Source organism: Hirsutella rhossiliensis (assembly GCF_020360975.1).
Source record: "Hirsutella rhossiliensis strain HR02 chromosome Unknown scaffold00001, whole genome shotgun sequence".
Lineage (NCBI taxonomy): Eukaryota > Fungi > Ascomycota > Sordariomycetes > Hypocreales > Ophiocordycipitaceae > Hirsutella > Hirsutella rhossiliensis.
Window position 1 is genome coordinate 3,698,650 of NW_025408667.1, and position 142,423 is coordinate 3,841,072.

A 142,423-nucleotide genomic window follows, 5' to 3' on the forward strand; every position below is an offset into this window, starting at 1 on the left:
GGGCGGGACTCCGTAGTCCTAGATACGCTTTCTTAGAGGGATTAGGACCGGCCGACGGGAGCGGACATCGAGGCCCGGGATCTATAGCTTATCCCGTAAGAAGCGCTACGGACTTATATAGGAGCTTCCCTAGTAGAGGAAGGCGCGGCGCCAACGGATAAGCCTTCCCCCGTACCTTCGCCTCGGCCCGGCGAGGAGGGATAGACCGGCCTAGGGGCGCGTGCGGCGCGGGTGTTCTAAGATAAGGTCCTCTAGCGCTTATAGGATAGGATATCGTCTCTAGACCGTACCTACGAGAGCGTGCGCCGCGCCATTAAGTCCGGCGCTCGACGCCTCGATCCGAAGCTAAAGCTAAAGGTATAAGTGGCCGACTATTATATCGACCTACGGAGGCACCTACGTTAGCGGGGGAGACTATAGGTGCCGGGCGCGCCGTATACTATAGAAGCTAGGGAGAAGGATAGACCGCCGGAGCTAGACGAATAGAACGAGCTCCAAGGGAAGCTAGTCTAGCTCGTCTATAACTCTAGTATCGTAGGCCACCTAGGTAGGCAGGGCATAGTAGCAGGCCTCGCGAGGGATTTCTACTAGCCCCTCCTATAGCACTACGTTCGCCGCTTCCTCCGTAACTACGATATCTACGGCCGTACTAAGATTTAAAGGGCGTAGCTTAAGGGGCTACTTAAGTAGCTTCCGGTGCCCGACCGGTTCTATATATATATATAGATAGACTTTATAACGGACCTCCTACTTATAGAGGGCGGCAACCGCTATATATAGGTAATTAAGGACCGACTTAGTAAGTCTATAGTATTAGAGCCGATGCCGTCTATAGATACGGAGTCCTACGTAGAGCGCTTCCTATAGTGCTAGGCCCGCTCGCATAGCTAGCTAGCCTCTATTATAAGCGATAGGGGATCGAATTAGACTAGCCGCTTTTAGCAGCACCTATACTAGCTACTTTAGATCACGCAGCTACTTAGCACGGCATATTACCTATAAACCGATAAAGGGCCTAAGAGGGTTAACTAGGAGGCGTAGGCTTACCTATAGGCCGTCGTAGCCCGCAACTAAGCAAACTAGGACCGTTAGCTCCCCGCGGCCTAACTTACGTTAAATAGTAGACTATATACCTCTATTAGGATAGCCCCTTTCTTTATAACGCATAGCTTCGAACTACCCTTACTAGTTCCCTTTACCGTAGACGTAGCAGCGGAGCAGTATAGCAATTCGTTACCGGAGGGCCGCGCCTCCGCGTTCGTACGAAAGCTATAGGAGACCACGGATTATTGCTAATCCGCGATAGCCGCCGCGGCGTAAGATTAGGAGCGGCACGCTAATAAGACTAGGGCCCTAGTAGATAGGTTTACGGCAGGAGATAAGGTATAGCTAGACCTCCGTAACTATAGGTCGGCACGGCTAAAAAAGAAGCTTAACTAGCTATACGCGAAGTTTACGGTACGGAGGGTTATTAGCCCGTAGGTTATAGAGCTCGATAGTCTCCTAACGGGGGTCTATAATAAGATTAACGTAGACCTCCTTTATAGAGCCTCCTCTAACCCGCTGCCCGGATAAGAAGTAGCGGACGCCTAACCGCCTATAATCGAGGTAAAGGGAGAGGATAAGTTCGAGGTTAAAGAGATACGGGCCGCGCGCTAGAAAAAGGTTAGTAGGGGGAAACGCCGGGAGGTCCTCGTTAAGTAGCGCGGGTATCTCGACCCTACGTAGGAACCTATACGTAAGTTTACGGGAACCGTAGCCCTTAATAAGTTCGAAGCCTTATTTAGAACGGTAGACGAGAACGACGGACTAGCGGACCACCGATAGCAGCCCGGGCTAGGACCACGAAGTAGGTATAGCGGAGGGGGCAGTTATAGCAATATAAGCAATATAAGCGCAATAGTATAGGCGGAGATAAAAATAGCGTTTATTGCGGGGCGGAGCCCCTAGACTACCTAGGCCTATTCCTTATCGTTATTATTATTATTATTATCTTCGTTATCGTCGTCCTCGTCGGCCTCCTCCTTCTTATTAGCGGCGGCGGCGGTCTCTAGGGCGCTAAGGCGGCCCTCTAAGCCCGTAAGCTAGTCAGCGGCGGCGGCGGCTCCGGGGGCAGAGGGGCGGCGGCCAGCGGCGGCGGCAGGGGCAGCGGCGGTAGCGGGGGCGGGCACGGCAAGGGGGACCGCCGATAGGGCGACGGAGGCAGTGTCCCTAGCGCCGGGTACGTTAGAGGCGGAAATAGGGGAGCGGAGGAGTAGGACTTACTTAGGTATAAGGCCCTATCGCTCGAGGGCGCGGAGGTTATAGTAGGCGGCGGCGGCGGCGGTAAGGCGCTTCTTAGCAGCCCCCCGCGCCTGCCCGTGCGAGCCGGCCTTCTAAGCCGACGCCGCAGCGAGTAGGACGGGAGGCGCCGCCTTATAGGCGCGGCCGGCTCGCGCGCACTAGTAGCAGCTGCCGCCGCGGCGGCGCCCGGCCTAGTCGGAGCAGTCGAGCTCCTACGACGCATAACGCATATAGGGGGCCGAGCGGGCGGCGCCGGCCTACACTTAGCGCTTATACTATAGGAGGTTAGCGGACAACGTCTATTACGCTTACCTAGCTACGGACTTACGGGGGTAGCGGAGACGGAGGCGGGGGCCGAGGGGCCGGGCGTTACGGGTAGCGGCGGGGACGGCGTCGTTACCCTAAGGGGCGACGTGAGAGCGAATAGCGTAGTAGAGGCGGCGGCGGCGGCGGTAGGAGCGGTGGCAGCGGCGCGGGTAAGAGCGGCGGCAGCGGCGGAGTCGTCGTCGGCCGCGGCTAGCACGGCGTCGACGAACGACTCCGCACGCTCCGAGAAGGAGGAGGTAGGAGAGGGAGAGGCGGATATATCTATCGCGGAAGTTAGCACGACGGAATACGGCCTCCCGCTCTATAAGGCGCGGAACTTACTAGTTAGAGTTATTATTGTTATTAGGGCTATTGTTACTACTGCCGCTGCTACTGCGAGCACACGTTAATAGAGCGGCCCGTATAGCTAGGAACGGACTAACGCCCTAGGTAAAGCGGAACTTACCTATTAATACTGCTACTACGGTTAAAGAAAGGAGAGAAGGAAAGGAAGGGGGAAGGGGGGGATGCCGCCTTATATACCCCTTAGTAGAGGATGCTGCCTAAGGTAGAGGGGACGGGCAACCTAAGGCTTACGTAGGTCCGGACTAGCCGCCGGCTACCTAGGGGCGTATATAATAGGTTACGCCCTATTTAAACGGCTAGCCGGCCGACGAGTATAGAGCCGGGTCCCGGCTGCCCGGGCTAACGGGCGCGGGGATAATAGGGCTAGTAGGGCCGGCCCTATTAACGGGAAAGGGCAGGGAAGAGCCCGCGGCACGGGCCTAATTATACGGGAGCCGTTAATAGGGCAGCGCTACGCTGCGCTCGAGGGAGGGCATTATATAAGAGTCTTTAACTATTATAGGTAATAGGCTTAGGCCGCGGCCTAAGCCGTGTAGTTACGTGCGGAGGGCCGGATCCCGTAAGTATAGGGGCGGGCCAGCCGCGCATAGAAGAGCTCTATATAGCTTATTAATATTATCCTACGGACGGCACCTACGTATACGCCTCTACCTACTCCGTAATAACTAGCTCTTAAAAGAAAGAATAAAGCCTATAAGATAGAATAAAGAATATCCCTTAGGAATACCGGAAATATAATAAACTCTTTAAGGAAGAACTCGAGATAGGGTTACCTAAATATAGCTAATAGGACTATAAAATTTATCTTAAGGATAGAATAACGCTAACGTTCTATAAAATCTATAACTTAAACGAAAAGCAACTATAAACGCTACGCGACTACCTCGACGAGAATCTACGAAAAGGATATATATAAATATTAATATCTAAAGTAGGCTATCTAGTTATATTTATTTTAAAGAAAAACGGTAAGCTACGACTAGTTATCGACTATAGACGCTTAAACGATATTATAATAAAGGACCGAATACTATTACCGCTTATATCGGAACTACGAGATCGACTATATAGTAAAAAATAGTTTATAGCCCTCGACCTTAAAGGCGCCTATAACTTAATACGTATAAAAAAGGGACGCGAATAGATAATAGCCTTTAGAACGAAATTCGGACTATTCGAATATCTAGTAATACTATTTAGACTTATAAATATACTAGCTACCTTCTAACGGATGATTAATAATATCCTACGCGAATACTTAGATATCTTTATAGTAGTATACCTAGATAATATCTTAATCTTCTCGGATACCCTAGAAGAATATAAGGAATACGTCTATAAGGTACTCCGCGTACTTTAGAATATAAAGTTACTAGTTAAACTAAAGAAAAGTAAGTTCTATATATAGGAAGTAGACTTCCTTAGATATACGATCTTACTAAGAGAGATATAGATATAATAAGATAAGATTAACTTAGTTAAAGAATAGCTAACGCTAAAGAACGTTAAGGACGTATAAAGTTTCCTAGGATTTATAAATTACTACCGACGATTTATTAAAGATTTCGGAAAGATTATAGTACTACTATACGACTTAACGAAAAAGGAAAAAGAATTTATATAGGACGATAAAGCTAATAAAGCTTTCGAATATATTAAGACTACGATTACGTAAGAACTAGTCTTAACTACCTTCGATCTAAAACGATAAATTAAACTTAAAACCGATATATTAGACTTTGCTCTAGGAGTATAAATCGGATAAAAAGATAAGGAAGGAAGACTACGACTAATTGCATTTTACTTAAAAAAGCTATATAGCGTAGAACTTAATTACCCTATCTACGATAAAGAATTCCTCGCAATTATTTAAGCTTTTAAGGAATTTCGATACTACCTTCTCGGAAGTAAATATAAAGTTAAGGTCTATATAGACTATAAGAATATCTTATATTTTATAACGATATAATAGTTAAACGGACGATAGATCTAATAGGCCGAATACTTATTAGAATTCGACTACGAAATAATCTATAGAAAAGGAATAGAAAACGGTCGAGCTAATACCCTTAGTCGATAAAGTAACTACGATATAAGGGCACCTATAGCGGAAGGGCAGCTCCTAGAAATCAACGAAAACGGGAACTACTAGCAACGATAGCTAAATATAATATTTAAAGTATAACCCGACGACTCGACTTACTAAAAGATCCTAAAATAGATAAAAGAATATAAAGTACTAAACGGATACGATATAGAATATTTAGAAGTTCTAATATATAAAAATAAAATCTAAATACTACTAGAATTACGAGATAAAGTTATATAAGATATATACGAATATCTAATATATAGATACTAAGGAATCTAAAGAATAATAGAACGGATTAAACGATAATATAACTTCCTATAGCTTAAAGAAGTAGTACGATAAGTTACTAAAGAATATAAACTTTACGTACGAAGTAAAGCTAAACGATATAAACTATATAGAGAATTATAACCGCTACTAGTACTAGAGAAACTATAGGATTTAATAGCTTTCGACTATATTATAAAGCTACTACCGTTAAAAGAACCTATAACTAACGTTAAGTACGATAGTATATTTATTATTACCGATAGATTAATAAAGTATAGATACTTTTTACCGTATAAAGAAGTAAGTAATATAGAAGAGCTAGTATATATATTCCTATAAATAATTATTAGCAATTACGGACTACCGAACGAGATTATCTCTAATAGAGGAAGCACGTTTATAGCTAAATTTTAGCAAGCTCTTATAGTATAATTAAGGATGAAATATAAGCTTAGTATAGCTTATTACCTATAAATAGATAGATAAATAGAACGACTTAACTAAACGCTTAAATAATATTTACGATACTATATTAGCTACGAATAAAACGATTAGGTTAAATAGCTATTAATAGCGTAACTAGCTTATAATAGCTTAGTTACGGAAATAACTAAGCTCTTACTAGTATACGCTAATTACGGATATAACCTAGAAGTATTTAAGGTTACTCGATAAGGACTATAAGCGGAACGAGCGATACTATAAGTAGATTAGCTACGAAAATTATATAAAGAAATATAATAAGAACTTTAATTTATTAAAGAACGAATGTCTACTTACTATAATCGGAAAAGATTATAAGGACTAATCTTTCGAGAGAGAGATATAGTCTACCTCGTACGACAAAATATTAAAATAAAACGACTAAGTAATAAATTAGATTTTAAGAAACTTAGACCGTTTAAGGTTAAGAAAACTATTTTAAAAGTTAACTATAAACTTTCGCTACTAATAATAATACGGATATACCCGATATTTTATATCTTATTATTAGAACTAGCGCTACGAAACGCTAAACTATAGGAAAAAATCGAAGTCGACGACGATTAAGAATATAAAGTAGAATAAATACTAGATATAAGAAAATAAGGTTAGTAATAAGAATACCTTATTAAGTAGAAGGGATACGGACTAGAGGAAAATACCTAGGAACTACTTAAGCACTTAACCTACTATAGTTCTCTACTCCGATAGTTCTACTAAGCGAACCCTTACTCGGAAATATAGGGTTACTAAGAATAGTATCCTAGTCTAATACGTTTAAGGTACTAAACAATTAAACCTCGCTAATATTAATAGTTTCCTTATTTAATAAACGAACCGATTTATCTCGAGAAGAACGCGTTATACTATCTTCTTTATTAATAGTTTATATACCCCGCTAAAATAACTTACTACCTCGGTCCTTTAAGAAACGCTTCTATTTCCTAATCCGAGCTAGGTAAGCTATCGCTTCCTCTAACGCTTCTTTTACTTTCCGTTCGTCTAAATTAATCTTTTACTATTAATTTATAATATAACGAACTAGAAAAAGAAGGAATATTAGCGAAAAGGAATAATAAGGAAGGAAAGGGATAAAACGAATAGGCGGACGCTATATTGCACCTATTATAAGAACGGCCTATAGAGGTATATTCGGAATACCGATTAAAACGCTCGCCGACCTTATAAGTTAGGCCTAACCGAAAATAACGGGAGTAAGGTATAATTTTAATACCGTAGATCTCGGTCTAGGATGCTAGCTCCGATCGTTAACGCGATTTATCGGAATTACGAGAATAGGATTTTTAAACACGACTAGACATACTATTAGCAGTATATCCTAAAAGGATAAAGGAATAAGGAACGGTATACTTACGCACAACGCGATAAGGGTATATTTATATACGGCGGCTAAGGCAGTAGGTCTTAAGGGTAAGACTAAAAGGAGGGGAGGCATCCTATTACGACTACGGTCTAGCGAACCGCGGGACTAGCATATATTACGAGGACACGTAACGTAGGGAGCAAGGAATATTAGACGGACCGACGGGCTAATTAAGTTTAGAGCGACGGGTTACTTTAGCACTTTAACGCTCTACGGCTAGGATCGTAGGATCGCCCTAGCGCCCTAGCGCTCCTAGGCGACGGGATTACCTAGTGCTCTCGGCGATCTAGGGAAGCTCTCGAGATATATAAGGAAGGAACGGAACACTCCTTTAGATAGATAGCTCGATAGCTTTTAATATAATTATTACGATCTCTATTACGATCTTATCTCTAATTCCGATTACTTAATTACCTAGTTATAGTCTATAGTCTACGACCTCCGACTTATTACTAACGTAATATATATATTATTGCTTAGACCACGCCCTATTATATCTATTAATATAAACCCCTCGATAGGTTTATCCCTTAGGAATAACACCGGTCGTTATAAAGAAGCCCTATAAATAGATAAGATCTTATACTAAGACTAGTATTTCTTTAAGCTAGATAAGAGGATAAGTATAAAAGGCTATATTAATAGGCTAATATATAGAATCTAAGCTATTACGGCGAATAAGCTTAATTATATATAAGCGATATTATAGGGCGGTAGAGTTTCCTAGTAGTTTAATAGCGGGGTTAGATAACTATAAAGGATACTATTTAATTAAGGTCTAATAACCTTTAGCGGAGTTTTTTCTATAAGGATTCTTAGGAGCGAGCGGATTTACTAATATAACTATATTATCTTAGGAGACTAAGAAGAATAAGACCTCTAAGAAGTCTTAGAGGTAGTTAACCTCCTAAATAGGCCTATTAGATAGAGACTACCGCTTTAAAGAGATATAGAACTAGCTTATATAGTAAGGAAAGTAAGAAAGGAGCTATCTACGCTAGCTACCCTTATAGAGTAACCTAACCCGATCGCTTAAGCTATACGCGGTTTCTTTATAAAACTCCTCCCTAAAAAGACCCCTAACTATTTAATTATACCGACGGGAATTAAGAATAGACCTAGTCCTTCGTTACCTTAAGCGTTAACCGAATCGAGCTCCTTATCTAAACTAAGTAGCCTTTCCCTAAGTAACCTTAAGATAGGATCCCTACCTTAGAGCCTATAAAGGAGAGAGCTAAGCGCCCTTACTAGTCCCTTTATCTATATAGAAACGACGCTTTTATTCTCCCCCTTTAATATATAGCTAATTAGGCCTACTCCTTACCCGCTACTAACGACTCCTCTAAACGTATAAAGGAGCGAAAGACTTATAACTATACCCCCGCCGATAACTTAATAAGGAGCTAGTAGGGAAGAAAGGTAGATAGCCTAACTACTAACTCGCCCTAGGACTCCGAAATTACTAAGCGCTTAGTTAATTACCTTAAGGCTAAAGACTTTAGTAACGCTTATAGTACGCCCTATTACTCCCTAGAAATAAAGTATAGTAATAGCCTCTCTAGCTACGGTCCCTATAAGGTTTATACTAGGTTTTAAACCCTCTTAGGTCGAAGGAGTTAAAAACCTAGGAATATATTAGAACTACCGCTAGGATATTAACGACTATAATTCTATATATTTATATAGGACTACTAGTAACGCGATAACGATTAGCCTATAAGACTTTATAGCTTATTTAATCTAGCTATACTTAAAGCTATAGACTAGTAAAGACGCTAACTACTTTATTTCCTTAATGCCCCTAAGAATAATAAGCGCGAATACTTAGGAGCGTATATAGGGGGTAGTAGATAATTATTTAAAGAAGGAAGTACGCGAGCAAAAATAGGAAAGAGCTAAATAAGTAGCTTATAGGTAAAGGGAGGAATAAAAAACGTAAAGGGAAAGAATTATAGTAAAGGAGAAAAGTTCTATTAACGGTTTATTTACTTACTTATATACTTAAGAAGAGAACCTTACCTATTATTATCGCGCCCTTTCCGTTAGTATCTTAGGTCGGAAAGTCGCTAGGGAGGAGTTTAATAGGTAAGATCGTACCCCTATAGATATTAGCCTATTAAAGGGGGGGATAAGACCCCTAGCACTCCCCTTTTAACTTACTTCTAAGTATACTTAAAGGCGTTATAAAGACCTCGATTATCTAATTAGGTATCTTCCTTAATTATAGTTAATTTAAATTTTTATTTTTCCCTTTTAAAGTAAAGGCCGTTAGTTATGCGACTTTAATAGAGATAAAGAGGTATAGAGTAAAGAAATCTTTAAGACTTATATCTATAACCTAAGGCCCTTAAAGCTATATATAGGACCGATAATTAGATAATTATATAGTTAATTACTTTACTAATCCTTAGCTATATACTATATATACTTTAGGTATATACCCTTATCCCTATTAAACTAGCTAGATCTTCCTTTTAGTAAGAAAGTAGTCTACCTAGCTTATAAGGGCCTTAGGGAGGTTTAAGTCCCTTAGGACCCTTATAAGCTATTCCTTTAATATAAAATTAAAGGCGCCCTTTATATCTAATAAGAGGGTACTAGTAATAGCCTTCTTATTAAACTCCCGCTTCTTTTAGATATAGTATAGAAGGAGGAAGGCCGTGTCTATAGCTAACCGCTATTTTTATCCCCCTAGCTATATAGGGTTTAAAAGCCCGGCCGTATTAGCTAAATAGCTTAGCTAGGTAGTATATAGCTTTTCGAGGACCTTTCCTAAGTAGTTAAGTAGACTTATAACCTTATAGGCCTTAAGGATAGTATAGTCTAGCTTATTTTACTTAGGAAGTATAATTCTTATAGCTTCCTTCTACGCCTTAGGGTAGTATCCTTAGTTAAATAGAGCTTTATATGCCCTATTAAGGACTATAGAGATAGCTTTATACGCGTATTAAATAGGGAGGAAGCTAAGGGAGTCTAGGCTAAGGGCTTTTTTATTAAAAGAGCTAAAAATAGCCCTCTTAATCTTAGGGTCCTTTAGCTTTAGCTAGTCCTACTTATCTATGCCCTTACTACCTATATAGCCTAGGGGCTCTTCTTTTTCTAGGCTCTAGGGGGGGCTAAAAGGAGGGCTAGGGCTAGGGTCCGGGGTTAGAAAAAGGGTTATTAGGAAGGCCTTATATTTTTCTATAAAGGTATTAGCTTTTACCTTTATCCCTTCTTTTATATATAAGATACTAAGAAAGGTAGGGTTAGCTCTAGCCTTAGTATAGGAAAAGGCTATAAAAATATCTTTTCCTATTACTTTTATTAAGAAGCTCTCTTAGTATTGCTTTTTAGTAGCCCTAATAGTATACTTAAAGCTATTTTAGGCCTTTATAAAGCTCTTCTAGCTCTCCTTATCCTAAGCTAGCCTATAAGCCCGTTAGGCTAAGCTTAGGGCTTTTTAAAGGTAGGTTAGCTCGTTAGTCTACTAAGGCTTAGATCTTTTATAAGGCCTCTTTTTTAGTATCGCTACGTTCGAGGCCTTTATAAGGGTTCTTATTAAAAGGGAAGCTATCTCTTTTAAGTCGTCTCTTTTTATAGCCCTCTCTATAGCTATAAAGAGGTCCTATTCCTTCTTAGCTAAGTATTCTAAAAATACCTTTTAGTCTACTTTCCTATAATTATAAGTAGTAGGCCTAGCTAGTAGTAGCCTATTAAGGCCCCTTAAGCTAGCTTTAAAGGCTATAGGCTTATAATCTAAGCCTATAGCCTTTAAGAAGCGGAAGTTAGCCTAGGTTAGCTATTTAAAGGGGCTATAAAAAGTAAGGTCTATAACTAAGGCCCCCTTTAAGCCCTTCCTTTAATAGGTGCCTTTTATAGCTACCTTAAGGTCCGTTAGTAAGGAAGCCTTATAGCGGTCGAGCTAGCTAATAAGGGCTTCTACCTTATAAGCCTTAAAAGGTTCTATAAAAGGGTTCTAATAAAGGTAGTATAAGTTAAAGTCCCTTACTAATAGGAAGGGCTATTATAGGAGCTAGGCTATTAGTAGTAGCCTTTCTATTATAAGAGGCCCTTACTAGCCTTAGCTAGCTAGGGCCCCTTTAACCTCTTTTTTATTATATAGGTTAATAAAGGTAAATAGCTCGGCGCCTTTTACCTTTATAGCTTATATATCGGGATCGTAAAAGAGGTCGAAGCTAGGGCTAGCTTTTATCCGAGCTTCCTTCCTCTTATAAGCTATAACCCTAGGCCTCCTAGCGAGCTTAAGAAAGTTAGTAAAGGGGATAAGGGTTATAACGTTATAGGCTAGATACTATATAGGGATATAGCTATTATCGATCTTATAGAGGTAAGGCTCTTATAATAAGATAAGGTCCGCTCTTATTTCTAGGGCCTACTTTAAGATCGATAGGTTAGCTATTTCCTACCTATTAGTATTATACTATATAATACTAATAGGGTCGTAGTTAGGCCTAAGGGGCCTAAGGGGCTTTAAGGGCCCTATAAGCGTAAGGGGGCTAAGGCTATTAAGTATTAGTTATTCCCTTATAGACTCTATATTATACTTTATTAGTCGTAAGGTGCTCTCCCTTATAGTTAATATTTACTTTTATTAGCTAGTCTTAATCCCTTTAAGAAAGCGCGTTTAAGACTATAGAGTCCCGCTTAAAGTAGTACTTAATTAAGAATTTAAAGTATAAGAGATACTCCGCTTAGCAGGCTTACCGCTCTAAGAGGTACTAGTAGGTTATAAAGTACTTAAGGTTCTTATAGTCTATAAGAACCTTAAAGCTCTTATAGCTTTAGAGCTCCGCTTACTATTACTTAAGGTAGCTAATAATCGCTAGTATTTCTATATCGTAAATAGCGTAATTCCGCTCCGCTAAGGTTAGCTTATAGGAGTAGAACGCTATTAAATACTTCCGCTTATTTACCTCTTAAGAGAGCGTTCCTCTAAGTACCTAGCTACTATAGTCCGCTTTAACTAATATAGACTAGTTAAAGTCCTACTAAAGTAGTACTAAAGCTTACGAGAATAAGTCCTTAAGCGTATAGAATGCTCTTTCTTATATAGGCCCTTAATAAAAAGCGGTCTACTTCTTAGTAATCTCGTTTAAGGGTATTATAATATAGGAGAAGCCCTTAATAAATATCCTATAATAGTTCGCGAACCTAAGGAAGCTTTATACGCTTATCTACGTAGTTAGGGCCGCTTAGTCTTAGATCGCTTAGATCTTTATAAGATCCGCCTATATACCTATACCTATATAAATAATAAAGCCTAGGTACTTAACCCTCTTAACCTTAAATTTAAACTTATCTAAGTTAAAGTAAAGCTTATAAAGTTAGAGGCGCTTTAAGACCCTCTATACTTTCTATATATAGTCTTTATAGGAGCCGCTTATATAGATAAGGATATTATCTATATATATAAAGGCGAACTTATTAAGGAAGTCCTAAAGTATATTATTAATATAATACTAAAAGGTAGTAGGCGCTCTTAAAAGGCTAAAGGGCGTTATAAGCTACTTAAATAAGCTATAATATATATAGAACGCTATCTTTTACTTATTACCCTTTAAGATCTATACTTTATAGAATACTTATTTTATATCTAGCTTTATAAACTACTTTACCTTTAAGAGGTTATAGAGTATATCTAAGATTAAGGGTAAAGGGTAGCAGTCTAGCCTTATAATTACGTTTAAAGCCCTATAGTCGTAATAGAACTATATCCCGCCCTTTAGTTTATATATAAATAAAACCAGCGCTCTTACTTTAAAGCTACTTACTTAAATAAAACCCTTATTTAAGAGGTCCCTTAGCGTCTTTTTTAGCACTAGTAGCTCTACGTATAATATAATATACTATATAGCGGTCTAAATAGTATAGGTAGTTCTTATCTTTTCTTATTAGTATAAAGTACGATCTTATAGTCTACCTTTAGCTTATATAGGTTAAGCTTATTTACTTTTTAGGACTTAAATAGCGGTAGGAGGTTATAAAAGCGCTCTAGTATCTACTACTATAGCTTAGAAGGCGACTTTAACTTCTTTATCTAAAGGGCCTTATTAATATCTATTAAGCTAACTATATAGACCGCTACGTTAGCCGCTACCTAGCTCTCCTCCTACTCTACCTATTATATAGTTCTTATAAAGATAGAGGTTGTCATAGAGTAGACCTAAGAGGGCATAGGCTGTGGTCGCGCTACTACCCCCCTCTGCCACGTACGGCGTGTTGCACGCACGCGATAAAAGGTAACGAATTGACTAAGCTGCCTAGCTTGTCAATTGACCACACTTATCAACTGTCTAGGCAACGCCTAGACTCTTACACATGGTTTCTTCCCGCGCTCTCTTCCGTCACTCCCTTAGTTAATAGGCCATTACCCCTAGGTGCCGCACCACCTGTTAGCCTAGGTTGAGATCCCCCGCTGCCTGCGCCATGCACACGCCTCTAGGCTGCGGCGCCCGTATGCATGCGCGCCTGTCTGGCCTCACGCACGGGGACTCGAACCTACGACCAGTAGGTAGCTTAGTCAACATGTCATAGAGTAGACCCAAGAGGGCACAGGCTATGGTCGCGCCACTACCCCCCTCTGCCACGTACGGCGTGTTGCACGCACGCGATAAAAGGTAACGAATTGACTAAGCTGCCTAGCTTATTAATTGACCATACTTATTAACTGTCTAGGCAACGCCTAGACTCTTATAGAGGTAAGGACTTCTTAAGCTAAGTATAAAGCTTATACGCTTAGTCCCGCGCTTATAAAACTATTGTTATAGTAGACCTATTATTATATAGGCTTAAACTATAGCTTCTTTTAATATAAAACTAAGTATAACTCTATATATAATAACTAGGGTTTTTTAAGGATTAAAGGAAACTCTAGTTAAGGGATTATATAAGCTATAATAAGCTTATAATAACTATCGACCTCTATAGCTAGCTATATAATACCCTTAATTACTATACTTTCTATCGTACTTAAAGCGCCCTTTACTTACCTTAAGGCGATCTTTTTTACTAGTACTTATATCTCTCGTATAAGCGCCTCGTTAACTATAGTATAGTACTAGCAGCCCTTATCTATAAGGGTAGTAATAGGTAAGGAGTTATTAATTATAACCTATATTAAAGTAAGCTTCTTTTTTATATAGGCGGATAATTCCTTCTTTTCTTTTACTAGTACTAGTAATTAGGGCTCTAAAGCCTATCTTTACTTTAGAGCTACTCTTTTTCCTTTAAGCTTAGGGGCATAGAGTCCTCTTTATCGTTTAAGGTAAGGAGCGGTTCTATCTTCGCTACTTAAACTATTATAGGCCGCTTAGCTAAAAGGAAGGGGTATTTTAATATAAAGTATATAGATACGCCGTAACGTAAGTAGCGGCTATTAGCTTTCCTTTTTCTAATTTCCTCGCTCGTTACTTACTTCGCTTATTACTTAAAGTATAGGATAGTATAAAGGATATTTAATAATAACTTCTTACTATATTTAGCTCGGTCTATATAAGTAGCCGATATTAAGGTATCCTTATTAATATTAATAGTTAGCTATTCTTTTTATAGAGGGGCGGTAATCCTATTACCGCTATATAGCGTATACTTATAAAGCTTTTAAAAACGCGGCGTTTACTTATAGCCCTATACTACCTTTATTAACTAGCTTATATACTCGCTATGGTTAGTAGGTATAATTATAAGGATAAGTAGCTCTTATAAGGCTAGCGTAATTAAGTTCTATAACTATATAAGCTTCGCGCTATCTTTTTATACTATAGTTCCCGCCGCCTATAAGAGCGTTTCTTTAAAGTTAGGGAGGAATTTACTAAAGGTCTACCTATCCCTTTACCTAAGTATCTATAGCCTATCCTATACCTTCTCCTGCTCCTATACGTTGCCGAACATATATATAAGGTATTAAAAGAAGTCTTATAGGTTACGTTTACCCTTAAGGCCGCCTTTATCTTAGAATCTAGAGATCCGCTATATTTAGGGCTTTAATAGCGTATAAAAGAGCGAATACTATACTATATTATAATAGCCGTTTAGGCCTTATTTCTTATTTATTATAAACTTTATTTATAGCTAGCTAAGGAAGAAGTAAAAGGACTTAGGCTTACTATCTTAAGTCGGCTAAGGAAGCGGCTTTTATATTAGTAGTACTACCGCTATAACCGGTATTACGGAGGTTATAAGGGTTAACGCTAGTCTCGTAGACGGCTCCCTTAGTATAGCGAGAACCTCGTTCTTCTCGCTAGCTATTGCGCTTTTAATCGCTTTTAAGATAGCTACGATACTTCCTATCCGCTTAGGGGGTAGCGGGGTACTCCCTTAAAGAAGCGGCACCCTTTCTAAGAAGATATCTATTAGATCTATTAGTTAATAGCTTATATTATTATAGAGTAAGTAGGGGCGTATATATAGGTATTATCTATAGGATAATATTAATAAGTTATATAGAGCTCTTTTATATATAGCTAGCCTATATATATATATATAAGATCCGGCCCTCTATATATAACTATATAGCTTAGGCCGTAGCCTAAGCCTATAACTTATAATAGTTAAAGACTCTTATATATATATATATAGGCTAGCTATATATAAAAGAGCTTTATATAGCTTATTAATATTATCTTATAAATAGTACTTATATATATATCTCTACTTAGTTTATAATAATATAAGCTATTAAACTAATAGATTTAATAGACGTCTTACTAAAAAGGGCGCTGCTCTTTTAAAGGAGTACTCCCTTTTCTCTTAAGTAAATAAAAGGTATTATAGCTATTTAAAGGTAATTAAAAGCGCGATAGCTAGTAAGAAAAATAAGGTTTATACTATACTAAGGAAGCTATTTATAAGACTAGCGTTAACCTATATAACTTCTATAATACTAGTTATAAAAGTAGTACTATTAATATAAAAGCTACTCCCTTAGCTAACTTAAGATAATAAGCTAAAGTTCTTTTACTTTTTCCTTAGCTAGCTATAAACGAAGTTTATAATTAATAGGAAATAAGGCTTAAATAGCTAATATAGCGTAGTATTCGCTCTTTTATATACTATTAAAACCTTAGATATAGCGGATTTTTAGTTTCTAAGATAAGGGCGGCCTTAAAGGTAAATATAAATTATAAGACTTCTTTTAATACCTTATATTTACCTTTAGTAATATATAAGAGTAAGAGAAGGTATAAGATAAGCTATAGACCTTTAAGTAAAAGGATAGATAGACCTTTAATAAATTCCTTTTTAATTTTAAAGAAACGCTTTTATAAGTAATAAGAACTATAATATAAAAAGATAGTATAAAGCTTATATAGCTATAGAACTTAATTATACTAGCCTTATAAGAGCTATATATCTCTATACTTATACCTATTAACTATAGTAAGTATATAAGCTAATTAATAAAGGTAGTATAAGGCTATTATAAACGCTATAATTTTAAAAGTATTAAGGGCTAGTATATACTTAGTATAGGAGTATAAGGCCGAATAATTATTTATTTAAAGCTAAGGAGAAAGGAGGAAAACTCTATCTTAGTCGCGCTAGTTATCTATCTTTCTTAGTCCTTAGCTTAACCTATATTTAAGTACTATTTAGCCTAAGTTTAAGTTAAGCTTTACTTATATATAGGTTTACTTTAGCTTAACTTTAGTATAGTCGCTATAATATAACCTTAGCTCTTTATAAGTATAGCTTATAATACTACCTTTATATTCCCCTTTTTATTAGTAGTACTTTCTTTTTTTTCTTATTACTTTTCTACTATTACCTTTCTTTATTTCTTAAGTATATATAGTAGTTCCTTTTACCTTACGCTTACCTTATCTTTTTATATACCGCCCTTTTATATACCCGTTCCGCCTTATTCTACTCTCTTTTATATATATACCCTACTATATATAAACACCCCTTTTTCTCCCTCTCTTTTTTTTTCTTTTTCCTCTTTTAAGCTTTACTTTTTTTACGCGCGTGCTCTTACTTTATTTATTTTTTATCTCCGCGCCGCGCTATATTATAACTACTATAGGCCCTTATATACCTACTAGCCTCTTTACTCTATATAGCGGTAGCCCGCCTCTAAGTATACTAAGCGATTATACCTTACTACCCTTATACTAGTTAACGCGTTTACTTATATCTCTTAGTAAGTATAGCGCGACTTATAGTATTATAATATAGTAGCTACCTTATCTTACTTATATAAGCTAAATAATATCGCTAAATATTAAGATATAGTATAGTACTTATTAAAACTAAGTATTACTATATACCTATAACTAACGTTAGCTACCTAGCTTATAGTATACCCCCCTTTTAGTACCCTTTCTTACTAAAACGTAAGATTTAAAAAACTAAATAATAAATATAAGAAAAATAGTTATACTTAGTAGCTCCTAGAATACTATTAGTAAAATAGCTTAAGTTAGTATTAAAATTTACTTTTTATATATATTATATCTAATTATACTTATATAAAAGCTTAAAGCTAACTTAAGTATTTTATTAGTACTTTATACTACTTTACCTAGTAAGCCTTAATACTTTAAAAAGTATTAAATTAATATTAAAAACAATTCTAATAAAGTAGGCTAAGTAGTAAATAAGCTTTTTTATAGGATATACTACCAATAAAGTAGTTAAAGACTTATAACTAGCTTTTTCTTTTAAGTTATTAAGTAATAAACTTTTCTCCTTATTAAAAAAAGAGGTATTTTAAGAATATCCTATTATCTTTTTTTTAATAGATAAAATAGTAAATAGAAAGTACTTTTATATCGGTAGGATCTCTACTTAAGTCGATATATTTAGTAAGAGTAGCGCGCTTAAAGGCTTTTCGGGAACGATTTTTTAGTATATAACTAGATATACTATTAGTAGTATATCCCGAAAAGATAAAGAAATAAGGAAACGATATACTTACGTATAACGCGATAAGGGTATATTTATATACGGCGGCTAAGGTAGCTATAGTAGGTCTTACGGATAAGACTAAAAGGAGGGGAGATATCGTATTACGACTACGGCTACTAGGCCGCTAACGGTTAACTACGTTAAGCACGTAATACGGTCTAACGGATAAATAGTCGGCATAACTATCTAATAGATATAGGATTAAGGGGATCGTAGAGATCTAAGTAATCTAGGATTAACGAGATTACTACGCTTTATACGATCTAATATTAGGGATTATAGCTAGGCCTATAATCTAAGGATAGTCTCTATAGGTATATATAGCTACCTACTTTTACTCCTTTAAATAGATAGCTCTCTAGCTTTTAATATAATTATTACGATCTCTATTACGATCTTATCTCTAATTCCGATTACTTAATTACCTAGTTATAGTCTATAGTCTACGACCTCTAACTTATTACTAACGTAATATACTTATTATTACTTAGACTACGCCCTATTATATCTACTAATATAAACCCCTCGATAGGTTTATCCCTTAGGAATAATACCGGTCGTTATACTATAGCCTTTAAAGGGACTATAAAGACGACTAATCCTACCTTCTACGTCGGGCCTAGGGTGCCTAGCTACCTAGGCTGTCCTAGGATATCGATCCTACTAAAGGTTTTAGCTTCTACGGCGAAGATATTAAGGATAGGGGTCTCTAGGAGGTTAGGGACGCTCTAGGCTACTAGCTTAGTCTAGCTAGTAAGAAGGTCGGCCGATTTAATAGGTAGCCCTTTAAGGTATATAGACTACTTCTCCCGCTACTTTAAAAGCTTCTTTACTATATAAGGGGCCTTTATCGTTATAACTATATTACCTTTATTTAAAGTTAATAAAGCTAATATAGCTAGTTCCCCTATAGCCTTATTAAGCTCGTTATAAAGAGTAATAGGGCTAATAGTTAGCGTTAGCGATCCCTTCTTTAGCTTTAAGATAAGTTAGAAGTCCTCTTTTACGTTCCTCTTAGCTAGGGCCTTAGTTAGGGCCTTAGCCGGGGCCTTAGCTAGAGCCTTAGCCGGGGCCTTAGCCGGGGCCTTAGGCGCCTTCTTTATAGTAACCTTAGCCTATAAGCTTACTTCGAGGTTTCCTTAGGTAGCCTTAAGCTACTAAGCGGCCTTAGGCTAGTATAGGGGCTATTATAGGGGCTGTTAGCGGTCTAGGGTCCTTATAGCTGCCTTCTCGAGCCCTTTTATAAGGGTCTTATAGAAGGGTTCGATTTTTTAGGCTTCCTTAAGGGCCTAGAGGGCCTGCTAAAGGAAGCCCTAGGCCCGGTCCCTAGGGAAGGGGTGCTAGGGCCAGGGCTAGGTTTACTATAAGTTTTAAAACGTAGGTCGGATAGGCGTAGGGCTAATAGGGCTACTAAGGGCAGCTCTTTCTCGCCCCTTTACTTACTTTAGGGGCTAGTTAGGCTAGAAGTAGCTAGCCTAAGGTAGGGCTAGGCTAGGCCTAAAGAGGCTAGTCTTTAATATAGGCTAGGTATTATCTTCTATCTTAATATCCTTTAGGTCTTAGTCTTAGGTCCTAGGCCTTTCTTCTAGGGTCTTTAAAAGGCGTTAGCCTTCTAGAGCTTCTTCTAAGTAGGCCCTAGCCTCTAAGGTGCTTATTTCGGCCCTTAGGTTAAGGGGAGGGGGGGTTAAAGTTAAAGGGGCCCTCCTTAGGTCTAGGCCGGGGTCCTAGGTCGGGTCCGGGCTAGGTCCCGTTAGCGGGGGGCATAATTATACCCTTTAGTTAGCGAGGGCGGGGAAGAGTTCTCCACCCGTATAGGGGAGAACCTCGCCTAATTCGCAATCTTCGGCAGCATATTGCGCACTCGCTAGTAGCTGCACGAGGCTGCACTTAGGGGGGCGTAATACGCTATTCGCGACGGTTCTAGGCGTATGCCTTTTTCGTGTTTTAGGCTTGGTTTCGAAAAGTTAGCCGAGAAGACGTGATTAATGCTTAGTTTCCTTGTTAAAGGCATTTAAAGCGCTCGAGAAACCGGGAAACTGAAATGGCTTCTAAGTGGCAATTAAGGCTTCAATCTGGAAGACTCATCGACATAATCTCAAAGTCCTACCCGTTCCGTTTATAGCAGCTTTCTTGAGCATGAAGACCCCGATTGCCGTCATGGTAGCCCTCGCCGGAGTGGTCTTGGCGGCGGACCCCTTTGCATGTATATGCCAGATTGGGGGTCTCCCAAGAGTAGCCCACTGCGGCCAATGCACGTCAGCGGATATAGCCACTGTGAGTAGCCATCTGCAAGCGACGGCGAGCTTGGTTCTAACGAGTGTGACAATCTAGGGTTCGTGCGTAAGTGTTCCCAACTGAGAAACGAGAACCCCGGACTGCCAGCAGCAAGTTGACAGCAATGACAGTGGACGTCGGGATCACGAGGCACCATTGTAAGTCTCTTCCCACGCAATGGTATCAGAAGACGCGTGCTGATAGAGTGCGGAATGTAGTGCCACTAGCACGGCGCTATAGAGGCTGTCGAGTGATATTCCGCCCAGCCGAGGAAGCACCCTAACCCAGAACGGCTGTGTTTGCTTGGCTTACTGCGGCTATATGCGTGGCGAGCCGTTCGCTTGGAAAAGTGGTTGTTCTCCGCAGATCTTCTACGCTGAAGCTTAAAGTGTTAACAATGTTTCTTGAACGTATATGTGTTTCTGGTCGTACCGCCCCAAAGCTTATCTTGATGAAAGTTTCCATGAGCTGGGCCGATATAGGCCACTCCTCGCCCAAGGTGTGGAATGGCTCACCGGAATTAATAGGTAGAAGCCCAACAGATCCGTGTTTTTGCTTAGAATACCGACTGAAGCTTTCAAGTTCGAGCGACGGAGACCTACGGCTTCGAGCTGCTCGAGACGAGCAAGTTCATTCTTTTCGTAGTCCGGCAATGGCGCCGTAGCTCCCCCAACACACATTGTATGCTTCCGAGTGCTTCCCAGGCTGCCTCGCAAATGCTCTCCATCAACTAGCGGTCCATGCTCTCAAAAGCCAATCCTCAAATAGTCAGCTGCTGTTTCACGAGTCGGCTGGTTTCCAACTATTTCTTGCCTTTGATCTCAGGATAAATAGGCGCGCCCAAAAGCCCGTAGAAGCATTAACGCACCCCCGAAGAAATTGCATGTGCCTGTAGGAACGAAGAGACGAAAGGACTGGTCGTCCTCACTTACCTGTGTATATAATCCGGGGCCAGGCGGCTACCCGCCCGACCAATTCAAGACCCACGAGTTGGCTTTCCTTGTGCCTTACGCCCGGCATAAAAACATTTTACTGTTCGTCACATTTCCATGTAATCGTCCAGCTCGGGAGCATGTCGTCTACTTTGGCGATTGTGTACGAAAATCGTGCCTGCGACGGGATGTGCTCACGAGTAATGGTTTTCTTACGAAGGGCACGTTTCCTATGCTCTCAAGACGGTACAGGATGTGATGATATCAAAACTTCATGATAAGGGACAAAGCAGCACTACTCTCCAACCACCGCAGCACCAATGGGAAGGCTGACAACCTGCTCATTCAGCTCATAACCACACTTGGCAGCAACGGCGGCCCCGTCTGTCCTCTCCGTCAAGCAGAGCCTCGTCCTCGCGTTGACCAAGTTCCCGGTAATCTGGTAAAACCAAGCTTCAGACTGACAGCCTGAGCGGCTGGAGAATATTCTGCCCTGTGCGTCGGCGATGCACTCGTTGGGGCGGAGCAGACTGTTGATGTGCCAGTCGGGGCGAACCTTCCAGGTCTGGGCGTCGGAGCCGTTGCACTTGGCCCATGACACCTTACCTGACTTGTCGTCTGTGAGGCACTTGAGGCTGTTCGTGTTGAAGATGAGGCCGGTGGGCGTGATGGGACTGGCGGGCCTGGCGATGCGAAAGACGGCGGTGCCATGCGAGGGAACGCCCTTGGCGGTGATGCCGCTCTCCTGGGCAGAAATCTTTGATCGTTTCCCGGTCCAAAGATTCTTGGCGGAGACGTCCCCTGCGCGCCGCAGAGCTGATGGCGAGAAGCCGAGTCTTTCCCAAGACACGGTCAAGTCGGCCGTTGAGCCCCTCTTGTTCAGGGTTACGACGAGTCGATCGCCATTCTCCAGGCTCTTGGTGAGAACATCCCAGTTTGCGTCGCTACTTACCAAAGTTGCTTGCTGGACAAGCCTGTCCTGGTTAATGGCGATGAGGTCACGGTTGGTCAAATACTCAACCTCCTCGTCACGAATCGAGGCCAAGTCGGCACTGAGGATGAGCGGCGCCGAAAAGGCGCACCAGAGCGCAAAGTGGCTCTTCTTCTCGTCCAAGGTAAAGGAAGGATGGTCGACGATGAGGAAATCCGGGTCGTTGAAGAAGCCTGGCTTCTGGAAACGGGCCAGGCGAAGGTGTTGCCCGTAGTTGAACAGGACGCTGTTCCAGGCATTGCCGTCGGGGTAGTTGACAATATCGGCCGAGTGCCTTGCCAAGTGTCCGATTTTTCTGGCCCAGCGCATGACGGTATACCAGTCAGTCAAGTTCTCTCTTCCGGAGAAGTAGGCCGGGGCCGAGTCGGAGAAGACCATGCGGCTCTCCGACTGTAAGAGGAGCTGGTGCCACCGGCCATAGACTTGGCGATACGTCGCCTCACTGCCGTCGGGGAGGTTACAGCCGTCCATTTTGAGATATTCAAACCCCCACGCAACAAAGTCGTTGAAGTCAATCTCCTCGAAGCCCAGGGCAGCGGGGTAGCCGCCGCACGACAGGGTGCCGGCATCGGAGTAGATGCCCGGGATGAAGCCTCGCGACTTGAGGTGCGACGCGAGCCAGGGGAGGCCCCTTGGGAACTTTGCACTGTCCCAGACCATGGACCCGTCGGCGGCCCGGCTCTTTGTGGACCACGCGTCGTCGAGATTGACGTGGTTGTAGCCCGCAGCCAGCAAGCCCCTGCTTGCCATGGCCTCGGCGGCATCAACGAAGATGGCCTCATTGATGTTGGTCGTGAAGCGGGCCCAGTTGTTGAAGCCCATGGGCGGCAGGGGAAGAACAGTCTCCGGGGCCAAGGCGGCCGTGCCGACGAGCCCGGCCGCGGCGGCCAGGAGCATCTGGGACATCATGGCGACTCAAGGGATGTCAAAGACACTTGGGGAAGGCAAGGAATGAGGATTTGTGAGTGCGGGGATGGCAGGACATGGAGCCGCGGGTCATTATATCAATGAACGGGCTGTGGCAGCTTGCCGGCCGCTTCCATGTAGGAATGATACGATGAGTTATCCGAGGTCCGTAGCGGGTTAATTATTATTGAGGTGCGTTTCTCACATCATGTGTATTTAGCCATGCAGCCCATGCGCGTAGATACCTGGTCGACACGTACGCCGCCCGTGTTCATGTTGACGAGCATTGCACAACACGTGGGCAACTCATGTACAAAGGCAGGTTGGACAAATCATTAGACTACGGGTTTGAACTCCCGATAAAGAAGCTCCTATTTATTTCTTCTACTAATGTAAAGCATCCACCTCCTGGTTTTACGACCTGAGCCGCTTTCTCGGATGCACGTGTGGTTCGTGAACTGCCCACAAGTGTACGGGACAATTCTCTCTGTGCCTTCAAGCTAGCTCAGCCGGCGAATGCAGACTCTGAAGAGAGCCCTCCGCCGTACAAGCTTTGTGAGAGCGGAGAGTCGGGGCCTGGACCGGCTCCTCCAAGCATGTACGGTTAGACTGGGCGAATGCGTATCTGTGCCGGCCAGGGGAGATGTGCGTCTCGCATGGCCTTGTTGCTTGCACATCATTCCTCGATCCAATAAGGAACCGTGCAACGTTGCACAGACCTTCCACGTTGCAGGATAACATGCAGCCAAGGGCGGCAGGTCCAAGAAGCGTTGGCTATTAGTCTGCCCCAGCGTCATCGTCAGGCAGGCATCCAAGGTTGAGCCATCAATATCTCGACGCGATCCATATTCATACATACATACGCTTATGCATGGTAGATGCCCGGCAGATGCTACGGTTGCCGACGACAGCTGCTCCATGGGACACAGAGATGAACACAGTAGACATAAGCACCAGATGATATATCCACAAACTCGGGTCCATCGAGGATACCATATTCTCCGGATCCCGTCTCGAAGCTCGCCCGGGCATGACTTTGGCAAGACGCTGGTTGCTTGTGCCCACCCAGAGCTCTATATATACACCAAACTCGAGCATCGCATCCCGAGTGCAGGCTGCTCTCCGCACTTCCCCGCTTCGCCCATTGCGGGGGAATCCCCACCGGCTCCACCCTCTTCCCGTTGTTGTCCGGAGTCCAGCTCATTCCGTCTGCTAGTCAATCGCCGCCCTGCACTGCACGCAGTTACATGGCCGGCCAAGGTCATAGGCACTGCTCGTACTCGTATAAGAGCTCGCGTAACAGCCAGGCTAGTGAGCACTCGACTCGGGAAAAGTCTCTCGTCTGCCTTGGTGAGGAGACGAGATGCATGTTTGGCGTGGCCCGCTGATCAACCGTGATGCAATTGCAAGAGTAGAAATCTATATTCGACTATACTAAGGGTACCCGTAAGTTCCCAAGAAAAATATGTTCAAGAACAGAAATCGTGACACAGCTGAACTATTGTGTCCACTTATAACAGGTACCTAAATCCCTTCCTCATTCGCAAAGCCTCGTCGGGGCTCGCCGTGAACTCGTGCTCTCCGGGCTGCTGAGCACTGTCCCGGCCTTCGCTGTCCTCGAGCTCCTTGTTCAGCCCGGCCAACGTCATTCTGAAAACCCAGCAGCCGGCGATGGCGACGCAAAACATGGACAGCACGATGCCGTAGCTTTTTCGGTAGCCGTTGTCTTTCAGATCCCAGACGTAGGACCCGGCTACATTGCCAAGCTGGCTGAAGCCGTTGATCATGGCGATGGCAACCGCTCGTTTGGCCGGGGGTCGGGGGAAGGAAGAGCTGATCCACGAGTAAAATACAATGTATCCCGCGTACGAGGACGCTTGGAGGAAGAGGGCCACGTAGCGGGCTGCCACGTTGAGCGTCGCCATACTGATGGCAAATCCCACGATGCCGAGGAGCAGAGGTGCGGCAATGTGCCAGAACTTTGAAGCAGTTGTCAGCCATTTGAATTGTGTCGGTTGCAAAGAGCCAAGTCCAGGGGGGAGCTGGAGGAGCATAGATTGAAAGGGGGGGAGGGAAAGATGGAGTCAGACTGACCTTCTCTTGGGTCCGGTCAGAGTGCCAGGACACGGCAATGGAAACGATACAGGCAAATACCCAAGGGGGAGAGCTCATCAACAGAGTCGGAACGTAGTCGAAGCCCAGAGTGCCGGTGAGGGTGGGCTGGGCGCAGGTTAGCTGATCTGTGGAGCCGAGGCAATGCAAAAAGTGACACATGGCTTACAAAAAAGGCGTTAAAGGACAGGCCAACGACATAGGCGGTGAAGGTGAGCATCATGATGTAGATCTTGGCGTCTCTCAGGGCCATGAAGAGGCCGTCAAAGGCACCCTGGTCAGCCGAGTCGGTATCTGCCTCGCCCACGTCTTCGGTCATGCGCAGCTGGGCGACGAGCTTCTCCTCGTCGGTGAAGCCGCGGGTGTTGTGCGGCAGGTCGGGCAGGATGAGGGCGGCGGCGACGGCAACGGCCATTGTGGCGGCTCCCTCGATGAAGAAAAGCCAGCGCCAAGCAGCGTGGCCGAGGATGCCCTGCATGTTGGAGAGGACGCCGGCACCGACGAGGGCGGAGAAGGCGTTTGAGATGAGATTGCCGCAGAAGAGAATGGCGTTTCGAGTCGTCAGCTCACGACGGGTATACCACTTGGACAGCAGAAGCAGGGCACCCGGGAGAAAGGCCGCCTCGACGAAGCCGAGGAAGAAGCGGGTGGCGACCATTCCGGCAAAGTTGTGCGCGACGCCACTGAGGGTGGAGATGACGCCCCAGAGCAGCATTGCGCCGGCAATGTAGAGCGAGGGGCGCTGGATGCGGTTGATGAACATGTTGGAGGGCACCTGCATGAGGATGTAGCCGACGTAGAGGATGCTGAGGCATGTGGCGTACTGGGTGTTGTCGAGGCCGAGGTCGTCCTGCAGGCCCTTGAGGCGGGCGGCGGCGATGTTGTTGCGGTCGAGGTAGTTGAGGACGTAGATGAGGACAAAGAGGGCGCAGCGGGCGTCGAGCTTGCGCCTCATGCGCTTCTCGACGACGGCTCGGCGCGCCGGGTCCATGTGGGAGGAGGCATCGAGGCGAGGCGAGGCCGGCTGCTCGAGGCTCTCGATGCTGGGCTTCTGCGAGTCGCCGGCGTCATGGGCGTGCGCCCGGACAATGTCGTCGTCGCCTGTCATGAGCGGCGGCGGGGGATGGGGAAGACGACGCGTTGGAGTCCAGATTTGGCGATGTTGGCTGGTGTTGAGATGGTGCTGCTTGAGCGGTGAGCGGTACCTTGCGTGGTGGTGTTGGTGGGAGGCACGTGACGCTGCGATGGACGTCAAAGAACGTCGTCTCTGACTCTCTGTTCGGACCAGAGTCCCTCCCTCCATCTTTCGTCCTCGACAAGACCGTCTTTCCGGCTGAAGTACAAACAACGGCAAGGATATCCGAAATGGGCAACGCCGAGGCATGGCGGGGATCCCACAGCGGCATCCCGCCTCCGCAACGACCCCTGCCAGATCCCCATACCTACCCCAGCTTGGCCTCTACGACCAGCTGCTGATGATGTACTGCAGATTCGCTGACCGATGAGCCGGTGCAGCCGCGGCGGGCCAGTCCAACGACAGCGCCAATCTTCAACGTCGACACACCCGAGCAAGCGGCCCTTTCTCGTCTGCAACGGATGCAGCACCGAGATGGTCTTCATTCTTCCCCCAGCTTCTCGCCTCATGGCCGAAATACACCCCGAGATGAGCTGTGTTCCACCTGGGCCCGAGAGAGCGGCACCATGTACGTAATAGCCGCCGCTGCAATCAGGCGTTTCCAGGGCCTATTATCACGCGAATTGGTCATTATGGGTACAGAAACCACCACCGTCGCACAGACCCAGACGTTTTCCCCTTCTTGTCTCCTTTTTTCTTCTTCCTCCTTTCCCCACCAAGGGGAGCAAGACACATACGAAGCAATTAGCTTGTCCGTTGGCGTCTGCTGTGCCAAGTTTACGTGGGGGTCATGCTCATCGTTTTGGATGTTTCAACAGCCAATAGAATCATGAGTCTCCTTTGCCGTCGGCCAACGCTGTGCAACAACTCCACGTCTCACCACCCACGTCTCATCATGCTCGAGTCATTCGATAGATTCACGGAAGCGAGAGTCTTCGTCTGTGGGGTCGCGGTCCGTCCGTACCCCAGACCGTACGAGAAAAATCGTTGGGCACAAAGAGCAAGCCACGAATACCCTCATGGCAACTGTCCACGGCTATGAGCATTAGCTTGGCCCTCTAAGGCAACCCCGCCGATGGTCCAGCCAGCTTGTGATAAGACCGCCCGCTCGGTCGCGACCCCTCCTATTCGAGGGCGTAGTTGCGTCGGACTCGTACGCGTTCTTGCGCTTCGTGGGAGTCTTAGTCGGGGAAATCAACGTGCAGTAATAGGGGCAAAGGGCAAGGTGTCATTGTTATCAGAGCTACAGGGGCCATCGGGCCCATTTCAAAAGCCAAACCCACTCTCCACAATTAGAGAGAACCCCCCGATTCTCTGACAGTTTGAGGCCCTCAGGGCCAGCGGGAAAAACAACAAGCAAAGAAAGGCAGGGAGGGTCCCCCAATGCTCCATTTAGCGGCCACGTTAGCCAGCGGGTATAAAACACAGCAAGCGGAAAGAAAGAAGGAAAGTTATAGAGGGAAGATTCCCCAATAGTCCAAGTCAGAGGCCATCAAGGCCAGCGGGTATATCATGCTGCGCAACAGGTGCACTGACGAAACTTACAGAAAGGACCAACCCAGCAAGCAATGAAAATGAGTTGCGCGCACCCAATGCCACCGCTTGCCACCGTCAGGAATCCTCACAGCAGAGCAGCTGGGTGGGCCATCAGGGTGGACATGCGCTGGAGGAGCTCACGCTGATAGGTGACGGCAATGCTGGACGTGGTGATGACTTCCTCTCCAAAAACGATGGATTCTCTTCCGGTCTTGATAGTCTCCAACATTGCCTGTCGGACGTTTTGCAGATGGCCTACTAGCTTGTTTAGTCGGAGTCATTATTTTGTCTATACTAAAGCGTATTACCACATGCCAAGGCGTTACAGCCGTTCAGAGCGCACCAGGCGCGAGCGAGCCCCAACGACCAGTGCCACCATAATGGCAACTGGCACATCCATCGGACATGCGCGTAAGGATGACACGCAACCCAAGACGTGTCTCGCACATGCCAGTCCACCTGGCTATATGCCTCGCCCAGATGGTCCGCAATTTGCCGAGGAGATCTGAGAGCAGCCTCGAGTTTCATCTTTTTTGCGCATCTCACGGGCCACCCCCTTCGCAGTCTTCGGTCTTTCCAGGGCGATGAGCCGTCTGACTCAATCATCCCAAGCCTTGCGAGGGACCTCTCCAATGAGGTTCCTTCGAGCGGCTTCACGCTGGACTCTGAACTCTTCTCCAGAGTGGTGGCGCTCCTGGGTGGCACCGACGTGAAGATGGTCAAGCACCCACCCTTTGCCGTCTTTGTCGAGTCTGTCTCCGGCAGATATGAGGGGAGCTATGTCGTTCAATACAGGAGGAAGTTAGCTAATGCAAAAAGCTGGAGACAAGGCCAGCCACTGACCCATGGCAATCTTGAGAGGGGCAAGGGGGCCAGGAGTGTGGTGGGCCTTGTTTTCATATTGCAGAGTATTCAGAATGCACCATAGCAAACCCTCTCTGAGGGAAACACTGGCGACATGAAAGCCGTCGGAACAGGGTTCAAGTGCGACTGGTTGTATGGACTTCCAAGGACGCGCCCAAATGGCCAGCAACATGGCCGGACTGCTGGACAGACAAGTTAAGCGGACCATCGGGAAAACTGTGACCATACAAGCGCTCCTAGCAGTCGGATTGACGGAATGCCACAGGGTGTACTTGGCGGTCGAACCGACGTCGAGTGTTGCGGCAACGAATGGGAAGCTGATCTTTGCAGGAGCGGAGAGAAAGATGAAGTCATGGATTGAGGAAGGTTCGATTAATAGAGAAAAGGGTGATCGGAAACAGGGCGAGACAAAGAGAACTTTTGCTGTGAGATGGGGGTTGAAAATGATCAAGGGAGGAGGCGGGGAGTTGAAGTTATAACGAGGGGTTTTGAGGGTACCTGGCCCTGCCTGATCTTGGCTGCTAACTAAATAGCCGTCAACACTACTTGGCCGGGTTTGTGCCAATGGGTCGAGCATAATAACCTCGGACTGGGCATCTTTAGAGATGAGGTAGCCAGCCTGAGCTCGGACATGAACTCAGGATACAAGGCCCTTCAGATGGGCGTCATCAGTCCATCAACCCGTTTCATGAGCCGATGTCCTTTGTCGTGTTTGATTTAATCCTATTAGTTTCATGTATATGAGCAGATTAATACATGATTTCCATACCATTTAGGCACTGAGCCCAATGGCCCGGCGCGACAATATTTTGGAAAGGGACGAATCGATTGATACGCGTCAACCACACTCGACATCGTGCGTTTGCCCACATGGTCACGGGCAAGGCCAACGGCAAAATTTGCGCGTCAATGGGCAGAGTCATGCGTGCAGGGCAAGATAAAGCATAGTCAAGCGCCGAGTCGTATATGTCTTTGCCCAAGTTCCTAGGTCTCCACGTACGCCATTCTTTCAAACTTAGGTGGAGAGCACGAGAAAGGTGAAAACGATGACTGAGAGTGGTGATTCCAGTAAATACAACGATAATGTCCAAGGTGGACCAAGTTGCACCAGCTGGCTTCGGGCTCCCCATGACAGCCGCCGTCGTCACCGAGGGCTACGTGAAGCACTTCGTACTTTGCTGCATGTGATGATAAGGAGGGAAGAGAGTTTTCCCCAGACCTGGGCCTGTGTGCAAACGACATTCGTAGGGGAGGCAACGGGTCCTGCATGACCAAGTGCCCAACGCCAGTCAGGACGCTCAGGTGCGTTGCTGCAAACGCGGCGATGTCCTCGCTGATGGGCTGCTATGACGGTTCGCTCGTTTGACAAATCTCAGACCCCCAATATGCAGGCAATAACATAGGTTCCCGTTTGCCAGTACAAGTACACACCAACCTACAGTCTCCAGCTTGAATTCCCAACTTGTCCTCCCACCATCCTCGTCCCACAGCCACGACTCTCCTCACCTGGCATCGTTGCCTGACAATCTCTTTCCTCGCCGCAATGCCCGTCCCAAGCCAGCCTTCTCTCGGAGTCAGCCCACCTTGTTCCATGCAACACCGCCCAGCGAGTTGAGCAAAGACGACGAACCCGACGGCAACCGTCTCACCGAGCTTCTCGTCACGATTCTTCACCTTGTTAACAGTATCGAGCAGGACTTGTCCGAGCTTCATCGGTCCAGGTGTTAGACGTACTTGACTCGATCTAAATAGCTGGTAAGTCATTAGCCTTGGCTCTGGCCCTTTCCGCATCCTGACTTGCTTCAATAGAAAGGGACATAAACAGCCAGGACTTGTGCGAACATAAGATGTGTGACAAGCCAAAGGGTCAGCAGAAGCAGACCCGGCAAGCAAGGATGACCATCTTCACGCCGGCGCCTCCCAGGGCCGCCGTGACTGGTCGCGAATGACGACCAAACGGAAGGCGGCTCGCAGCGACCTCGTGAGGAATTCGGCCGTCGAGGGCCGGGGAAAATTGGGGCTGCATCCGAGGCCAAGTCCATTCGGGTCTGGGGGACGTGGAGATGGGCGAGGGAGTGGGTGAATGTCTGTTGTCTGTCGAGTACGTCTGGTGTCGCGGTACCACTTGGAACAAGTGTGAGAATCACGGCATCCTACCTGATTTGATGGAACTGGCTTAGACGCCGAAGGGGAAGCCACGTCTTGTATTTGCCCAACAGTACGCGGCACGACTCGGCGCAACTTTTACTGCCAGTAAATACATTATGACAACTACGAGCAAGTGTTGCCCGCCTACCTATCTGCCTGCCTGCTTGCCTGCTCGATGGTCTGCTCGCCCGCCTAACGCACCAATCTGCTCGATGAGCCTCTTAGCCGGCTGGCTGGCTGTTCGAGCGGCTCCCCCATCAGCCGATCGCCCGGCTGCTTGCCTCCACCGACACCGTATTCCTCGTCTCATAGGCTTCAGGGCATTTCAAAGGCGAGAAAGACGGGTGCCCCAGGAACAAGACGTGTTTTTGACTGAACAGAGATATCGTGGTGCTACCGGGTATTCCACCAACGTCAAAGACTCGATTGCGTTGCTCGTCGATGTCCCCTGGATGAGCAGAGGGCGACCAAGCAGACATAGTTACAATACTGCAAGTCCAACTATCAATAAGTAATGCTCGATACCGTCTTTGATCTCATCGGTGACTCTCGACAAAAGCTCGTGTATAATCCCAGCCTCAATGCGCGTTTGCTACAGCTCCAGTGCAGCGTGTTACATCATTGTCGAAACGTCGAGGTTGCTCTCCCACAATGTTCCCCCTCGTTGCAGCAGTCATTCTCATCTAACCGTGATGAACATCTTTTAGCTGTCTTTCATGAAACTCGGCACAGGTCCACCTCACATGCGGCGACTCAGCTTTGCAGTCACCCAGTGAATAACCGACCATGAAACACCCATCTGTCAGTCCAGCACACGGCAGTTGCATAGCCAGTCGAATTCATCATTCCGCTCTCCCCTAACAATGGCGCAACGAGACCGTCTCAAAGTGGGATGGAAGGTGCAAGTGAAGTTGGCTCATGAACATCCCTGGGTAAATTTGCTACCGGCGCAGTGGATTTGCGAAATCGTACAAAGCTTTGACTCGATATCTCTCGAGATCGTCTGCGCCTTCACCCGCTGCAGTCTCCTGCAACTCCTACTCCCCAAGACCAAATATGAGTATACAGGTAACCGTGTGACGCGCTGCGCTCCCGTCCAAGACTCCACGGGCTCAATGCCCAACCAGAAAGTAACAAAAAGTAAGTTTTTCTCTGCCAAATACTACTCGAAATAAAACAGCAAAACGCCACGTCAGACCAGGACCATCTATGCGATCGGTGCGCACGTAAAGACGCCTCGGACTGAGCCATTTTTGAATTGATGCATCTGGAGACTTGGTCAGTAATTGAAAACGGTTATCCAATGAAGAAAGGGGGGAGCTCACAATGTCGACAATACTGGCATAGGTTCCACAGACGAGGACAATGATGCCGAGAAGGAAACAAAAGGCATTTATCAGACTCCGGACAATGTTCTCGCGGGAGTGCCAGCTGCCCTCACGCAGGAGCTTGAACCACATCATGGCGGGGAGGTAAAAGGTGAAGCCCGAGATAAAGAGCGACGATGAGATAGACAGCAGGTCGGAGAAGAAGGGGATGACCTCTGCGATGATGAAGGCGATAATAGTGATGACGGTGATGAGGGCGAGCCAGGTGATCCAGCCGCGCGGGGTGTTGATGAAGCGCGTGACCGAGTCCTTGAACATGCGGCCGTGCAGGTAGCGGCCGACGACGGTGGTGTTGATGGAGCCCGAGATGAAGATGACAGGCAGAGCGATGCCAAAGGCAATCTTGGAGATGACGGGCCCGGCAGACAGCAGAGCGGGCGACTGGACGTCGGCGCCGACAAAGGCGTAGACGAGGGCGCCGGTGAGGGTGTAGATTGCGATTTCAATGATGCCGAGGGACCAGATGGACTTGATGTAGTGGCGGGGCGTGTGCATCTCGTCCATGAAGGAGAACTGGCACATACAGAAGCTATAGGCAAAGACAATATTGGCAATAGCGATGAAGGCATCGGCGAAGCTGATGTCGGCCTTGGGCCAGGCGGACCAGTCGGCGGCCGCCATGCCGCCCTCTTGGCGAGCAGCCTGGATGCCCGTGGCAATGATGGTCAGGCCAATGGCGATGAGGATGGAGGCAAAGTCGATGTATCCGAGGATGGCCACCTCGGCAAACGAAGGCGGGACGGCGAGGATGAGGAGGATGACGGCCGAGACGAAGCCAAAGACGACGGAGCAGGCGCCGTTGTTGGTCATGTTGAGAAAGGCAATGGTGCCGGTGAGGGTGTGGGAACCGACGAGAAAGGTGAGCTGCATAACAAACATGGCGCCGACGACCTCGTAGCCGAAGCGGCCCATGAGCAGGCGGCCGGCGTCGGCGTAGTGCTCGACCTCGGGGTACTTGAGCTTGACCTGGCCGACAATGTCGCTCGTGTAAATGGCGATGAGGCCGAGGCCGATGGTGCAGATGACACCGGCGACCATGCCGAGGGTGGCAAAGGCCTGGGGCAGGCTGAGAGAGCCGAGGGCGACGGCTTCGACGATGAGGACAATGGTGAGGCGCTTCCAGCCGAGGCGGTTGAAGCGGGCGCTGCCGTCGGCCGTCTTTTGCTTCTCGAGGTCGCTGCGGCGCTCCTCGAACTCGCTGACCTCGCCGGCGATGCCCATGACGTTGTCAGCCGACGAGGCCGACGACGTCTGCTGGTGCTGGCGCGGCTGCGACGACGTCTTGGACAGGTCCGACGAGTCGCTTGCCATTTTGGCGTCGGCGTCAAGGTAGGTAGCCATGTTCACCATGATCAAGGTTGCCGGAGGAGGAGAGAGGGTTGAGGACGGCGGTGTTGTTGATGGTTATTGTAGTGTTGGCCACTAGAGAGCCGCCCGCAATGGCTGGAATGGAAATGGCCCAAGGCGTTGAAGACTGTCTCTCTGAGTCTTGTCTTTGACGGCGGCTCGGGATCAGGGTCTCGGACTGGATCAGGGCGAGCCCCGTCGTGGAAGCTCGAGGGAGAAGTAGTGTTGAGCCACCTCTTCCGTCAACCAAGGTGAGATGCGAGAGTGAACAAAGGAAGGGGAAAGAGGAATGGAAGCTAAAGAGGGAGGAGAACAAGAGACAAGGAGGCGAGGGGGGGCGAGGAATATGAAGATGAAGAACCGGGGGGGGCGAGGGGAGGAAAAGGAGAACGGGGAGGGGTGGGACGATGGGGTAGAAAAGAGAAGAGGCAGAAAGGAGGCGTCGTCGAGTCGGAGAGGCACGTGGAGCGGCCCTGGAGTGGGTGACTAGCGCCACGCGAGCCCGAAAGATAAGGACTGGCCGCCCGAGGCTCGGCGGTGGAGGAGGCAGAGGAGAAGGCAAGAGCCAGTCTGTTGTCTAGCGTGGAAGAAGGCCGGACCCAACTTTAATGGACACGCGTGAGCTTTTACCAAGTATGGGCGTAGACGGCGAGAACAATAGACTCTAACTGCGTACAATTGGCACAAACGACGAGGCTGGGAGAGAGAAAGAGAGCGAGCGAGCGAGCGAGCGAGAGAGAGAGAGAGAGAGAGAGGTGCAGGGGGCGATGGGTGGGGGGAGTCACGGATGGGGGAGGGACGGAGACGCGCGCATAATTATTTTTTTAATTACCTATGTATTTTTGTGCGAGGAGCCCTAACTATACAAAAGACAGAGCACCAGAGAGAGGGAAGGAGAGCTGGAGAGAGAGAGGGTGGAGGCAGGAGGGAAGGGAGCAAGGGGGGGGAGGGGGCAAAGGACTCGGAAACAGCAGGTAGTGGTGGGTCGGCGAGAAAGAACGGATGGATGGAGGTGGGATTAGCTGTGGCCCAGTGGGTGCCAGAGTGGATTTGCCGAGGCCTTGGCTCGTACCAGGCCCGGACAAGAAATGCGAGGACAATATTGAAGGCCGCCTGGTTTCGAGATGGCGGCTCCGGCACCATGAAGTCATCCGGTCGGCCCTAGTGGCAAAGATGAGGGTTGGGAAAAGGAACCGGGCAGGTCGACAGCGGCACTAGCCCAGCACCACGGCACGCCTAGCCGACAGCAATTGCGACTACCCACGTATGCACCGTAATTGTAATATACATAAGGCCACAGAGACACACGCGCACCCCCCGCCCGACTGGCAGCCAGCGAGAGGCCGGCCAGAGAAGAAATAACTTAAGTTAAAGCATGCGGCCGCCTTATCTCGAGTGCAAACGCGCTGGCCGGCCCCCGCAAATGGCCCGTGTTTTTTTCTTCCTTCTTTATCAGCAAAGTGGGCTTGCCTGCAACGACGCCGGCGAGGCTCCATTTTGCATGACTCCCGTCGTCTGCATCTCCAGCCTGCACCCCTGCCTGCCTCGACGCTGGCTCCCCCTCTCTACTCTATCTGCCCCGGTCGAGTTGGTCCTCGACGGCTAAGCGTAATACGTATGTAGAGGCGGCCAGTCGACACGTCGAGACAAGACGGCCCTTTCGGGTGACAAGAGGGAGCGAAACGCGGCGAGGGCCCGAGCCACTCCGCCGGGCAGTGGGTCTGCCGGTCTGTGTCTGTCCGGATGCCTACATGCAACGTCATGGCCAGGTCCGAGTGCGCGCGATCGGCTACTTACCGTACACGGCGGCTCTTCTTCTTGCTGTTATCCTCTGCAGGGGTCCAGGCTGGGGGGGGGGGGGGGGGAGGGCGCGCGCCATGCCCGAGTCAGGGCCGGCGCCTGATGTGATTAATGAAGTACTACGTATTAATCGATGCTCGCGACGGGGTAGGGCCGAGCAATCCCGGCGGGCGGGCAATCCTGGGGTAGCATTCGCGGGTGCTGCTTCCCCGGGGAAAGTCAGTCTGGTCGACCCATGTGGCATCGGATACGATGCGATACGAGAGACAACCGACAGGGGCATTGTGACGACGACGATGCGCCAGTTTGGACAGGCCAAACGGACAAGGCGAGGCGCGTCGAGTGTCTGTGCGAAGCCATGACGACATGTGGCGCAGCCGAGGGTGGGGGTCCGGCCAGTCGGCAGTGGGCCGACACAAGGACGAACGAAAGCAGGGGAAAAAGGAAAAAACCGTCGAGAAGGAACATTCAGGGCCTGGCTAGGGAAACAAGCAACAAGCCTTCGAATTCGGTCGGCACTCTTGGCTGAGGGTGTGCAGCCGTCAATGGTCGAGTTGCATGCACTGGCCAGCCAGCCCCCCAAGATGGCGCCGCTGCAGATGCCGAGCTAGGCCGCGTCGGTGCTAGTAGAGCCGCCGCCTGGAGCCTGGAGCCCGGCACTGGGGAACGGCCAGATAGGCCTGTGGCACCGCCGCCCCTGCCAAGCAAGATAGAGTGCCAATTCGCGCACTCTCTTGGAAGTACCGTCACATCGCTGGGCGACGGGCCGAGGCCGAAAGGCATACGGTACTGTACAGTACCGGTACAGTACATACTACCTAGTACCTGTGCGTTTGCTCGCCGGCCACCGAGCCCACCGAGAACCATGCGCGCGGACAAGACCGTATCTTTCCAACTCCAACTACGTACCAAGTAATTAGGTATCTGAGCGATATTACCCACGATGGCTTTATTCCCGCCAAGTCTACGGATGGATGACCTTGGCTCGCGCGTCATGGCACAGTAGGCGCTGCTGCATGTCTCGTGCTTGCTGCGCATTAGGTTCAGTCCAGGACAAAGATGACGATGCCTCTACTGTACTCGTGTCTAGCCGAAGCCACAGAGGACCAGCCACGGAAGTCTATCCTTGTACCCGTACAAAGCACCGCCACACCACCACTCCGCATCCTTCGAGAAGCCTTCCACCCGCACCTGGCTCCTTGGCGCGCCGGAGTAGGCCGGGAACTAGGAGGACGAAGAGGGTGTAAATGACAGCTGCAAAAGACTTCGGCGTTGCTCCGAATGATGACCATTGGCCTGAACTCAATTGCCTCGGGACGGTTCGGAGATGCCTCGAGCCCTGGTCCTTGTCTGTCTCTCGCCCCGACGACGCATCATCCGCGTCGTCCTTGAGTGAGGCAATTGCAAACCGCTCCGGCCATGGCGGTGACAATGGAGGTGAGCAAAGCCAAGTCCGGCCCTCTGATAAGGTCGTGGCTCCATCCCTCGCTACGTACTCAACTACCTGGCCTTTACACCTCCACTCTGGACCATGATAAGCCGGGGCAAGCACTCCAGGTCGCCGCAGCGTACGCGCCCGGCATCCACTCCAATATCCAGGCGTATAAGCAATAAAACGGATGAAATGCAGCGAGGCGTGGCGACGAGAAATGGCGCCGGTTCGCCGGTCCTGGGTCCCAATCGGGCGCCGCCGCCGGGCTGACATAAGCCAGCTGCCAGCCGTCATTGAGCCAAGGGATTGTCGTTCCAATTGTTTGTTTGCTATTCGTCTTCGCCGCACACGCGCCCTCTCCACCTTTGTATTGCCGAGGATGCGGAGCGTGACGAGGGCCAAAGTTTATTAATTGATAAATGCCATTCGCCACGTGCTGTACTTGATAAACTGTGCAGTGCGGTACCAAGTTGTTGCAAACACGGCCGTCGGCTGCCACTTACACCCACCACCAATTCACCCGGGCATTGGTAGCAAATCCCCTCGGATCGCGGCAATGCGTAGCCAACCGGCTGGCAGTTCAACCCACCGCGCAGAGGCATCCCAAGATGCACCGCTGCCGTCCCTTCCGACGCGTCATGCACGCCGCCGTCATGTATGCATGCTTTGCCTGCATGCTTTGCCTGCATCGAACGCCTCATCCATCCATCCATCCCCCCATCCTTACCAGGCCTCTTTTGCTTTGACTTTCGGCTTGCCCTTTGACTCGGAGCTGCCCGTCTCAGACCATCCAAGCTGCCAGTCTGCACCATGTGTCTTCGCCTCACTCACTGCAAGAACACGCCCCCCCGTCTCGGCCCCCCATCCCCGGACATGTCATGCCCGGCACCAGATGGTCCCTTCTTTTACGTACAAAGCTGCATGCCGCCACGCATACGCCCGAGCCCGCATGATCCATCCATCGTCTGCCCATCGTCTGCCCATCTCCGCCTCCGCCTCCACCTCCGCCTTCTCTTCCCCATGGGGACGGAAGAGACACCCTGTGCCCCCTTTTTGGCTCCTCCTGACGTGGCGCCATCTCCATCTTTGTCTTGAACTCTGGCTGGGCCTTGGTCGTGAAACGCGGGCCTGGCTTTTCTTTACGTACTCGCAACCAGGAACCGCTGAGTCCGGGTGCGATGCAACGACTTCGCACAATGGCCTCGGCCCTGGCGCATCGCCGTCGCCTCACTCTCCATCTCGCTCTTGTTTCTCTCTCCCGTCTCCTGTCATATTCGTACCCCTCGCCTCCATGCCAACCCACCTTTCGACCCTGTCTCATCCATCCGAGACACCCTCGCTCCCCAAGCCTATCCCATCGCATCCACCCGCTGAAGGCCATCGGCCTCGCCCACCCCCAGCTTCCCCCGCGCGCCTCCCTTACAGTACTTGCTCCCACCGTCGTCCGCCACACCAACGACCCAGCGCCGATCCCGATCCCACCTCTAAGCCCGGCGCGCGGCATGGGGGTAGAAAGGCCGAGATATCCCCATGTTCCCCTTTGCACTCCCGCCCCCGCGGCTGCGGGTCATAAACTCTCTTTCTTGCTTGCTGGGGGGCTGCCGCGTCATGCGCCGCGCCTGAGCAGCGTCTCGGTACCCAGAGAGGCCTCTTCCTACATACGTGCACATGCAACCCCCCGTGGCAGCCGTGATACTCGTCCATTGCACCAAGCCCGTGAGCTTGGTGTCAAGTGTCCCAGGTCAATGGCATTGCCAATCCACATGGGCCGGCTACCTCCTGAGCTGCCGACGACACTGGCGGCCAAATCACTCTCCATGCTCATCTTGTCACCCTGGCAAAGCCTTCATTGACAGACAACAGGTTGCGCGACGAATATGGCTTCTCCTGTCATGGTTTGTCCCACGTCGTATCAACGTCTCTATTGTCCGCGCCCACCTCGTTGCCCCTGTTGCCTCAATGCTTGCGCTTCGAATTCACGTTGCGCCCAGCACCCACCCGGATCCTGCCTCCAGACCCCCCCGACCGGTCGCCGCTCAGTATGCCCGGCAGGTAGTCGTCGTCCATCAGGTCCTTCTTCCGCGCCCGCCGCTGCTCCTCCGACGCCCGCGCGTACTCCTTCTGGTCCTCGGCCAGCATCAGGCCCTGGCCCCATCCGTTCTTGCCCCCCGCGTTCGGCGCCAGCCTCCCGTTGGCGCTGCCGTGCACCGGCCGCGGCACGCTGTACACGTTGCCGCGGTTGTTCCACTGAAAGTTCTTCTTGAGATGCACCCGGAAGTTGCCGTGCTGGTCCGTCGAACAGCTCGCCCGCATCAGCGTCGGCTGCCCGCACGACGGGCAAAACTGCTTGTTCATGTCCTTGGTGATGGAGAAGCACCCGTGGCACCGCAGCACCCAGTTCTTGACCTGCGTGATTCGTGCCAGTGACGGCGTCACCAGGTTGAGGTTCATGCGGAGGGCCACGTTTTGCATCGCATAGTCGGACGTGAGAATGGCGGCCTGGAGCGTCTTCTGCGGAACCTGGGATGGCGTTGCCGCGCCCGCGTCCTTAGCCTGTTGCTTCTTGACGTTGGAGGGGGTGATCCAGCCGCCTTCGTCGTCTGATTCCTCGTCGGCTTCCTCCTGCGTTCTCGTTGTCTCATCAGGTTTCTCCCCGCTTGCCATCTCCAAAGGCTGAGCGCCTGCGGCATCCGCACTCTCTTGTAGTCTTGAACCGTCGTCCGCTGGAGGAGTTTCTCCCATTTCCACTCGTGCGGCTTGGCGGTCACCCGTTTCGGCCAACTCAAGTTGCTGCATGCTTCTCTCCAAAGGCTGGGGTTCTTGAGTAGCCGGCTTTGGGGTGTCGTGGGCGTCGGGCGCGTCTTGGTGATCAGCTTGTTGCGCAGTCTCGTCCGAGACCGTCTCGGCCTCCGCATCATTCGGTTCCTGTAAACTCGATGCGGCATCGTCTGCCTTTCCGGGTCGACCGTTCAGTCCCTTTTGACCAGGCGTACTCCTCAGCCTCCAATCGCCGCCGTTCCTCTCACACTCGAGCTCATAGCCGAGAGCCAGCACCTCCAAATCGGGTCGGCTGAGCACCGCCAAGTCTCCCGTCCTCCTGGCGAAGCCCTGTACAAACCGCAGGCTCTCAGGTCTGGGCGATCGCAGCGTGACAAAGGGGAGCAGTGTCGTCTCAACGCGGGAGCGCGTGGCAGGGTCACGGATTTCGGGGATGATGCAGGGGAGGGTGTAGAGCATCTCGGCCCTGGCGAGGAGAACGCTGGCAGGCGGGTCGTTTTTGATGAGGGGGCCGGTGTCGAGCACGAGGCTGTGTATGGGCTTGGCTGTCGTTGGGGACGACGAGGTCGAAGCAGTTGGACCAGAGCTGGGCTCCGGCGGAGGAGCGGCCATGGCGGGCAGATGTCGGGATGGAGACAAGACGTCTTTGGCTCTCCTAACGAGCTTGAGAGGACGGCTGGTCCCAATGTGTGATGGGAAATTTGGCAGAACTGGCACCTTATTTATTCTCTATCGTGTGTGCTTCATGCCGAATCAACATGTCAAAGCGCGGGGTCTCGACGCCAGAAAAAAAGTTGCACGATAAGATAAGGAAGCTCAAAGTCGATTTCTTCAAGCATCACGTGATGGAAGAGCCGTATGTTACAAATGAGCCTGAGGTTTCGATATGGATGGCCAGATCCGAGTCGAGCGAGAAAGGGGCAGACATGTGGTCTGGTTGAGGCTCGTTGATCAAATATGCGTGCAATGCCAATAGGTGTCAAGTAAACGCCAGCGCCCAGTGCCCATGTTTGAACGCCCGTCTCAATCACCCTGTCTCGGTGCTCGCCTTTACCCCGTCTCTTCTCCCTTTCCTCCCCTCTCCAGTGCAACTCTTTCCAAGCTGCCCTCGTCCTAGAAACCCCCCTCCCAGCCTGGGAGCGTAAACCTGCAATGCAATCCGTAACCACCGCAGTCCTCTACTGCGCGGCCTCGCCCTCGTCCTTTTGCTGCGTCAACAGCAGGCCGAAGCGGCGCTTGAGCGTAACGCGCTGCCGCGACCACTTGTCGTCGGGCGAGAAGCGCGCCGGGTGCGCAGACTTCGTCACCTGCCCGTGGGCCACCTTCTTGAGCGTGTAGAGGCGGTTGCCCTGCGCGTCGAGCGTGTACATGAGATGCATCCTGGCGTTTTTCCTTGCTGTCTGTCTACTTTTTCGTAGTCGGTTTGTTCGTCAATCGAGCTCCTTGGGTCCGAGGTGACCAGCAGGAGGGAGATAGGCTTGGTCGTCAGGCTGGGATGCAAAAGGTCCCTTGGGGGGGGGAAACGGTCTTCCGATGGGAGGGAGAATAATGAGACCTGTTTCAAAATGGAAATGGTTCGCTGGTCCGATCCAATTCTCCGGAAAAGGCTGCGTCGCCAGCGACAAAATTTTGCGCCGGTGGAAAGGCGCCCGCCATCACGTGCGCCAGGGCCCTTTATCGATCCTTTATCGATAACCCCACCCGAGCCTCACCGACCGCGAGCCTCACCGAAACCAGGCAAAGCGCCACGAGCCACTTGATGAGTGAGAATCGACTGCTTCCTGCTACTTCAGCGAGTGATTCGGCCGACCATCAAGTCATTTTTCATCATGTAAGAGAAGGCATGCCATGCTGGGTGCGAGGCGAGTCTTTAGCCCCGTGCCAACTCTCCATGATCCATCACCGAGGGCCTCCCTCAACAACTATCCACAGACTCACCTCGTCATCTAATTACCTCGGCGTCACTCAACAAAGCAAGATATCGTGGAACCAATCTGCGTCCCGCAATCTGCTTGTACGATCGGCACAACAGGCCGACGGACTAGGACGGCGGACTACAGGCAAGGTAAAGACTGTGTTTTGCAACCACTAACCAGACAGAGTAACCAGGCATAATACAACGTCCGTGGTCTGCTAAAATTTCCAGAAAGAGTGAAAATGGCGAGGATACCCTCCCCTTGCGTCTGACCACTCAACAAACAAAGCGATCGTACCGTGCCATGTCCCTACATGACCTCGCCCACCCTCGCAGCCTTGTCGCCGAACCAGTCCTCGCGCTCGTAGAACCGAAACACCAAATCGTAGTCCTCAAAGTCGTGGACGATGCGGTCGATGCGTCGGTAGCCCCTGACAGGGTCAACGAGCCTTTGCATGGCCAGGTTCTTGAAGTTTTCGTCCCCCATGCCATACGGATTGGCGCTGCGGCCCTTGGTCTCGAAGAGGGTCACGCTGAAGCGGCCGGGGCGGAAGATGCTGACGACATGCTCAATGATTTCCGCCGTCGTCTTCCCGTTCTGCCGGCCCGGCACGTTCGTCTCAAACGAGGCAAACGAGAAGCCCGGCTCCGGAGTGACGTGCACCGTAAAGTAGTGCGTCGAGTTGTGCTGGTCTACGTGGTCCGATGGGGGCGCGGGGATGACGCCGTTGGCCGAGAAGCCGCACGGACTAAAGAGATAGGCGTCCACGCGAGCGTCGGGGTAGACCGAGGTCGGGTATACCTGAGACAAGCCGCAGCTCTCCGAGACCACGGTGCCCAGCGCGTGGCCTTCGGTGGTCATCTCTTCGGTTGCATCGAGCTTCTTGGCCGACAGCCAGTCTCCGCTTTGGTTGTCAAAAACGTCCACCTCCTCGATTGGAGTGGACAGGCCATTAAGACTGACGGCGGCCTGGCGGCGGGCCTCTTGAGCCTCAGCAGCAAGCTTGTCGGTCGCGACCGCACTCGCATTGGACAAGAAGAACTGCTTGGCATTCTCGGGGTCGAGGTCCGTCATGAGGATCTCCAGAGTCTCGTCATTGTGGTGGGCTCCCGGAGAGTTTGCTCCTGAGCCGCCGGCGGACATGGACTCGGGAGTCGGGTGCCCGTTGACAGCTTGCAAATCGGGGGTGAGGGGAGGCGTGAGAGTCTTGTTTGGCGACGTGATGTAGAGATACCAGTGATCGCCGTTCATTTTGCCCACCATGTAGGCACTGCCGCCCCCCTCAATCATTTCGTCGAGATACTTGACCTCCTGCTTCCAGCTGCGGTGAGGACCGCGCTGCTTGTCGGGAAAGAGAAAGTTCTTGCGGCTGTAAAAGACGCGGTAAGGAATGGCGGCAGCTCGCACATGGTCGACCGAAGCGGCATTGCGAAAGGGGAAGCCGGCATTGGCGGCGGCAATGTGCAGCAGGCGCTGAAGGCCGAGAAGCAGAGTCGTGGTGCCGCACGTCTTGAGGATGAGCTTGTGGGGGAAGACGAACATGCTGGACTCGGAGAGCAGGTAGGCGTCGACAGCCTCGGATTCCAGCACCGAGAGAATCTTGCAGTTGACCATGTCGAGCATCCCAACCCAGGTCTCGGCCGCGACGCCCTTCAAGCCGTTGGGGGCGGCAGACGAAGGCAGCGCGGCGGCGCTGGGGGCGAACCATACTTCGAGCAGCTTCTCGGGCCCTGGGGGATTGTCAGAATGAATAGTGAAGCGGCCACGGGGCTGTTTAAATATGTGACGAACCTTCAAAGGCATTGCTCGAGTCCAAGTCGGCGGCCACATCGTGATTGATGGTCAGGTGTGGAGTTCCTTCAGAAGGAGAAAAGGTGTAGTCATTGGGGACCGAAAGGTTGACCATGCTGCTTCCTTTCGCCGTGGGCGGGTAGCAAGGGAATGGCCCGACGAGGGTTCGCTCGGGGTGCGGCTTGTTGAAGGCTGTCTCGTCTCCCTCGCCCGCTTGGCAGAGTCCGCGGAGCACTAGCTGCCACTCAAACAGACCTTGCGGCGCCTGCTTGAGCGGGTAGGCCCACAGGAAGGGAACGACGCGTCGAGGCTGGCGGAGCCAGCAGCAATGCGTCGTGTGCGAGTGCGCGGACCAACGTCGCGTAGAGGGACGTTATGGGGGTCGGAAGCGGAGGGAGTGGAGGAAGAGCTTCCGGGACAGAATGATGATGGGCCTGTGGCAGTCCGATACCCGTGGTCAAGTACCGGATCCAGCAGACAATAGCTATCTGCTCGACGAGGTCGCGTCAGGATGGGAGGCTCGCGTGCGCCAGAGGGATGCTATCGGGGCCTGGAAGAGGAAGTCAGTATCCGCGGTAACACGACATGACGGGCGCGTCCGAAGCGTACTTTGAGGGGCGGGAGAAGAGGAAGCGTAGAGGATCCGTCAATTGCATGAAAGGCCAGGACCTGACGAGCTCTGGACAGGAACCGGAATGGCGGCTAGCGTCGAGAGACGGCCGCAAGGTTTTGTGCCGAGGGCAGCAGTTTGGGGTGCGGCAATGCTATAGGCACATGGAGAGAACGAGGGCGACGTCGATGGAGCTGTGGTTGAGGGAGCTCTGGTCCTGGGTGGTTCTGAAGCTGTGCGCCGAGGCAAGTCGTGGAGCAGGCGAAGAGTTTTTTTTTGCCCTTGCAAGCCTTCAGGGGGGCCCCGCGCCAACTGCAGGCTCTCGATTGGTGGTGACGTAGGGGAAGCTCGATTGACTCAACGTTCCACTGTGCAGCGCGAGTTTACCAGCGTCGGACGGCAGAGGACGGCAGAGGTGTGTAGGGGTTGAACAGGGCATTGACTGTGCGAATGATGATTTGTTCATCAATTGCGTTTTGCCCCGAGACGAATCAATCGTGCCGCACGAGAAGAAGGCCAAAGAGCGCCGCAATCGAGCGGCGTCTTAGACTCGGAGCCGGCCTTTGGGCACTGTCGGCAGGCGTCGGGCCCTGATCAATTAGTCATTGGGCCTGGTGACTGGAGCGCCGCAAACGAGCACCTGCAGCATCAAAGGCACAATCGCGATCATCTCGGGTCTCATTTGACCGACCAAGCATTTTCGCCCTGCTGCTACATCGAGTCTAGACCTGTGTGACGTGCAAGACTCTGCGCCGCCATGTCATCTATCCGCCCGCGCAACCATGTCGCGTCCGCATGCTTTGCGCCAGTCCCTTGGCCGACGCCGTGGCTGCCGTCGTGCAAAACATTGACGATTGTGCCGGTCATAGAAGTCTCGAGTGGTTCATGCTGATCGCCGCGGCAACTATCCGTGCTTGGTGCAAGGGTCTTGCATGGATCCGTACCACGAGAGAATGCACGGGCGCGTCCAAACCACACCGCCCATCTCCGGCCTCGCAGAGGCGGCCAACCAACCGTGAAAATTCACGTCACCGCCGGCTCCGCCACGGCGTTTCCCAGCTTGGCCGCCAGGTCCCTGAACACGTACGACAGGGCGCAGTCTGTGTACTTGTCGACGAGGGCACCGTCGTCGCCCCCTGGTCGTCCCGGGTCTCGGCCCCCGGACATGTCGTGGCCGTCTATCATCGTGCCCTCCGGGTACTGCGGCCTCCGCCCCTCCTCCAGCAGCGCGATGAACTGCGCGTCCATGGGCACGGAGCCCAGAAACGGCACTTTGAACTCGTCGGCCATGGACCGTCCGCCGCCCGAGCCGAAAATGTCTGTGCACTCGGAGCAGTGCGGGCAGACGAAGCCGCTCATGTTCTCGACGACGCCCAGCACGCGGATGCCCGTCTTGAGGCAAAAGTTGAGCTCCTTGCGCACGTCCGACGTGGAAACGGCCTGCGGCGTTGTGACGACAACGGCCCCCGACACCTGATGCGGCCGGGCTTCGGCCTGCAGCGTCTCGGCCAGCGAGATGTGCTCGTCGCTCGTCCCCGGCGGCGTGTCAATGAGTAGGTAGTCCGTCTCGTCCCAGAGCACGTCGCGGAGGAACTGCCGTATCATGGCCGTCTTCTTGGGACCCCTCCAGACGACGGCATCGCCCCTCCGGGCAAGCAGGAAGCCAAGACTCATGGCATGCAAGCCCCCGATGCCCTTGGCGGGGTCGGCCTCGTGGACGAGCACCGGTGCCCAGCCCCCGGGGACTTGGGTGACCTTGGCCGACTCGATGGACAGCATGCGCGGGATCGACGGGCCAGTCAGGTCGACGTCGAGGATGCCGACCGAGTGACCGGCGAGGGAGAGGGAGAGGGCGAGCTGCGTCGTGACCGACGACTTGCCGACGCCGCCCTTGCCGGACAGCACCTGCGTCTCGCGTCAGCCAAGAGCGATTCCGAGCCTGTCTGCTTTGCGCCGCGTACCAGCACGATGTGCTTGACCTTGTCCAGCCCCATGGCGAAACGGTCTGCGGAGAAAGGTTGGCTGCGTCGAGGGAGGCAAGTTGGAGGCAACGCTGTCAGACATGCAGACACGGGCTGCCAGAAGTCATGAGGTGTAGCCGCACCATGGCACCGGCAAAGCGCGCAAATGCGATGCGATGCGCGCCAACCGTCGACTCGGCGATGGCGATTAGCAAGCAACTCGGGTGGATTCTGATGTGCGGAGAATTCATTGGTAGGTACTCCGTAGCTTGGCTGCCTGAGGTAAGCAAGCCGTGCTGCGTACCGTAGGTAGGCACGTGGAGACCCATGTACTATGTACCCTGTCTCTCTCTGTGTCTCTATTCAGACGTCCGCCTGGCTCCTGGTAAAACGCTGCAAAATTCCCCGCGTCATGTCTCCCCTTTTCGTCATCCTAGACCTTGTCTGATCAAAACCTGCTCCACGTCTTTCCATGATGCGCCGGCCCCGTACCGAGGGCTAATGAAAACAAAGACAAAATGCAAGACTCGCTCGAAACACCAAATGACGCGTGCGACGAAGCGTCCAAGAGCCCAAGGCCCGCTCTTCCATCCACGTCCTTTGCTTGCTTGCGCGAGGACGGCGACTTTTTACCACGCTCAGCGTCAGCTCCTGCTCCATCATCGCTCTGTTAGGTCGCTCCGGGCTTCCTTGCTTGGTCCTGGCGACTCCGGGTCCGGCGCAAACGTGATGACGCCCTTGCGATACGCCATAATCGGCCGGTCATCGTCGCTGTATCCGAGAATGTCTCCTTGGTGACGCATCGACTTGGGCAGGGGCCTAAGAAATCGCACAATGGGGCCTCCGTCAACGGTCGACCCGATGAACTCGACTTGCAGCTTGTTGTACGTGTCTTCGCCCGACGAGTCCATGTCGCGCGCCGTTTCCATCGTGTCTCTGGAGACGCCAGTGTCAGCTCCTCCGATGCGTCAAGTGGCTGGCTTCAGGGTCACTCACTCTTTCCTCATCGATGGACCACTTCCATTCAAGCCCGACGACCTGCGTCGCATTTTCTTGATCCTCGTCCTTGTGCAGTCATGGAAGAGATGAAGCACTCCGGCAATCACGAGAACCGGCGTTCCCAGGGCAAGCGCCCATGGACTATTGTTGCGGGCGTCAGTATCAGGTTGTAGTCTTGCGGCCTGCTTGCAATGGCTTACGGGTGTTTGCTGTCCCACAAAGAATGCAGCAGGGCGAGGATGATGCCCACCATGGCGATCAAGGACCCAATCTGAATCATGGTCCAGGTCGACCAGTAGAGCGACATGAGGTCCTCGCCATCGCAGAACTGGAGCGCCAGGAGCGCAAACGCCTCCATGACGACGACGACTGTTGACACTGCAACGCAACCGGCGCAGAGAAGGATATATGTCCGCAATGTCCTCGCCCGTTTTTCACTCTGTAGAGAAACCCGTTCCAAGACTTGCTGTCCTCTGCGCGCAGGGCCATGTCAGCATCGATGGCAACTCAACACGGCGGACGGGGACACTACATACTTTGTGTATATCCACGAAGCAAGGAACAGGATGATGAGGTTTGTTCCAAACATAGCCCAGTATATGCTCTTGAACTGCCACCGCTCCAGGCTCGACGCAAATTGTGCATACTGACGACATAGTTCCGGGTCGGGTTCGAAGTGGCCTACCATGGCGACGAGACAGGCTCGGATCTCGACGTCGGAGTGCTTTTGGTGAAACAAGCTGTCCGTGGTCCAGGCTCGAGTCGATCAACGAGTGTCGTGTCGAGGTGTGAGATGCTTCCAGACTCAACTTGAGCAACCAGTCCTGCCCCGGATACATATACCTTTGGGCTAGTGCAACACGGGGTCCGGGGTCAGTTCCGTTTGGCCGGGGCACAATAGCTCTACCGGTGAGTGAAAGTCCAAGGTGGATACGGGCAAGCGCGGCACCATAGGGATGACACGCAATCGCAAAGGCCCATTGTGCTACCCAAACCCTTACTGAGCGCCGGCTGCATGTTGGGGCTGAGACAAGATTGGCAACGGGGCAGGGGTCAAACAGCAGTGCAAAGAAAGCAGGGCTTGGCAATGAGCCGCGAACGGCGTTACAGGGAGACGAGATGCCAGAGTTTACGTCAACGGCAAGCGAGATTGGCCCGCGAAGGACAGCAGCCGGATCGGGGAAGCGGCAGCAAGGGAGCGCGGACAAGCCACACGAGTAGCCGCCCTTGAGCCGGAAACCGACTAGGGTTCGGGCCAACGGCCCACATGCCGCCGCCGGACATTTGGGGGCCAAGGGCCAGAAAACAGTCCGGGACCTTGTTGAGATTGAGGAGCCGGTAGTTGGTCCTGTTGTTAGTTGCAGCCAAGCCCAAATGGGGCAAACTGGGCTACTAGCCAACCGCGCCAAGGTCTCGTTCCGTGCCCATGGGGAAAGGGGGGGGGGTGTCGGGATAGATAGACCCCCTCCTCTCTCAGGGCAAATAAACCGTTTGCTTTTACTTTCTGCCAAGCCAGCGTCCAAACTTGGCTGTGTATCGGTTACTTGAAACTCCAAGCTGACTGGTGTCACCGGAGGGATTATGAATCAAGAGACTGGTGTCATGCAAGACAACAACTTGTCATCAAAATCAAACAAACATCAAGTGCTCGCATGGACCGAGGACAAGGTCCCTGAACACCCGGAGGGACCGCCGCAACAGGTTGGCACTTGGCACCGTCATGGCGCCCCGGGTCAGCACAGTTCCTGCTTGGCGTCTAAAGCCACCCTAGGGCTGATGCCAAGAGCGCCGGAGCAGGGGGTCGAGACTTGCGACAGCGGCGGCGATGCGTCGACGAGGATCGACCAATGTCGGTGCCACGATTAAAAGGCTGTGCAGGGCTCGCTTGGCCTCGTGACTTGCACCGACAGGAAAGCCTGCATGCCAGATATTGAAGCTGGTGGTGCCCAAAGGACAGCTCCCACCACGGGACACTGCATCAGAGACTGGCCAGGGGGACGAGAAACAGGCCGTTATGCTTAATTTAAGGTTGTGCCTTGATCGGAGACAGTCTGGCCGCCGACGGTCTGGATCATGGCGCAGGATAGTGAGTACAGTACGCGATGCAACGCTCGCTGCCCAGGTTGCCGGTTCTAACGACCATATTCCGGATGTGTTAGCCTCGTGTTTGCAACGTGGGCTTTGCTGTCAGGTCCTTTGACCAAGCACAGCCCGGTGGAGGGAGGTGAGACACGACCCTAGACTCCGCCACGGCGTGCGCCATGCTACACCACATCTGATTACCGTTACCAGGTTCCGAGATAACGGATGGCTTTGCAGCTACGCCACCATCACGGAAGCGGGCTCTTGACGGCGGCGGGCCGATAAGACCGAAGAAGAAACAGCACCGTGGCGTCCCCTGCCCTGCCACGCATCTGCCAGGCGCCTGTTTGGGTCCTATCCGGTGCGATGAGATGAGGTGACACCGGGCTGGTGACGGCTTTGTTGCTGCCATTGCTTTATCCATTCGTCCCATATTTTTCTTCTTTTATTGGCCGCTTTCTGCAAACGAACAGTGAGCGTCATGGGCGACTACCTTCGAAGTTTACTCCATGTCAGTCAACTACTTACACGCACGCTCTCGTTCACTAAACGACATCCAGACGCTTTCGACGCCGGGGGCTGACAACTCGACGTTGCACTGCGTGGGTCGCGTCAGCACCCTCGTTTCTTTTTATCTTTATTTTTCCTTCTATTTCTTGCTCAGCCGTCTCTCCTGTACTGCGTATACCCTGTCGGTTCCCTGAAACCACAAGGTGATAAGGGATTAAGGTTAGCAAATCAGGCAGAGAATAGGCACCAGGGCGAGCCGCGTGGTCATTGACTCCCGACCCCCCTGCCCCTGTCACCGCCCTCCCTCGGACAGAGTCGGGGAGCCACGCCCATCAGCCCCGTTGCCCATGTTTAACAAGCTTGCAACCCCCCCACGTCCTCTCCCGCCGCTACCGGCTTGAGATTCGCTCATGACAGCCGTTGACGGTCCAAAGTATCCCACGACACCCGCCCTTTGCCCCTTTACTTCTAGCTCGTTGAGCTTTCCTGGGGAACCTTTCCTCCCTCCCTCCACTCGTCGCTGCCTTGGCGACATGGTGCCGGCCCCCAACGACGCCCCGCGATGTCCCTGTCGCCGGTGAGCGTCGTCCAACGTGCTGCCTACCCTAGCGTGCGTGCAGCCAGGACATAGCCCGGCCGCCCGTCAACGTCAGCACGGCGCGCGCCTGCACCCGGCCTCCGGCGCGGTGCGGCCGGATGAACAGGGGGGGCGGTACTTATACAACCCCCCGCGGCCGGTGAGATGACTGTTGGGCAGTACCAGGCCGCTGGGAAGCGTGGGGGAGAGGATCCGTGACCAACAGGCTCGTCTCCATCTGAATTTCCCGAGGCTGCTGGCGGCGCCGGGGCCAGAAACGTCCCACCCCCCAGCTCTTCTCTAGTCGGTAGATGATGGCCATTGGCTCTACCGAGTCCGGCTTTGACAAATGTGACGAAGCCCACCAGGGGTTGTGGCACCCCCGCGCCCTCAATATCGAGCCGGGAACGCCTCTTTGCCTCGTTCCGCACCTTCCGGATCGACTCATAATGCTGTCTTTTGTAACATTTGCCGTCAGCCGTCATCACGATCACCCCGATGGACCCTGCCAGATAAGCGTGACGTGCGGCAATGCGTAGACTTCACGACAAGGGTCTGATGTAACGCTTGGTATCGGGCATAGCAGGAAAATGTCAAGCTCTGGATGATATGCACGTGTAATGTTTTCATTCGCTCTCGGACAGCGTGTTGAGTGAGGATAAGGCATGTATTTTGCTGGAGGAGCTTTACTGCAACTGGAGTCATCGGAAGCGCTCGAGGCGCAGTATTGCTAACGTGGTGCACGACAGTATCCCGTACAATGGGACCAATTGGACCAGAAGCAGTGTACCAGGGCTGTGCTCCTCCCACCTTGATTCAGGTCGTGGTTGCTCCCACCTTGATCCAGGTCGTGGTGGCATGGAGATAACCCTTGCATGTGCTGGTCCGGGGGACTCGCGCATCCTGGGGCGCTGGTCACATTCATTTCATACCGTATTGATGTCTGGCTATCATTGGATTCTTTGTTCCGGAAACAGTCTGGGATCGACAGTGGTTGCCTTTTCCTTAGGCATATTCATTCAGTTCTCCAGAATGGAGTGATCACAACATCAAGCCTGGCGATGGCATGGCTCAGCATGCATCCAACGCTCCCTTCTTCTAAGTTCTTTTGCCTCGACCATGTAGTCTCATGGCTAGGTGCCCCAAAAAAAGCTAGACGATCGAAGCTCTGACGAGCTGTTCCGGTCTATATCTCAGACAAAGCATGTGAATACACGCAGTGACTCTTTGCCTCATGATACGTGGCCCGAGCCGCGTAGCAGGCAGCTTGTTTGTCGTGTCCTGGAGACTAGAATACCCGCAAAAAGGACGAGATAAACCTTTCGGGAGCCCGGTGCCATTAAATACGACAGCTCATGCCTTATGCGTCGAACCATATGGCTAAATAGATACGCAGCATAATATCGCCGCACTTCCATAAACGCAGGTGACTCTTCTTAAGGGTTGCCCAGTCATTACAAGGCAGAGCTCTTGTCACCCGATGGAATTCAGCACCTTCGAGCTATGAAGTTCTTAAAAGTCACGGACATTCGGGTGGATCCTTGCCTGAAGCAACAAACAAGCCATTCATGAAGTGCGCTGAAGCCCACATGTATGGCTTGGTGGGACGCTCGTAGGAACACGGTTCTCATGTTGAAGCTTCGATAACCCCGAAACACTTGGCCAATTTGAAGGGTCAAAATATTAAAATATCGTAAATCTAATTATGCCCTCAAAACCTATAATCCCAGTACATATAGCGGCGATCAGACAGACTCTGTGCCGATTTATGCATCCCTACGGTAGCTTTTTTGTTTCAACAATCTCCCATAGATATATGCCATCTCCAATTACGTCGAGCCAGAATTCATACATGAACCCAATTGCCGCAGCTTGGGATCGGGGAACTCGCATAATGGGTGGAAATAGAAATTATAAAACCATTTACAAAAAACATATGATGCGAATATCCATATGAAGGAAGGCAGGCAGCTGGCTCTGCACTTCGAAAATAGTGTCGAGCATGGCTTGTAGTAGAGCCAACGCACTTAGTTCTCCGGAGATGAAGTTCTATGATTGATGCGTGGAGGAAAGTTCTATGATTGATGCGTGGCGGAAAGTTCAATGATATAATCTAATCCGTTGTTGTCAGTTCGCTACCGCTTTTATCACACAAGTGGCCCAGACAGTATGGATGACCGACAACGATCGGGCTTTCACAAGGAACTTTACAACACATTTGCGATGGACGGCATGGTGCAGCACGCAAGGATGAGGACGGCGGGGGCCGCATAAGTGATAGACAGAGCTGGGAATTCGATATTATACGGCTGACGCCATCTAGCGTTGGGGAGGCTTGTACATACTCCGGAACCCGTTGCTTCGTCACCCTGGTTCCTTCGCCAATGTGGCTACGTGGGACCATCGGCCGGGGCAAATCCAGTACTGCGGGATATCGATTGTATTGCCGATTTACCAAGGCTGGTCTTCGTGCAGACTACGTTCCGCGGCATCCACATAAACAAAAGTCGTAACCTGGCAAGACATGGCTGTCTGGTGGTTGGTATTGCCTTGCCTGTAAAGCACGGCGCCGCGAGGGCCAAGATAGGCGTCGGATGCAAGATGTAAGACTACCCAGTTTGAAGCTAATAATTCTTGGCAAATGGCAAAGTGATATATCTGCGCAGTCATACCCAATCCGATGCCCACGACATAAACAAAGCCCCCATGCAGGCGAGAAACAGGATACGACGTCTGCCTACCAACCATCCCAGACTCTTGGCCAGGGTCCATCCGGCATGCTGCAGTTTCGCTCGTGCCGGGAGGTCCACAAACTCGAGCCGTTCTGCCCCCTTGAGGATTGCAGCTGAAGACCCACTAGGGATGTCATGCAAGGCAGGGAAGATGTATCTAGCAAAGAGGCGCTTCACCATGCCGTCGCCGGCCTGCAGGCGGGCGAGGAACTCCGACCGCCTGCAGGCATTTTTTGTACTGGCGAGTCGGCTCGCGATAAGAGGTCGCACTATGTCTTCCATTGCTCGGGTTTCGGCCATGCCCTTGCCGAGATCCCCCTTCCACAATGCATTGGCCAAGGCCGAAGCATCTTCAATGGCCATGTTGGCACCCTGGCCAAAGTTGGGCGCCATCTGGCTTTGTCAGTCATTGATACTCCGAAAGCAACACGGCACTTACCTTGCGTACTGCATCCCCGATGCACATCAAGCGACCAAAATGCCACGTCTTGAAGTATCCTTCTTCTAGTGGTGTCATTGCGAATATGTCACAGCTGATCCATACATCTCCAAAGGTCAAGGTCGAGTCGATCTTCTTGGTCTTTAGGCTCTCACAGATTTCGCGGGCATCCTGAGTGTCGAATTTCGGCCTATCGCCATAACAGTATCGTTCTATCTTAAGAATAACGAACCAAAAGACTTTGGTATTCCTGCCGCTGAACACATGGATCGTAACACCATGGTCGAGTAGACTTAACTGGACCCCGTCCTGCACGCCGGGAACTCCAGACGAGATTCCGTATACGCAAGCGTATTCGATCCTCAGAGCTGACAGAATTAGCCTCCTTCCGCGGCGCCCGATACGTAACCTTACCAGACTTTTCGCTATCCGCAATAGCCCCGGGCTTGGCCTGATTGGCCTGATTCCAGATCTCTGCTCGAACAATGCTGTGGACTCCATCGGCCCCCACAACCAAGTGTCCCGAGTATTCCCTATCGGCAGTTCTGGCAACGACGTGGGACCCTAGATCCTCAATGGATAAAACCGTCTGGCCGGTGTGGACTCGATCCTTATAAACGAGCTTGTTATAGAGGATTTCGAGGAACTTCTGGCGTTCGAGGAATGATAGCGGATATCCAAGACTGGGTTCCAATTTAGCCTTAAAGCACCGGGGGCGTCTTATACTTACTGATCCCTAATTATGGACGGGTATGTAGTTCGGAAGAAGTAGCCATCCGGGAAGCATATTCGTGCAAGTTCTAGAGGTTCAATCACCCTTTCAACAGAATCAAAAATGCCGAGCTGGTCGAGAATAACAGCCCCGTTTGGGAAGATGCCTATCGACGCTCCGACCTGAGGGCATATGTCGTCGCTCTGCTCAAGAATCTCGTATGAAATTTCCAGTCTTTCCAGACAATTGGCGAGCGTAAGCCCTGCTACAGAGCCCCCAATGATCAAGACTTTGAAATTTTCCATTGGGCCTGGGATGATCGTGTGACAAGACAAATGGGACCTAATGGACCGAATTGTGTCAAGCCCAACGCAGTAAAGGACTATTTAAATAGCCAGCATTGATGGGCAATGACATGCAGCGTTGTGCCGCTTGGCCAATAAGCCAGGAAATGGGATCGTGTCCGTATGTGTATGTGCCTCCACCTTTTGGTTGGATCTAGACTTCGGTGCGTTTGAGGTCAATTGCCATTACGACCTGGGCCGGGCTGGAGGCAGCCGAAGTGGGAGACCTTCGCCAGCAGCCATGTGACAATCACGAGCGCTTACCTCTGGTGCTTGCCACGTGTATGTTAGATGTCCGCTGAGGCGGCATGTTGCAGGGGGCGAAGTTGCAGCCATTACGTCGAGTTGCGTGACACGGGCCATAGCTGCTGCCGCTTTTGTTTAGCCTCTCTGAGTGTCATAAATCATTCTGCGGATCATGAGTGTCACTCCACCAATGCATGGGCCCGGGATTGTCTGGACCAAGCCTGGCTATTCAGTTGCAAGGCGACGCTGAAGGCTGGACGAGTCTAGGTGCAGCCTTCGACATGGCCTCCGCTGCTCGCAAGAGCGGTTGCGAGGGACGACATTTTTTTAAACAGTATTAGTCGAGCTATACAAAGAGCGAGTGAGGGAGTCCTGGAAGAGCCCGTTACTTCTCTACTCGTCCCACATTGATCACGCAATACCTCCAGTCCTTGCTCCTGAAATGGCTGGAAAAATTCGCGCCGGCCAAAGTAGCGTCGGCTTTGAGAACCCATATAAAGCGACTTAATTTTGCCTTCGTTGCCTTTGATCCTGTTGTGCCAGTCACCAAAAGTGGAGGCCATCTCCACATGGGTGACTGGTACAAATGGCCTAAGTAGGCACCATATCTCAATAGATCCAGGTGACCCCAGTATATCTATGAAGGCATACTTCAATCCCACGGCCATGGAACTTGCGAATGGAATATCTTCGACGGATATAACTTGGAATGTCCTTCGCAAGCTAACACCTTCCTTCGATACGACCTGACTCGATGTATTCAAGCGGTAAGTCCCTGGTTTTGGATTCGTTTGATTCACCTAATGGTGCCTACTTCCCTCCATTGATAAATTTGTCACACGGCGTGCATGATCCTCTTCAATTGTCCTCGTAGGAATCGACTGCGTCGACAAGGCGAGTCTCTCGGACACGAGTTATTTTTATTTTTATGCATATAACAACCCGTTTAATACGGTACGCGATTACATGACCCTAGGCGGCCGTCTCCAAGATAAAAACACGCTCAAAGGCTTGTCGATATTACGGCACGTCTGGCACCTTCTGCTCCAAAAGCCCGAACCCATCAAGGACGACTACGACAAGTCCATTAACAGCGGCTCTTCCCACAAATTATTGTTTCAGCTTAGAAGTAAGGCCTAGCAAGCAGGCCCCTAAAGTCATAACCTACCTACCGACTCAGAACTACAGGCGAAGCGACGCGGAGACGCTGGAAAACTACGAGTAAGTCTTCCGGAAATGCGGCTATAAGTAGGGGGAGGAAGGGAGGTATTAAAGGCTTTCGAGAGTGGCTTGTACGTTTGTCCCTCCCTACGTAGATGACTTGATAGCTGCGCTGACGTTCATCTCTAGTGGGCCGGTGAATTACCACCGCGAGAGGGCTGTCCATTGCGACACATCTTTCCAGTACTCCGGGGAAAAGGGAATCTATCAGACACTCTATTTTAGCTCGTCTCTCGGAGAAGAATAGCTTGAGAGCTCATTTATCGAATCGAGTGGCAGCTTTTATATATGAAGTAGAACGTATATATAGGACTATATAAGCCTTTTTCAATAACCTCTGGAATATAGCCTCTCCTTTTTAGTCTTTTATGTTCTACTTATAACCCACATGTCTATGCCCTATTAGGCAAGCCGTAGAGCCGTAGTTACAGTATCTATGTGATTTTATAGGAGGACATTTATACGCTATTAACGGGCGGTCTAAAAGACATGCGTGCTTACGAGCGTGCACGAAACTCGTTTCTGATAAATCAAACATGTGCATTTTCGCATCCAATGAGGCGCTTAGAGGGCACTTCAACATACAAACGGACCTTTCAAGCACCAAAACCCGGGTCTAGTCATTGCGGCACTTTGCCAGGGATCAATCTCTTCCAGATCATAGATTTCTTCGTCTTGGGCTTCTGGTCAGCCCTCTGGGACGCCTCGTTCAATTTTCCCCTCCCAATCGCCGCGTCGCATACATTCGCCATCGCTTGCACCGCATCCTCGACTCTACTTGAGCTCGCCGTCTTCTCCACGGATACATCCGTAAGGACGAATTTGGTCGCGTTGACGACGACCGTGTCCACGTGGACGCCCACCCTGTGGTATTTCAGCTGCAGCTCGCGGCCAGCGGGCGTGGGGCGGAAATTGTTCTGCAGAGCATCGAACTCGAGGTCTGCGGTCTCCTCCTCGGGGCCGCCGGAGTACGGAGCCTGGAGCTCCATGGCATGGAACCCGACTCGGAGCCCGTCGATGGAGCCAAGCATGACGAGCAGCCGCTCCCCGTCGTCGTTGCGCGTGAAGAGCAAGACACCAGCGAGCTGGCCTATGCCTTTCCGATCCCTAAAGGCTGCAGGCTTCGGCGGAGGAATCCACTCCCTCACAATCGCTCTGCTACTCAATATGACGGGGATCGGGTACCGCTGCTGCCCCGTGTCCACGATGACCCTGTCCAGTTTGTATACCGAGGGCGCCGGCCCTCTACGCAGCTGCAGAACGTGCTCCGGAAACACGCCCTCGCTGTCGGCGATGCCGCTGAAGTTTTGCCTCACGTAAACGGTCTGGCGCTCCCCGCGCTCAAGCACCTTGGCAAACTGGCTGACTCGGACTCGGGCGAACTGCTGATCGCCGTGAGAGATCTTCTTGAGATAGATGGCGAGGAAAGAGCTGTCTTCGTAGTCGGGGGGCGCCGGGCAGTCGAGTGCGGCGACGAAGATGCTATCAGAGTCCTCCTCGCGGCGCGTCATGGGTAGATCGATGCACAGGCCGCGGTTTGTGAGTTGGTACGGCGGCCGGGGCTCCCAGTCCTGATAGGGGAACACCGAGTTGGAGTAGGCAAAGTTGAGAGGGGACTTGGCGAGGAGCCCGTGATAGGCGTCGACGGAGGCGTCGACGTCTACCCATGCGAGGAGTGACTGGTCGTCCGACTGCTTCATGATCTCTTCTTGTAGTCGCAGGAACGCCCGCTGGCCTTCGCCATACAGCATGGGCATGTTGACTCCAAACACTCCCATGAGGCAATAGGCGACGTCCTCGGGTCGAGTGGTGCGCCGGTGCGCCGCCCACGACATTCTCCTGGCGACGCTCGCCGACTCGAGCGCCCTCGCACCCGTCAGGATCCCCTCGTCTATCCCGGTAATGACGGACAGCGGGCGACTCAGGGCCGCCTTCTCGCCAATCTTGATCCAGTCCTGGGAAAAGAAGACAAGGTCCACGGGGGCCAGCAGCTCCTGCAGCGTCCAGCCTCTGGTGAACCACCTGCAGCGGGCGAACTCGCCATCCGTCTTGCTGGTGTCGGCCGCGGCGGAGACGCCGGAGAGGTAGGTGTAGCAGACGTCCGAGTTCTTGTACCACGCGTACATGGAGTTGATGGCCTCGGAGAGCTCGGCGCTGCTGCTCTTGTCGATGCAGCACGAGTCGATCCAGATCCAGTCGAGGCCATCCTTGACGGCCTGGGTGCAGGTGTATCTGACTTTGTCGAAGGAGCTCTTACGAGTCGCCGTGCCGTCGACGAAGTTTGCCCAGATGACTTCGTCGTCGCCCCAGGTGTGGGAGAGAATGGCGTATGGCTTAATATCATCGGGTGAGAAGTCCTTGAAGACGAGACCAGACGGCTCGTCCAACGTTGCGGCTCTAATCAGCCTCATCGCGACTCGATTTCACTGCGTCGAGGGTTTATCGACCCCGGCGGAACGCTGTATCCGGTGCATGTGCCGCAACGAGCCCTCGCGATGCTGCAGTTATTTGAAGGGGTCTAGTCGGCAGGCTGTTTTTGACAGCCTGCACGGCTGGCTGGAGCGCTTCTTTGGTCCATTGAGCTTGCCTAGCTATTGATAAAGCCTGGTTGGCTCAGAGGATTGATATTGGGGGCCGGAAGTGGCGGTGGCTGGCTCGTGTTGCCTTGCGATCGACTTGGTGCTCGGAGGCCCCAGCAAAATACAAAACCAATAATACAATGCGCCTCGGTCGAGGCCAAAGACGCACATGGTCTCGACTCTTTAAGGTCGCCGCCGAGCCTTGTCTCACTCACCACGCCTCCACAAGTACAGTCCAGCCCAAAGACCAAGACAAGAACGACAAAACCTCGCGAGGAGTCGGAACGGTTTCGCATCTCGGTCCTTGAAATTACTCTTTTTGACAATTGAAATCCCAAGGCCGCTTCATCAACGCCTCGCACCGGTGTACTCGTGACGCCAGTCAGGAATCAGCATCAATGGCGACTACAATCCAGGATGCATCCATCGGCCCTGCGCCTGCCAAAGAGATGCCAGCCAACTTGTTCCAGACCGAGTCAGTCTCTTCTCTTTCTCGCAGCACCATCCATTTTAGTGCTAACGAGTTTACAGGCAGACGGGTCAGATTGGCAGCGGCCAGGCCATGCCAACCATCAACCCATTGCCAAATCCCCAGACCGTGACTCCGCTGCACTTACTCAACGGAGCGCCGCAGTGGATCGACTGCCCCTTCTGCCAGCGGAGAACACAGACGAGTGTTGAAAAGATGGGCACGGGGATGCAAACGTGAGTAACAAGAAGCTTTGCGACTTGCGGAAGACCATTCACACATGTCCCAGAAAGCTAACGTTAAAGACCCAACAGACTGGCTGCCGTCTTGTGTTGCATCTTTTGCATATGCCTGACATGTGTTCCATGTTTGGCTGGTTGGTGTGAGAACGTTGAGCATAGATGCTCTAACTGCAACAATATGGTGGCGCTTCAGCCGCACGACGGCCCAATGCAGACTTTTGGGCCGCAGTCTAAGCAGAGCCAGGTGGCTTCTCAGTACCCTGCAGCCCGGCCGGTGCCCTGTTCCTCCAAAGTAGAGCGGTCGTAACGTCTAAGGCCACGGCGGCTGGACATGAATGCACAAATGCTGGGTCTCCAGAGGTACCGCACAGCGTTGGCAAGGAGGAGAATATACTCTAGAGCATCTTTATCGTTGACAATTAACTTGCTCTTGCTTATTCCAAAGTAGAGTGTCACGGGCCGGTCAGGGGGCGGAGCGACCGAGTCCCGCAGCATCTAGGCCCGGGCCGCCGGGTGATACCCGCCAACTGCCAGCCACTAAAGGCGAGGAAGCATGGCCATTCTCGGGGTGCTGGAAGGGAGCTGGACCGACATGGCATTCTGGAGTTCCGGAATCGGCGAGTGTGCGCGTCCATCTGCCGCCCAACGCCTTTCTGTAAGACCAACAGCCCTGATCCAGTTTCCTCTCCATTGAGGTGGTGCCAGTCCACTCTTTCTCCTTTCACTGGTCCCCCCTTTCTCCCTCTTTCTTTTCTAATTAGAAACAGAGCGAACCGCCAACTGCCGCAGCAGATTATGCATGCAGGCTTGGGGGCTGAGCGCCAGGGGAAAATGGTTTGCGCGACTACTGCGAGTGGCTTGCTTACACGGCCCCGTTGCGCCCCCCGTTGCACAGCGAGGCGGCACAGGGGATAGAATTCGATTTCGGCCCGTTTCGTTGGTGGATGACGGAGCCGCTGATGTTTTGCTTTCCTTGAACAGTCAAAGTCAGCCGATATATGAGCTTCTACCTCAAAGACAGCACTATCACTAGTTCCACCAGTTTTTGCTTTCCTCGCCATCACAATCCATTCATCATACATAAACCGAGAGTTGATTCGCTGCCCGACTCGCTGGGATCTTTTGTTCTGACCTGTCCGCTAGCCATTCACTCGCCCGTCCGAAAAGGGGCTGACAGGCCTTCCCGCACACAATATCTACTCGGGAAAGTAACCGCCAGCTTCTACTGGGGCCCTTCGCTTGGCGCTGTCTGCCAGCCCGGCAAATCGATTTTACGGCAGCGATGCCCTCTAGCTCGAAGCTACCTGCCACCGCGTCCTCTGTTTTACCTCTACCGTAAACGCCGATCCCAACATCTCGATGAACAAATCCGCTCTTCGTACTAAATGCAACGTGAAGTTCACAAGAAAACTGTCACCTCCAAAAAATATAACCTATACGAGTTGCGATATAATTTACGACGCAGTTCATTAGGGTATTTTAAATCGTCAAGCGTTTCGTTGAGCATGAATCGGAGATACACGTGTCGCTCAGCGATTGTCCTCCTCATGCACCTTATACGGCCGTGTCTTCCTTGTCGGGCCTTTCATCCCCTCCGTCCTCCCTTGAAGCAGTGACGCATGAACTCCCATGGATTCTGCGGGTTCGTGAGAATTTGGGGAGTGCCAACCACACAGTGGGCGAAGTCGTGCTGTGCCTTGAGCGAGCCGAACTTCTCCTTATTAAAGCAGTGCTTCACAAACTGGAAAGGGTCCTCCGGGTGAGTGAAAATTTGAGGAGTGCCAACGATACAATGAGCCAAGTCGTGTTTTCTCTTCAGACCGTCGATGCTGCCCTCGGCTGCTGGCAAGGCGAGACCAGTGCCGACAAGGCCAGCAAGGGCAAGAAAGGAGAGAGGCTTCATTGTATGGCGGTAGAAAGCCGTGCTTTAGCGGGACAGAGAAAAACCACGGCGAAGAACTAGGGTGTTAATATGCACGGATGAGATGAGGCAGTTACCTTTTTATATAGTAGCATTAGCGCCTATCTCTGGCTCAAACAAGGCCCGAGGCTAAACAGCAGGCTTTGAATATAAGCAAACCTTTTATGTAATACCGAGTCGTGGCTGGCAAGTTAAATCCCAAGACATTTACAAGGGCAAGATCGCGCCACGCTGTTTTACTAGGATCAACAGCTAAGTAGGCCGGCGCGCGCTCAAAGCGGCTCTCAGTTTCTGCCAGACGAGGAATGCCCTTCTGCTGATGGATGACGTGGGCAGGTTTACTGCGTTACGTCATGCGAGTTGATGCTGGAGCCTGTTCTTATTCGCTCATCGACAGTTTTCCTGCGGAGGCTCGAGTACTACCAAGACCTCATGCTTGTAATAGCCGACCGAATCACATCGATCGACGACGCTTTCAAGTCGATAATGGACTTGATTCTTTAATGTGTCGATCTCGACTTCGAGGTATGAAAGGAAGTTTGGGACAACACTTTCAATAATCATCCAGATGACACGGTCGAAAGTAGACAAGAATGAGCTGGGCGGAAGAGAGATCAAAAGCCTGGTCGAGGCGGCCAATGTTCGGGACTGCGATGGAGAGAAGCTTACCAGGGAACCTCACCGGATCGTGCGCCAAATTCAGAGGCGGCTAGGTAACTTTGCATGAGGAATGTAACCGATCTGCTAGTGTAGAGGTTGCCTCTGCGCAGTGAAGCTAGGGGGGACGGATTGCAGACGACCTTGACACCTTGTCACCGAGACTCATTGTGCGCCAGGGCCCATCAGCCGAGTGCTGCGGCCAGCTGACTTTCGCTGTCCACATGAAGGTTCCTCGACGAGATGGAGCGAAGTGGGCTTGGGAGCAAATCCGAAACTGACTGTAGCTTCCTAGCTAGTTCCTTATCGCTTTCTCGTGATTTGCGAATATCTCCTGAGTCTGCGAGGCCAAGAGTAAATCGAACCGCTTGGAGTGGTCGAACATGGGTTTGCGTGGCGACCTGGAAGAAGTCTGCGACAGACTCTGAGTAGTCAAGGATGATGGATCAGTCGAGCAGACTAAACACAATGTACACAAGGTCGTGTAGATCAGAGCAATATCTTTTGCTAAATGCTTCAAGTTCCCTTGCAGATATTTCCTCCTCATGTGAGTGACCCTACGCTTTGCGCGAAACCCGACTTCTCTAAGGACGGGAAAAGGGGCCAGGGACAGTGCTGTAAGTGCAAGAAAACCCGACGATCGCTCAAGCACCAGGCTTTCCAGGCTCAGCAGAAAAAGCTGCACTTGAGTGGTCCTTTTGTCGCGGGTGGCGCAGACCGCACAGCTGAATCTGCGTGGTTCTCCTGGGGTCACCCCGAACATGCGAAAGGTTTCCATAGAGCAGGTTTTCCGTGAGTGCATGACGCGCGTGTTACTTCGTAGTGAATAGGGGACTCATTTTCATCGGACAGAAGGGGGGAAAGTCGAATATAGGTGCCGCATGGCATGATGGTCAGACAGAGCTCGTAAGCGCACATGGTGTCTGCGGCGAGATACTGGGCCGGAAAATGCCATGTCTAGTAACTCACAGAGATGCTTCAGGTCATCCGCAGCCGCACTTGCGCCTGCTCTCGAAGTCGACATGTTGAATCAAATCCTCCTCATCGCAGGTCCGGACTTGTAAACTCGATTCATTCTGGCCACGAGAGCGGATGCTACATACACTGGGATTCCTGAATAACCGCTTCCAGCGACTACCACCAAGCATATGCTGCACATGGCGCAAAAACGGCTCAGCTTGATGGTGGTTGGTGACGTAGTTTTCCATAATCTTCATCCAGTCTTATAATTGGCGAATGCAAGGCAGTTGAGTACAGGCAACTTGCTTTATTAAGGCGCCCGTCTTCGGGATCAATGCTGCCCCGCAGCTCGCGAAGAAGTGCGCAAGTCTTGCTTTAATGTTGCATCACCAGAGTGAGCGGCAGGCTTGACGCGCCCTATACAGTCTGAGCAATTTTGAAAAGAGACTACAAAACGGCAAGAAGCAGCGCCACGCTCCTCATCCCTACGCGAAACGGTCTCGCCTTTATCCTTCCTCGGGGGATGAAAGCTGTCCGGCCAATACAAGTTCTCTTATGCCATCGGCGGTGTTCTTTTTTATGGAGGTGGTCCTTGAGGCGCACGACCAACAATCAGCGGGTGAGTGGCAGCCAGTCCACCAAGAGCAAGGTATGCTATTGAAGCCTTCACTTTAAGGCTCGATGGGGGCGCTCGTGTCGAGATTTAACGGATAAACAAGTATTGGACTTACGTGTCTGTCGATACTTTATACTTATTGACTTATGACCGGTTACTGCCTCGGGGCATTTCTGGGTTCACAGGCTCTGGAGCCGACACCTGCGCGAATCTCGCCTGTGCCATCCCCCGGCCGGTCTTTGTCAAAATAACACCATTGCAAAGTTTGAGACAGCTCACGTTTATTCTGGGTGATGGGTGATACGGTATGACGCTATGAGGCTAAAAGGTCGGGTTTCACCCCAAAGACATAAAATCCACCTCGGTCGCGCGAGCCATACTTAGAGCTCAACATGCCAATAAACACTACAAAATGCAGTCCGCATTTTGCTGGTTGTTCCACTGGTGATGCCGGGGGACATAGAGCTTCTGTGCTTTACTGCGATGCACTCATCAGCAAACGAGGCTTCAAGTCCTTTGGTTGTGGTATTTCACGACTCGATCAGGCAGGACACATTCTGAGCCCAGAGCAGAGGCTTACAAGGGCGGTGGCCCAATTCATTGGGCAAAAAGGATAGATATCCATGACACAGTCAAAAAGATGGCCGAAAGACGTGCTCTCCCGCCGGGAATTGAACCCGGGTCTCAAGCGTGACAAGCTTGCATACTGACCACTATACTACGGAAGATGGGAATGGCTGTTGGAGCCATCGTAGCGAGGTGGGTGGGCGGCGATGAGAGCGGAGGAAGCAAATCCACTCATGAGGGCTTGTTGGAAGGGCTGGAGGCGGTTGTGGAGTGTGGCCCGACAGGGATTGCGCGGCAGATCCTTGTCGTGGTTGGACTTTGCCGTAGCGAGTATGGAAACTGATGATGAATTTCCCTAGACACTAGAGTAGAAGCCGGTGTTTGGAAAGTGCTTCCTTGGCTCATGGACGAAGTAGACAGTTGACGACTCTGAGAACCTCTGTTTCTATTGTTGTTAGTCTTGGATTCAACGATTATACGAAGTACTTCGTACACTGTACAGTATGGATAGCGAAGCGGATGCATTCCCTTTTAGGATAGGCGTCGCGCGTGGGCGGCGCCCCACATAAACCGGCATGCCCCCCGGCCCTTTTTCAAGCCGCGGCGGCGCACGTGACCTGGAGGAAAATGATGAGCCTCTCTCCAGTTGAACCCATCGTCACTCCACGTCTCCAGCCTCGTCACCAGTCGCCCATCGCTGCTCGTACCCGCCCATCCGACTCCTCGCCTCGCGCGACGGCCGACCCTCTCCCTCACCATGGCGCTCCCGCCCTGCCGCGCCACCCTCGCAGCGGGCCGGCACGCGGCGCGAAACACTACGACGCTGTGTCTACGGTCTCTGTCCACAGCCGAATCTTCCTACAAGACGGCCAATACGATGCCCCAGGACGGCTCCGGCTCTGTCGGGCGGTGGAACCAAACGCCCCCCGCGATGAGGGCTCCGATGCGCATGAACTTTGCAAAGCACGAGCACAACCGGGTCTGGATCGTCAACAAGGACCCCAAGCGCCTCGACGACATGTACGATCGCCTGCTCGGGCCTGGTGGCTGCGAAATGTTGCCCGACGAGCTCAAGTGGCTGGCTGTCACCCATAAGAGCTTCGACTATGGCCGCCGCGGCTTCAACGACCGCCTCGCCCTCTTGGGTATGCTCCCCTTTGTGAGCCTTGCCCGACTCGAAGCTGACACAAACTGCCCAGGCCGGTTGACGCTCATCATGGAGGCGACAAAGGACATTGTCAGCAAGCCGCCGCTCGCCAAACAGACCGCCCCAGACGCGAATGCCAAACTGCCGACCCAGCAATCGCGACTGGACGCTGTCGACAATCTCTCCCATACGGGCCCCAAGGACCTAGCCAGCGTGGACAAGCTGTATAAGCTGGCCACCAAGATGGGAATCCTGAGCGTGATGCGGTGGAAGCCTCGCCTAGTACGTGCCGCCCCGCTGGTGCTCCCGCTGTGTTGCTCACATGTCTGTTTGACAGACCCAAGAACTGGAGCAATCCGGTGTCCAGACCGTCCTTGGCGGCGCCTTGCTGGCCATCATCGGCGCAGTAGTGTTGCAGCACGGATCTGTCGTGGCGTCCAAAATCGTGAGAGAGCGGATACTGGCCAGGCTAGCCAGATTATAACTGCGTAACTGGGCGGATGGAGAGGTTGCTCGTGTACCACGGCAGTGTACGATGTTTTTTTACTCTCTTCTTTCGATCAGGCGACTTCGAAGCAAATAAGGTCTAAGAATGGCGGGTCTACGGGAAGGGTCCAGGACGACGAGCCACTGGTGCCAAACGACACTACATTGGATGTCTTTAATAGAGCCAAGGACTCCGCGGAGTTCTCCAGCGACTCTGCAGCCACCCAGTTATCCGGGCCAGATGGTCGTGGAGCCGGTCGGCTTTCTGAATCTCGAGCACGCAGCGCACGTGGTAGGTGCGACGGCTGTGGAAGCCGGGCTGGAAAATTCCAGGGATAAGGGGCGTAGTGAAGCGCCCCAGTTGCCTGAGGACCAAAGGGCCGGAAAAGTCAAGTTTGTTGTCGTGTTAGTCCTGGAACATCTTGCGGGCGGGCTCACCCGAGATGTCAATGACAGGGTGCTTGCCCACTTAGAAGCTGAAGTGTCCCGTCTTGGGGCTCTTGATGGTGACTTGCCACCACCTTCTATATCCAGGATACTCCTGTCAGCAGGGGTACGAAGAGTCTTTAAACCCGATGTGTCCCCGGAAGGAGAGTTAGAGAGGGTATTCCCAGCTTACCAAGGTTTTGTGGAGAAGTTGAAGGTCCCAAGGAATGGAATGGTGTCAGGTACATATTCTGCTGCCTTCCTGTCTGAGCTCAGGCAGATACAAGCTACGTGAAAAGCAATGCTGGAAGTTGCTAGGCAGAGCAAAAAGCGAGCCTGATATGTGCCGCAAGATTAAAAAGAAATTCTTTCAGAATGAAAAAAGAAAGACTTCAGGAGAGAGTTGTTCTCTCGACAACGACAGGATTCGAACCTGTGCAACCGAAGTTACTACCTTTCACCAATTCGAGGGTAGCGCATTAGACCACTCTGCCACGTTGCCTTGCCTCACGGCTGCTAAGGGGCTGCTAAGGGGACGGCCGATTCAATCGAGGTCGTGTTTTTTTCTGGTTGGGGGGGGGGGGTGATCAAGTCCACCTTCAACGGTCAACCCCAATGGGAAGCTGGTAGTAATCATCTAAAATCAGAAAGGTGTACGCAGATTGGTCTTGAATTAATCGAGGGCAGCAGCGTTGAAATAGCCCTCAGATGTGAATCGTCAGACTCTACAGCCCAAAGCATATCAACCAGAGAGTCAATACCTTTGGGGTCCCATTTGATTTCTCAGTTCCGACAAAGGCCCGTAAAGTAGCTATAAGGGTGCCGTCAATGGTGAAGAAATACTTGGTGTCTCAAGCGGATTGTTGGTTGGGTTCATGCCCATTCTGGCTGGCTTGGGCAGCGCCTGCACCTGCACCGTTGCCGTCCTGCCAGCTGCCAATCGACCCATTTGCTGACTTGATATAATTCTGTATTGCACGTAGACCAAATCCATGATAGCATAGCTGCGGACAACATGGTTTAGTAATTCGCTATTTATCTTGCTGTATCCTAGAGCACGCTGTTGTACCCCCCGGGAATGGTGGCAGCTGCTAGAACCTTTAGTCCTGCGGCCTGCCCAAGGAGGCTATTCATGAGAAAGAGGGAGCCTTGTGATAAGGCTCTAAGAGATACATTTATTAAAGCTAGGGTGTGTAACTATAAAACTAGCTGGATAGAAGGCAGAGAAAAAGGAGGAAGTTTCTTATACCCATTTATAATAGACTAGCTAGGCTAAGTCTAGACAAATAAGAAGTAAAGAAAAAAGGCATGGCAGCTGGGGAAAAGGTTGAGGGCCACAGCGCTGGTGTGACTTGGGGTGGCGTTTCCACCGAACTCAAAGCTTCTAGCGTCAGGCTCAAGTGATAAACCGGCCCGCATTTGGGCAATCGAGACGGGCGAGCACCTTAAAGATACTTGAGAAACGTGCTAACTGCGTTTCATTTTCGCACCACTCGAAGCTCCCAGTGTTCACATCAGTCGACCGAACACTGCGAGCTTGGTCAACTTAAACTGGAGAACATCAGCTCACACTCGAAGGTCATATAAACTAGGTTAGGTTGGGTGCTTTCTCCTTTGACTCGAAGCTGATTATGTTAGAGTCACTCGATAAATCTGTCCGAATCTGGTCTACCGAGACGGGTGAAGTCCTTTGGACGCTAGAACAAAGTGAAATTGTCACTTCGGTTGCCTTTCCAAGTGACGCACGGTTAATTGTGTCGGGATCATACCTTCATTCAATACGGATCTGTTCCGTCGAGGACGGCGAAGTACTCCAGACACACACGGGTTATACTGACGCGGCACACTCGGCTGTCTTTTCGTCCAACTCCTAGCTGTTTGTGTCCGGGTCGAGCGACGAGTGAGTCCAGATGTGATTGGCTGACGCGGGTGTTTATCACCAGACGCACCACTTCTATAAGACCCAAACGCGATTGACGCCTGGCGATATAATTTCCAGTTGCCTGCTCGCCAGACTCTAAGTTGATTCCTTCTACGTCGACAGAAAATCACGTAAATATTGAATCAGTCCAGTAAAGCGACTAGTGCTGGACCCTAAAAGGCCACAGTACTCTAGTGGTTTCAATATCCCCTCACCCGCTTCGAGACTAATAGCTACGGCGTCGAGCTACCACTCAGAATGGATCTGGCCCACCGATATAGACGAGTGGTTTAAACACCTAAAGCTCATACGGAGTCTGCGATATCAGTCATTATAGCCTCTACATCACGATATCATACCACAGTCACATGGTCGTCTAAAACGGGGAAATTCCAGCATAAGCTTCAAGATCATGCTGATATCGTTTAGTCTGTCAGCTTTTCCGAAGACTCGACGCTAATGGCATCGTCATCCAGCAACAAGACGATTCGAATCTGGTCGACCAGAAAAGGCAATTGCTACAAGGCCATGACTCTGTTAATTCGGTCACCCTCTCTTCCAACTCGAAACATTTAGCCCTGGGGACATGTGACAAGACCCAAATCTCGCTGCTAGAATCCAGGAATTGCCAGCAAATTCTCGCAGGTCATAGAAAGACCGTTAAGACCGTGACCTTTTCTCTCCACATGGACATACTGGCTTCCGCTTCTTACGATAAGACTATACGAATCTGGCCATTGGAGGCAGGCGATGTTCCGCTGGTGACCTTCTCGACCGACTTCAATCTCCTGGCATCCTTCTCAGTTGATCTTGCGATTAGAGTCTGGTCCGTGGAGTCTGGCGAATGTCGGCAGATATTCTCCCTTGGTTCCATGATATATGACATGTCATTCAATTGGGACAACATAACCTTACATATGACAACGAGTCTTCTGCTATTAGACTCGTCGCCATACCCTGAGAACCACGCGGTCTCAGATTCAGCCCATGACACGGACGCTGTTACGACAACTCTGATGAGTAACATTCACCCTGGATACGACTTTAACTCAAAGACCCCGTGGATCACGTACCGCAGGCAGAGCGTCCTATGGTTGCCGAATAGGTATAGACCTTCATTCAAACGTGTTGCGGTCACAGGCTCAACTTTTGTCGCCAGTTACCTGGAGCTGCTTCATCAGTACTGAGCCATTTGAAGGGTACTTGGTGTTTGCACGTGAATCTGCAGTTGTCGAGCTTTGGCTAGAGTTTTAGCCATACGTTACTCGGCATACTCACAGGTCACAAGCCGTCGCGTTCACCTGGTCCTCGAACAGCGCAGTATACTTGTCCGCGAAGCAGGTGTCGTATACAGAGACACTGTCTTTGAAACACAAGCTCTGGTCTATGAAGCCCTCATTGAATTGACCCTTCTCAACTAGGTCGAGTTAAATAAAATGACCGAAAATAAGAAGAAAATAAAGAAAAATACAGCAGCACCGACCCAACCACGGAATGCCTGAAGCACCACCCTAATGTCCTGCGCTGGCTTGAGGTAACCCCATCGCCCACCTGGATCATGAGGTATGTGACAATGGGCAAATGCGTGTGTTGGGAATTCCAGGCTGAGCCCCTTATGCCTAATGATCCCCCTCCAAAAGTAGAGGTATTGCTTATGGTCAAAATTCGTCGTTTATTTTCGGTGATTGTCTGTTTCTTTCAGGTAAAAGTACTGTCCATCCGCTAATATATTCTGACATGTTCCGCCACTATCTCTGCTAATTGGTCTCTATTTGCGCCTATTGATCGGAGTAGCAAGTACCATCCCCACAAAGGCAGTCCTTCCATCCCGGCTTGCCCTGACAGTTATTCAGCTTTTCAAGCCAAATGCTCGGGGGCTCCCTAAGACATGAGTAAACCCTATTGCCACAGGGTCTAACATCGTTTGGCATCATGCCCTTAAGCCGACTGTTCATCTCTTGCAGTGCCTGCTCCTCCTTTTCGCAATCCCACCCATTTTTAATCACGATTTCTGCTTGTCGACAGCGCATCAACCTCTCCTCCATTTTCTTTTTCTTTCTCTCATCACTCTTTGGATTCGCCGTCGTCTCTGACTCGTTAGGCGCGTCCTCCATTGTCACATCGGTCGGAGGCCCTGTCGTTGTCGCTGGTTCTTCAGGAGGTGGATCTTCCCTCCCCAACGCTTCTACCGTGCCTTGCTCGTCCTCGGGGGTTTCAGTCTTCTCTTGGTTTGTCGCCGCGGCCCCCGCCTCCGGTAGGGCCCCGGACACCAACCCCCCTCCGGCTCCGGCTCCAGCGCCGGCGCCGGCGCCGGCGCCGGACAACGCCAATCCAGCGGCCAGAGCGGCCCCCCCCGTTAGCGCCACGCCTGTACCCAGAGTCTACAATTGCCCGTCGCATCAGCATCGTGAATGTTCGTCCACTGCAGGAAGAGTCACTTTGTAACGGGCAAGCCGCTTTAACGGCGGCTGCGCCGCCTAGCTTCAAGAACCTTCCATTGGCTCGAAGCTATAAAATGCCGTTATGCTCTTATGTAGTAGATTCTCTTTCTTTCTTTCTTTCTTTTCTATCTTGATAGTAAACAGCATAGGGACTAGTTAGTTGTATCAACTCACTAGAGGCCTTTCACATACTATCAAGATCACCGAAGACACTGAAGACACTGAAGACACCAAAGTAACCGAGTCCCATCGGAGCCATTAGCATTCAGCGAAGTCGCGATGGCCGAAGATAACAACAACATGCAGCCGGACGTCCTCAGCGCCCTGGTTGCCGAGATACGAAGTCTGAGAGAAGAGAATTCCCGAAGAAATACCCTGTTTGAAGAACGTTTTATTGCCCTGGAACAACACCAGCAAGCCCGTTCGTCTGAACTCCTAGAGCCAATGCCATCTGTCACCCCGGCTGTCCCCATCGAGGACACCCATGTGGGCGCCAATCACAACCCTCACCCAACCAAGCGCCCCAAATTACGAGACATCCCTAAATTCGGCGGCGACAAGGCCCAGTGGCGAAGCTGGAAACTAGAAACCGAAGGAAAGCTACGAGTCGATAAAGAAGCCCTTGGAGATGCAGAAGGCCACTTTATGTACATCTTCATGAGCCTAGAAGGCAAGGCTAAAGACAACGTGACCACATTTGTGGAGATGCAAACCGAGAAGAGAACGTTCAATGTTGCTGAACTACTCAACCGTCTCGAATTGCTGTACGGGGAGAGGGATCGCAAGCAGAGAGCTACACGCAATCTGCATTCGATTAAGCAAGGAGAGAATGAACCATTCACGTCCTTTTACCCCCGCTTTGAGAGGGAGATCGCCAATGCCAACGCCGAGTATTGGCCAGACGACAGCAAGATTTCCTACCTCCAGGAGGCACTAAACGACAAAATGAAAGCAGCCCTCATAGGCTCTGACCCCTCTGCCATCAGCAGCTATGTTGGGCTGGCGAGGAGGTGCGATTCGCTGAGCAGCCAGATGGAACTGTTGGGTCAGTGGAAAAGGCCCGAGGCAACACAAAGAGTTCGGACAACTATGACAACTACCAGAACCATGGAGGCCAGTCTGCCCAGAAACAGTCTGCCCAGAAAACCGAAGTTAGACGAGAGGATATGATGGAATGGGAGCCAACTCTACAAGCATCCGCGAAAGTGAACGCTGCGCGCACCCGCAGTGATAAGAACACATATGGCTACCAATCCAAGCGACCAGAAGACCAAGCGCTGTTGGGCAAGCGTGCCCAGTGGGTCGACCAGGCCGAGATGGACGCCCGTTACCGTGAAGGGCGTTGCCTCCGTTGTGGAAGAGACAACTGCAGAATCGAGCGCTGTCCATTGGCTGCGCCTATCCGACCCGCAAACACGACCCGACGCACTCAGGTCAATGCCGTGACCCTTCACGACCAGCGGTCACTAAAGCCGAGATCGCCGAAGACGATGCTTCTTCTCATAGCGATGAAGATTCAGACTAGGGACACGCGGCGGCTGTGAGAGAATGGGATGTGAGCGGAAAAGCAAAATGGACGGAGAACCGTTCATAGCAGACGTCAGGGTGAACGGCACAGACTTTGTGCCATCTCTTGTCGACTATGGCTGCCTCTGCTACGGCGCGGTCAGCAAGCGCACATTTCACTCTCTCCAGTTGCCACATATACGCGTCCAGCCGCGCATCTTGGAGAATGCAGCGGGAGACGGCAAGGAGGTCAAAATCGACAAGATCACGTATGTGTCGATCGACCTCGATGGACATCAGCAGCATCGTGTTTTCATGTACGTCATCGACGATCTGAACTGGGATATGATCCTGGGTAAACGATGGATGGAAGACCAGGATGTTCACATCCATGCGAAGGAAGGATATCTCGAGATCGGGTCCAATGGAGTCCAAGTACGAGACCGACGACGTTACCAGCCTCCTCAGCTAGACGTCTCTAATGTCATGGCCGCAACCTTTTTAGCAGAAGCACGCCGTGACAAACGCAAAGGCGGCATTGGAGTTCACTCGGTCACAATGGCGGATATTGACAAGGCCCTAAGACCGAAACCGAAGACTGACGTAATGGAGAAGCTGCCACCACAGTACCACAAGTGGTCTCGAGCTTTCTCTCAGCAACTGGCCGACCAGCTGCCCCCTCATCGGCCAGGTGTGGACCTGAAGATCGAAGTGCTGAAAGACGAGCATGGCCGAGAGGAGCCCCTACCCTGGGGACCGCTTTACAGCATGTCCCGCGAGGAGCTATTGGTGCTACGAAAGACCCTCACAGAACTACTCGACAAGGGATTTATTAGAGTCAGCAGCTCGCCAGCCGCAGCACCAGTCCTTATGGTGAAGAAGCCCGGCGGAGGCATCCGCTTCTGCGTGGATTACAGAGGTTTGAATCACATAACGAAGAGGGACCGCTATCCCTTGCCTTTACTGAGCGAGACCTTGCGAACGATAGCCAAGGCAAGGTGGTTCACCAAGGTAGATGTTATAGCAGCGTTCCATAAGATCAGGGTCGCCCTGGCGACGAAGAAAAGACAGCCTTCAGAACGCGCTATGGATCCTTCGAATGGCTGGTAGTTCCATTCGGCCTGACAGGCGCACCAGCAGCCTTTCAGCGGTATATTAACAGCGTGCTCCAGGATTACCTCGATGATTTTGTGTCAGCGTATATCGACGATGTCCTGATCTTCTCCTCTGGAAGCCTGCAAGACCACCGCGACAAAGTCGGCAAGGTCCTCCAACGACTGATGGACGCTGGGCTGCAACTGGACATCAACAAGAGCGAATTCGAAGTCAAGGCTGTGAAATACCTTGGGTTCATCATCGAGGCGGAGTGTGGGATCCGAGTCGACCCAGAGAAGGTTGAGGCTGTGAAGGGATGGGCAACCCCGACGAATATTAAATCCGTGAGGAGTTTTATCGGATTCGCGAACTTCTACAGGGTGTTTATGCCAGACTTCTCGGTGATAGCGGAGCGCTAACGCGGCTAACGAAGAAGGACGTGCCATTCCGTTGGGATGGATTGTGCGAAGAAGCCTTCGAGAAGCTCAAGGACCTGTTGATCACGGCCCCGATCCTGCACACTTCCATCCAGAAAGGAGACTATAGGAAAGCGGACGCTTCAGGATTCGCGTCGGGAGGCGTGCTCCTGCAGAGAGATGATAAGGATGGACTGGTACGACCTGTCGCATACTTCTCGAAGAAACATTCGGCAGCCGAAGCGAACTACGCTATCCATGACAAGGAGCTACTCGCCATTCTCAGATGTTTGGAGCAGTGGGAACCAGAGCTACGGGCAGTAGAGCACTTCAAGATCCTAACGGACCACAAGAACCTGAGATACTTCTACTCGGAAAGGAGGTTGACAGAGAGACAAGTGCGGTGGTCGGAGTTCCTGTCCAAGTTCCAATTCAAGCTCGAATGGAGGCCGGGCCGCAAGGGCGGATTGCCTGACGCGCTCTCGACGGGACCAGGATATGCCGGCAAACTACTCCGATGAACGACTAAAGGGACGCATTATGAGGCTATTCCAAGACGACCACCTTAGAAGGGTCCCAATATCGACATTGTCTACCAACACCGATGGTGCCCAGGAAATCAACTTCGGAAAAGAGATCAGGATATTTGAAGATGAGGAGTTACAGCAGCTGTGGCACGCCGCACGCCAAGAAGACAAGCTCTATCAAGAACTCACGAAGCTGGTAGCAGATGGAGCGAAGAGTTTGCCAACAGGATTACAGAAGGAGAAGGTTGTCAGCATTTCAGAATGCTCGTTAGACAATAGGGGCCTGCTGTGCTTTAGAGAACGCGTCTGGATACCCGGTTCGGAGCCGCTACGTACGAAGATCATCCAGGAAACTCACGACTCTCATATCACCGGACATCCTGGAAGGGACCTCACGTACTCGACTCTGTCGAGACGCTTCTTCTGGCCGGGTGCCGCTAGCGATGTACGTCGGTTTGTGCGCAACTGCGAGGTTTGCGGACGAAACACCATCTGGAGGGATACAAAGAAAGGACTCCTAAAGCCGCTCCCTATTCCGCAACGCATATGGAGCGAAATTACCATTGACTTTATTACTGACCTCCCACCGTCGGGGAAAGATGGCGCGACGAACTGCATGGTGGTCACGGACCGACTCACCAAAGGCGTCGAACTCGAAGGATTACACGATATTTCTTCAGAAGCGGTTGCAAGAAGACTCTTCGAACGACACTACCCTGTCCATGGCATCCCAACGGCTATTACCAGTGATCGGGGTCCCCAGTTTGTCAGTGGTATGTGGAAACACTTCTGTCAGCTGCTAGGGATCGAGCAGCGGTTGTCAACGGCGTACCATCCACAAACCGACGGTGCAACAGAACGAATGAACCAAGAGGTAGAGAGGATTCTTCGGATATGGACAAACTATCTGCAGGAGAACTGGTTGGACTTGCTTCCAGTCGCGATGGCGACAATTAACGAGCGGAAGCAACCTCCACCGGACTGAGTCCGTTCTTCTTCATGCACGGCTACCACAATGAGCCAATCCAGTTAGTTGAGCATCGAAGCACGGAAGACACAACACAGGAAGAAGCTGCAGCGGAGGATTTTATTCAGAGACTACAGGATGCCACGGAGTTTGCGCAAGCAGCGATAGCTATGGCCCAGGAAATACAGCAAGCGCAAGCCAACAAGCACAGGACAGCCGCACCGAGATACAAGCCTGGGGATTGGGTATACCTCAACTTGAGAAATGTCAAAACATCGCGACCCTGCAAGAAGCTCGATTGGTTACATGCCAAATATCAAGTGCTCACCGAAGTCAGCCCACATGCCTATAGGTTGGATGTGCCTGGACGTATCCATCCAGTCTTTCACGTCGATCTACTCCGGCCAGTACCCGGAGACCCATTGCCTTCGCAGAAAATCGATCAAGAGAGTGCCCCACCGGTGCTGGTGGACGGCCAAGAAATGTACCTCGTCGAAAGGATTCTGGATGAAAGAATGGAAGGTACGCATAAGAAGGTGCTCGTAAAATGGCATGATTACTCGCAGCCTACGTGGGAGCCCCTTCCCACTATTCGACACACTGATGCATGGAAGCAATGGAAGAAACATAAAAAGAGTGTCACCTTCTCAAGTCATCTTGACACAGATTGCCACGATCCCAAGGAAGAGGAAACGTTGGACGGGAGGGAGGTAATGTAACGGGCAAGCCGCTTTAACGGCGGCTGCGCCGCCTAGCTTCAAGAACCTTCCATTGGCTCGAAGCTATAAAATGCCGTTATGCTCTTATGTAGTAGATTCTCTTTCTTTCTTTCTTTCTTTTCTATCTTGATAGTAAACAGCATAGGGACTAGTTAGTTGTATCAACTCACTAGAGGCCTTTCACACACTTACTGTTTTAGGATGCTCTTTCGCCCACTCCTTCGCCTTGTCCACCTGGGCCGGCACGTCCACGATATTGCCAGAGACAGGCACGGGTTGTGGAATAATGTTACTCGTCGCAGGCCCCTTACCCCCTGGCTTAAGCCTCTTATAGCCGTCGCCTAATATAGGGGAAAATTGTACAGGAAAATTCTGCGGTAGAGAGGTAGCTAGTCCGACCAAAGTTGTGAGAACTGTTGCGGTCTTCATTTTGACGATGATAAGCTGGTAATCTGTATTCGAAGCTGGGAGACTCCGTGACTTATGTGCAAAGCAGGCATCCACTTGTAGAATGGAATATAAGTAGGGATGAAGTATAATTTCTTGAAAAGACGAATGGCTCCTCCTTTTATAATCCAAGCAAGCCGGTTGCCTCTTAAGGCGATAACTGCTCTGTTCGTAGGTAAAGCTACCTTCGCATAGCTCTTACCTAGGCCTCGGGAATCGGAACCAGCTGGCTCTCCCCTCCCCTATTATGACGCTTGTTTGGTCAGCTCAACAGGGAGTTCAGCTTCACTATAAACTTCAGCTGAACGGCAAGTACAGTATCTTGCCTTCTAGCTTTACAAACAAGTAATGCAGAATGGTGTAATAACGTACGTTGGAACAGAATGGTCCCTTGCAAGGTATACTAGTTAATCTATCCCTGATCGGCTGGCTTTGAAACCCTAGTCTTACTAGGTGCTATGCTTAAATCTCTCCGAGACTTTAGCAGTTAGTTGGTTGCTAACAACTTATGCGCAGTTGTATTTGGGTAATGCTCTTCGCGCGATACACTTCTCTATTCGCATGAAATCCTCCCTTAGCGCCAGTCTATGCCTCGCCAGGCACCGCCGCCTACTTTTTAAGCATAATTCTAGGTATCCATGCTCATTTATTTAGGCACTACTTATGATAAAAGTGGAGTGCATACGGGTACACAGTAGTAGGCAGGCTCGCCGGATCTTTCTCTTAAAGGAATTTGCACACTGTTGCTTAAAACCCGGGCGACAACACATGAATTGATCACGCTCCGTGCCTCTAGCCTGGAAATAGCCATTCATTATGATGCTTTGGGCGTGGACGGGCGTCCACTGGGCGGTAGATCATAGAAGACCGGTCATCTCTAGGGACGGCCAATGCCCCGAGGAACGGGACGAGAGTTGGGCATCAGCCGTGTTCGCGCATTTGGGTTAGTTTTGACACCGACAGGTCTGCCGGAGATGATAATTAAGGTTTGTTCTCGATAGTGTGGCTGTTTGGACGTCATAGTTGTCGCGTTAACTCAATAAAATGGCCCAGTCTCGGCAGTCTGGCCAGTTAGCTTAACACTACTCGTATACGAAGTAAAACGCATTTCGCATGGATTCTACATGAATATAGCAGGGCCTGCGTGCGTATTTACCTTCCATTCTTCCTGCTTGGGACGATTATTTCGCCTTGTGTTCTTCGGCTTGGTGTTCTTGAGATCTAGCAGGTAGTGCGTAATAGCCGCCTTGACCCTGAAACTTGCTACCGCGCTTGACATGATCGTTGCAGTAACGGCGGCGGGGGAGGAGGGAGACCCTGAGGAGGTCGGTGAAGCGTGGTGCGCGTGAACAAGACCACAGTGAAAGTCTTGCGTATGGCCCTACCGTTCCGGAACTTCGATTTTGCCGTCTCTGGGCGGCAGGCTCAATGAAAAGCTAGCTTCGCAGGGCTGGCTCTGCGGAAATGATGTCGCCGGGTATGGGCCCGCGCGGTGTTCCGATTACCGGATTACCAGTCAACTGCGCCCGGGACCTGTGAGACACCAGCGGAGGCCTCCATCCGCTTAACGAATAAACACGGTGGGTCCGAATAGTGATGAGAACAAGAGAAACAAGTTAGACAGGTTGAAGCTTTATCAACAAAACAAAACCATGCGTAGTAGGCGTAAGGTATGGGATTGCAAAAAGGAGGAACAGGCGCTGCAAAAGATAAATGCTTGGCTTTGGTATATGAAGCCAAAGGATGTTTAACTCTCAAGCAGGGGCTTGAGAGCACAGTGGAAGAAATAGGGGCACAGAAAGGTGAATTTAGTGATGCATGTCTTTGTCTATCTATTGGGACAAGGGAGGGGCTTATATAGGTACAGTGACTACACATAGCTAGCCAAAAGAGGGCATTAGGATGTTCCTATACCTAAGTCAGGCCTACATAATGTCCTTGGGCTAGGGGAGTCATGTTGGTCAGGCAGGCTTCCTTGTGCATGACTATTGGGTCCACTAAGCATGACTGTGGCCTCTTATGCCCACTCTCCTCAACATTAACCTTATAGGAGTAAGACTTATGCTTGTCTAGTGGGGAGTCTTCAAGCCTTTGGCTTTAAACGCTGAATAATTGTCAAGGCAAGCCAGAATAGGAGAGGTGCCTTAGTGGAAATCAAAGTACTGATTACTCCAATCAATGGGCGTAAATGCGCCCAAGCAGCAGAAAATGTGGCGGAAGATGTCAATTAATAGGGGATTCCCAGACCCCTATGGCCTAGCCCGTTACAAAAAGAAATCAATTGATTCCTAACTTTGCCTCCCGGGCTTATAACTGTTCTTTTAAAAACAACCATTACAGTATATAAGAGAGTAAATACTGACTTGCTTCAGCTTTCTTCTTGTATATGAGGGGAGGCTTGCAAGTTGTCTGTCTTGTGAGAGGGCTTGGTAGAAATCTATGCGAGAAGACCTATTGCGCATTTTTATCTAACAGATCTGGCTGACAGTTCTTCCGCTTCTGCTAGGTCGCGCCGTTAAAGGCCAGTAGGCTAACGGTGTCACTACGCTGGTCGACAATGGCGTCCTTCGTTGCTAGCTGGCGGATTCGATTACATAGTGCCGCAGTGCCTGACAGACCATCCAGTGTGCCGAGATACGCCGCGAGGCCAACGATAAAAGCTGCAGCCTGGGACGTGCCCGAATAAGACTTCGTCTTTCCGCTGTTGCTCGTCGAGATGATCTCCCTAGCGGGGGCGAAGATATCGACAGCCGAGCCAAAGTTGGAGGCAAAGGACTCATCCATATAAAGCAACGCATCGTTCTTCTGCATGCCGCCAACGACGCATACGCTTCGCTCCGAGGCCGGCGAGTATCTGTCTGCAGGGGTATTAGAGTTGCCGGCTGCGACAGCGACAAAGACGCCGGTTTCAATAAGCTTCGCTGCCGCCTGGTCCAAGCTCCGCGATTTACGATCTCCCATCGCGAAGCTGACAACCACGCCATTCGGGCAGCTGTGCTTTTTTTTGTGCTCCTCGATAAACTCGATACCCTTGATGACATCCGCAACATTGCCCCTGTTGGAATCATTAAGCACCTTAATTCCGAAGATCCTGGTCCGTTTGGCTACGCCATATGTAGCGCTGCCAATAATGCCTGCTATATGCGTGCCATGGCCACTACCGTCAGTATCCTGCCCCTTGACGAAGGACTTGATCTGCTTCGCGCGGCCCTTGAAGTCCTATACTTCTATTAGCCCACACACAGCATGCCGTCCGACCACTTTAACTTACAGGGTGTTTATCGTAGATACCAGTGTCTAGCACATAGGCGCAGGTTCCCTTACCAGCGCTCTTGTGATAGACGTAGTTGCCAGCGTCTGGTTCTCTGTGCGAGATACGGGCAAGGCCCCAAGATGAATTCGGTTGCGCTACACTACCGGGTTGCACGACTGTGCCGGAAGCAAGCAGGACAGCGTTCTCTTCAATGTAATCAACCTAAGATAGTTGATACTTTTAACACCCGTATCTTATATACCGCTTCAGGGCAGAATCCTTACATGTTGGTTATTGCGGAGCAATTCAACCTCTGTCTCGCTTAGAGATTTGGCAAAGCCATTGAGGAATTTATCATAGACGTGGTCAGGTTCGTCGGATAGCTTGGCGAGGATATCGTCACGGACGGAGGTATTGGTGCCGGTCTTTAAAACAACGATATATGTCTCGGGGATGATAACTTTATCGTCACCTGCTGTTGGGAAAGGCGCCAGCGCCTCGGGCTCAGCCAGGGTGGATGGGACCTGGGCGCTAAACGCGAGAAGCAGAATAGTAAAAATGAACGGATGCATTTTGCGATAAGGAATCTGGCCTATGCAGTTATTAAATCTCCCAAGATGCGATGAAGCCGTCCTACTTATAGCTATAGTATCAAAGAGGGCGAGAGCTGGCTAACAAACTAAAGAAGAGTATAACACCCACTCCTTGGCAAGCCTTGTTGTCTTGGTAACTATGCCTTCGGTCAGGGTGTCCGGACTAGGGCTACTGGGGTGGATGGACTGAATGGGGGGTAATTGATGTGGACAGGGTTCTCAATGTATGCAACACCAATCTCGTCGGGAGCAATGCTTTTCGCACGAGACATTTCCTCTTTTCGCACGAAATCCCCACCTTGGCGTCGCGCTAGGCCGCGCCAATTTGCAAGCGTGGCCCTGGTCAACTCGGGTCAACATAAAGCAATATGGCCTCGATTTGCATGAATAACACATCTATAGCTATGAAATGAAATAAGCAGCTTCTCGGGCAGACGACACACTCTACAACTACCGCCACTGCTTCTCCTGCTTCCCCTGTCTAAAGATCCTCTAATAGCTCAGGAAACTGGACGATTCCTAATTTGAGGCCGAGCGAGTGGAAAGGCTAGCCCAGGCAGAGTCATACAAGGAGCGCGTTAACGTCAAGAGCTGTATGTTGCATGTAAATGTGGTTTGATGTCACCTGTGGGTATCGCCATCTCTATCACGACGTCGCCAGCCCATAATGTCCTCTTCCAGTCACATACTTTACATCAATTAACTACGATATGGTAGCATTATGTTCCGGAAGCCAACATGACAGGACCCTTGACCCCGGAACATGGATTGCGATATCTGCATCGGCAAGAAATGCTGTGAAAAGTCTTGGCAGAGATCACCAAAAGGGAAAATCGCTTAATTCTTTGGCTCAACGCCGACGTTAGAATGGGCTTCCAATTCTGCAAAGTACCGCATGCACAGTAGAGAAACCATACCGGCAATCATCATTTTGGATTTATGGAGAGATAACGAGAGTGTCAAACACTGCAAATACCACTTGACTACCAGCAAAATAGGGGCACCTCCAATGGAGGTATTATTGGTATAGTTAATAAGTCTCCGTCCTGCTGACAGAGAGTTATAGGGGGATATTCGGGTGGTATTGCCACGGAAAGGTGGGGAACACGAAGGAGAAAGGGGAAAGAGAGCATATATCAGATAGCTGTTGAATTACTGTGGTCATCGCCGGTTAACTTTAAGTAACTTTACGTATAGCGATCCCAGCCGCAACCTCATTTGGTGATGCAGTTTGCAAAACTGGGCGAGAACCCCAGCGAGTGGCTATGTCAATGTCACCCCCCTGCGTCACTAATAGCTCGATGGCATGCTTAAAGGGGTGCGTGTCTGCCGAGCTACCCACTTGGGCGTGCAGCCACCGTCATTGATGCACGACAGAGGGGGAAGGTCGGTCAGTTTATGTTTGGACGAGAACGGCTGATTTTCTTTGTATCGCTTGGCCAACCATGCTAGAGGGACGCGTGTCGCCATGCTACGACAACGGAACATGGGCCTGCGAGGAGACATGGGGAGGGCAACCAGCATGCCAGGATCAATGGACAGAGGTCCCAACTCGAATGCTTGGATATGCACTGGAGCATGAGCGGTAATATTAAGTCGTGGAAAGCCAGTAGTATATGACAGACATGAATTTGCCACATTTCGAAGGGGGCGCTCCTTGTTCACTGTCTCCCAATTTGCATTGGCAAAGCAGATACACAACTAATGCAACAATGGCCCCAGCCTCGACACATGACGGTCCCCTCTCCATTCTCCCCACTGGTATATATTTTGTTGCAGGCAGCCGAGTCTCTGACGTGGCTGCCTAGCCTGCCGAGCAGCCGTCAGCAGATCCTGACAGGCTGCCTTTTCACAGCTACGCTCGTCACCACCAGCAGAAAATCAAGCGGCTCTTCCGGGTTTTCCTTGCCTCAACAACCGCTGCTCGTCTTGCAAATACCTCAACCATGAGTCTCAACGCAACAAGCGTCCACCACCGCACCGTCGACGACGAGCTGGTCGACACGCAGCTGACGGCCGACAACCTTTGCAATGAGTCGTGGAAAGATTGGCCCAACGAGGCTGGTGTAATGCAACTCTCGGTCGACCCTTCAGGCGCGCCTCTTCGCTGACATGAAGCCCAGTTTGTTGGGCTCGAGGAACATAGGGGCCCCTTGGACTTGCACGTCAGAGGCTCCATCCCGGCCTGGGCAGCCGGTGCTCTGTACCGTACCGGGCCTGGAGTAAGCGCTGTTGAAAACACCAGCCGGGGCACTCACTTGGTTTCGCATTGGTTCGATGGCTTTGCCCACACGCACAAATTCGACATTGTCCCGCCCGCGGCGGCAGGCGGTGCCACCACCGTCACCTACTCGTCCCGGCGACAGGCAGACGACTTTGTTGACAGGATTAAGAAGAAGGGATGGCGCACCGGTATCTCTTTTGCGCAAAAGTCGGATCCCTGTGTGGGTATACTGGCCAAGATCATGTCGTTCTTCGCGCCCTCCCACGTTAACAACAACGTCGCCGTTCATCGAAACATGCCCGGCCTGACCACCAAGGCGCATACCGGTGCTGGCCACCGCACTGGCAGCCGCAACGTCTTCCTCACAACCGACCAATATATCTTTCAGGATATTGACCCCGATACTCTGGAACCTCTCGGCTCCACCGACCAGAGCCGCCTCCACCCACATCTCAAGGGCCCTCTCTCTTGCGCTCACCTTCAGCGGGATGTCAAGACTGGAGACATATTTAACTTCAACCTTCAGCCCGGCCGACTAGCTACCTATCGTGTTTTCCGTGACAATGCGTCAACAGGAACTACCGATATCCTGGCCACCATTTCAGAACCTGGTATCAGCCCTGCATATATCCACAGCTTTTTCTTGACGGACAACTATGTCATTCTCTGCATACCATCCTCACATTTTGGCTGGTGGGGAGCTAAGATTCCATGGGAGCGCAATCTCGTGGAAGCCATGAAGCCTTTTGATAAATCTAACCTATGTAAGTGGCTTGTTGTCGATCGCCACGGCAAAGGCGTTGTCGCCCGCTTCTCTACCCCAGCCGGCTTCTTCTTCCACTCGATCAACGCCTTTGAGGAGTACGCACATGATGAGAACAACGTACAGCGCACCGATATCTGCATGGACTACATTCACTTCGATACAACCGATATTATAATGGGCTTCTATTATGACGTTATCTTAAATCGTGATAGTGCTACTAGGGAGCACTGGGTCCAGGACAAGAGACGCGAGACCCTTAACCCTCGCTTCGTGCGTCGGCGGTTCAGGATTCCTCTACACCAGCAGACATCCCGGGAAGCGGCCACAGCAACTGCGGACGAAGTTCTTTCCATTTCCAATCCTCATGCCGGCGAATTGCCAACTATTAATCCAGCCTATACATGCAAGCCATATCGCTATGTTTTCAGCACATGCAATCGCGGACTCAGCACTATTGCCGACTCGCTCGTGAAGACGGATCTTTACACGCGCGATGCGCTTATCTGGTGCGGTCCTAAGGGACACTCCCCAGGCGAACCCATCTTCGTTGCCCGACCTGGTGCTACGGATGAAGACGATGGTATCGTGCTGAGTGTCATCTTGGACGGCTCCGCGAAAAAGTCGTATCTGCTGTGCCTAGACGCAAAGACCATGACTGAGATGGGACGGGCTGAGGCGGATTTCCCTATTGCCATGGGATTGCACGGTATCCACGCTCCCGCTGTCGAATGACGTGCTGGGGCCTGCAGCGCAAGGGGGTGTTCATTCTGATTCTCTTCCACGCACTGCCAAAAGCGTACTTGGGAATCAACTAGGTTCTAATTGAGGGTCTATAAAAGGAGTGGTAGTTGTCAAATATGACAGAAATATCGATGAGTCAAAGATGGGGCACAGCCAAAGTTTTGTACTTGAGACAGTGGGAGCCAAGTTCAAACGGTGAAAGACGCCGTCAAGTCTTTGCTGCCGGAGAGTTTCCAAGCTCCTGACGACAAACTGCTGCCGTTTGAAAGTCGCCATAACTCTGGAGCTTTCAGGCTACCCATATCGATGGCACACCGCAACCCCGCCCGATGGTATGAACGGGGAAAGGCCCATGACGGGTCGCTGACCCCAAAGGAACTTCTGAGCTTTGTCAAATCGGGGAGGTCAGGTCGACCAACGCTGGCACGCACTTCAGTCTACTGCCGCGGTGAATCTGTACGAGTACCCAACTGCGTTTGGGTAGAATGCGTTACTAGATAGCCCACTGCATGGTTATGCCCGCCGTGACCTGCCGTTTTGAGCTATCACCTCCGCACTCGCAGCCCTGCCTTTGATGCTATGGCATGCGGGCAGACCAACGAGATGTCGAGCAACTTACCAACACTTTACGACCCCAGGGTGCATGTGATCCACACATGAGCTGGTTCAACTTTGCTTGGCCCCCAAAAGGCAGACATGATATGGTCAAGACCAGGTCTCTTGCGACAGTAGGCATAGGCTTCGGCTCAGAAGCTGCTGCGTCGACATCCACAATGGGCGACTCCGGTCCTGTCACCGGGCCGCCTAGCAAGTTTTCGGAGCTTCCTTCTGCTTTCGAGCGGTGCCACAAACGGAAGATACTTTGCGAAGCGTCTCGCAGTGGCTCCAGAGGCCTCTGTGAGGGTTGCCAGGTCAACCATCGCCGCTGTCTCTTTCCCCTCAGAAAAAAAACCGGAAGGCCCCGAAAGACAGGTCCCGAAAACGATGCTAGCGACAAAGCTGCCTCGCGTCACCCGACTATGCCTCTGAATGGGCCCAAGACAGCCGCTTACCAGCGGGCTGGACGTCCTAGACGCCATGGCTCGAGCCAACGGACAGCCCCGCATCAAAATTGCTCTGGCCGGCAGGCTACAGAGAATCTTACAGTATTTTCCAAGGACGGGTAGGCGCAGGTGCTGATTCCATTTTGGCTGCAGAGCAATGCTTTAACGACTCAGACAAATCCGCTCACGTCTTTAGGAACCTCGATCCGGATGACCAAGAGATCTTCATGGACATGCTCGATTCCCGTCCCTCAACGTCACCCCTCGCTCACACTCCTATCTTGCCCTTCCAGTCAAGTATGAACATGTACGAAACCATGTTCCTTGACAATTCAGAAACTCCGAGCACGGTGCTTTCCGATATCTGGTGCAATACCAATGACGACACACAAGCGGGAAAAGGGACCATCGACTTTTCAGACGTCATGCAACTCTGCAGCGAGGTCCGCAAGAGGAGCTAGATGCGCTCTCTCAACATGCGCACCGACGGAGACCAAAACGAGCTGGCCTGCATATTCCAGACAACTAAAAGAGCTTCGCCAAAAGGTGTTCAAGTTCTTCCAAAGCCGGGAGGCACTTTCGAGGGGACAGAATCAGTACAGTTGACGATTCTGCGCGTGGCCGTCGAGGAAGCCATCGAGATTGCGGCTGACATTGTTTCCATCAACTTGAATATGGGCAGACAGTACGATAACACACACAGCTCTCTGAGTGGCGGTTTGAGAGAACACCAAGCGTCGAGAGCCTGGTTGAACCTATGTCTCTATCCCGCCAGCTCGAAGGTGTTTTAGCCCTCTGCCGACTGAACTACTCGCTTTTTCACTTCGGACTCTTCATTTCCAAGTCAGTCTCCGACGCAACTTGGCAACGACATTCTCATTTACGCGTGATGGGAGGACTTATTATGCAGTTGATCTCGTCCGTCTCAAGTTCAACTTGCTCCTGCGCAAGGACCACGAGCGCGATGAGGCACTAATAAACTGTTACCGCTGGGCGGGGCGAATAATTACTTCGCAAGGTCACTTAGTCCTTCATCATTTTATATTCTAGACGTAGATTTTGAGCTGCCAGAGAACTACAGGGACGATGACTTGCTGGACTCTCACAAGCAGAGGAAGCACGGGGACAGCTGCGGCAGCTGACAGGCAAATTGTTGAAGAGCGATAGATTCCGGCACATTAATCTGCCCGGTGAAGGGACGCATGAGTGTTTGGCTGTTATGACGGCATGGCGTTTTGGTCAATATCAACTCGCCTCCAGGAGGAAGAGGGCCTGAGTATGTTTCATACCTCTATAGGATTTAGTTGCTGTTGACATTACTCTGGTGAGATGCCATAGCCCTTCAAGATCAGAACATAGTAGCGTTCGTGAGATTTTCGCGTGTGTAGTCGCGGGGTGACACGGCCGGGCCTGAACCAAACCCAGGAGGAACAGGCCAGGTAGTCGCAATTGTGCTTATTCGCTTCCCCCCTATCCCTTCCATCTCCGGCCTGGGTACACTATGGAAGTCTTGGTAGCTAATCTAAACTTTTCGCAGAGGATGGATTCTCGGTCACAACTGCCCCATACTATGTTTATGATAAGTGCAGGAAATTCGCGGGTTATGCCGCTGGCTGGGGTTAACTGTGCTTGACTGGGGAGCTGGAGTCGGGATATTGCGGACCTGAGGTACGTCTTGTCATCGCTGAATGAATCATGGCAGGTTTGGTATATCATGCCAGCCCTCTAACTGCCTGCCGGTAAAGTCGGTCGTTGCAAATTCCCCGCCGCTCCCCACCGCCTTGTACTTTAGGCAAGTCCCTCCCCATTATCCCTATCAGTCGGCTGTATCTGATGCATAGCCCCCTCCTTTATCTGACTCTACGCCGCTCATACGACCCCCTCGATTCCTAATCTGCACGTTTAGCTGAGTTCCTGATGCCCTAGGATTCCGCGTATCCGCTTTATCAGCCACGTCTTTTATCCATTTGGTCCTTTACCTTAACTTCGGGGGAGGAAGAGGCTTTTTTCATTGCTTTAATGCCCTATATCGAAGGGGCCATTACTCGCTGATATAGACGGGGTTTTGCCCGACTCGCAACCTCTATGCTCTGGCAATGGCTTAACGCGGTTATGGCTACCTTTCTGATCCTTAGACCCTATAGTGACTTAATAGCCTTTATGCCCGCGATGATCTATGGGCTTCCGCTGCGATATTATCCGCTATTATGGGATCGGATGACGTGGCAAAAGCCTGCCTTTTCTTAACTAGGCATACTGCATACGAACATATGCAGAGATTAGGCTAGTTGACCTTCTATTATCTCCGTTAGCTCTATCAGAAGTTCCTCGGTGCGCCCGAACGTGGGGAACTCTGATTAGAACCACGGGGCGAAAGTGAAGTGGGGCTGCGATGCGCTGGCAGAGGCTGTCTCTACAGCTGTCTGGTATAAAGCAATAAGGGATAACCACAAGCTCTTATCCGAGGTCCTTTAGAGACCAACAATTGAATTACTGGCCCCCGTTCTTCACTCTTTGTTTCGTCGTGCTTGTACGCCTCACACCCCATCTGAGGGCAGGTGGTTCAACTCAACGGGACCAATGGTGAAAAAGCTGTCAATGTCAACGCAACTCAATGGTGAGGCCAAATTGATGGAATTAAATTGATCGCCACCCTATAGCCGGTCAATCAGAGCGCGACGACACTTAAAGACTCTAACAACTGGAGCCTAAATAACTGCGGCCTAGGTCTTTAGACGCGTGACAGGCTGAGCCGAGTTAAGACGGTCCGGAGCAATCCTGGCCCTATAGTCGCAAATATCAGTCCGCATATTCCTTCTGATTCGTTATCAATGATAGGTAGAACTTACGGGAATAGTTTTCTGGGAACAAATTGAGGAAAAACCAGAGCTGCAACAATAGTAGCTGAGCGTACAGTCACGGGCGGATTGACACTATATTTTTGAATAGTATTAGCTTAAGTACAATACTCTTTAAGATCTAGTTGCGATACTTACACTCTGTGCTGTCACTGATCCTATTAAACCTAAACCGGTAAGAGCGTTTAAAATGGCGGCGGAGACCTTCATATTGGCTAGTTGGTTTTTAGTGGCAGAACAGCTGCTTTAAGAGAATAATAAATGATTTCGGGATGAGTATTGGTTAAATTAGTGGCCAGTTGAAGACAGAATGCGAGTAGTCAAGATATAAATATTTCTCTATGGCCGGCTGCGTTAGCTTCAAATTCCTAATTCGGCCGACAGTAAAATTAGCTCTTAGCGTTACTCTGCGAAGAGTTCATTATATGCTAGGCATTGGCTACCTTAACTTAGACGACGTCGCAGCCAAGATCTAATGCATTCAGTATTCTATTTATTAGAGTTTCGCTCTATGCGGCATCAGGTCATTTCTAACACACGATACTATTTAACCTTGGCCTTATACCCCTTGTCCCCTAAGCAATGGCAGTTAATATACGGGATAGTGTTACACTATATAGACAGGCAAAAGTGGAACGCGCTCTTAAGGGCGCTATATAAGTGGTCGTTATGGCAGTTGGTCTGTATGCGACATAGCCCCCCCTGGCCTAGATAAGCTCAGTGTGACGTCCAACGGCTACCCGATCGGCGATAATTTAGTCATATTATACTAGTTAAAAAAGAGTATTACTATTTGCACAGACAAAAGTCTCTATTTGCACAGACGATCTACTTTTTCTGCGCGTACCCCGGCCGCCCAGGCCCCGCCACCTAATTTAGCTATACCAACGTGGCAAAGGAGGGAGCCGCGCTAAGCGTAGCGTAAAGCCCCGCTAAGGGAGAAATCTGCCCTTCCTACCTACATCGCAAAGTAAAGCTATTCGCGATAGACCTACGATTTATCCTTAACGAGCCTGCTAAAGAGCCTGCCGAAGAGCCTGCCGAAGAGCTCGTCGGGCTGCTAATTCCTCCTCTGCCGCCCTCGTTAACCTTTAACTCCTTTAACGAGCTCTACCACTTCCTCTAGAGCTTCTATCGCAGTTATAGCGCCGCTATCGTTAAGAGCTCTAGCTTACGTAAGCGTAAGATTAATAGGCAGGTCTTACCTATATATATTATATTTATTTATAATTATAGCCTCTAGCGAGCTTCGTTAAGTAACGGCCTTTATAAAGCTTCTTTATAGAAGCTTAACTACCCCGTTAAGATTATTATATCCGTAATAAGGATATCCTACTAAAAGTAGACTTTTCGCGTTAACGATAGTTATTATAACTATAGGCAATTAATCGACCCTTTAGCTTATAACGTCTATCGCCGCCGAACCTAAGTATAGTACGAGCTCGAGAGAAGCCTTTCTAAGTATCGTGCCCTCCTAGCTCGCTAGATAGCCTCGGTTATTAAGGACTCTATTAAAGAGAGCTTCTTCCGCTAGCGAGATATATATAACGACTGCTAGAAGATCTATACCGCGGCCCTTAGTAGAAAGACTATAACCTAGGCCTTTATCGATTACCTTTAACGCGGCGGCCTTAAGTATATAGTTAAATTTAGCGACGATAATAATAAGTAGAAAGTCGAGGCTATCTTTTAGATATACCCTTAGTATAAGTAGATATAGAAGCGCTTTCTAGAAATCTTAGGACTTAATAATATATATAAAATAAACTAGTTTAAGATATATCTCTTTTAGGCTACTAAAGTTACTAATTAATAGTCTATAGCTAACTTTACTTTTAGCTTTATTAATATAAAGAAGGAGGAAGGGTTTTAGTAGCTTTATAAACGCTTTAATAAGCTTCGCCTTAAAGTTAGGGTCCTAGCGCCTTTTATAGTTATTATAGATAAGGAAAAAGCCCTTAAAAATATACTCTTATATATTTTCCTTTTATTATAGTAATAACTTTACGTTTACTATATTAACGCTAGTATTAACGCGAAAATTAAGTTATATTAAAAGGAGCTTAGCGGCGTTAATAATAATAATAATAATTATAATAATAAAGCTAATAGCGTTAACGGCGCTAACGATCTTATTAATATCTTCCTTAGTAAAGTCGCTATATAAGAAGGAGCTAAAGATAAGATCTTAAGTATATAACCTATATAACTTAAAGACTATAGCTATAAAGGGATATTTACTACTTAAAAGGCCGTTATCTATACCCTAACTAAGGTAGGCTTTTAGTTAGCTTAGAGGGCGCTTAATTATAAGTATAGATAATACTAAGGCTATATCGTAAGATATATTCTAAGGAATATATACTATAGTAAGAATAGTAAGCTTATTACTATATTAGCCGCTATTATAACTTTAGCTAAAGGGTTAATAGCGTAGTTAAGACTATATATAAAGATATAAAGTTATATTTACTTATAGGTACTAGCGATCTCTTCTACCTATATACTATATTAAAGTAAATAATCGCGAATAAAGAACGCTCCTATATCTAAGGGGCGGCCCGCTAAAAGTTAAGGTAGCGGCTTTTTTATCTTAGCTAAAAATAGCTAGGGAAGCTAAATATTAAACTTACTTACTAAGTAGTTAACCTCTTTACTAAGTAATTATTATAGGACACCCTATAGTCGATAATCTAGGTACCTATAACGATATCTACTTCCCTTAAGGAAGTTACCCTTAACTCCCTAAGGCTCCCGCGGAAGAAGGGACCTAGAAGCTACCGGGCAAACTCTAGGAAATCACCCGGAAATCCTAGAAACGATAACCGAGCGGATTATATAGATATTTCATAGAGATTTCCCCTAGGGATATATTATACGGGGAATATACTAAGAAAAGCCGCTAATATACCGCACTACTATTATATAACGACCGGTATTATTCTTAAGGGATAAACCTATTAAGGGGTTTATATTAGTAGATATAATAGGGCATAGTTTAAGTAATAATAAGTATATTATATTAGTAATAAGTTAAAGGTTATAGACTATAGACTATAACTAAGTAATTAAATAATTAGAATTAGAGATAAGATTATAATAATAATCGTAATAATTATAATATATTAAAAGCTAGAGAGCTATCTATTTAAAGGAGTTAAAGTAGGTAGCTATATATACTTATAGAGACTATCCTTAGATTATAGGCCTAGCTATAATCCCTAATATTAGATCGTATAGAGCGTAGTAATCTCGTTAATCTTAGATTACTTAGATCTCTATAATCCCCTCGATCTTATATCTATTAGGTAGTCGTGCCGACTATTTATCTATTAGACCGTATTATATACTTAACGCGGTCGGCTATTAGCGGCCTAGTAGCTATAGTTATAATATAATATCTCCCCTCCTTTTAGTCTTATCCGTAAGACCTACTATAGCTGCCTTAGCCGCCGTATATAAATATACCCTTATCGCATTATATATAAGTATATCGTTTCTTATTTCTTTATCCTTTTAGGATATATTACTAATAGTATATCTAGTTATATACTAAAAAATCGTTCTTAAAAAGCCTCTAAGCGCGCTACTCTTACTAAATATATTAACTTAAGTAGAGATCCTATTAATATACTATATACTTAATACTTTAAAGTAAAGAAGATAAATTATCGGATAGCTAAAAATTCTTCGCGCTATAATAATTATATTACTAGTAGTCGTCCTTATTATAATAGTGTTTTAGTAGCCTCTTCTTATAGGTATCTTTTAATTCTTTATATATATAGTAGCTAATATATTTCTTTTAGTAACTAAATTATTAGCGGAGTAGCGTAGGCTATATTCTAAAAAAGAGGAAGCTAGGGAAGCCTTATTAAAGCTTTAGGCATAGCTTATAAATCTTTAGTCGTAAATATCTATCGCTATTAATCGTTTAGCTTATATTTAAAAGATTTAGAATTATATAAAGAAAAAGAGTTCTAAGTTATTTTATCGTAGTATCTAAGAAGTAAATACTAAGGATAGCGTTTTACCTACGCTCGATATATATAATTATTAGGTAGTAAATAACTTATAATCGTTAGGCGTTCCTAATAAGGCGAATTAGTCCTTATTTAATATTAGCGAGGAGTTTATAGATCTTAGTCCTTTAATCCCTCTTAAACCTTCTAGTAAAATTATCGAAGTAAAGAGCTATAGTAGGTTAAGTACTTAAGTAGTTCCTAGGTATTTTCCTTTAGTCTATATCCCTTCTACTTAATAAGGTATTCTTATTACTAACCTTATTTTCTTATATTTAGTATTTATTTTACTTTATATTCTTAATTATTATTAACTTTAATTTTTTCCTATAGTTTAGTATTTTATAGCGCTAGTTTTAATAATAAGATATAAAATATTAGGTATATCTATATAATTATTAGTAGCGAAAGTTTATAGTTAACTTTTAAAATAGTTTTCTTAACCTTAAATAGTCTAAGTTTCTTAAAATCTAATTTATTACTTAGTCGTTTTATTTTAATATTTTATCGTATAAGGTAGACTATATCTCCCTCTTAAAAGATTAGACCCTATAATCTTTTCTAATTATAGTAAGTAGATATTTATTCTTTAATAAATTAAAGTTCTTATTATATTTCTTTATATAATTTTCGTAGCTAATCTACTTATAATATCGCTTATTTTACTTATAGTCCTTATCGAGTAACCTTAAATACTTCTAGGTTATATCTATAATTAGTATATACTAGTAAGAGCTTAGTTATTTCTATAATTAAGCTATTATAAGCTAGTTATACTATTAATAGCTATTTATATCGCGTATACTATATACGTTAATTAACGCTATTGCTTATATCTAATAGGCGGCTATATCTTTTTCGCGATAGTTATAAGCCTAGGCAGAGGGGTTACCCCTCTAAGAACTTCCTAGTAACTACGCACGTACTTCTTTTAGCTAGCCTAGCGCGTATTACCTAAAGGCCTATAGTTTAAGTCCCGCTAGCGTAATTAAGCGCGGTTTTAGTATAGGGCCTACCTATATAAAAATTCCCTTTATAGTCTAGGATATCTAGGTATCTTAGAACGAATTAACCTAGCATCCCTAAGAGGGTATATCGCGTATACTATATACGTTAATTAACGCTATCGCTTATATTTAATAAGCAGCTATATCTTTTTCGCGATAATTTAACTTAATTGTTTTATTTATAGCTAATATAGTATCGTAAATATTATTTAAGCGTTTAGTTAAGTCGTTTTATTTATCTATCTATTTATAGGTAATAAGCTATACTAAGCTTATATTTCGTTCTTAATTATACTATAAGAGCTTACTAAAATTTAGCTATAAATATACTTTCTTTATTAAAGATAATCTTATTTAGTAGTTTATAATTACTAATAATTACTTATAGGAATATATATACTAGCTCTTCTATATTACTTACTTCTTTATATAGTAAAAAGTATCTATACTTTATTAATCTATTAGTAATAATAAATATACTATTATACTTAACGTTAGTTATAAGTTCTTTTAATAGTAATAGCTTTATAATATAGTCGAAAGCTATCGAATCCTATAGTTTCTTTAGTACTAGTAGCGGTTATAATTCTCTATATAGTATATATCGCTTAGCTTTACTTTATAGATAAAGTTTATATTCTTTAATAACTTATTATACTACTTCTTTAAGCTATAAAAAGTTATATTATTATTTAATCTGTTTTATTATTCTTTAGATACCTTAGTATCTATATATTAAATATTTATATATATCTTATATAACTTTATCTTATAATTCTAGTAATATCTAGATTTTATTTTTATATATTAAAACTTCTAAATATTCTATATTATATCCGTTTAATACTTTATATTCTTTTATCTATTTTAAGATCTTTTAGTATATTAAATTATTAGGTTATACTTTAAATATTATATTTAGCTATCGTTACTAATAGTTCTTATTTTTATTAATTTTTAAGAGCTATCCTTTCGCTATAAGTGCCCTTATATTATAGTTACTTCGTCGACTAAGGGTATTAGCTCGATTATTTTCTATTCCTTTTCTATAAATTATTTTATAGTCGAATTCTAATAAGTATTTAGCCTATTAAATCTATTATCTATTTAACTATTATATTATTATAAAGTATAAGATATTTTTATAATTTATATAAACCTTAACTTTATACTTACTTTTAAGAAGGTAGTATTAAAATTCCTTAAAATCTTAAATAATTATAAAGAATTCTTTATTATAGATAAGGTAATTAAGTTCTATACTATATAGCTTTTTTAAGTAGAATATAATTAGTTATAGTCTTTCTTTATTATCTTTCTATCCGATTTATACTCTTAAAGTGAAGTCTAATATATTAGTTTTAAGTTCGATTTATCGTTTTAAATTAAAGGTAGTTAAGACTAGTTCTTATATAATTATAGTTTTAATATATTCGAAAGCTTCGTTAGCTTTATTATCTTATATAAATTCTTTTTCCTTCTTTATTAAGTTATATAATAGTACAATAATCTTTCTAAAATCTTTAATAAATCGTTAGTAGTAATTTATAAATCCTAGGAAACTTTATATATCCTTAACTTTCTTTAGCGTTAGCTATTCTTTACCTAAGTTAATTTTATCTTATTATATTTATATCTCTCTTAGTAAGATCGTATATTTAAGGAAGTCTACTTCTTATATATAGAACTTACTTTTCTTTAGCTTAACTAGTAACTTTATATTCTAAAGTATATAGAGTACCTTATAGATATATTCCTTATATTATTCTAAGGTATCTAAGAAGATTAAGATATTATCTAGGTATACTACTATAAAGATATCTAAGTATTTACGTAGGATATTATTAATTATTTATTAAAAGGTAGCTAGTATATTTATAAGTTTAAATAGTATTACTAGATATTTAAATAGTTTAAATTTCGTTTTAAAAGCTATTATCTATTTATATCCCTTTTTTATATATATTAAGTTATAGGCGCTTTTAAGATCGAGGGCTATAAACTATTTTTTATTATATAGTCGATCTTATAGTTTTAATATAAGCGGTAATAGTATTTAGTCTTTTATTATAATATTATTTAAGCGTCTATAGTTAATAACTAGTAATAGCTTACTATTTATCTTTAAAATAAATATAACTAAGTAGCTTACTTTAGATATTAACGTTTATATATATCCCTTTTATAGATTCTCGTTAAGGTAGTTACGTAGTATTTATAGTTACTTTTTATTTAAGTTATAAATCTTATAAAACGTTAGCGTTATTCTATTTAAAAGATAAATTTCGTGGTCTTATTAGCTATATTTAAGTAACCCTATCTTAAGTTCTTCCTTAAAGAGTTTATTATATTTCCGGTATTCTTAAGGGATATTCTTTATTTTATTTTATAGGCTTTATTCTTTCTCTTAAGAGCTAGTTTCTCTTAACTTAAGCTCTTTATTAATTTATTTAAGGTCTTTCCTTAAAGTAGTAATAACTCTTTAGATCTTTATATTATATCTTTTATTCTATTTATATTAAATACTAGGTTATATAGCTATATTAGTTAGTATATAGGTCTTATTAGTTAATTCTATTATATTTACTAGTTTAGTTATTATTTTTATTTATATTACTAAAGCCTATAATAATTTACTTAAACGGTTATCCCTTTATCTTATATAGTAGCTAAATTATTATAAAATTCTACTTTCTCTTAAATCTATTAGTCTTAGAAACTTATATCTTTATTTTAATATAGCTAGCTAGTATTTTAGTTAATTAATAGGTTGCTCTCCTATAGCTATAAAAGCCTTAATATAAGGTTATATTCTTTAATATCTATAATATTAAAGTTAACTTATTTATTATAGCTTTAAATATTAATATTAAGGTAAATAATCTTTATATTAATAATTCTATTATTATAGTTAAAAGCTTCTCTTTTAATATTTATAAGTTTATATAGATCTTTCTTATATCTCTATATAAGTTAGTAATAATTAATAACTCTAAGTAAAATATAATTACCTATTACGCTATAGTCTAAAAGTATATATATATAATATCCTAGGATTTAGATATTTAATACTATTTAGTTACTATAGCTTACCGTTACTATATATAGGGTCCTTAGATCTTATTATATTATACTAGTCTATAGCTCTTTTATAAATAGTATACCTTGTTTTTTGTGTAGTCTTTATTTATTTTATTTAGGTATTCTTCTTTAATTTATTATTAATATTATTTCTTTATATTTTCGTCGTATAGTATTATATTAGGGCTTAAGAAACTAATTTCTTATAGCTAATTAAAGATTTCTTATTTCTTAATACTATATCGTTTATATTATACTACTTTATAGTTAATTATATACTATACTTTATAATTCTATTTATTTTTATATTAAAGGTTAAGTTTTCGTTCTATATCTTTTTATTTTTCGTATAGTATTTCTATATTGATTTTTCCTTAGTTAAATATAGCTTATAGCCTTTATATATATTACTAGTAATCTTTTAGTATACTATTATATCGTTTATATTATATTTATAAACTTTATAGTTTAAGTATATATATTTATTATAATCTTCTTTATTATATTTAATTTATTATATAAATCTTTAGAAGATTAATAGTTTAAATACCTTAAAGTAAGTAGCGTTATACTATTCCTTTATTTTAGTATATTTATAGATTTTATATATCTCTAAAAGATATCTTATTAATAAACTATAATTATCGCGGTATTTAAGTAGCGTACTATAATTAGGTTTTAATAATATAATTTAGTCGTTTAAGTAGTATTAATCGATTTTCTAGTAGTTTAGTTCTATACTTAGGTAGGGTTTCGAAAGTACTTATCCTTTAAACTTAACTAAGAAGGTATTATATTATACTTTTATCTAAAAGTATATTATATAATTTAAGTAAACGTATAATATCTATAAAATATACTTATAGTACTTATAAGTAAGTAATATTTATAAATTATCTTTAAATTCTCCTTATAGTTACTATTCTTATTATAGAGCTATAAAGGTATCGACTATAGTAATAGCTATAGTATAGTCTCCTTTATATAGTACTAGTTAATATCGAATTAGTATAGCTTATTAGTTTTTTATAAGAATTTAAGGTATTTATTAAGTTCTAATTTTAAGTATTTCTTTAAATTCTTTAAAGTATAAAGCGTATTCTTTAATTATAGTATTTTTATCGCGAAGCGTGGCCTGATTTCGCAGTTCTCGGAGATATCCCTTAGCACGAGGGACCAAGGAAGCTAAAAACACCCGGTGTGGAAAAAGGAAGAAGGAGCTGAAAAGAGGTGCAGAAAGGAGGGTGGGGGCAAGAGGGGAAGCAGAAGTGGCGATGGCTTCCTATAGAGGTAGCGAGAGATAAGACGGATATGCCGGCAACGGCTGTAAAAGAAGGGAAAAAACCGGCAAAAAGCTCGGTAGTTAAAAGGACATTAGTGGCTTCTTTAAGCAGGATCTTCTTTATTAATTGAGATGCTAGACGGGTATAAAGAGGGGCGTTGGATAGAGGAAAGAAGGACAATTAAGGCAATACAACAATCACTCCCCTACCTTTATTGCTGCCCCCGTAAGAATCAAATCCCTCTGCCCTGCCTATCCGACCCCTTACTTCCAATTTCACCTTCGTGTATTTTCATGCACTTCTCGTATCTCTCTTCGCGAGAGTTATGAGCCCGGGAGGAATAGTATTCCTATACCTTCCGGCTGCTGTAAAAGGCACCTTCTTGCATCCTTTTACCCCTCTTACTAGAAAAGCCGATTTTTAACCGACTTTTCTGCCCCCCCTCTTCCGCAACGATGACAAAAATCGACTCCTCTGCCGTCCCTACGGTCCGTAGGACGATTCTTATAGAGCCCTAAGATTAGGATAAGTTGGTAAAGGAGCTACGGGCTCGTGTGGACAGAACCATCCACAATTTGGTCTTCTCTGACAAGCAGGACCCTCTTAAGCCCCCTCTTCGTCCTAGGGCAACGGATTTTGCAGAGGGAGCTACCCTCTTCTCTAAGCTAACCTCTGCATAACAGAGAGCTTTTTCTGCTACCTTAGGTGACTACGAGAGTCACCGTAAGGAATACCTTTACGAGACGAAGTTGCTAACTGCTGCACGCACGGCGATAACGGAATCCGTTAGTGCCGCAAAGCTAATTACTCTTCGAGAAGAAGAGACTCCTAGGCAGTGGCTTTTAAAGCTCGAGACCTCGATAGCTCCCTCGAGGGGCTATATGACTAACCGTATTAGGAAGACCTATACGGCCCACCTAGGAGCCTTTTCTGCTAGGAACCTGCTAGCTTCTTCGTGGCTAGCTAAGTAGGAAGAAATCCTCGAGGAAGCTAACCAATACTTCCTTATAGAAGCTCTTTCCGGCTAGTGGCTACGGGATATATCTCTGCTAATAAAGCCTATTAGTGACGGTTACTCGACTATCTTTCGAGAGGCTAGCCGGGAACTAGACGAAGAGGCTGCCAGAGTACAATAGCAAGCAGTCTTATTCCTTCGTGGCCAGCACTCGACCCAGACGGCTCGACCTGCTGCCCCTGCAGCTGCTGCAGCCCCTGTTGCTGCGGCTCCCGCTGCTGCTGCTGCGGCTGTTGCTCCTTCGGCTCCTCCTCCCTCGAGAGCCTCAACGTCGTCTTCAACTGCAGCTGCGGCCCTAGGCCCGGCCCCGGCTCCGCCTCTTGCTCCGGGCCCGGCCCCGGTCCCGTTAGTTAGACCGGCCCGACTAGTCCCCCAATAGACCTTTTAGTCCGTTAGTCGAAAAATCAGGGAACTAGTCGAAATCGAACCTCTTCGTCAAAATCAGCAACAAGGTAAAAGGGAGGTTTTCAAGCAAACCTTCCGGATCGGGACGAGGATTCCTCGAAGAAACAGAAGACCAGACGACGAAACGGCTGCCTAGCCTGCAAATCCCTAGGCCATCGATTATCACAATGCTGGCAGGTCTTCGAGGAAAACCGACCCGAAGGATTCAACCCTTCAAAGAGGCTATAAGAAACGATATAATAGTCTCTTAAGGAGGACCCCTTATTGCAGAAGAAGATAGACGAGATTCGGGTTGCTAAGAAATAGCAACTAACGCCGCTGCCCTTATTCGAGCCGCAAATTCGAGGAAAAATCGTTAGTATAGTAAATCCGGCATTCGTCTTCCCTACGGATCAGCAAGACCAACCGTTAGGACCCTCCGACTATCCCCTACGAAAATCAGCTATCCTTGACTCTAGTGCTTCCCTCGACATCTACAATACACTCTCACGATTCCGGTCCTTTAAGAAGGCACGGAGGGAATACCTTATTGCCGGGGAATCAACCGTACGGATAGAGGGATACGGAAGGGTAAATTTCACGATGAAATTACCTAACGGATCTATACGAGTTCTTCGAAGAAAAAGGGTAGCTTTTTGCCCTCGATTTTTAACGAGCCTGATTTCCTTCCGCCTTCTTCGAAAGGAAGGAATCTTCTAGGATACGACGTCTAAGCCTACGAGGCTAGTCTAGAAGAATTAGACCATTGGGCTTATCGAGGAGAAATTCGGTCAATTTATTCTCGAATTCCGACCTATCCTTAGGAAGGAATCTCTCGAGAAGTTAGCTTTCCCTGCTCGAAGAAGGGTAGGTTCAAAGGACCCTCTTCCGGCAGCCCAAGGAGACGGTCTTCTTTGGCACGCACGACTTAGTCACCCGGGCCCCTTAGCTTTACATAAGCTAGGACAACAACAGGGCGTACGAATAAGGGGACCAAAGACCGTCGAATGCGAACACTGCGGCTAAGGGAAGACCAGGAGACGAATTTCTAGACGGACCCCAATACGGCCGGACCAGCCGTGTGAGGAAATTTAGGTCGACTAGACCGACGTCTCGAGGGATTAGGAAAGCTTCGTCAGGGTAATGTTTTTCATAGACGCTTTTTTAGGGATGGTTTTCCCCTATTTCTTACGGACCTACCTAAGCAAGCATAACTAGTCTGCCCTCCGGGACTTCGTTAACTAGATAAAATCCTACTTTGGCTACGAGGTAAAGAAGATACGGTCTAATAGAGAGCTATTTACGAAGGATATCTTAAATTGGCTTCGAAAAAGGGGCATTTTACCCCTCCCGTTAGCACCGAATACCCAGGCCTAGAACGGAGGGGCAGAAAGATCAGGGGGTGCTGTAATAGAAAGGGCCCGTACGATGAGACTTGCTGCGAGGCTTCCCCACGACCTTTAGAGGGAAGTCGTGGAGACCGCCTATTACCTTCGGAACCGGACCCCTAGAGGGACTACCTAAGGAATAGACTGGAAATCCCCCCTCGAGCTCTTTACGAAGAAGAGGGCCTCGCTAGCCTACCTTCGTGCCTACGGCTATAAGGCATACGCAATGACTGCCGATGCATAGCTAAAAAGGAAGAAGAAAAGAAAGCTTAATCCTAGAGCCTTTGTTAGTTACCTCGTTGGTTATAATTCTACGAATATCTTCCGGATCTAGATTCCTCTTCTATAGAAGGTTATTTTAACTAGGGATGTGATTTTCGACGAATCTAGCTTCTTCGACGGAAAGAGGGATCAATAGCCCCTCTTACTCTCTTAACGTTAGCTAATTTAGAAGATTTAAATCCCCCCTTCCTAATAGTCTTAAGAAGAAGTCCTAGACGAGGAAACGGAAGAAGAAACCGACATCGAAGCAGTCGAGGATAACGCCGACTTCGAAGAAGAAGAAGAGGAAGCTGCTAGATCAGATAATCTAGACGAAGAAGGAGACTATAGGAAAGCGGTAGAGCTAGAATACGCCTACCTCCCTACGCCTCCTCTTACGGAATAAGAAGAAGATCTAGAAGTAGCTTTTTTAGTTAGTCTTCCCGTCTCGACCCCTAAGGGGGTAGGAAAGGCACCTCTCTCGAAGGATTACCCGGCTGCCTTTTTGTCCCTGCTTCGAGAAGCAAAGGAAGGTATAGGGCCCGATACGGATACTAAAGAAGACTAACCTCTCCCCTATTTCGATCGTTTTTCCGACTTCTACCTAACGCTAATAGAAGACGGTTCCCACGGAGCGTTTATAGCAGGCCGGCTTTTCAAGCCACTATCAGCAAGGAAGGTATATAAAAGAGACCTCCCGGACCTACTAGTAAACCAGAAGCAGCTAGAAAAACACCCCTTAAGAGACCAGTTTTTCCAGGCCTAGAAAGACCACCTAGCCTCACACGAAGAAATAGGGTCTTTCGAAGAGGTCCTTAAAGAAAAGGCAAGAGGAAAACAGGTCCTTAGCTGTAAGTGGGTCTTTATCTATAAGACTAATAAACACGGCTTCCTTTAAAAGTATAAAGCCCGGCTAGTTATCTGCGGGAACCAGCAGGAAAAAGGGGATCTTCCTACTAGGGCAACTACCCTAGCAGGGATGTCTTTTCGGACCCTTATAGCTATAGCAGCAGAATTCGACCTCGAGCTCGATTAGATAGATGCAGTTAACGCCTTTATTAACTGCCTACTCGAGGAAGAAGAAGTTGTCTATATGCGCCTTCTACTAGGCTTCCAATAGCTAGGAAAGGTTCTACGGCTTAGAAAGCTCTATACGGACTACGAAGATCACCCTTCTTTAGCAACAGCATTTAATAGGTTCCTCGAAGCCCTAGGCTTACGAAAGTCCCTTAGGAACCGTGTATAATGCAGAAGGGTAAAATCACGGTCTTTTTCTACGTGGACGACATGATCTGGGCCTACCGAAAGAGGAAGAAGCTGCTGCTAGGGAGGCTATATGAGGCCTGCAATAAAGGTATAAGATAACTAGGCTAGGGAGCTAAAGTAGTTCCTAGGGATACGAATCTTAGAATAGGTCCTAACGGACAATCTAGCTTACCTAAGACGCCTATATCGATAAGGTCGCTTATAAATTCCTCCCTAATTCCCTCGATAAGAAGCTTCCCTCTACGCCTATATTAGACGAAGAGCTTTTGCCTAATCCGTCCTTTTAAGCTAGGGAGTAAGAGAAACACCAATATTAATAGAAGGTAGGCTCCCTGCTTTTTTCAGCTATTTCTACTAGACTAGATATCTCTTTTACGGTCTCCCGGCTAGCTAGGCATAACTAGAATCCTAGCCCTAGGCATTAAGAAGCAGTAGATAGAGCTATCCTTTATCTCTATTTAACGAGATCATATAGTCTGCGCCTAGGAGGGCAGGGAAGGAAACAAGCTGCCGAAATCTTCCTTTATTCGAGCGATTCGTCCTTTGCGGATAATTCCTTAGATAGAAAGAGCTTATAGGGGTATATTATGTCCCTTTTTAGAGGAACCATTGCTTAGAGAGCTTCGAAATAAGCTACCGTTACTATATTAAGCACGGAGGCAGAGCTACTAGCTCTTTTAGAAGCGTTAAAAGAAGCGATTTTCCTTAGCCGGCTGCTAATATCGTTACGACTATAAATTCCGTCCCCGTTAGCTATAGAATACGATAACACGCAAACTATACGAATTCTTACGGAAAACAGTAAGTTATCGACCCAGCTACGGCATATCGATATCCACCAGCATTAGTTACGCTAAGAGGTCTAAAGGGGACTTATTTCCGTCCGTTAGGTTCTAACGGCATCGATAAAAGCCGACGGTCTTACGAAGCCCCTACCGAAGCAGAAGCTAGCTGTCTTTTTATAGCAAATTAGCTAGAAGACGTTCGAGAGAAGCTGTCCTTAGAAGCCCGCCTTAAGAGTCTACGAGGAGCTAATAGCACGTAGGAGGAAGGGAGACGTCTATAGCCGAAGAGAGGAATTAGGACTTATCCTAAAGGAGGGCCCCTAGCTAATTAGGACTTATTCTTCTTAAAGGCCCCCTTGGGACTTGTCCTTAGAGAAGACCCCCTTTCTTGCAGGACTTGATTTCCTCCTTAGGCCCCTTTTCCTAAAGTAGGTCTAAAAGAGCCCGGGGCCAAAACCCGGATTTCTCGAGTAGGGGAGAAGTGCAGACTAAGACCTCCTCTATACGCTTACTAGCCCGAAGCCGTATTAGCTATGCCCTTAAGGGGTAGGCCATAGCTAAGGGGGTGTGTCGCGAAGCGTGGCCTAATTTCGCAGTTCTCGGAGATATCCCTTAGCACGAGGGACCAAGGAAGCTAAAAACACCCGGTGTAGAAAAAGGAAGAAGGAGCTAAAAAGAGGTGCAGAAAGGAGGGTGGGGGCAAGAGGGGAAGCAGAAGTGGCGATGGCTTCCTATGGAGGTGGCGAGAGATAAGACGGATGTGCCGGCAACGGCTATAAAAGAAGGGAAAAAACCGGCAAAAAGCTCAGTAGTTGAAAGGACATTAGTAGCTTCTTTAAGTAGGATCTTCTTTGTTAATTGAGATGCTAGACGGGTATAAAGAGGGGCGTTGGATAGAGGAAAGAAGGACAATTAAGGCAATACAACAATCACTCCCCTACCTTTATTGCTGCCCCCGCAAGAATCAAATCCCTCTGCCCTACCTGTCCGACCCCTTACTTCTAATTTTACCTTCGTGCATTTTTATGCACTTCTCGCATCTCTCTTCGCGAGAATTTTCCCTTAGTAATAAGGGTAATAGTATAAGTTCGTTCTTACCTTTTATTTCTCTAAGTATTTCTTATTTTTTAAAGCTTATATCGTTAATACTTTATTATTCCTCTTTAAGCTACTATTTAAGTTTCGTAAGTATAAGGGCTATATCTATATCTTCTTTATTATATTATTTATAGACTACCTATTATTATTATTAATTTTTATTTTATATATTTTCTTAGAATCGTTTATTATTCTTCTTAATTTAAGTTTAAAAGACTCCTTTAAGATAAGGGTATTCTAGTTCTATAAGTTTAACTTATTTCTATATTTTAAGATCCCTTTATTATATTATTATAAGGGTCTTCTTTAGTAGTTTTAAGAACTATTTAGTACCGTTCTTATCGCTTAAGTATACTATATATTCGTCGTTATAGTATATAGTTTAACTAAGGAGTTTATACTTTAGTTCTTATTTATTAGTAGCGTTTAGGTATTTCTTACTTTTTAAGGCTAGTACTTAGTAGGTTTTCTTCTTTTTATAAGGTTATTTATATTCTTTAAAGTAATATATAAGTTTCCTATAATTTAAATACTTTCCTTTACTTTTCTATATTATATCTAGATCTATCTTACCTAGGTTAGTTATATAAGCGTAGGTAATAAGAGTTTTATACTTCTTTTAATAGTTAGTACGTTAGTTAAAGTTATTCTTATAAAAAGGGTTTTAGTTTCCTCTTCCTTATTTCTTTTCTTAGCGTTATATATACTATCTATCGTCGATTTATACTACTATAGTAATATAGTTTAAGAGGCCGTTAAGTCGATCTTCCTTATAAAGTTTATCCTTAACTTCTTCCTTAAGTCTTTTATAGAATCGCGATATAAGGGGTTCGTCGTCCTATTTAAGTTTTAAGGTAACTTAATAGAATTTAATAGTATAGTCTAATACTAAGGTCCTTTATTAAAGTTTATAAAGTTTTTATTTAGCTTCTTATTTTTTATTAGTTATTTTAAATACCTTAATAATAGATTTTTTAAATCCTTAGAAACTAGTAAAGACTTTATTTATTTTACTATTTCGTTATATTAATTAGTTATTAAGATAGTCCCTTATAATAGGTCTAAACTAAGTAAGTACTATTCTAGAAAAATAATTTCCTACGTAGAGTACCTTTTTAACTAAGTTTAAAAGTTTCGTTAGGTAAAACTAGTAGTAGGCCTTAAGTTAGGTAAGAAAGTCTTAAAGAGTACTATAAGTACCGTTAAATAGTCCTAGCTACTTTAGTTTAACTACTTCTCTAAGGTCCTTAACTTATTTATTACCTCCTTTATTCCTAAGTAACTATACCTCTTATTAAAAGGTAATAATCTCGCGTATTATATCTTAAGGCAATATAATAGCTCTAGAGTTAGTTAATTTAGTTTACTATATAGGTATATTAATAGTTATAATATTACTTAGAATAACGCGGTATTATATTAAATAAGAGCTTTTAATATATAATAACTAGTATTATTCTTAAGGGATAAACCTATTAAGGGGTTTATATTAGTAGATATAATAGGGCGTAGTCTAAGTAATAATAAGTATATTACGTTAGTAATAAGTTAGAGGTTATAAACTATAGACTATAACTAGGTAATTAAATAATTAGAATTAGAGATAAGATTATAATAAAGATTATAATAATTATAATATATTAAAAGCTAGAGAGCTATCTATTTAAAGGAGAAAAAGTAAGTAGCTATATATACTTATAAAGACTATCCTTAGATTATAGGCCTAGCTATAATCCTTAACGTTAGATTATATAAAGTATAGTAATCTTATTAATCCTAGATTACTTAGATCTCTATAATCCCCTCGATCCTATATCTATTAGGTAGTCGTGCTAACTATTTATCCGTTAGACTATATTATATACTTAACGCGGTCGACCGTTAGCGGCCTAGTAGCTATAGTCGTAATACGTTATACGATTATAAGGTTAAGATATTACTCGGTTAAAGCCCTAAGTAAGGTCTTATACTCGCTATAGTATATATAGAAGATAGAGAACCTATTAGATCTTAAGCGGGTAGAAAAGAATATAGATAGTTATTATTACTTTTACTTTAACTTATAAGACTAGTAGCTAGTCTATATTTAACGCGCGTAATAATATATAGTAGCTAGTCTATATAATATATTTAATTATATATAGTAGCTAGTCTATTTAGTTACCTATTAAACTTATACTAGATTTAAGTAGACGGCTAGGTTAAAGTACTAGCCCTATACTAAGGGACTAGTATATAATAATAATACTAGCTTACCTTAGCTATAATACCTTTAAAGCCTAGGTAAGAGCGGGAGTTATAGCCGCTACTATATTATATAGGTCGATTTATATAGTAGTAAGGGCTTCCTTATATATATATAATCTTCTAATACCTTTAAGCTAATATTCTACTTATAAAGTATAATATTTACCCTTAGTAATAGCTTAAGAAGCCTTTAATAAAGAAGCCCCCTCTTTTATATATAAATTATACTAATCCTTATTATTAGGATCTTAATAAGCTACTTTTTTAAATCTAAGACCTTAATATTGGTTAAAGCTTCTATAGCTAACCTTATATTACTAAGAATACTAGCCTACTTATACCTTAAGACTTAAGGCTATATCGAGATAAAGATAACGATACTATATAACTAGCTTTATAGCCGGCCTTATAGTTAGTTAAAGGTATATAGAGATAGCTACCGTGGTCTAGTTAGGTAAGTACCTACTACCTTAACGCTAGTATACGCCGTACGCGTATATAAGCCGAGATCGATAAAAGAGGCAGTTAAGGCTTTATCTAGCTATTATTAAGAAGATCGTAAGCGCGCGTAAATATATAAGGAAGGGGATCTTAAGGGAGATAGGGTAGAGGTATAAGGGCTATACTAGCCTTATTAGTAAAGGAGGTTATCCTAGCTATATAACTTAAGCTAGACTATTAGCTAGGCTATAATATATAACGTAATATATATATATCTTATAATAATTATAAAGATATATTATTTAAACGAATTAAGCTACCTTAAGCTTATAAGTATATATAATCTTTATACTAGCGCGGCTCCCTTCTTTACTATATTAGTATAGCTAAATTAAGTAGTAGGGCTTAGGTAAGCGGGGTATTATAAGAGTCTTTAACTATTATAGGTTATAAGCTTAGGCTATAGCCTAAGCTATATAGTTATATATAAAGGGCTAGATCCTATATATATATATAATTTAATAGTAGCTATAGTATATACCGAAAGATATACCTACGCTAATAGTAATAATAGTAGCTAGATACCGAAGGATAAGGGGGTCTAAGGGGAATAAAGGAAATAAGAAAAGTACTAGGTAGGGTAAGGTAAAGGCAAAGAGGGCTAAAAAGGTATATTAGTAAAAGAGGATATAGAAGAAGATAATACTAATACTGTCTACTAGCTAAGGAGGAAAAGAGACCTCTTTTATAGACTAAATTTTCCCTCCTTCTTCCTTAGATAAATAGGGGCTAAGGGATTATCTAATTAAGAAGAAGGCTAGCTAGAGACTTTACTAAGGATCCTACTAAGGATCCTACTAAGGACCCTACTAAGGACCCTACTAAAGACTCTACTACGCGGGCTATATATTCCTTAGGGTATAGATATATAAGAATATACCCTTATATTCCTATTTTACTATTATAAAGAAATAATTAGGATAAGCCTATCCTTACAAACAAAAATATGCATAAAATGCATAAGTCAATTACGAGCAGAACGGATACCCTATTGCCTATTTTGGCCTAGCGGTTCTAAAGATATCTATAATACGAGAATAGGTAGGGCATAGAACATTCTAGTTAAATCCACTACTTATACTAGAACCCATAGTCTTACGTTAACCATCACGCCACAATCAGACCACCTACTAAGTTAGGAAGATATACTATAGATAGAGCTTTTTAAGCACTATAGAATATGCTAGAAAGCTAACTAATTAGTCTACTAGTAGGCGAGCAATGGTCTATAAAAGACGAAGGATTTCCCTAGGAGTAGTAGATAGAATAAGCAAGTTCGTAAGTATCTTTTACAACGCTATTCTTTTAATATATTATTTAGCCCCTTATATGCTCGTTATAAATTCCGGACGAAATCCTACCCTATACTCCTTCGACCGATCTTTCCGCTTACGTTATCGATTACCCGATTCTACGCTTATTGCTTATACCTTCTTATAACTAGTAAGAGCTTAGTTATTTCTATAACTAAGCTATTATAAGCTAGTTACGCTATTAGTAGCTATTTAACCTAATTGTTTTATTTATAGCTAATATAGTATCGTAAATATTATTTAAGCGTTTAGTTAAGTCGTTCTATTTATCTATTTATTTATAGGTAATAAGCTATACTAAGCTTATATTTCGTCCTTAATTATACTATAAGAGCTTACTAAAACTTAGCTATAAATATACTTCCTCTATTAAAGATAATCTTATTTAGTAGTCTATAATTACTAATAATTATTTATAGGAATATATATACTAGCTCTTTTATATTACTTACTTCTTTATATAGTAAAAAGTATCTATACTTCGTTAGTCTATTAGTAATAATAAATATATTATCGTACTTAATATTAGTTATAGGTTCTTTTAATAGTAGTAGCTTTATAATATAATTAAAAGCTATTAAATCCTATAGTTTCTCTAGTACTAGTAGCGGTTATAATTCTCTATATAGTTTATATCGTTTAGCTTTACTTTATATATAAAGTTTATATTCTTTAATAACTTATTATATTACTTCTTTAAGCTATAGGAAGTTATATTATCGTTTAATCCGTTCTATTATTCTTTAGATTCCTTAGTATCTATATATTAAATATTTATATATATCTTATATAACTTTATCTTATAATTCTAGTAGTATCTAGATTATATCTTTATATATTAGAACTTCTAAATATTCTATATTATATCCGTTTAGTACTTTATATTCTTTTATCTATTTTAGGATCTTTTAGTATATTAAGTTATTAGGTTATACTTTAATTATTATATTTAGCTATCGTTGCTAGTAGTTCTTATTTTCGTTAATTTCTAAGAGCTATCCTTTCGCTATAGGTACCCCTATATTATAGTTACTTTATCGACTAAGGGTATTAGCTCGACCGTTTTCTATTCCTTTTCTATAGATTATTTTATAGTTAAATTCTAATAAATATTCGGCCTATTAAATCTATCGTCTATTTAACTATTATATTATTATAAAGTATAAGATATTCTTATAATCTATATAGACCTTAACTTTATATTTACTTCTAAGAAAGTAATATCGAAATTCCTTAAAAGCTTAAATAATTATAAGGAATTCTTTATCGTAAATAAAGTAATTAAGTTCTACGCTATATAGCTTCTTTAAGTAGAATATAATTAGCTATAGTCTTTCTTTATTATCCTTTTATCCGATTTATACTCTTAAAGTAAAGTCTAATATATCGGTTTTAAGTTTAATTTATCGTTTTAGATTAAAGGTAGTTAAGACTAGTTCTTATATAATTATAGTTTTAATATATTTAAAAGCTTCGTTAGCTTTATTATCCTATATAAATTCTTTTTCCTTCTTTATTAAGTTATATAGTAGTACTATAATCTTTCTAAAATCTTTAATAAATCGTCGGTAGTAATTTATAAATCCTAGGAAACTTTATACGTCCTTAACGTTCTTTAGTATTAGCTATTCTTTAACTAAGTTAATTTTATCTTATTATATTTATATCTCTCTTAGTAAGATTATATATCTAAGGAAGTTTACTTCTTATATATAGAACTTACTTTTCTTTAGTTTAACTAGTAACTTTATATTCTAAAGTATATAGAGTACTTTATAGATATATTCCTTATATTCTTTTAAGGTATCTAAGAAGATTAGGATATTATCTAGGTATACTACTATAAAGATATCTAAGTATTTATATAGGATATTATTAATTATCCGTTAAAAGGTAGCTAGTATATTTATAAGTCTAAATAGTATTACTAGATATTCGAATAGTTTAAATTTCGTTTTAAAGGCTATTATCTATTTATATCCCTTTTTTATATATATTAAGTTATAGGCGCCTTTAAGATTAAGGGCTATAAACTATTTTTTACTATATAGTCGATCTCGTAGTTTTAATATAAGCGGTAATAGTATTTAGTCCTTTATTATAATATCGTTTAAGCGTTTATAGTCGATAACTAGTTATAGCTTATTATTTTTCTTTAAAATAAATATAACTAGGTAGCCTACTTTAGATATTAACGTTTATATATATACCTTTTATAGATTCTTATTAAGGTAATCGTATAGCGTTTATAGTTGCTTTTTATTTAGGTTATAGATCTTATAGAACGTTAGCGTTATTCTATCCTTAAGATAAATTTCGTAGTCTTATTAGCTATATTTAAGTAACCCTATCTTAAGTTTTTCTTTAAAGAGTTTATTATATTTTCGGTATTCTTATAGGATATTCTTTATTCTATCTTATAAGCTTTATTCTTTCTTTTAAGAGCTAGTTTCCCTTAACTTAAGCTCTTTATTAATTTATTTAAGGTCTTTCCTTAAAGTAGTAATAACTTTTTAGATCTTTATATTATATCCTTTATTCTATTTATATTAGATGCTAGGTTATATAGCTATATTAGTTAGTATATAGGTCTTATTAGTCGATTTTATTATATCCGCTAGTTTAGTTACTATTTTCGTTTACATTACTAAAGCTTATAATAATTTACTTAAATAGTTATCCCTTTTATCTTATTTAGTAGCTAAATTATTATAAAACTTTACTTTCTTTTAAATCTACTAGTCTTAGAAACTTATATCTTTATTTTAATATAGCTAGCTAGTTCTTTAGTTAATTAATAAGTTGCTCTCTTATAGCTATAGAAGCCTTAATATAAAGTCGTATTCTTTAATATCTATAATATTAAAGTTAACTTATTTATTATAGCCCTAGATATTAATATTAAGGTAATTAATCTCTATATTAATAATTCTATTATTATAGTTAAAGGCCTCTCCTTCGATATTTATAAGTTTATATAGATCTATCTTATATCTTTATATAAGTTAGTAACGATTAACGACTCTAAGTAAAACGTAATTACCTATCGTATTATAGTTTAAAAGTATATATATATAATATCCTACGATTTAAATATCTAATACTATTTAGTTACTATAGCTTACTATTACTATATATAGGGTCCTTAGATCTTATCGTATTATACTAGTTTATAGCCCTTTTATAAATAGCATACCTTATTTTTTACCTAGTCCTTATTTATTTTATTTAGGTATTCTTCTTTAATTTATTATTAATATCGTTTCTTTATATATTTATTATATAGTATTATATTAGGGCTTAAGAGACTAATTTCTTATAGCTAATCGAAGATTTCTTATTTCTCGACGCTATATTATTTATATTATATTACTTTATAGTTAATTATATACTATACTTTATAATTTTATTTATTTTTATACTAAAGGTTAAGTTTTTATTTAGCGTCTTTTTATTTTTCGCGTAATATTTCTATATCGATTCTTCCTTAGTTAAATATAGCCTATAGCCTTTATACGTATTACTAATAATCTTTTAGTATACTATTATATTATTTATACTATACTTATACCTTTTTATATTTATAAACTTTATAGTTTAAGTATATATATTCGTTATAATCTTCTTTATTATATTTAATTTATTACGTAAGTCTTTAAAAGATTAATAGTTTAAATGCCTTAAAGCGAGTAGCGTTATACTATTCCTTTATTTTAGCGTATTTATAGATTTTATATATCTTTAAAAGATATCTTATTAATAAACTATAATTATCGCGGTATTTAAGTAGTATACCGTAATTAGGTTCTAATAATATAACTTAGTCGTTTAGGTAGCGTTAATCGATTTTCTAGTAGTTTAGTTTTATACTTAGGTAGGGTTTTAAAAGTACTTATCCTTCGAACCTAACTAAGAAGGTATTATATTATACCTTTATCTAGAAGTATATTATATAATCTAAGTAGATATAGAATATATATAAAATTTACTTATAGTACTTATAAGTAAGTAGTATTTATAGATTATCTTTAAATTCTCCTTATAGTTACTATTCCTATTATAGAGCTATAAAGGTATCGACTATAGTAATAGCTATAGCGTAGTCTCCTTTATATAGTACTAGTTAATATCGAATTAATATACCTTATTAGTTTTCTATAAGAATTTAAGGTATTTATTAGGTTCTAATTTTAAGTATTTCTTTAAATTCTTCGAAGTATAAAGCGTATTCTTTAATCGTAGTATTTCCCCTTAGTAATAAGGGTAGTAGTATAAGTTCGTTCTTATCTTCTATTTCTCTAGGTATTTCTTATTTTTTAGAGCTTATATCGTCGATACTTTATTAGTCCTCTTTAAGTTATTATCTAAGTTTTATAAGTATAAGGGCTATATCTATACCTTCTTTATTATATTATTTATAGACTGCTTATTATTATTATCGATTTTTATTTTATATATCTTCTTAGAATTATTTACTATTCTTTTTAATTTAGTCTTAAGAGACTCCTTTAAGATAGGGGTATTCCGGTTCTATAAATTTAACTTATTTCTATATTTTAGGATCCCTTTATTATATTATTATAAGGGTCTTCTTTAATAGCTTTAAGAACTATCTAGTACTATTCTTATTACTTAAGTATACTATATATTCGTTATTATAATATATAGTCTAACTAAGGAGTTTATACTTTAGTTCTTATCTATTAATAGCGTTTAAGTATTTCTTACCTTCTAGGGCTAGTACTTAGTAGGTTTTCTTCTCCTTATAAGGTTATTATATTCTTTAAAGTAATATCTAAGTTTCCTATAGTTAAAATACTTTCTTTTACTTTTTTATATTATATTTAGGTCTATCCTACCTAGGTTAGTTATATAAGTATAAGTAATAGGAGTTTCGCGCTTCTTTTTATAATTAGCTCGTTAGTTAAAGTTATTCTTATAAGAAGGGTTCTAGTTTCCTCTTCTTTATTTCTTTTCTTAGCGTTATATATACTATCTATTATTAATTCGTACTACTATAGTAATATAGTCCGAGAGGTTATTAAGTCGATTTTCCTTATAGAGCTTATCCTTAACTTCTTCTTTAAGCCTATCGTAGAATCGTAATATAAGGGGTTTATTATCTTAATTAAGCTTTAAGGTAACTATAAGAAGGTATAAGTAATAAGCGTAGAATCGGGTAATCGATAACGTAAGCGGAAAGATCGGTCGAAGGAGTATAGGGTAGGATTTCGTCCGGAATTTATAACGAGCATATAAGGGGCTAAATAATATATTAAAAGAATAGCGTTGTAAAAGATACTTACGAACTTGCTTATTCTATCTACTACTCCTAGGGAAATCCTTCGTCTTTTATAGACCATTGGTCGCCTACTAGTAGACTAATTAGTTAGCTTTCTAGCACATTCTATAGTGCTTAAAAAGCTCTATCTATAGTATATCTTCCTAACTTAGTAGGCGGTCTAATTATGGCGTGATGGTTAACGTAAGACTATGGGTTCTAGCATGAGTAGTAGATTTAACTAGAATGTTCTATGCCCTACCTATTCTCGTATCGCGGATATCTTCGGAACCGCTAGGCCAAAATAGGCAATAGGGTATCCGTTCTACTCGTAATTGACTTATGCATTTTATGCATATTTTTGTTTATAAGGATAGGCTTATCCTAACCCGCTTTTCCTAGAGGAAGGTATAGTTATCTAGTAGAGGTCTTTGTCTTTTAAGGGTTATTCCCTTAGACTATATTATAGAGCCTCTTTTTACTAGCTTATTCTATAAAGCCTCCCTATGCCTATTATTTCTTTATAATAGTAAAATAGGAATATAAGGGTATATTCTTATAGTAACTTAATAGAACTTTATAGTATAATCCGATATTAAGATCCTTTATTAGAGTTCTTAAAGTTTCTATTTAGCTTCTCGTTACTCGTTAGTTATTCTAAATACCTTTATAATAGCTTCTTTAAATCCTTAGAAACTAGTAAAGACTTTATCTATCTTATTACCTTATCGCGCTAGTTAGTTATCGAGAAAATCCCTTATATTAGGTCTAAACTAAGTAAGTACTATTCTAGATAAATAATTTCCTACGTAGAGTACCTTTTCGACTAGGTCTAAGAGTTTAGTAGGGTAAAACCGGTAGTAGGCCTTAAGTTAGGTAAGAAAGTCTCGAAGCGTGCTATAAGTACTATTAAATAGTCCTAGCTATTTTAGTTTAACTACTTCTCCGAGGTCCCTAACTTATCTATTGCCTCCTTTATTCCTAAGTAACTATACCTTATATTAAAAGGTAATAATCTCGTATATTATATCCTAAGGCGATATAGTAGCTTTAGAGTTAGTTAATCTAGTTTACTATATAAGTATATTAATAGTTACGATATTACTTAAAGTAACGCGGTATTATATTAAATAAGAGCTTTTAACGTATAATAACTAGTATTATTCTTAAAGGATAAACCTATCGAGGGGTTTATATTAGTAGATATAATAGGGCGTGGTCTAAGTAATAATAAGTATATTACGTTAGTAATAAGTTAGAGGTTATAGACTATAGACTATAACTAAGTAATTAGTATTAGAGATAGAATCGTAATAAAGATCTATATTAAAAGCTATCGAGCTATCTATCTAAAGAAGTAAAAGTAGGTAGCTATATATACCCGTAGAGACTATCCTTAGATTACGGTCCTAGCCGTGATCCCCTTCGTAGCTTACTATAGCTTACTCGTAAGCTATGCTCCTTAGTAGTAATCTATCTATATAAGGCTTACTTAGCTTACGTACGCTCTAAGTAAGCTAAGCCTAAGTGACTTCTCGTCCTAACTATTATTCCGAGCCGCCTTATCACGTAAACGTGGCCGGCTCTCCTACGGCCCGCTAACCGTAGTTATAATACCTAGGCCCTTATTAGCCTTACTATAGCTATAGAGGCTATATATAAGTAATAATATAAAAATAACTATATATTAAAAGCTTAAAAAATAAGTAGATTCTATATAAGCAATGTTAGTTTAATTTATATAGAGCGATAATACTTTTATAGAGTATAAAGGGGGGGGGGGTAAGTAGATAGGGGGGTAAGTATAGTATTATTAAAATAAAGAAGATGTAAAATTCTAGGATAACTATAGATAACTGCCTTTTTCTAGCTAGAAGAATAGCTAGGGAAGTAATAGTTAGAACGAAAAGTTCTAAAACTAGCTATGCACTAGAAGGGGCATAGTGCATAGTAGTAGAATGTATCTATGCTAGATTTAAGGGGTCAGCCAGCCACACGGCGTCCGTAAGGCGGCGTCCGTAGCAGAGTGGTTCGGCGCGTATAGTTATTGCCGATAAAAAAGTATATCGAGTTAAAAGGTTAACGAGCGACTTCAAGTTTGTTATTTCTATACCCTTCCCTTCTACATGTCTTCAGTTCTACCACTTCGCCACGGCCAACAACACCAAACAACCACCGTAAATGCATAACTCCCAACCACAACGCAAGATTCCCCTCGGGGCTCGCCACAGCTCGACTGGAATAGAAGCCGCCGCACGTATGAAGAAATATGTATGAGAACGGCGGTGGATCCTCCGGCTGCGCCGTCGTACCACTCCGTCATTCAGCTTCCTACTCTGTGGCTGCCTCCCTTCAATTCACAGGGTGCGCCCAGCCATGATTGTCCTTTCCACCAGTCTGCCATGCCTGTTTCCCAGTGTCCAAGAGCTCGGATCCTTCGGCAGCCATTGATTCAAGAACCAGCCGAACTGAGGTGTCTACTCCGCGTATCGAATCCTCGGTCCGCCCTTGTCAGGGTTTGTCGATGGGTTAAGCTTCCACTTGTACTCGTTCTCGGGAGGGAAACCTTTTGCATCCTTTAGATAGTTGTTGCCTGACCAGTCGTTATCCATCGATTCGAATGATTCCTTCGTCACTGGGAGCGTGGATGGATCAAAGATAGGCCTGCTGAAGCGGTTGTAGGCGATAAAAGTACTTCTGTCGCCGGGGACCGCGTTAGTAGGCGTTGCCACCCGCATCGAAACGCGGCGGATTTCGACGGCGTCGTCTCGAATCGGCTTAACTCCCATGTATGAGTAGATCAGGTTTAAGGCCGGAATAGAGAGGCCGTGAAAGACGATAGAAAAGAGAACAAGCCAGTATACCACGGGCCCAATAGCCCTCATCAATTCCGTCTCCTCCCTATCGCCCTCTCCCGGCTTGGGAAATAGGTGGCGGGTATGCTCGAGGTAGAAGACAGCGCCGGCGCCGATGGGCCCAAAGTATCCCATAAACAATGCTTCCTTCCAGTTCTTAACAACATCTGGCATAAGCTTATAGGTGATAAGAATAGAAGGGATACGGCGGAAAATCAATACCATGAAGCCTAAGAGAAATAGGCGACCGTAGGTAAGACCTGTACCGTTAGGGTCGTTAAACTTAGACCAGGGAATAATTGTTCCAATATACATAAAACCACCAAAGTTAAGCAAAACGTCGATACAAGAGTTGACTTCGTCGTGGCGGTTTTCCGTCTCCTCGAGATATCTGCCATCCCAGTTAAGGGCATTGCCGGCAACAAAGCAGGCCAAGAGGTCGTCTGTTCCGATGGCGCCGCAGGTGCCCACAAGGAACATGCCTAGAGCAGCTGGGAATAGGAGATATGATTCTCCATCGATCCATTTTCTATAACAAAAGTTAGCTTGGTATAGCGAGGGACGGCGTTCTAAAGTAGAATAGACTTACCTCCGGAGAGCAAACTTAATAGCCTTGCATGAGCCGTAGCCGACGACTGCGCCATATAAGACGGACAGAAGAACAATGTAGAGCCAGGTTTCAAGGAACCAGTTCTTCATAGCCACACCGACGCCGCCTCCGAGACGGCCAACTTCTTCTTCGCGGGCAAAAAGCATACGAACGGCCTCGCCGGCGGCAGCGATAACACCCTCCTTCTGCTTACCCGCCCTAGGAATGTCGGCATAACGGATAAGGTAGACGGCGAGCATAAGAAACGGGAAGCCGAACCCGTCGTTCGCACCGGCCTCGGACGAGATAAGCTCACGAAGAGGACGTGCAACGTACTTATCGGCGAAGGGGCCTTTGGCGATAGCCTGCGAAAGGATAGGGTCGGTGCAAGTAACGCATGAGCCGATGACGAGGGCAGCCAGCAGAGTAAGCTTAGGCACTGTAGCCATTATGCAGAGGGTCGTGCAGAGCCACATAATGGTCATAACCGGGAGTAGACAGATGGTCATTTCCTTCCACCGCGTTAGGTTATACTTCGCAGGGAGCTGGTAGCCGGCGATGACTAGTTGAAGACCAATCATTACTCGGGTAACGCCCTAATACGTGTAGATGTATGAGTTAGTTTACGCTTCAAGTACGTAAATAGACTCAGGTTAGGAAAAGGGAAAGAAAGGTGGCAATGTGGAAGCCCTGGCTTCAATGTTTCTTGGGTAACATATGTTTGGCAGGAGATGTGCGACCACTCACTAGAGTGATTTCAGAAGTCTGTCCCCTTTCGGCCGAGCCCCATCTCTCACTGTCGAGGAACTTGGCAGCTATAGGGCCCAGGACGACGCCGATGGCGACAGCCGGCACTGAAATGGTTAGTACAACGAGCACAGCGACGAACTGCGGCGTCAAAGCACTCACAGGCTTCGCCAAGATACCATCTCTGCTTGATCTTGACCGAGATGATGCCATAGAGCACGATAAAGGTGCCTTATCTCGAAGTTAGTTGCCATAGAAGACGGAAACTGTGTTTGCGAGTTGGGGCTAGTTTACCCAAGATGGCCAGGACAATATTGAGCTCGGAGACGTCGAGACTCGGCATATTGGCGGATCGAACAGCAAACCGGGTCTCGGGTTGCTAAGCAGGCAGCGGTAGGGCGGAAGGAATCGCAATCGAGTGACCTTGACCTGCAAGGTGACGACAGGACTGGAGTTTGGTGGCCAAGTTTGGTTGCCTTGCAACCAGGCTGGGGGGGTTGTTTGCTAACACGATTTTCGGCCCATTCTCGGAAGACGATGGCAACGAGCGGAGTAGAAGACAAGCAAGCCTTCGATAGGCCGAGCGAGGAACACAGCAAAAGACGCAAGACTCGACGTAATTGGGCTTGACTGGCGAAAAACAACGTAAATGATGTGAACAGGGACACAATAAGTAACAGCCTCGGGAAGCAAAAGGAATTTAAAGGGGGAATGGCCAAGAGACGCTTTATGTAGTGTTTCTTTTTAGAGCCGCCAGACGTAAAACGTCGAATGTCTGCCTGTTGGATGGAGGTGGAGGGAAAGCGCTGCGGTATAGCGTGTGGAGCCCGAAGGGGGGTTCCTGCAGTCGCATGAGCCCGACGAAACATGCGGGGGGCAAGGTTCACTGTAGACGGGGACGTTGGAGCATCAATGGCCACACGAGATGCTTGCCACCAGCCACGCTCGTCATTAACCACGGCTCTTGATGTTTTGTTTTCTTGGCGCTCTCTTGTCCGAGGGAGGCGACATTGGTCGTCCAGTACCTTTGCTACCTTGCCACTCGTCTATGTTGAGCTAGGGGCGCTCTTCTTGGCGCGTATTACATTTGAAAATCTCCCTGGTAAACTCTTGACATATGTCTGGGTGTGGTCGGGACCGATAAGGGGTTAGTCAATAACAATAATTACGGCGGCGATGCAGATCATAGCCATTGGACGGGCCAAGAGCCGTGCTGTCTTGTCCAAGGGAGGCGATTAGCCGCCTAGTATTTCACCATACTTCAATACCTATCCACTCATCTATTTTCAGCCAGGGGCGCGCTTCTTGGCGCGTATTACAATTTGGAATGTCTCCCCGTAAACTCTTGGCATACGCCTGTGCGTGGTCGAGACCAACGAGGGGTAGGTACTAGGTAGGCCAGCAATTGTAAACACGATGCGCAGATGATGGTCATTGGACGGGCCGACGTCTTTTTAACGCCAGAATCCATGAAGAGGTGTTGCGGCGGCTGTCCCAGATGTGGTGAGTTGGTTGACGTCTCTGTCCGAATCGGAAACGCCCACTGTCCTCTACTCTAATAAGACAAAGTACATGCATGTTATGACTAGTATGTACATTCGGCCAAGGTAATTCTCGCCAAGCCGTTCGATTAGCTTTGTTGCATGTATCGACTTCCTCGTCCTAGCTACGACGAGACTGGTTCGAAGACTACCTGTATGTGCATGTGCGTGGGCATTCCCGGATGAGAAAGTCCTTACGCAACAATTAACAGCCGGCTCTATTATTAGATCAAGCCTCTTGCCCGAGAGATCCACGCGGGGCCCGAAGTCTGGCCTCTGGCGATGAAACACACTACAAACGTTCATCTTGGCCCTCGCGAGGCGTCCCCGAGCCTGCTGCAGCCCTGCGCTATACACTAAGCAAAGCGCCATGGTGCAGAGTTGCGTGAAGGAGCACGGATACCGTGCCTCAATGCTCGAGTATATACATCCATGGACTCGTCGTCGACTGCGAGGCAGCAGGCTGTCAATACCATCCAACCTCTATCAGCAACAGCGCAAGTCGGCGTCGTTGCTTCGCCGAGGACCCCCGAGGCTTTGCAGGGCAGAGCGTCTCCCATCAAATAATATCCGCCATGGCAGGCGAATCTGATGACAGCTTCCTGCAGTATCACGAACCTGGGAGTAGGTCTTGTCGATGACGGACAACCGGTGCCTGGCTGACCGACTTGGCGCAGTTATCCAGCTGCTGATTCTGATTTCCTTCTTCTTCTTCCTCTCCCTGGCGCAGTGGGCATCCGGCAAGATCTTCAAGGCTGGCCTGATCGGACAGATCATCGTCGGTCTGCTATACGGGAGGCCCGTCGGCAACATCCTGCCGCAGGAATGGCAAAAGTCGTTTGTCGACCTAGGCTACATCGGCCTGATCCTCATCATCTTCGGCGGCGGCCTGACGGTGCGGCTCGACCTCCTCAAGAAGAACTTTGTGCCGTCGTTGGCAGCCGCCACCATCGGGGTCCTGACGCCCATCGGCCTTTGCTACGGCCTCTTGTATGCGGGCTTTGGATACAGTACGGTGCTCCCCTCTCTGGCCATGTTGCGCCAACGTCGACTGACGGCCATGCGTGGCGCAGATGCCGTCGAGACCTTTATCATAGGCGCCGCCCTCTCGACCACGTCGCTGGGCACCACGTTTGTCGTCATTGGCCGCGCCGTCAAGGGAACCGACTTCTCCCAGACGCGCATTGGCACCATCCTCATTAGCGCCGCCGTCTTCGATGACGTCTCGGGCCTGATCATGGCAAGGCATGTAGCCGTCGGCCCGTGGCGAGCATGCATGCATGTACACGACAGCTGCTAACACGGGGGACCTACAGCATCATCCGCAATCTCGGATCGAGCGGCTCCATAAATATCGGCTGGCTGATCGGCCGCCCCATCGTGGCCAGCGTCGCCATGGGAGTCGCCTCGCCACTACTCGCCAAGTTTGTCCTAGGCCCCCTGTTCCGGCGATACGTCGAACACCACTTTGTGCGCTTTAAGCACGTGTCTAACATCGTCCTGATGGTGCTGGTGCTGTGCACCTTCATCTCTATTTCCGCCTTTGCCGGCGCCTCGGTGCTGTACGGCTCCTTTCTGGCCGGCACGTTCCTCTCCAGCCTTCCCTGCATCCATCCCGACGCCCCGTTTATGGTTCTCAGCCGCGAGCACGGCGAGACGGCCCCGGGCAAGACGCCCAACTTTACGCACACGTTTGAAAAATACGTCCTTGGCGCCCAGACGTACATCCTCGAGCCTATGTTCTTCGCCAGCATCGGCTTCGCCATTCCCTTTAAGTCCCTCTGGACCGGCGAGGCCGTCTGGAAGGGCCTCGTCTTCAGCATCCTCATGGTCTTGGGCAAGGCCGTCGTCGGCGCCGTCGTGCCCGTGTGGGAGGTGGCGGCTCGGCAGCCACGGGAAAAGGAGGTGTCGCTGGCCAAGGCGACCTGGCGGCCTGCGACGCTCCTTGGCATGGCCATGGTCGCGAGAGGCGAGATCGGCCTGCTCATCATCCAAATCGGCCTCAACGAGACTGATTTTATGTCCAAGGACGCATTTGTCACGGCCGCATGGGCCATCGTGCTCAATACCATCCTGGGCCCTGTGTGCGTTGGCTTTCTTCTCAAGTACCACGGGCAGACCATTACCACGGACCCGAGATGGGGGATTCAGGAGCATCGAGTGGCCGCGGGCCAACCCGACACCGAAACCGACGAATCGCCCAAGCGCCGGTGGTTGGACCGGAGATATAGCCGCCGCATGAGCCAGCTGCCGAGTTCGGTTTCACAGACGACACAGAGCAGCGAGCATGTTGAGGAGGTATAGGCCCCAAAGGCATAGAAGATATAACTCAAACGTCTCCTGTTCAATCCTAAGAGGGTTGTACTGGCTGCGACGTGGTTTGCACTCGGTCCAAGCATATAGACTTAAAGCTGCTGTACCACTTCTTCCGCGCGAGGTGACGACACAACATATCGGAGGTAAGCCGTAGAAACCGGAGGATATCCGGAGCGACTCTGGCAGTTCCCTGATCGACTTGAAGTCGCTGATGACACGGCCGGCTGGTGAGACGACAAGGCAAGAATAGATCCTGTTCTTAAACGGATCCTCGCCCCTAGAAGTATACAAGCTTGGTTTGGTCTTGCCGATCGATAGATACCCGTTAAAATCACTGGCTAGCCTTAAGTTCTGCCTGTTAGACCGCCGCCTCTTGGATCCAGACGTGTTGTCAGACGTATTATTAGAGGATAATTTGCGCTTGTGACTTGCTGTATTCGTGCTTTCTACGGCTGATGGTAGATCTGAGAAGTGGACATCTTTATCCCGGAACCGGTGAGGTTTTGGAAACTCTAGTCCCTTCCGCATGTCTGCAATGGTGGTGATTTGACGGTGGGCCACCACTCTCGCTACTTACTAAAATACTTCGAACACCCGTTACGTTGCCAAGGCAATGGGCTTAACGCTGAATATCCAGCCCGAAGGCTGCACATCGTATACCTGCAATTCGACTTTCCCAGGGGGATCCCGTAGAACACTCTTTCGCCTGCAGCGGCCAACCAGTTATTTAAAACGCTTCCTGGCAGGCCCGATCTAGCTATATACCATATATCGAACCGCCCCCTTCCCTGTAGCTTATAGGAAGGCGATATTTAGTCAAGGTAAAGTGGTGGGTGGATACGGTGCATCGGTCACCTGTTGAGCCTGACGACGTTGCTGGTCAGTAGTTCGCGCGTGGCCACATCCGATGCCTGGATGGCCCAACCCGTGTTTACCGGGAAGGCTGCCGGGAGGCGGCGTAGGTCGAAACAGACATATTGCAGGGATTATCGCGCTAAGCATAGGTTAAAGCCATCGCGCCTCGACTATAGCCTAAATAGGCATAAGTGCTATTTTTTAGTTTAAAGGAAAATCCACTAATATATAATCCTAGGTAGGCTACTACTATAGTCCTAACTATATTTTATCTTCCTTAAAAGCCTTCCGCTTCTTTTTTTTATATATTATTACTTATATATAGCCTCTAGGGCTATAGCGAGGCTAGTAGGGGCCTAGGCCCTTATTAGTAGTCCTAGCTAGCTATAGAGCCTAGGGGCTTATAACTAATTAGGGAAAGGGTAGCTATAAAGGCAAAGATAAAGGAAAGGTTAGTTTAGTTTGTCCTACGCGGTGCTTTCCCCCCCTAAGGGCCCTAAGGCCCCTAGGTTACTCCTTTTTAAGCTACTTAGCTATCCCTATCTCTATCTTAGCTAAGAAGGTTAAAAGGGCTTCCCTTCCTTCTTTAAAGCTATAGAGAAGAGGTAGGCTAAGGGCCTCCTTTTATCTCTTAGAGGTCTAGTAAAGGACCTCTCTTTCCTTCTTATAGTTTGGGCACCTTAGGATAAGGTGCTTAGCCGTATAACTTCCTTAGCTATAGCGGTAGTCGTCTCGGTCTACCTTATTAGTCCTTTTTAAGAAGGAAAATAAGAAGCTAGCCTTAAAAAGGAGCTAGTAAAAGGCTAAGAGGGTTAGCCTAGGCCTCTTTATAAGGTCCCTTTCTAGGCTAAGGGCTAAGCGGGGGGTCTTTTAAATAAATATATAGTACTTACTTAGGCCCTTAGCCTTAGGGCCTTTAGCTACTTCGGTATCTTAAAGGCCCTTTTAATAGTCTTAAGTAGCCTACTAGACCTTTCTTTATAAGTAGCTAATAAAAACTAAAGGGGTCCCTTAAGTAAGGGCCTTTATTATAAAGTAAGTAGAGGTATAAATATAAGTGCTATTTATAAGATAATATTAATAAGCTATATAGAGCTCTTTTATATACGGTTAGCTTATATATATATATATAGGATCTAGCCCTCTATATATAACTATATAGCTTAGGCTATAGCCTAAGCCTATAACTTATAATAGTTAAAGACTCTTATATAATGCCTTCCTTTTTAGCGTAGCGCGGCGCTACCTTATTAATAACTTCTATATAATTAAGCCTTAGGCTCCTTATACCGCTAGCTCTACCTTACCCTTTCCTATTAATTATACTAGCCCTACTAGCCCTATTATCCCTATGCTTATTAGCCTAGGTAGCTAGAACCTAGCTCTATACCTATTAGCTAGCCGGCCGTTTAAATAAGGGCATAACCTATTATATATACCCTTAGGCGGCCGGCGGCTAGCCTAGGCCTATATAAGCTTTAAGTTACCTATCCCTATAGCCTTAAGTAACCTCCTTTACTAAGGGGTATATAAAGCGGTATCCCTCTTTCCTTTCTTTCCTTCCTTCTCTCTTTTCTTTAACTATAATAATAGTAGTAGTAATAGGTAAGTTCCGCTCTACCTAAGGCTTTAGTTCGTTCTTAGCTATATAGGCCGTCCTATTAATATATACTTATAGTAATAGTTATAATAGTAATAATAGCCTTAATAATAATAATAACTTTAACTAGTAAGTTCCTCGCCTTATAAAGTAGGAGGCTATATTTTATTATACTAACTTCTATAATAAATATATCTACCTCCCCCTCCCTTACCTCCTCCTTCTTAGAGCGTATAGAGGTATTTATTAACGCTATACTAGCGGCGGCTAATAACGGCTCTACTACTACCGCCGCTCCTACCTATACCCTTACTACCGCGCCTACCGCTACCGCTACTACTTCTACTACGCTAGCGCTAGCTACCCTTATATTACTCTTTAAGGTAACGACGCCGTTCCTACCGCTACCTATAACGCCTAGCCCTTTAGCCCTTACCTCTATCTCTACTACCCTTATAAGTCCGTAGTTAAGTAAGCGTAATAGATATTTTCCGCTAACTTCTTAAAGTATAAGCGCTAAGTATAAGCTAGCGCTACCCGCTTAGCCCCCTATATATATTATATATTATAAGAGCTTAACTACTATAACTAAGTTAAGCGCTACCGCGGCGGTAGCTACTACTAGTACGCGCGTGCTAGCCGCGCTTATAAGGCGGCGCCTCCTATCCTACTCGCTATAGCGTTAGCTTAAAAGGCTAGCGCGTATAGGTAGGTATAGGGGGCTACTAAGAAGCGCCTTACCGCCGCCGCTACTATATACTATAACCTCCGCGCCCTTAAGTAATAAGGCCTTATACTTAAGTAAGTCCTTACTCTTTTACTCCCTTACTTTTACTTTTAATATACCCGGTGCTAGGGATACTACTTTTATTACCTTATTAGCGGTCCCTTTAGCTATGCCCGCCTCTACTATTATTACTACCCCTACTACTACCGCTAATACTAGCCGCCGCCCCTTTACCTTTAGAGCCGCCGCTACTACTAACTAGCTTATAGGCTTAGAGGGCCGTATTAGCGCTTTAGAGAGCGCCGCTACTATTAATATAAAGAAGGAGGCTAATAAAGATAACGATAATAATAATAATAATAAGAAATAAGCTTAAGTAGTTTAAAGGCTTTACTTTATAATAAACGTTATTTTTATCTTTACTTATACTATTATACTTATATTACTATAACTACCTCTTTTACTTTACTTACTTTATAGTCTTAGCTTAAGCTACTACTAATAGTCTATTAATCTATTATTCTTATTTATTAATTTATAAAAGGCCTTAAACTTATTAAGGGCTATAGCCCTTATAAACTTATATATAGGTTCTTATATTAAGTTAAGGTACCTATATTACTTTATAAAGACCTCTTAGCGTTTCCCTTAACTAACCTTTTTTTAGCGTATAGCTTATATCTCCTTAACTTTAAATTTATTATCTCTCTTTACTTTAATAGTAAGCGGTTAAGCGTCTAATACTTTTTATCTAAGTAATAGGTTAAAGGAAGCTTAGTAAAGAAGGTTAATATTAATCTTATTATAGACCTTTATTAAAAGACTATTAAGCTTAACTACCTACTTATAGGCTAATAACCCTTTATACTATAAACTTTATATATAGCTAGTCTAGCTTTTTTTTCGGCCGCGTTAACCTATAGTTATAAAGGTTAAGCTATACCTTATCTCTTACTATAAACCTATCCGCTAGGGCCCTAGTCTTATTAGTATACCGCTCTTAATCTTATACTAAGGTAGCTATTATAGATTAATAGTATTTTATAGTTTCCTATAGCTTTTATATAAATATAAAGGCGCGGCTTTTTAATAATAAACTACTATATTATTCTACTACTATATTTATAGTAAATAGGATTAAGGAGGGCAGCTTAAAGCTATATATAGTAAAGAAGGGGGCTATCTTAATAGAGGTCTATAGTCTACTATTTAATATAGGCTAAGCTATAGGGAGCTACTAGTATTAGTCCGCTTAGTTATAAGCTATTACTACCTATAAGTATACTTATACTTCTTAGTTAACCCTCTTAAGTCCCTTATTAGTCTATAAGTAATAGGCTATACTAAGTAGCTATATAATTTAAAATAGCTAGTATAAGTACTATTAAAAGCAGCTAGTTTAGTTTAATCCTTTATTACTTATAATAAAGGTTAGCTAGCTATATAAGCGGGCCTAGTACTAGAGGAAGCGCTTTATATAAGCTTTTATATTTATAAATAGTATTAGCTTTAGTACTATTAATTTACTAAGCTAGTCCTTAATTACTTATATATAGTAGTTATTGCTTTTTATAAGCGGAAGGTCTATTATAAAGTCTATCTATATATATATATAAAACCGGTTAAGTACTAAAAGCTACTTAAGTAGCCCCTTAAGCTATACCCTTTAAATATTAGTATAGCTATAGATATTATAGTTATAAAGGAAGTAGTAAATATAGTACTATAAGAGGGGCTAGTAAAAATCCCTTATAAGGCTTACTACTATACCTTACTAACCTAGGTAGCTTATAATACTAAAGTTATATATAAGTTAAACTAGCTGCCCTTAAAGCTTATTTTATTAATTTAGCTTTAGTAGTCTATCCCTTTCCTTAGCTTTTATAATATATAGCGCGCTTAGTACCTATAGTCTCCCCTACTAATATAGATACCCTTATAGGCTAATATAATAGTTAGCTACTTATACCTTTAGCTTTAGATTTAAATCTAAGCGTTAAGCACTAAACTTAATAGTATAGCGTATACTCTTATAAGTACGGTTTAAAAATAATATCTTATTTTATAAGTATTAAAGGACCTTATCTTAAAATACCCGCGCTATATATACCCTTAGGCCGGTCTATCCCTCCTTACTAAACTAAGGTAAAGGTATAAAAGGAAGCTTATTTATTAGTACTATGCCTCCTTTTACTAAGGAAGCTCTTATATAAGTCTATAGCGCTTCTTATAGGATAAGCTATAGATCCTAGGCCTCGATATCCGCTCTTATTAGCTAGTTTTAATCCCTTAAAAAAAGTATATATAGAACTATAGAGTTCTACCTTAGCTAGTACTTAATTAAGAAGTTAAAGTATAAAAGGTACTCCGTTTAATAAGCTTACTACTTTAAGAGGTACTAAGGGCTTTTTTTTTAATATTATTACTTATATATAGCCTCTAGGACTATAGTAAGGCTAGTAAAGGGAAGACCCCTTACTAATAGTCCTAGCTAATTATATAACCTTATAGCCTATAACTAATTAAGGAGGATTTTTCTTTATATAAATATAAAGATAATAAAGGAAAGGTTAGTTTAGTTAGTCCTACGCTATATTCTTTTCCCCTTATTACTAGGCTCCTAGGCCCCCTTTATTTTTTTTCCTATAATAAGGATTAAAGTAGTTACTAAGGTTAAGAGGTATTATAGCATTATAGCTATAGTAGCTTATTATTATATAGCCTAAAGGCTATTTTATTATATAGCCTAGGGGCTATTTCTAACCCGCTATAAGTAGGGACTATTAGTACTAGCCTATTAAGGCTAGCGGTAAAGCAGCTAGATAAGCTAAGGGGGGGAGCGGGATTTAAACCTATAACCTTATAAAAGAAGCGGGTTTACTAAGTATAAGGAACGGTGTTTTTCTATTATAAATAAAGCAGCTATAATATACTCTCCTAATTATATAAGCTAATAAGTAGTATATTAATTATAGATAAAATCCTATCCTATAGAGTAAGAATCGCTTATTATTTTTTATGTTATTATGCATTAAATAGGTTGCCGGTTATCGTATAATCGGGAATCGAAGGAATAGAGCTAGCTTAGAATACTAGCTAAGACCTCTTAAGAATACTAGCACGACTAACCTCCTTTAAATACGAATATTAGTAGAACTAAGACGCTTCTAGATATACTTAAGGTATTACGGAATTCCTAAGTCTTAGGGCTATACGGTAGCTTAGATCTAGTCCTAAAAGGTTCTTTTATTTAGCTATAATTTTCTATATAAGATAGTATATCCGCTAGTAAATAAAGAGAGAGTTATTAACTTTAATACCTCTTCTATATACTAATATACTACTAATAAATTCCGTTGAAAATAATACCTTATACTCCTTCTTCCCCTCTATTATATAGTCTTATATAATTCCTTAATTTCCTAAAATTCCGCTTTTACTTATATACCTTAAAACTAAGCGCTTTTACTACTATACTATCCTCTTAAACTAATTAGTTATAAAGTACTTAAGGTTCCTATAGTCTATAAGAACCTTAAAGCTCTTATAACTTTAGAGCTTTACTTACTACTACTTAAGATAGCTAATAATCGCTAGTATCTCTTTATTTTAAATAGCGTGATTTTACTTTACTAAGGTTAGCTTATAAGAGTAGAATATTATTAGTTACTTCCGCTTATCTACCTCTTAAGAAAGCGTTCCTTTAAGCGCTTAGCCGCTATAGTTTACTTTAACTATTATAGACTAGTTAAAGTCTTACTAAAGTAGTACTAAGGCTTATAAGAGTAAGTTCTTAAGTATATCTAACGCTTCCTCTTATATAGGCCCTTAATAAAAAGCGGTCTTTTTTCTAGTAATCTTATTTAAGGGTATTATAATATAAAAGAAGCTCTTAATAAATATCCTATTATAGTTTATAAACCTAAGGAAGCTTTATATACTTATTTATATAGTTAAGGCCGCTTAGTCTTATATCGCTTAGATCTTTATAAGGTCCGCTTATATACCTATACTTATATAGATAATAAAGCCTAGGTACTTAACCTACTTAACCTTAAATTTATACTTATTTAAGTTAAGGTAGAGCCTATAAAGTTAAAGGCGCTCTAAGACCCTCTATACTTTTTATATATAGTCCTTATAGGATCCGCTTATATAAATAAGGATATTATCTATATATATAAAGGTAAACTTATTAAGAAAGTCTTAAAGTATATTATTAATATAACGCTAAAACGTAGTAGGCGCTCTTAAGAGGCTAAAGGGCGTTATAAGCTACTTAAATAAGTAATAATTTATATAGAATACTATCTTTTACTTATTACCCTTTAAGATCTATACCTTATAAAACGCTTATTTTATATTTAGCTTTATAAACTACTTAACCTTTAAGAGGTTATAAACTATATCTAAGATTAAGGGTAAAAGGTAATAGTTTAGCCTTATAATTATATTTAAAGCCCTATAGTTATAATAGAACTATATCCCGCTTCCTAGCTTATATATAAATAAAACTAGCGCTCTTACTTTAAAGCTATTTACTTAAATAAAACCCTTAATATTATACTAAGTAATAATAGCTTAAATAAACCTTAGTATATTAATTAAAGTTAGTATAAGCTATAGCTAACCTTACTAACTATAAAGTAGCTAAAGTAAGTACTAAGTAATACTTTAGCTAGCTAATAATTACTAGTATCTCTTTATTATAAATAGCGTAATTCTACTTTATTAAGGTTAGCTTATAAGAGTAAAATACTATTTATTACTTTTACTTATCTACCTTTTAAGAAAGCATCCCTTTAATTAACTAGCTATTATAGTTTACTTTAACTAATATAAACTAGTTAAAGTCTTACTAAAGTAATACTAAGGCTTATAAAAATAAGTCCTTAAGCGTATAGAACGCTCCCTCTTATATAAGCCCTTAATAAAAGGTAGTCTACTTCTTTATAATCTTATTTAAGGGTATTCTTTTTATATTATTACTTATATATAGCCTCTAAGGCTATAGTAATGCTAATAAGGGCCTAGGCCCTTATTAATAGTCCTAGCTAGCTATAGAGTAACTAATTAAGGAAAAGGTAGCTATAAAAGTAAAGATAAAGGAAACGTTATAGGACACCCTATAGTCGATAATCTAGGTACCTATAACGATATCGGCCTCCCTCCCTAAGGCTCCTCGTAAAAGAAGGAACCTAGAAGCTACCGGGTAAACTTAGGGAAATTACCCGAAAATCCTAGAAATAATAACCAAGCGGATTATATAGATATTTTATAGAGATTTCCCCTAGGGATATATTATACGGGAAATATACTACGATTTCCTAAGTAATAATAGTATAAGGGAACATATATCACGGTACGATTAGTTAGGTAGTAGAGATAGCTAGAGGTACTACGCTATATATATTATATTCTCCTCGTCGTAAGACTAAAGCTTATAGGAAGAGGGATTTTTCCTCTTTAGTCGGAGTAGCGAGAGGTCTATAATATATAAGCGGGGTAGGCACGATTCCCTGCCGATACCCTACCGATATATTAGTACTACGTACCCGAGTACTTTATTAGCCTATACCTCTTAGTAGCGCTCTTATAAATAGTTCCTTAGGGATTATACTAATATTTCCCTAAGAAGTTACTATAAGGATATAGCGGGGAAATTATAGAGAAATACCTATACTTACTTAAGGAAAATACCGGGAAATACCGCTAATACGCTATACTACTATTATATAATTATAAGGTTAAGATATTACTCGGTTAAAGCCTTAATTAAGGTCCTACGCTCGCTATAGTATATATAAAAGATAGAGAACCTACTAAATCTTAGGTAGGTAGAAAAGAATATAGATAGTTATTACTACTCTTACTTTAACTTATAAGACTAATAGCTAGTCTATATTTAATACGCGTAATAATATATAGTAGCTAGTCCGTATAATACGTTTAATTATATATAGTAGCTAGTTTATTTAATTACCCGTTAAACCTATACTAGATCTAAGTAGATAGTAAGGTTAATATACTAGCCCTATACTAAGGGACTAGTATATAATAAATAGTAGTAATTCTAATTCCCTTAACTATCTATTCTCTTAAAGTCTATATTTAGTAATACGTAAGATAAAGAATAAGGAAAGGGATAAGTTAACCTTAACCTATAAACCTTAATATCTTCTTAGGAAGAAAGCTCTTACTCGCGTACTAACGAATACCGGCTTCTTAATTTCTTTTTATAGAAGAAATACTTAGGGAACTCTAGATAAAGGTAGAACTTCGACGTATTAAAGCTTAAGTATTATAAAGCTTTTATTAGCGGTTAAAAAGATACTTATTTCTAGGATATTTCCTATTAAGTGCTTATAGAAATAAAATATAACTAGATCGCCTACCTTAGTAGTAAGAACGACGCTTAAAGGAATTAAGAGTAGAACTTCTACGATATAAGTTACTAGCTTACTTAGCCGATCGTTAAAGCTTATAGGAACGAATTAATAACCTAGAATATATTTTAGCGATAAGGTAATATTAGCTATAAGTAACAGAGCTATATAGAAATCGGTATAATATAGCTTCTCCCGCCCTGCCTTAACTACCTCTATTAAAAGGATAAAGCCCTAGAAGTTCGCTAAGAAGTTCGCTAAACTACAACGAATAAAGTAAGGAAGAACCTTTAAATAATACTACCCTTAATAGCACGTTCGTAATAATAACCCTAGCGAACTAGCTAGTAAGTCTAATTATAGAAGAAGCTCTTATAAGACTATTAGTAAAAGCTATAGTAAGAGATACTAAGGATAATACTATTATAAACCCTCTTTAAGTACCCTTAGTATATATTAGACTAAAAGATATAAGGAAGTTTAACCCCGCTAGCCCCTTTAATATAACGTTTAACGTCCTTAAAGAAACCGAGAAAACGATTATATATAAAAGCGTCGATCGATTTATCGATTCCCTAAAATAGGTAGCTATCCGCGGACTAAAATACGCTAACGAAATAGTAATACTTATCCTTAGTTTACTCCGTAAAACTACTATTAAATAGTATTCCGGCGATCTTAGCGAATCTAACTAAGCTATACTTTATACCCTAGACTAAGGATATACCGCTTAGTATACTAAACTATAAAAACGCTTTACTATCTAGCTAAAAGTAGCTTTAAGATCGTTATAAATAGAACGATTTACTACCTTAGATATTATAAACGGAGCCGACTTCTATAAATAGATATTAAAGCTCCGCTAAAAAGCAAAAGTAGTACTATACTTAGAAGAGCACCTTATTATACTAGTCTATTAACGACTAGATATATTACTATAAGAATTATTCTACTAACCTACTAGCTTAGAATTATTTAATACTTAGATTAATAACTATAAGTAACTTATCCTATAGTTAGAAACTAAGCTAATAGTTAGGTTATAAGGGAAGATAAGTAATATAGTAAAAGGACGCGTATAAGGCGGGTTACGCGAAACTAAGAACGAGACTATAATAAACTCTACCCTATCTATAGCTAAACTAACTAGCTAGAAACCCTAGGAATAAAGATAATTTTAATAGAAAGGAAATATAACGACTACGTTAGGATAAAATAATCTATACTAGGTAGATATAGGCCTTATACTAAACTAGTTAACTAGTCCTTAAACCGGATTATAGCCTTAGGATTTAAAACTAAAGGAGGGCTCTCGAGAAAACCTAATCGTTATTAACCTCGCCTATTAGCTTTAAGCGGTACTAACTAACGACTAAGGCGGGATCTATCTTTCCTAGGAAATATAAAACTAGATCCGATTTACTTAAGATAAAGGGCTAGAAGATAGTAATACTACCGCCGATATAAGAGAAGAAACTAAAGAAATAAAAGATAAGATCCTATTTATTCCTAATATAATAAAAGTAAAACCCATAGGACCGAGCTATTCGCTTAGAATACTAAGGAACTAGCTAACTATAAGAGCGGCGCTATAAACCGAAATATTAAATCTATTAAAGCTATCTTAGTTTATATATACCTAGATATCTATCTTTAAAACTAAAGGCCTAGACTAGCTATTAAACGTATATATAGACTCTAGTATAGCCCGCTTTATAATTAAGGAAGACTAGCTTAACTACTTTAACGATATAACCCTTAATATAACCTAGTAGGTCTTACTATCTAATATAGGGAAAAGCTAAACTAAGGGTTAGGCGACCTTAATAATAAATATTCTAAGGAAATAAAGAATAGGATTTAAGGTTAGATAATTTACTATTAGCGCCTAGGTAGTCTAGACCCTATCTATAGGATTATTACTTAGATAAGATTTCTCGGTACTAAATAAAGTCAATATCCTAAATTCTAAGGGAATAATATCTATTAGCTTATATAGTAACCTAATAGTTATAGCTCGCTTAACCTAATAGGGCTACGCGATCCGTTATTAAGTTATATACTAAGCCGACGTTAACGTCCCTATATATATAATAGAACGCCTACTAGCGTAGATTAAGGATATACTAAGGGATCGTAACTTAGTATTCTTTCTAAGAGACCTATTATTAGCCTATAACCTAATCTAAGGTATAACTTTAGTTACGGCGGTTAATACTACTGCTCGCTACGTTAGATTTAAGAAAGGATAGTACTTAGGAATACTAGTAGACCTTAGCGACGAAATATAGTTTTTATAGATCGACCTACTTAAGGAAACCCTAGCTAGGGTAACTCTAACTAAAGAGCTAGCTATACGGAAAACTATAGAATATAGTAACCTATACTAAGTTACTAACCTATTAGTAGAAACCCTAGAGGAAGGGAGCCTTAAGTCCGCTAAAAGGGAACTCCTTTTATAGACGTATAGATAGACTTTAAACTATAAGATTAGGATTATATAAGACTATAGCCTCTTAGAAATAACTACTTTAAAGGACGTTAAAATCTATAATTAAGACCCTATATTTATAAAAAAGATCTAACGTATAGTCGCCTCCTTCCTAACCCTATAAAAGGACTAAGGTACTATTAAGGTCTACCTAGACTACTATATATATATTCCGCTAATAGAAAATTAGTACCTATGTAAACTAGCGTCTAGGGCTTACTTACTTAGCTAGAAAGATAAGGCATTAATCGACTAGACTTATAAGGACCTATATTAAAAGGGGTATATAAAATAAGTTATAGAGGTAACCCCGTTCGCTTACCTTATATTTATAGTCTATAGAACTATATATAGTAACGAAAAGGGCTAAATAGTAGTAGACCTACGCGCTCTTAATAGTATAGCTATCTTAGACGCCTACCTAATACTACTTTAAGGAGATATAATCTAAAAGCTATAAGGGAAACGCTTTATTTCTACTATAGACGCTTAGTCTTTCTTTTATTAATTCCTTATCTATAAGGAGTATTAAGAAAGGTTTATAGTAATTAGCTATAGAAGCTTAGAATAACTAACGGTAGCCCTAATAAGATATAAGAACTTACCTATATACGTTTAAAGATTTATAGACTAAATCCTCTAGGAATATATAGAATATTCCTCTAGGTATATTAATAATATTATAATATACTTAGATATAAAAGATAACTATATTCGTTACCTTTAAGCTATCTTCTAACTCTTTATAGACTATAACCTAGCCCTAGCTAGATCGAAATTATTCCTAGGCTACCTATCTATAAAACTATTAGGATTTCGAGTTAATAGTATTAGCTTAATAAATACTAAAGAACGAGTATAGGTATTATAGGATATAGAGTTTCTAAATACCTTATAAGTACTAGAAAAGTAGCTTAGCTTAGTTAACTAGCTATAGCACTTAGTAGCTTACTTCTCCTAGAGGGTAAAGGCGCTTTAGGTTTAGAAAATAGTAATACTTAAGGAAGTATAAGATAGTTAAGTACTACCTAAAGGATTAGTAAGGAATAGATATACCTCTAAGGTAACGTACTAACCTTCCTTAGTAAAGGAATAGGCCTTCTAAGATATTATAAACGCTCTTATAGAACTAACGCGGCTATACTATTTTAACCTACGATAGCTATTATTCCTATAAATTAACGCTAGCTATAAGCTAGGCTTTATAGTAGTAGCCTTCTACCTTACGCTAAGGGTAAACTAGTACCTAGGAAGGACCCTACCTTAGATAAGTATCTAGCTAATCCTTTACCTTAGTAAACGCTTAACCGGCGGAGAACCTAGATACTAGCCTACTAAACTTAAAGTCGCTTATCTTTCCTAGGTATATCGAAAGCTCTAGTTATATATTATCTCTACCTTACTATTAAAGGTCGTTATATTAACTAACTACGCCGTTACTAGCGTAATCTTAAAGTAAATATCGCTATTTACTATTAGTATAAAGACTAATAATTAGCTTATGCTCGCTTTATAGTACCTTAGCTAGTTTCCCTTAAAGGTCTACTATATTCCTAGAACCGCTAATATCCTTACTAATATACTATCTCGACTACTATCTATAATACCTAGGAAATATAAACCTAGGGAATTAGACCGCGTCTAAGAAGATAAAGCGCTAGTTAAATATATATATATAATTATAGAATCCTTTATTTAACCTAACCTATACTAGAAGATCTAAGGAGTACCATGCCCCACCCCCCTTTCGGTAACACCCACCTTTCGGTAGCGCAATTGAAAAATTCTCCACCAAAAGTCTACCATTTGAACTACATGAAATATGATCAGAACTTAACATTATAAACACAAAAATTATATCATTCCGTAGAGAAATGGACGCTCTTATATGTACCGGCGCTTTTTTACCATTCGCCCGGATCTGGTGGTGACTGGAAGGGCTTCGGTGCCACCTTGACTTCGATCACTGAAGCTGTCTCCACCTCTGAGACCGCCTCCTCCTCTGTGTCAGAATTCAGCACAACGGCTATCTCTTGGCTTTTAATTTGGGAATGGCTTCCTCAGCCACCAAAGCTTCACTGAGAGTCATGAACCGTCTGTTCGGGTTCAGGTGCTCTCCTCTTCTTGCCTCTCTGCAGCCGGGCCACTTCTTCCTCTAGCTTCGCGATTCTGTTGCTGTGCTCGGCAAGCGTCTGTTCTTGGGCTTCAAAGCCTCTAGCTATCACGGCGTATCGTCTCCGGGTGCCAGGAGTCTTGTTCTTTCGAAATCGCGAATCTGGCGGCTGTTTCTTGGCGTATCATCAGAACCCAAAATGGCGCGGACTTTGGAGACGTCTCTACAATGTCCGCGTGAATTTCTGGATGCCGCAATGCCTTGGATCGTGAGATCGGCCAATTCCCAGTGACCCTCCAGCCGGACAATATATTCTTTGCCGTCATTCCAACCTCGCGCGCTTTAGCATATGCCCGTATAAAATTGACCTTATGAACAGGCGCAGAATCGGTCAAACAGGTCAATTTCTGAAGTTCTTTCCGGTAAGCTGCCTTGGAGGCATTGAATACACCGTTATCTAACGGCTGGAGGCCATGAGCAGTGGGCAGGAAGGTAACAGCAATAAACGTTGTTCAAAAAGCATGTGGCCATCCATGCATCCTGGTCCCGGTTAACGGTAATTCCTACAGAGGTGGATAAAGAAACGCACCGTTGCATGACTTCCATGTCCATCTAATATGATCAGTCTAGCATCTGAGGCATCGGCTGGTCGCGTCTGGGGCAAATAGACCCTCTCAAGCCACTCAATAGCGATATGGTTGTCCGTCCATCCGTTGGGCGACGTTATGTAATGCCAGTCGGCTATTTTGCCGAATTCCGTAAGAACCACTGTTTCTGAAGTTCTTTGCCCTTAAAGATAATGCCAGGGTAAGGACACGGCCGTCCGCGGTGATAGCTTCAATAAATGAGGTCCAGTTGCGGGACTGTGGCCCTTTCAGAAGGGCCTTCCGTTTTGGGTCTGCACTCCCAACCACAAGACTATCCAAACCTGGCAAAAAGAGTCTGGTTAGTAAAGTAATGAAAGACAAGCCAAATACTCACCAAAGCCAGACATAATACCGCCTTCGTCAACATTCACGGTATTTTCTGGTTTAATCCATCCATACTCCTTTTCCTGATATCGAAGAACCAGTGAACCGCACGAGGCGTAAAAGCATTAAATCGGTTAGCTTCCTGACGTCTCCACGCTTGTTCTTGATGTCCGGATGGCGATTGATGAATTTAGAGACCCAGTTGCGCCCCACTGTCCGCTCGTTGTTCAGTTGCTTCATAAGAGCCTCCACACATGCGCGGATCTGACTGTGGGAGGAGCATAGCCGAGAGACTCTTGGCGGAGGATCCAGAAACCAAGCGAGCTTCCTGAGACTTACTCAAGAGTTGACGAGGCTGGATCTGATCAGCCAGGGCTACCTGGCCTTTGAGTCTGTCGAAATAGACTGCTGAGTATGTCATACTTTTGGGCGGCGCGGTACTGCGACAAGCCGTTTTTGTGACATCAATTATCGCATTAGCATAATATCCTCCGTATAAATACCGAGGCCGCTTTAAGGTCATTTGGTCATGTGGTGGAGGAATAACGAGAAGAATCATCGTCAGGAGGCGGAAGGAGATTAGGGGTTGGATGGTAATTTCGCGTGCAAGGTACGCACAGGCCACAGAACCCTGTACAAACATTCAACCATCGAAAAGTAGAATTCAATCAATCCTCTATCTACTCCAAGTGACGGCTTGTGAATATCTTCAAAGCTGGCTGGAATCGGTGTAAGTGAAATTGATGGGTTTTGGTGGGGATATTTCCTAATGCGCTACCGAAAGGTGGGTGTTACCGAAAGGGGGGTGGGGCATGGTATACGTAGAAGAACTAAGGTAGGCCGGTATACTAAAGTAGCTTAGAAATAATAAGTCTTAGGTCGGTCTCTTATTCGTTTAGCAGAATAAGTTACTTTACTTAGTTAAGTTTAAAGGTTATTATCGGCTTTATATTCCTACTATCTATACTAAGGAAATTATCGCTAATAACTATATATATAAATTTTACCTTAGATAGCGAAGGATATAAAAGGAGTTATCTTCTACGTTCGCTATTACTAGCCTTAAGAAACTTATTAATAGCTTTATTAATAAGTATAACGCTTACTATAAGAACTAAACTAACTAGTTAAAGGCCTTTAGCGAGTTAGTTTTAATTACGTCCCTAGCCTTACCTTTTTATACGATTACTATAGATTTCGTTATAGGACTCTTAAACGTTCTTATAGACCGAACTCTATAAATACTACTTATTAAGGTCTACTATAATATACTACTAATAGAAACTAATAAGTTCTTAAAAATAAGGCTCCTTATCTTAAGCTATAATTAGTTTACTATAGAAGACTAAGCTAAGGTACTATTTACTAAGTTAATATACTATAACTAAGGGATTCCTACTTAGATTATCTCTAACTAAGACCCTAAGTTCCTTTTAGCGTTCTAGAAAGGACTATAGATAGCGTATAGGTCTAAGTTACTAGTATTTATAGCTTAGTATCCTTAGACCGACGGCTTATTAGAACGACGTAACTAGGTAATTAAAACCGCGCTTTAGTTCTTTATAACCGACTTCCTATCCTATTAATAGGTCGACGCGTTACTACTACTTTAATTTACCTTTAATAACTCTTACTTTATAGTAATCGGCACTTCTTTAAGTAAGCTATTAACCGGGATATAGATAGACGATAGTAGCCGATACCTTAAAGAAGGCCCCTTATAGATAGATAGGGAGATACTTTAAGACTAGGCTAGGATCTTAATCGCTCTAGCTTAGGTAGGAATAAAAAAGCGGTATAACGTAAAGTACTAAGTACTAGAGTTTAAACCTAAAGACTAAGTATAGTTCTAGCTAGGGAAAGGATATAGCGTAGCCGATAGATAAGTAGTAAAGTTAAAGGAATACTATATAGGACTATTTAAAGTCCTTAAGCGGATCGGCTATCTAGCCTACTACCTTAACCTAGCTAGATCCTTAAATATCTATAACGTCGTTTCTATTATATAGCTATAGCTAGCTAAACGACTAAACGCCCGACCTAGCCTAAAACCTAATACTAACTACTAGGAAGTTAAAAGAATCCTTAACTCTAGAACTTATAGATATAGCTAAGGGACCGCTTATATAAAATACCTTATTAGCTAGAAAGGCTAGCTAAGTAGCTATAATTCCTAGGTAGCCGCTAAGGATATCGTCGCTAAAGACCTTATCGAAGAATTTACTATATAATAAGGAGTATTATAAGGTCGTATTACCTATACTTAAAAGCTCTACGCGCGCGCCGTATAATAGTATAAGCCGCTATAGCTAAGGGAGAAATAATAGTATATAGTACGCGCTATTACCGTTTATTTTCCTAGAAGTTTAAGGATAGGTTAACTAGCTAATAAGTATTAATAGGCCGCCCGCGGTAAATAATAACTTAATTTTATATTTACCTATATTTATTTTTATTTTAGGAACCCGATTTCCTTATCTTTTTATACTCCTTTTTCTATACTAAACCGCGCCCCTCTTATACTTATATTTAAGGTTCCCGCTATCTAGGGCTATAAGTATTATAGTAAGGACCTAGTATTTCGCTAGTATTTCTCTAACTAAATCTACCGCCGACCGCCGCGCTTAAGCCTTAAGAGATTCCGCTAAGTAGTCTAATTATATAAAAATAAGGCGGAGCTCCTCTATAACCTTAAGTCTAATATAGCCGTATTTACTAAGTAGAAATAAGATAATTATAGTATATATACTAACTACCGCGACCTTCTTATAAGAGAAGGGTATAATCTTAACGTAGGCTTAGTAGAAAATAGTATATCTACGCCCCTCTATCTCTTCCCTTAGCTAAAGCCCGTAATCTATATAAATATAACTAGCTATACTTTTCTATACCTTATAGTATCGCTACCTATTATATTACTACTATAACTCTTATAACTACCTAAACTAAGGTAAACGCGACGTTAACTATTTAACTATAGTAGGTTAGCGCTTCCTATCGCCTTATTCTTAGTACTTTATTATACGTTTACTTTAATAACTATACCCTATTACTATTAAGCTTTAGTAATTTATTTAGCGACTTACTACCCTTAGTTTTAAGTATTATAGGGAAAACCCTTAGTACCCCCTAAAACGCCCGCGGGTAGTTTACCTTATTATTTAATAAGGACGAGCTTTTTCCCTTATCGCTATATAACCTAGATAAAGCTATCTTCCTTAATAAGACTAAAAGGATAACTAGCGCTCTTAGAACTATATAGATCGCTACTATCTTAGCCGATATCGTTAATAAGCTCTTATCTAAATAAGTAGCCTCTATAAACGCCGAGATACTTAAAATCGTCGCTACCGTTACTAGTATAAAGTGCCTCCCCGCCTATCTAAAGATATTTAAGGCCGCCGCTATAAAAGAGCGCGAGGCCTCTAGTATACTAAGAACTTATAAGTTTAGAGAGACCCTTAAGCGTACCCCGGCTAAGACTAAAGGATCTAGCACGGTAGACCTTATATTCGACGAGCTATTAAGGAACCCGTTTACTAAACGCTTACTTACCGCCGCTATAGCCCCGCCCTCTACTCCCTCTAAGCGGGCTAACCTATTCGCTAAGGAATAGGCCCCGATACCGGTCTAATAGAAGCTTAACCCCTTCTAGGTTCTAAGCCGCGGAAAGCCTAGACTATTCCCTATTATACTTTTTATAGTATACTATAATAACCTAGGCGATACCGACGGCTATATAGGTATTATCTACTCTAGGTTAGAAGCGCTAGTTTATAGAGCCTTAGACGCGGCCGTAATCTAGGTAAATCTATTCGCCGCTATTTATAAGGAGGCCGACGCCGACCTCTCGCTTAGCTAGTACGCCGCCCTCGCCGGAGTACTCGCTAGCTTTATTTATTGGTTTACGTTCGCCGCCTACCTCTTAGATAACTTACCTAAGCTCGCTATAGCTTACTAAAGAGCCGCTTATATCGGCCCCCTATATATACTAGCCGCGGCCCGCCCTTATACGGCTAACGTAATAGCCTATTTTAACTTATTAAACTAGAAGTTTACTAATATATACTTAGGCGGATTCTAGAACCTAGGCCTAACTATATAGGCACTAGTAGTAGTAATCCGTAACTAAATTCTAGCCTCTCGCGACGGACTAGCTATAATGCTCTTAGTAGAACCGGCCCTAAATAACGCCTATAGCGTGCCTATCTATAAAGCCTCTAATATATAGGATGCCCTAGCCGACGTGCCGGTAGGCCCTAAGGAACTAACGGAGGAGGAGGCTAAGGAGGAAATCCCCCGCCCTACCCTTACCCCCGCGGCGTAAGATAGTCGGTTACTAGGTTAGCTTTATAGTATCCCTAGCCCTATTTATTTTATTACCGGCTTAGCTATAAAGCGCCCCCGGTTATAATTAGTTTTCCCTAGCTTAGCTATATTACGCCCCTAGCCTCACTCGTTTATTACCTTAGTTTAGCTACCTAGCGCTCTTAGTCCTAGTAGTATTTTACTCCTAGCTTAGCCGCCTCGTACCCTTAGTATTAGTCGCACTAGGTTACGTTCTAGATAAAAGATAAGTTATTCCTTATACTAACCTTAGAAATCTATATAACTTTACTATAATTCCCTATTAGCGCGACTCTCGCTTAAATACCGCGGAAGACTAATAAGGACGTTAGTTAATTCTTTCGCCCTAGGTATTTATTACGGGATACCCTATAGTCGATAATCTAGGTACCTATAACGATATCGGCCTCCCTCCTTAATACTCCCCGCGGAAGAAGGAACCTAGAAGCTATTAAGTAAACTCTAGGAAATTACTTAGAAATCCTAGAAATAATAACTAAGCGGATTATATAAATATTTTATAGAGATTTCCCTTAAGGATATATTATATAGGAAATATACTATAATTTCCTAAGTAATAATAGTTCCTTAGGGATTATACCGATATTTCCCTAAGAAGTTACTATAAGGATATAGCGGGGAAATTATAAAGAAATACCTATGCTTACCTAGGGAAAATACTAGGAAATGCCGCTAATATACCGTACTACTATCTTATAATTATAAGGTTAAGATATTACTCGGTTAAAGCCCTAAGTAAGGTCCTACGCTCGCTATAGTATATATAAAAGATAGAGAACCTACTAAATCTTAGGTAGGTAAAGAAGAATATAAATAGTTATTACTACTCTTACTTTAACTTATAAGACTAGTAGCTAGTCTATATTTAATACGCGTAATAACGTATAGTAGCTAGTTTATATAATACGTTTAATTATATATAGTAGCTAGTCTATTTAATTACCTATTAGACCTATACTAGATCTAGGTAGACGGTAAGGTTAACGTACTAGCCTTATACTAAGGGACTAGTATATAATAGGAAAGGTTAGTTTAGTTCTTTCCGCGTAGTAATTTTCCCCCTTAAGGGCCCTAGGGCCCCTAGGTTACTCCTTTTTAAGCTACTTAGCTATCCCTATCTTTATTTTAGCTAAAAAGGTTAAAAGGGATTCCCTTTCTTCCTTAGAGCTATAAAGAATAGGTAGGCTAAGGGCCCCCTCCTATCTTATAAAGGCCTAGTAAAGGACCTCTCTTTCCCTCCTATAGTTTAGGTACCTTAAGATAAGGTGCCTAGCTATATACCTTTCTTAGCTATAGCGGTAGTCGTCTTAGTTTACCTTCTTAGTCCTTTTTAAGAAGGAAAATAAGAAGCTAGCCCTAAAAAGGAGCTAGTAAAAGGCTAAGAGGGTCGGCCTAGGCCTCTTTATAAGGTCCTTTTCTAGGCTAAGGGCTAGGCGGGGGGTCTTTTAAATAAATATATAGTATTTACCTAGGCCCTAGGCCTAGGGCCTTTAGCACTTAGTAGCCTAGAGTCCCTTTTAATAGTCCTTAGTAGCTTACTAGACCTTTCTTTATAAGTAGCTAATAAAGACTAAGGGGGTCCCTTAGGTAAAGGCCCTTAAGCCTCTTTTAGCTAGCTAATTAATAAGCTCGTTACTAAAGATCCTTAGGTAGCTAGGGCACTAGTATAGCTATACGTTATAAAAGGCTTTTAAGCTAAATAGGAGCCTTTTAATATATATAGCTAGGTCTAAGAAACCTATAACCTTCCTTATAGCGGCTTAGCTATCTATAAAGATATAGGTATTTATAAGGGGGTTAAGAGGGCTAAGCTTTAAGGGCCGAGGCCTCTTAGCTAGGTCCTCTAAGACCCTTAGTATTACGAATAGCTCTACGTTAGCTACTTCGATTAAGGGCCCTAGGTTCTCGTAGTACGCCTTAATAAGCCTATTTTCTAGGCCTATTTTATAAAAGGAGTAAGTATTAGTCTTTATAAGGGACCCCTTAGGGCACCCTTTAGAGCCGTTAGTATAAAAAGCTAGGAGCTATAACCTAAAGTCTTCTAGGCTAGCTAGGCTAGCTAAGAGGCGTTAGTATTACTTTTTAGCTAAGGGCTTAAGGGCCTTTATTATTATATTAAAGGCCTTAGGCTCTCAGGCCTATAAGGGCTCTATAAGAATATACCCTTATATTCTTATTTTACTATTATAAAGAAATAATAGATATAGGGAGGCTCTATAAAATAAGCTAGTAAAAAGAGGCTCTATAATATAGTCTAAGGGAATAACCCTTAAAGATAAAGACCTTTACTAGATATCTATACCTTCTATTAGGAAAAGCGGGTTAAGATAAGCCTATCCTAATAAAATAAAATATATATAAAATGCATAAGTTAATTATAAGTAGAACGGATACCCTATTACCTATTTTAGCTTAGCGGTTCTAAAGATATCCGCGATATAAGAATAGGTAGGGCATAGAACATTCT

General features: G+C 45.2%; 18 protein-coding genes and 2 non-coding genes across 20 annotated transcripts; 6 read left to right on the plus strand and 14 right to left on the minus strand.

Annotated features, from left to right (window-relative positions):
- Window positions 1–21,596: 21,596 nt before the first annotated feature.
- Window positions 21,597–23,201, minus strand: HRG_00450 (alpha galactosidase A domain-containing protein; the record flags this gene model as incomplete). The annotated part of the gene is made up of 1 exon (XM_044858921.1): window positions 21,597–23,201. One exon carries the CDS (start codon window positions 23,199–23,201, stop codon window positions 21,597–21,599), a length of 1,605 nt encoding a protein of 534 aa, XP_044725321.1.
- Window positions 23,202–24,709: 1,508 nt separating this feature from the next.
- Window positions 24,710–26,418, minus strand: HRG_00451 (major facilitator superfamily domain-containing protein; the record flags this gene model as incomplete). The annotated part of the gene is made up of 3 exons (XM_044858922.1): window positions 24,710–25,177; window positions 25,293–25,418; window positions 25,480–26,418. The coding sequence occupies 3 exons, from the start codon at window positions 26,416–26,418 to the stop codon at window positions 24,710–24,712; spliced, it is 1,533 nt and encodes a 510-aa protein (XP_044725322.1).
- A 5,782-nt stretch (window positions 26,419–32,200) lies between these two features.
- Window positions 32,201–33,692, minus strand: HRG_00452 (transmembrane amino acid transporter protein; the record flags this gene model as incomplete). Its single annotated transcript, XM_044858923.1, has 2 exons — window positions 32,201–32,260; window positions 32,319–33,692. The coding sequence occupies 2 exons, from the start codon at window positions 33,690–33,692 to the stop codon at window positions 32,201–32,203; spliced, it is 1,434 nt and encodes a 477-aa protein (XP_044725323.1).
- Window positions 33,693–38,916: 5,224 nt separating this feature from the next.
- Window positions 38,917–40,350, minus strand: HRG_00453 (nin one binding (NOB1) zn-ribbon like domain-containing protein; the record flags this gene model as incomplete). Its single annotated transcript, XM_044858924.1, has 2 exons — window positions 38,917–39,641; window positions 39,729–40,350. 2 exons carry the CDS (start codon window positions 40,348–40,350, stop codon window positions 38,917–38,919), a joined length of 1,347 nt encoding a protein of 448 aa, XP_044725324.1.
- Window positions 40,351–40,916: 566 nt separating this feature from the next.
- On the minus strand, window positions 40,917–41,117 carry HRG_00454 (nucleolar RNA-binding protein, nop10p family domain-containing protein; the record flags this gene model as incomplete). Its single annotated transcript, XM_044858925.1, has 1 exon — window positions 40,917–41,117. One exon carries the CDS (start codon window positions 41,115–41,117, stop codon window positions 40,917–40,919), a length of 201 nt encoding a protein of 66 aa, XP_044725325.1.
- Window positions 41,118–41,963: 846 nt separating this feature from the next.
- HRG_00455 (adenosylmethionine decarboxylase domain-containing protein) lies at window positions 41,964–43,560 on the minus strand (the record flags this gene model as incomplete). The annotated part of the gene is made up of 3 exons (XM_044858926.1): window positions 41,964–42,084; window positions 42,148–43,384; window positions 43,446–43,560. The coding sequence occupies 3 exons, from the start codon at window positions 43,558–43,560 to the stop codon at window positions 41,964–41,966; spliced, it is 1,473 nt and encodes a 490-aa protein (XP_044725326.1).
- Window positions 43,561–45,078: 1,518 nt separating this feature from the next.
- On the minus strand, window positions 45,079–46,049 carry HRG_00456 (NUBPL iron-transfer p-loop NTPase domain-containing protein; the record flags this gene model as incomplete). Its single annotated transcript, XM_044858927.1, has 2 exons — window positions 45,079–45,960; window positions 46,017–46,049. The coding sequence occupies 2 exons, from the start codon at window positions 46,047–46,049 to the stop codon at window positions 45,079–45,081; spliced, it is 915 nt and encodes a 304-aa protein (XP_044725327.1).
- A 626-nt stretch (window positions 46,050–46,675) lies between these two features.
- HRG_00457 (uncharacterized protein) lies at window positions 46,676–47,703 on the minus strand (the record flags this gene model as incomplete). The annotated part of the gene is made up of 4 exons (XM_044858928.1): window positions 46,676–46,952; window positions 47,013–47,156; window positions 47,216–47,488; window positions 47,552–47,703. The coding sequence occupies 4 exons, from the start codon at window positions 47,701–47,703 to the stop codon at window positions 46,676–46,678; spliced, it is 846 nt and encodes a 281-aa protein (XP_044725328.1).
- Window positions 47,704–52,635: 4,932 nt separating this feature from the next.
- On the minus strand, window positions 52,636–54,372 carry HRG_00458 (FAD binding domain-containing protein; the record flags this gene model as incomplete). Its single annotated transcript, XM_044858929.1, has 6 exons — window positions 52,636–52,698; window positions 52,857–53,309; window positions 53,356–53,723; window positions 53,770–54,038; window positions 54,086–54,198; window positions 54,250–54,372. The coding sequence occupies 6 exons, from the start codon at window positions 54,370–54,372 to the stop codon at window positions 52,636–52,638; spliced, it is 1,389 nt and encodes a 462-aa protein (XP_044725329.1).
- A 2,126-nt stretch (window positions 54,373–56,498) lies between these two features.
- On the minus strand, window positions 56,499–58,289 carry HRG_00459 (heterokaryon incompatibility protein (HET) domain-containing protein; the record flags this gene model as incomplete). Its single annotated transcript, XM_044858930.1, has 1 exon — window positions 56,499–58,289. One exon carries the CDS (start codon window positions 58,287–58,289, stop codon window positions 56,499–56,501), a length of 1,791 nt encoding a protein of 596 aa, XP_044725330.1.
- Window positions 58,290–58,855: 566 nt separating this feature from the next.
- On the plus strand, window positions 58,856–59,402 carry HRG_00460 (LITAF-like zinc ribbon domain-containing protein; the record flags this gene model as incomplete). Its single annotated transcript, XM_044858931.1, has 4 exons — window positions 58,856–58,932; window positions 58,989–59,162; window positions 59,241–59,302; window positions 59,362–59,402. 4 exons carry the CDS (start codon window positions 58,856–58,858, stop codon window positions 59,400–59,402), a joined length of 354 nt encoding a protein of 117 aa, XP_044725331.1.
- A 4,576-nt stretch (window positions 59,403–63,978) lies between these two features.
- On the minus strand, window positions 63,979–64,050 carry HRG_12048. The gene has a single exon. It is a non-coding gene; the product is annotated as a tRNA-Asp (tRNA).
- A 596-nt stretch (window positions 64,051–64,646) lies between these two features.
- On the plus strand, window positions 64,647–65,520 carry HRG_00461 (ribonuclease-III-like domain-containing protein; the record flags this gene model as incomplete). The annotated part of the gene is made up of 3 exons (XM_044858932.1): window positions 64,647–65,034; window positions 65,089–65,318; window positions 65,374–65,520. 3 exons carry the CDS (start codon window positions 64,647–64,649, stop codon window positions 65,518–65,520), a joined length of 765 nt encoding a protein of 254 aa, XP_044725332.1.
- Window positions 65,521–66,360: 840 nt separating this feature from the next.
- On the minus strand, window positions 66,361–66,450 carry HRG_12047. Its single transcript has one exon. It is a non-coding gene; the product is annotated as a tRNA-Ser (tRNA).
- A 4,139-nt stretch (window positions 66,451–70,589) lies between these two features.
- On the plus strand, window positions 70,590–73,848 carry HRG_00462 (reverse transcriptase (RNA-dependent DNA polymerase) domain-containing protein; the record flags this gene model as incomplete). The annotated part of the gene is made up of 6 exons (XM_044858933.1): window positions 70,590–71,355; window positions 71,908–72,689; window positions 72,756–72,809; window positions 72,860–73,255; window positions 73,348–73,491; window positions 73,552–73,848. The coding sequence occupies 6 exons, from the start codon at window positions 70,590–70,592 to the stop codon at window positions 73,846–73,848; spliced, it is 2,439 nt and encodes an 812-aa protein (XP_044725333.1).
- Window positions 73,849–78,489: 4,641 nt separating this feature from the next.
- On the minus strand, window positions 78,490–79,812 carry HRG_00463 (subtilase family domain-containing protein; the record flags this gene model as incomplete). Its single annotated transcript, XM_044858934.1, has 4 exons — window positions 78,490–79,206; window positions 79,259–79,344; window positions 79,405–79,462; window positions 79,525–79,812. 4 exons carry the CDS (start codon window positions 79,810–79,812, stop codon window positions 78,490–78,492), a joined length of 1,149 nt encoding a protein of 382 aa, XP_044725334.1.
- A 1,967-nt stretch (window positions 79,813–81,779) lies between these two features.
- HRG_00464 (retinal pigment epithelial membrane protein) lies at window positions 81,780–83,555 on the plus strand (the record flags this gene model as incomplete). Its single annotated transcript, XM_044858935.1, has 2 exons — window positions 81,780–81,899; window positions 81,957–83,555. 2 exons carry the CDS (start codon window positions 81,780–81,782, stop codon window positions 83,553–83,555), a joined length of 1,719 nt encoding a protein of 572 aa, XP_044725335.1.
- Window positions 83,556–84,641: 1,086 nt separating this feature from the next.
- HRG_00465 (uncharacterized protein) lies at window positions 84,642–85,068 on the plus strand (the record flags this gene model as incomplete). The annotated part of the gene is made up of 2 exons (XM_044858936.1): window positions 84,642–84,726; window positions 84,761–85,068. 2 exons carry the CDS (start codon window positions 84,642–84,644, stop codon window positions 85,066–85,068), a joined length of 393 nt encoding a protein of 130 aa, XP_044725336.1.
- Window positions 85,069–114,874: 29,806 nt separating this feature from the next.
- On the minus strand, window positions 114,875–116,931 carry HRG_00466 (sodium/hydrogen exchanger family domain-containing protein; the record flags this gene model as incomplete). Its single annotated transcript, XM_044858937.1, has 7 exons — window positions 114,875–115,512; window positions 115,576–115,781; window positions 115,842–115,968; window positions 116,056–116,437; window positions 116,589–116,695; window positions 116,751–116,819; window positions 116,883–116,931. 7 exons carry the CDS (start codon window positions 116,929–116,931, stop codon window positions 114,875–114,877), a joined length of 1,578 nt encoding a protein of 525 aa, XP_044725337.1.
- A 1,773-nt stretch (window positions 116,932–118,704) lies between these two features.
- Window positions 118,705–120,433, plus strand: HRG_00467 (sodium/hydrogen exchanger family domain-containing protein; the record flags this gene model as incomplete). The annotated part of the gene is made up of 4 exons (XM_044858938.1): window positions 118,705–118,753; window positions 118,807–119,139; window positions 119,203–119,374; window positions 119,446–120,433. The coding sequence occupies 4 exons, from the start codon at window positions 118,705–118,707 to the stop codon at window positions 120,431–120,433; spliced, it is 1,542 nt and encodes a 513-aa protein (XP_044725338.1).
- Between the last annotated feature and the right edge of the window lie 21,990 nt (window positions 120,434–142,423).